This window comes from Diadema antillarum, unplaced genomic scaffold (assembly GCF_040938485.1).
Source record: "Diadema antillarum isolate AM-2024a unplaced genomic scaffold, OU_Dant_1.0 scf00000202, whole genome shotgun sequence".
NCBI lineage: Eukaryota > Metazoa > Echinodermata > Echinoidea > Diadematoida > Diadematidae > Diadema > Diadema antillarum.
This window is the reverse complement of record NW_027271091.1, coordinates 1,160,580-1,304,758: the sequence shown is the minus strand read 5'-3', so window position 1 is coordinate 1,304,758 and position 144,179 is coordinate 1,160,580. Positions and strand designations below refer to the sequence as shown.

The window sequence follows — 144,179 nt, the reverse complement described above, 5'->3', positions numbered from 1 at the left end:
AGCTGAAGGAGAACAGCATTGGCTGATACGTCTCGCACGTGACCTTGATTTCGCGAGTAATGGCGCCTCGTGCGTAACAGGATAGACCCCAAAGACATTTCAGTCTTGCGCGTTGCGAGATTGATGGTGGTTACATCCAGGCATTTTGGCAGTAGAATAAAAAAGACAGGAAAAAAATAACAACAGAAAGGTGGCGCACATTCGATCCATGTTCTGATTACACCTTGTCTTGAATTACACGCATACTGCAAGCTGTGGTGATTAGTTTAAACATGGGTGCTGTGCAAGCACTGTCACATTATACATGTATGTGTTTGTGGAAGTGGGGGAAAAGAAATAAAAATGGCCCATATCTATTCCATTGCTTCTTGCAGTTTTTGGGAAGCTGCAACTTTTGAAGGTGTTCTTTTATCCGACTCACAAAGTTTATTTCGTACTGTCCAATAATGACTTCTAATGTCGCCTCACCTCCTTCGTGTTACAAACCCTTACCACTTTACCGTGATTTAATGGTTGTGTGTGCAAAAGTCTGCGAAGAAGGGGGAAATGAATGTACATGAACTATAAGAATCAGTGGTACGACGGAGAGGGGGAAAAATAGATACAATATGAAAGTTTGAAATTGAATTATGATGTTTGATATTGATTGTATATGTCTTCATCTGTGTGAAACTGTCTTCTTAAAGCAAAAAAAAAAAAAAAAATTAAAGACAGGTAAAGTAACGTTGTCTTCAGTTTTACAAAAATGCTTTGATACTAAAAGTACCGGTACCTTTCGAATTTAAACTTTTGTGTGACTTCAATCACAGTAACCATGTCCCCTTCTGACTCTTACCAGCAGGAAAAGCTGACGACTGCTTCATAAAGCCATCTTGAAAGCTCATAGACCAGAGACATCAAATTCGATAAACCAAAGGAAAGAAACATGGCGAACTTAAAGCAGTTAGAGTACGACGCCAGTGAGGACTACCCGAACTTTGCCGGTCACCACAGCCTTCTGGCCAAGTACTGTACGCAAGACGTGTACAAGAAGCTGCGTGACGTGCAGACATCGTCTGGTTTCACCATCGACAGGGCCATCCAGAACGGCGTGGACAACCCAGGTTAGCCGCCTATAAGCAGCCAGTCCAAGAGCGCTTGATCTTTCTTTGAAGTACCGTAAATAAAAGACTGAATTTTGCTCCGAATTGTAATGCATCCCATGCATATACATGCAAGAACGGGTTAACGTGGGCTCAAAAGTCATGACATGCATATGACCAATAACAATACCTTTCAGTTTAAAGTGACGAAAACTTTGACGAGACTCCACTTCGTGACAAATTTTGAAGTTTCGGATAACATTTTGTGATAGTCCAGTGCGACAAATATTTTAATTGGCGTGTAAAAGAAGATATGCGAGTTCAAAGCTAATACTTATTTTCAGTCCGTCTCTGCTTTCAACAGCATCATTCTACGATCTACCCTCATCTTTGATTTAGTGACGTCAATAAGACACAATACGCGTGACCCAGGAGTTAATCCCTATCAAAAACTCGGGTTTGTTTGTTTTTATTAATCTGCCCAAAAGAGCATTGTTTTGGTCGGTGTAATGAAAGCTTAGCAGAAAATTTGGATTTTTTTTTTGTATTTCTGTTTTTATTGAAAACTGTAACATTTGCCATGAAACAAAGTACATATCATACCTGTAAAAGTATAATGCTCAAATTGTATTGTATTGTCTTGGTTGTGTGTTCATTTATGCTCCATTGAGAAAATTTGGAATTGATGAAGACATTCCTCCTGTTCCCATTTCATTATGATACGATACAAGAGTAAACGATAGCTTGTGAACCCGTGAAATGTTGGATCCGTTTGAGAAGTTTTCATGTAAACACGCTGCAAAAAAAGAAATAGTAATAATAAATAAAATAAAACTTGACGTTTCGCTATGCGGATCTGAAGAGTCGATTTAATCACGAGTATTCCTTTCCTCTACACAGATTTTCACGTCGGAATTCTCGCCGGCGACGAAGAATGCTACACTGTCTTCGCCGACCTCTTCGACAAAGTTATCGACGAATACCACAATGGCTTCAAGACAACAGGTGAGTCCCCCAGTAATTACATGCGGGAAATTAGGTAGACTCAAACTTGTCCCACACATACAGGGCAGCCCATCAAAAGGAAATGGCCAAATTGAAGTCTGAAAATGATGGTTTCGTTTAAGGTTGGATAAGATTTTAAGGTGAGATCGCCCAATTGGAGACAACATAAACGGGTCAGTAAATTGAGAAGCTAACAAAAAATTGTATTGTGATTTTTAGTTTGAAATTTTCCAGTGAATTCGACGGAGTCGTATGATTCTTCCGACCCCCGTTTATGTTTGGCCCCCGATTTGCTGTGTGACCTTGTGTCCTTATAGGGGGAATGCGCAATGGCTTATTGCACATGCGTTTTGCGTTTTCTCCTTTTGCCGCCCAAGGGCCTATTTGGTACATTTGTACCACTGAAATATTTCGGGAAATACATCCCACAGCATCAGAAGTCTCAAATGGATAAGAAAGCAGTCATCAAGATCTAAAGAATATAAATGATACTTCATCGTTTAAAGATACTGTTTACCATTGGTAGCAGTGATTTTAAAAATGTTCGAGATATCACATTTGATGCATATGTGTAGGTCAGTTGTATCACAAAACATCTTACCATGCAAAAATTTTGTATTAAAGCCCAGAATATAATGAGATATCACTTTTTTCTCAATAAACCATAACTGTAGACGGTTTAGTCTAGAAACATTTTTATTACAACTATTGTTCACATTTTGTATATTCAACAATACTTAACATTGATTATACTGGTTCAAATTCTGACATTGGCTGTTACCATCCCTAACTCACATTTTAGAACTATTTTGAAGCACTACAGCTGGGTTTTGTTCATCTACAAATGGTAAATTATGCCTTTAATAGCCTTATACTGTTAAAGTGCAACGAAATGCATTTGGTAAGGAAATGGCTTATCAATTTGATACAATACATAGTGGTCCGCCTGAAGTAACTTCAGTTAGGCCTGTAAAAAAGTTTCAAGTACCAGCAGCAATCTACGAATGCGAATTATTGTACGAGTAGTGTATATAATTTTTTTAACATTCAAATGATCTTTTCAACACAGATAATCACAAGACAGATTTGGACCCATCGAAGATTACGGGCGGACCTCTCGACGATAACTATGTTGTCAGCTCTCGCATCAGGACCGGACGCAACATCAAGGGCTTCGCCCTGTCACCACATATTGCTCGCAGTGAGAGACGACAAGTTGAAAAGCTTGTCTCTGAAGGTAAGCATAACATCCAGGGCATACGTCAAAGATACAACAATAAAATATGAAGATGGATGGATAGATAGGTGAACTGAGAAGGGAGAAGACGGGCAGAAAGAGTTTGAGCACGAAAGAGAGAGAGAGAGAGAGAGAGAGAGGGGGGGGGGGGGCACGAACTTGAAAGCCGGAAAAAGGTAAACCTATATTATGCTTTATGCAAAATTCTTTCATTCATTCATATATTTTAATTTCATTTCCAAACGGGCACTTGCTTCAGCCACAGGCTGTACTTCCACAAGTCCATGCATCTTAAAAACAGTTACATAACATAATAATGAACATACAGGAACATATATATACTGATCATACGAGTTAAAAGAATGAAATATATATTGCAGATGACCATGAAAAATACACTATGTGAATCGATTGTTCTATTTACTGGTACTAAGACTTCTGACTGGAACAATGTTTTGGGTTTCGTGGAATGTTATGTGTGTGCGCGTGTTTTCTTTTTTCTTTTGTTGATTTGTGTTTAGAACTCTGACACACCTCATTAAGGTGACGGATTTGTATTGTCGTTTTTATTTTTGATAAACTTTGCCCCTGTTTTACCTGTTTTCCATAATATTTGAGCAGTCAAGTAATTGTGGGCATAGTGAAATGTCACAACGTCGATTATAGATCCTTGCGATAATTCCCTCGTGTATGTGCCTGGATTCGTAAATGAAGATACATCTGGAGCTGATGCCCGTCTAGTAGAGTTCGATTTGGGGCAGAACCAACTGTTTTCATGTCATTGCCATCATTTTCACATCCCCCTCACAATAACACTAATTTGCAAATGGATGCAAAATAATGAGGAACAGTCTCTCTCATGTTTTTTGTTTTTATTTCGAATTATGTTGATGAAAATTAAAGGAATGTTAGAGTAATGTATAAAACGGTCGTTTTTCAGTAGCCCAATACACGCGCTAATGTCATCAATCTATACTGCCTTTATTTGTGGTTGTGACCGTAAATGATTTTGAATACTTCCTTTATTTTTCGTCATTAACGCAGCGCGATTTTAATTGTCATTCCTTTTTATTGAAATTCATATACGATATATCATCAATACCATCGTCACCACCATGAATATCATCCCGAACTTTATCATCGCAGCTCTGTGCTCACTGTCGGGAGAGTTCGAGGGAAAGTATTACTCCCTACTGTCGATGAGTCCCGAGGACCAGCAACAGCTAATCGATGACCACTTCCTCTTCGAGAAACCCATCTCCCGCCACTTTCTCAGCGGAGGTATGGCAAGGGACTTCCCCGATGGGCGTGGCATTTGGTACGTATTACCCCCGGAGGCGTGAAAATTAATACCGTATGATTCTCTTATTCCTGTCCGTACTTTTTTATGTATTGATGCTGCCTGGCACCAGTTGTGCAGTTTAGAAATCATCAGCTTTGTTCATTTTCGTGCAAAATTTCTCTGTCTTCAAGCTAATGTCCTTTTCATCTAGCCTGAGCAAATGGCTCAAGTGAGCTAACGTTGCATGCGATAGCTAAGTCTGGCGTCAGTCGTTTCTAAACATTGCTTCAGTCCAGTGTCATGTGTCGTGCTTTAGACTTGGCATTATTGCACGTACCGATGTATGTTTCATCCAGATATGGTGGATGGGGGTCGAGAATAGAGTCTCGAAGGTGGAAATGTCATGTCCCGTTAAAGCCAATTATATATACAGTGAGAAACCTTGGTAACAACAGGCGAAACTGTATTGGTGTAGTGGTTTTAGTCATTCTAAGCAATTAATTCACAAAATACGTAACATAATATCTCCACAAGGTAACATAACTTCAGATCGCAGAAACGTGAAGTTACGCTGATATCTTGTGACCATGCAGTTTATGATGGTCAAGAAAAATGATTTATCAAAGTTTTGTCTTCGGCATGCAGTAATAGGAAGATTGTAAGAGGAAGATAACAAATAGAAATGATGACAGTTTCCTACGTTTTTTATTTTTGAAGGTTATAATTTGACGTGATGCACATTTATTTGAAATACTAACAATGCGCCAGGGACAATGCGTCTTGCATTAGAAATATGGACTGGTTCAAATTCATCATGCCCCCCCCCCCCCACCACCATCTTATCCTCATTAGGCACAATACGAACAAGACTTTCTTGGTGTGGATCAACGAGGAGGACCAGACCCGTATCATCTCCATGCAGAAGGGTGGCGACATGAAGGCGGTCTTCGAACGCTTCTGCTCAGGTCTCACACAGGTATACCATCTAATCTATCTACCCACAGCTAGTCTCTTTGGTGTTACTGCCGCTCTATTAGAGGTACCTGCCATTCCAGTTACCCCAACGGTACCAGGTGCCCATTTATATATAAACCTGCCTCAGCGAGGGACATTGTTAGGCAAAACGTACAATATGTCCAGGGGTACCCCAACGGTACCTCTTACCCGTTTATAAACACCTGCGTAACGAGGGACATCGTGGGTGGAACGTGCGTTGTCCATGGATTAAAGCACAGAAAGGGATCCGAACCCATGACTTTTTGCTGAAAATCCATGGTCGTCCTGTCCACTGTACCACAATATCCCCACATTACCCAAGTACCGCATTATGATTGAATTAACAAGAGTATCCAAATATACGAATGATATTAAGTTTGTGTCTGTGTTTCAAAAGAAACATGATTAAAAAGAATAAAAAGACACAACAAACGATAGCACCACGTATAGAGAAAAAGATACCGCTAAGGCTTTTTCTTGCTTTATTTTCAGTGTGGTCAACATTGCAAAATGTGGAAAATCGACACTTTCCTTTCAGTGATAATGTGCTCGTAAAAAGCTTGCACCAATTAAGATTTTACAATACAGTTAAAAAAAAGGTTGAAAGTTTGCCAAACCTCAGTGTAATATAATCTCGGCAGGAAACACAATACTTTCTTGTATATTAATAATTCAACAAACCAGTAAGAGATTTTTTTTCCAATTCTTACAAAGTCGGAAAAAGGAATCATCTCAAAGAGGTTTGACTTATTTGATGAAATGTGAAAAAATAGGGCATTACAACATCGTCAGATTCCGATACATCGTGATGAGTTCCCCGAACGCTCATTTTTTTTTTTTTGACCCATGCGTTGTTGTCCGGTCATTGTGTCAGGTTGAAGATAAGATCAAGGAACAAGGCAAGGAGTTCATGTGGAACGAGCACTTGGGATTCATCCTGACCTGCCCTACCAACCTGGGAACAGGGGTGCGTTGCAGCGTGCACGTGAGGATCCCAAAGCTGTCGAAGGACCCGCGCTGTAAGGCAATCTGCACCGCTCTGCGTCTTCAGATGCGCGGCACAAGTATGTATCGTTGATTATTATGTCGAATAAAATTAAATTCAAACAGTAGAGCTATCTAAGGTAGATGTATCACGTAATAAAAATTGGGAACCAACTTTTATTAGGACCGCTTTGTTTCTGAATATCTCAGCCATTTCAAAACCAAATTTCATCAAATAAACTTGAATCCCCCTTGAAGTTATGAATATGTGTTCTTTCATAATTCATATCATTAGTGGTTTCTAATATCTCACAAAAAAAAAAAATCTGAAGCGCTCTCTCAACCAAAACTATGCCATCCTTTTAACGCAAAATAAGTGCAATTCCACAACACCGGGTTTACGTTGACTTTGATGGACAGAATGAATAGTTGGCACAGAATGCTAGCAGTTTCTCAAAAAAAGAAAATTAAACTAATGATAAGAAAGTCATTGGGTTTTAGAGTTTCCCATGTCTGTCTTTGAAGTGCTTGCTTCCTAAAGGCGCTAAATCCATCATTTTTCAATTGATATAGCGCCTTTTGGAAGCAAGCTCTTCATTTGTGGTTGCAGGCCTCCGCACAGAGTATAGAAGAGGCAATGATGTTATCACCTTATACTATTAATCCACTGTTCTGTATACAACTATATATTTACAAGTCATGATTGTGGTCCTATGCGACTACAGTCTCTTTCTCCTATAAGTCCATGCTGCCTGGTATTTTCGAGACTCGGTAATTTAATGCAACGACAAAGATTATTCATTATTATCAATATCATAATATGTCAAGAAAGGGAATTCACTAAAAATTCAGATAATGTAATTGGGTAACTTTTGCGGTGGCGACGTAATCACCAGCTCTCCAATTTGCACATGATGAATAGAGAGTAAAATAAACTTTAACAATTCAAATGTTTGAATTTTGAATTTACAGTTCTGAATAGTTTCTAAATTTCGAAATGAAAAGATATAATCATGTAGAAGCAGAAATGTATAAAAATATCATAAGAATGAATGATTTATTATGTGAAGTATCATAATAATAATAATATCACTATAATCGTCTGAAGCAGTTGGGTATAAAATCTAGAGGCTTACTAACAATGCAACATAAATACGGTCTGTTCGAGATCGACATTATTTTGTCGCCCTTATCCGAGAAAGCGGGCAATAATAGAAGGTGAGTAATCTACTGTGCAAATTATGTTGTGAGGATCTGGTAAAGTTTCGGCTCTTCTCTCTCTCTCGCCAGGTGGGGAATTCACCGAGGGCGTCGGCGGCGTGTACGACATCTCAAACCTGGATCGTCTCGGGACATCCGAAGTCGAGCAGGTGCAGTGCGTGATCGACGGCGTATCTACCATCATCGAAATGGAGAAGAGGTTGGAGAAGGACGAGGACATTGAGGACCTTATGCCTGGGTAAAACTTCAAATGGAAGTTAACATGCCGAAATTTGTGTTTAATTATTCTACAAGTTTTGTATTTATTATTATTTTTTTCCTTGCTTGTCTGATGAAAAAAAAAACACCTGAAACCCAAAACAGAGAAGAGATAATATTCATAATGATTATTATACAACATTATTGACTCGTCGTACGTAACTTGACTGCTGCATGAGATATCGATGCTACGTCAAAGAGATTGCTGTGACTATATAGATAAGTGACTTTTCAGTAGCTATCTTGAAAGCTCTGATTTTGCGGAACACTAACTTTTTACTCTATTTCGTGATAAAAGATACGTGGCTAAATGAGTTACGATGAGTTGATTAGTATTTTTCTTCAACAGTACAATCATAACAAGGAATTTTTTCGATAACAACATTTTGGAGAAAAACAGGCAAGAAATGCTTTGTGATGGATGGCATGATTAGTCGGTCGTTTTCGTATTTTTGAGCATGGAGTTGGATACTCGTAATACAAATTTATTCTGGAGATAGTGGGATACAGAAAGTGACATGACATTTAACGAAGCATGTAGACTTGCAGACCGAAACATATTTGAGGACCAACCTGATTTCCCTGTCCCGATCTTGGGGAGGGGAATATCAGTAAGACACCATGAATTTTAGGAGAGTGACAGCCCACCCAACGAGACATATCGTCTGCATTATACGATTCCTTGTGTGTGTTCTTTTCTTTTCATAAGAATCAATGTTGCGGTTCTTGCACTCGTAGTCTTGTCAAAGAATATTGTAAAGTGATCGAGGTTGCATTAGGTTGTATGTTTATTTCTTTGTTTTTTATATATAGCTGTATAAAATTTTATTTCATTTATGTTATATTTACACTGATAGCTTAACATACGTTTCACACTTTTAACAACTATTTTTGTTTTATCCCATGGTCTACAGAAACGCTGCCGCAATTCAGGCCGAGCAGCAGAAGGCCGAGCAGGAGACAAAGTCCGCACAAGCCGCCGAGGCATCGGGCGACAAACCCAAACCAGCGGCCGAAGAGGCCAAGCCCAAGGCCAAGAAATCCTCGACGTGTTCATTGCTGTAAACATTAGACCCCCACGAAATTCTGAATCTCACTCAATAATTTGCACCAGATAATTAGGAAAAGAAAAGTGACAAAACGAGGTAAATGTTAATGACGAGGTATTAATTTCATGTGCAGGAAAGTACCTCAAGACCTTGACAAAAGAAAATATTTTCGTTTGCTGACCGTTTTATAAACAAAACGATAATCATATACAAAGTGATAGCATAATGGCCGTACTTGACTCTGTTAACAATATGTAGATTCTGGCATTTGCAGTGAGGTAAATTCACATTGAAATATAGAAATGCATACAAAAGAAATTCGGAAAATTATTTGCTGGTTATTTTTTATTTGCATGTACAATATGGAACAGTCATATTTGTGATGATTAGATATATATTTATGTCGAATATCAATTGATCTGCGATTGTGTACAAACTATTACTGACTTTGATTGACAGCGTGAACGATGCCCAAAATAGATTATGGTTTCTTTACAGGATAAGTAAATTGTTTTCAAGGATTGCCAGATCAGTATGTGTAATGGAGAATGCAAACAACTTTCTCGCGTTATGTTTACTGGAACCTTTTGTTAAATGTGGATTATCTGTCGGTTCACCCTATCCATTGCATTGTATTACATGTAGTCAAAACGACAGTGTATTCTAGATAAAACGCAATGTGATGGTTAAAGCAAACGTATTGTTAGGAAAACACTAAATGTCATCTCTGATTTCAAAGTGTAACAATTAATGTGTTCGTATTACGATAAAAGTGATCGTGTAATGTAATGGTCATACTGTGAATATTCATCCTATAAACGGCTTGGGAGGTTGTCATGATAAGTTGTAATATGACGATGAAACGCTAACAAAACATAAACTGCTTTACTGTGTGTGTGTATATTTCTCTACCTGGGTTCTTGTATTCCTGGAGTAATAAGATTTGGGTATCCGTCCAAACAGGCAAGTGTGTATAGATATATTTTCTTGTAAATACAATATTATGTATGACTAGCATTATCATATAGTTTTGTTTGATCTTCCGTCAGAGCAACATGAGGTTTGCGCGGCATCTGAAAGCAGCTTTGCCTTTCAACTTTAGCATGAGTGAAGAGACTTATGTCTTTTATGACCTTTGCTCCTAATTTTTGACAAGAGGTAAACACTCCTTCAAAACATTTGCCAGCATTATGCATTCTTGTAATTGAAAACAAACAAAAAAAAAAAGGAAGAAGAAAATCATGATTTCATGGCGTGCGATGTCAATCGCGTCTGGTTACTGCAGTATTCAGTTTTCCCGTCGATTCCTAATGAGCTAAGATCGTCTGGAAATTGCAATAATTGTTATATATAGTTTGATGGCACGCCTTCATGACCGACTGTAGGTGCAGCTAAGTTTTTACAAGTACTGATTGATACGCCAGTGACTTACCCTTTGATGATAATGACACAAGGTAAAAAATTGTTTCACCTCCGATTTCATTTTCGTCATATAATTCACCCTTTCCATATTGAATCGCACGTTCACATGTTACTACTCCGTGTTGAATACACCATATTCAAGGGTAGTCAGTGTTCTTTGTTAATGCGACGGCTAGGCATTAATTCATTCAAAGGGTTTCTAAGAGTTTCTAGGGCCTATACATAACATAAAAGAGCATACCTATTACGATGTACGAGGATGATTGTCCCACCGCACTGCGACTGTACTGTAACAATCAGAGCAGCTTTTCAATAAACCTCAACACAGAATGATAGATGTGTTCGTGTTGCGCTTCATGCTTATGTCATTCCACTGATAAATGTAATACCTGAAGCTAATCATAAAAAAAAAGAAAGATAACGATTGGGCAGATATATATAGTTGTATGTATGTACATATATATATACATATATATATATATATATATATATATATATATATATATACGTATATATATATATATATATATGTACATATATGCATATATATATATTTATATATACATATACATATATATGTATATATAAATAATATATGCATATATATGAGGAGCTTGCTTCCAAAGGGCGCTAAATCAATTTTTCAATGGATTTAGCGCCTTTTGGTTGCAAGCTCTTCATAATATACATAATATACATATATATATATATATAGCGTGTCTGTGTATGTATGATACACACACACATAAGAGTAAAAAACAGCAAAAAAAAAAAAGATTGTGAGTTAATACTAGTACTGCGAGATTTTAACACTTGGCTATCTACAATACGTGCGTTATAATGATGAGTACACGAGATCCATCCATAAAATTGTAGCTAGATTGTGCTCCTGCAGAGGGAATGTTTGCTGTTTCAACTACACTCCAGTTCATTGTACTCTTCTACAAAACAAAAGCCGGTTGGCAACACTCTCTTCAAGCATATACACAAGCACATATTATGCATCGGACACATGAATGTATTTGCCCGTCATGGCCGATAGAGACAACAGATCTATACTCGCCCCCATTCTGCATAGCACTGTACCGTATAATTGTGACGGTCGGGACAGAAATGTAGTGACAACTATTCACACCTTGGACCTCCTTTATACTGAAGGCGCAGCGTTCTATAATGAAAGAAGATCAGTATTAAGTACTTTGCCAGGTCATTAAAATGACGAAATGCATGTAAGAGATATTCACTTTTAAAAACCAATAGTATATCCGTTTTTCTTTCATTTCAACACACCCATCATGTCCCATTATGAGTAACTTCATAGGCCTTCACACCAAAGACAATAACACTTTTTAATCCTGAGAGTCAAAGGAATTTTCTGATGATCATGTGGATGAAGTCCTCACTCTCCCTTATATGTGACATGCAAGGGCAAAGTTCAAGGGCCCTCTATTCTCGCTAGTACTTCTGTGGGACAGCCGGACGGCCGAAAAAGAAAAAGAAAATGTTTTGGAAGATCGGCAAATCAAGAAAAGGACCGAAAACAAAATGCAACATAGTACTTTAGAGATACCCTTTCTCTCTTGATATCTAGCTCTTTCAGCATAATGTAATCTCTTGTCAAATGCAAGACAAAATCGACACTACATGAAATGGTTTCCTTTATCAATTCATTTATTTCATATCCATTTCATACCCAGTGCCCAGTAACAGCAAACAATCATAACAAAACTTCAAAAAGTTGATAAGCCAACTGGCAAACACAACCAATGCCTTGGAATTGACTAATCGAACTCAGAATTTCGTACACGAGGTCTTGATCTAGGTTGGCGTTCTACTTTAGATAGCTATACACGTATTGAGATACTAAACGAAGACATCTCCGATACAAGACGAGGAAAAGTTCCCAGGTGTGGGAAATCGTGTTATTGTGGACAGATGATGAGCCTAGACGTGAAATGAAATTTGATTTAGCAGATCGGCGTTACCTGCAAGTTTATCCTTGTTTTCGAAACTCCTTCGAAGCTAAGAGAATGAGTTTAGATATCACATATTGCTATCCATATTAAGATTACAAGTACAATTGTACTATACAGATTCTAAAATGTCAGTAGCAATCACATCTTGCAAATTTTGCTTACAGTGTCAAGCAATTCGAAGTTATTGAACTAATTAGTTGTTATTATATTTTCAATAACTTCAAAGTTATTGAAGCTAGAGTTATTCATATTATGTATTACAAAATATAAGGTGTGTAAATACTCAACAACAGAGCTTGGGCATCCATTGTAACACAAAATTAATGTAAATCTATAAAAACCGGGAAAGTCTATAGGTTGCATCACTCCGAGCACAGAAGAAGAGAATATCATGACATACATTCGAATGTTGCTTTGACAGTAACTGTTATAGAAATATTCACATCACGCATTCTAAAAGAAATAATGTTAGACGAAAACGACTGACTCCACATCTGTAATAAGATATCATAAGCTTCCGATACACAAGTACTGATAGTACCAGGGTGGTGTTAGAAAAGGAGAGACAACTCCTGCTCTCCTTTGAAGTCATGCGCGGCACCGCCGAGAAGTTATGCGCATAACTACATGTGGAAATTGACAAAAGAGAGCATCAATAATCGGGACTAGCGCTCTCACATCTAGAAATACTTGCCCCTACTGCATTTCGCTCTCTCTCTCTTCAATGTGATGGCAACAATGAATTTGTGTACCTTGAATTGGAGCAGCGAATCAAAATGCAGTGTAAAACTGACAATCTTAACAGCAAATAGTTTAAAAGCACGCTGGTGCACGCTTTAGCGAAGTACTTTATTTGAAAGATCAAAATATCCCAGATTAAAGGATAGAAAACTAACATGCGGAAATGTGCTCATTATAGAAAAATGTTAGGTTTTCAAGATGGCCTAATTTTCATTTCATTTCAATGTGCGCATTACGAAGAAACTAGAAATACATGTTTACAATATTGAATTCTTTCCTAAACTACTCTTAATCAATTCGAGTATTTCATTTAAAATTTCACGGGGAAATAAAGCTTGTATAATTCAACGAAAGGTGAAATGCGTTCTTCGTCTCCGAACTTCGCCTTGCAACTAGAGCGGTGCAGAGCATGACTTCAAAGCGTATAGTGGAATGCTCGACATCCCATTGTAACGCTTTGAACAAAAGCATGTGTTTGCATTAATTACGAAGAGTTGTCTCTCCTTTTCTAACACCTCCCTGATAGTACTATTGATATCCTGATAAAAACCAATAGGTAAATGCGTTTAATAAAACATATATACATAATACAATGTAAAAATCTTGAATGTGATCATATATACATGTATACACACATGTTTACGCATCATCAAAACAAAACACGATGAAATAAGCACAGTCAAGCTTGTAGCACAATATTATGTGTGGAATTAATGATAATACGCTCTTGTGATATGAACATTCCTAAGAGCTGAGTCTATACGAATTGACAGTTCCCGTGTTTACACAAGACTAAATGGAACAGCCACGAAGTAAACTCTTTTATTCAATGGTGCTTTCAGAACAACGTTAAATAGACTCAATTTGTCTCACGTAGTCACGAAACTGGTACATCTGTACATGATGGAGAGAAAAATTATCAGAACAAACAACTTTACTCTCCCTTTTCATATCGCATTACATACTCCACATTACACTGTTGTGTGGCGACTGATTTGTTATTTCTATAAACATGATTCAACATACACATACATAATAAGTTTAATAACTGGACAATATACAAGCAATAGCAATGTGTATCCACACACCTTTCCTTGATTCGAGAGAAGAATGTCACATGCAAATCAAGACACACAGTTATCGAAAGTATAATTGATGTTGTCAAACACACACACATATACCCCCCCCCCCCAAAAAAAAAAAAAATTAAAAAATAGATAAATAACCGGTACGTGACTTAAACGCCTTCGAACAGCCTAACTTTCGATAAAATTACATTATAATGTAATAACAAAACTGTACATAACTCCGATCGTAGATTAAGAATACAAAAGTCAATACAGAAATGAATTGAATCAAGTTTCGCACACAAATGAATATGATGATACAATACAATTATAATAGCAAGTTATATAGTGTATCTTGTGATTGAATAACAAGGCAAATAAGATCATCATAATGTAGGATCCTACAACATAAATGGATCAGTGCTCAGCGTGAATTTCAGAATACGAATAAAACATTTCATTCTTTAGTCAGTGATGAGACACCTTGCACCTAGAATGGAATTAACATTCTTTCGAGATTTAAGAAAATACAGAAAGTAAAAGTAGTTGTTTGAAAGCAATAATATCAACTGTGAATACTTCTTGAAATATTTCTAATCACATAATTGTACATTACATCTAAAGTTCATATCAATAAATATCATCGAAGACAGTCACACAAGGCTTACTCGATAAAAGCAAGTGTAAATACACCTCATTAATTCTATATACAAAACAAAACAGTAGGAAGTCCGCGCGCATCAATATCTGTAATAACAAATTTCCTAGAAAATCGATGTATTTCTGCATATTTTATAATAGTGTAGCTTCTGGTAATCACACATAATGATATGCGCTGACAATAGCTTCGATGATATAAGTAACGAAACTGATCATATATGCAACATAGCATTCCAAGAGATTATCGGCAATGTGCTCTTATTGATTAAAAGTCCCTGAAACTAATGCGCTTCTTTCCTTTCTTGAAATAGAATAATACTTTACAACTACTACTTTATATTACAATTATGTCATATGCAGACTGTACACGATCATACCACCTTGAGGAAATAACAAATCTATACAGCGACTCTAAAGCTGCAGGAAAAATGGCAGTATTTGAAGTTGTCGACGTCTGGAATTCAGCTCATGTCACCATGTCCTTAGTTACGAGAAAATTCATTAAATTACGAAAAAAAAAACGACTGGGGTGAAAATCCATGTTGACATCATATTGCCGAAAGGATCTTCGACACAAACACGAAACAATTTTGTGAAAGCCGAGACTAATGAACGCAAACACAAAGGATGAGGATTCCGCAGAAAGAGGGTTGATGATAAACTTGCCTGGACCTCAACCGAAAAATAGTGCAAATAATGAAAGATTGCCGCAGTCTTCGACGTATAATAGCAGATATACCATGATTTCAAATATGTAAAATTCTTTTCAGATCAGATAAAAGGCCCCGAAATAAGTTGTTGACCACAAGGCCATGGGCTGTCTGGTTATGACGTAATCGAGCCTTTGAATCTCTTTTAAAATGCTTTTTGAAACATTTGTCAATTTCATGCATTATGGACAAAGATTCATTACATGACAAGTTCACAATATTTTCAAAAATCAAAATGAAAACAAATTAATTCAGCCCCTCTTTAAAAAAAAATACGAGCTGCAATCGGTGTTTCTAAACACTTATGGATATGAGATTATGTACATAACACCTTTTTTCTTGTTTTGCCAGTGGCATGATTTCATCAACTGAACATTATTCTCTTCTCACTGATGTTTGAATATCTAATGGATTATCTGCTGAGATAAGAAATATAGCACACAATAATATCTTGCACACAGAGAAGTATGAATAATCTTATATCTGTGACATTGAATGTTATGCATTTAGCATTTTCATTTCCTTTCCACGTGTCATAAACACACTACATATAGAACGCATCACAACTGTCCCTTAACACAATTAAGGTATCGAAATGAAGCATACCTAGAAAGATATGAAGACTGTATAAATGCATATCCTACTTCGCGTAAACTTTAGTTAACAAAATTTAATCCAACGATGCACAGCCACATGAGGGCGATATTTGGTAATGAGGAATAAGGAGCCATCGTGGCTCAGTAAGACCACGCACTCTTAATCACGATGTCTCTGGTTCAAGTGCCGTGACTGTACTGCAGTGGTTGTGCCCATAGGCAAGACATTGTTTCCTCATCCCGTGGTTGCATGTAGACATTGATCGCTTCCTAAGGAACTACCAATAACAATTCAATTCAATTCAATTCAATTCAATTCAATTCAGTTCAAAAGACGGAGAGAGAACAGATACACTATGCATTTTATATAGCTATTCACACATACTGATAAACACCGCATTGGTAGACAAAAAAAAAAATACACAAACTTTTATCTTATTGTCATGCAGAATAGCGGCCAAATTTTGGCTATGGAAGTCTGAACGAGGATGGATGAAATAGGCCTACATTAAATTGCCAATAATCTCTGGCGTCAACGAAAATCTTTAATTATAACATTATATTGCAAGATATTATATCAAAGGGGATGGCTAGTAACCGATCAGTGGGAATCAGTGGGAATGCTGAGGGATGATTGTTCCAATCCTTGTGGGATTCATTTAAGAGTACATTATATATCTACTGTTGTGTGAAAATTATTTGCTTCAGAACGGTCTCATTAGTAATGTGCAGATTAATGCCCCGTCACTGACCAGGCACGCTAATCTGGAAACATTAAACTACACATTACTTGAATATGAGACCATTCTGAAGCAAATAATTTTCACACAAGAATATATATATAATGAACTCTTAAATGAATCCCACAAGGATTGGAACAATCATCCTCCAGCATTCCCACTGATTCCCAGTGATCAGTTACTAGCCATCCCCTTTAAAGTGCAATTATAAAGGATATACATCAAGCTGTTTCTATCGTTTACACTGGTACACGAGAAAACAGTGACGAACAGAGAGGAGAGTGAGAAGATAAGAAACTTTCCGACTCGAAAATAAAAACACAACAGAAGAAAAATCGGCCAAATATCACTTGTGGACTCTATTATGAACGAGAAGTTTTCACATCTGTCAATATAAAATGAAGACATTCCGACATTAAGTTAGCATTGCAGGTTGATGTAGGTCACTAGAAATCTACATTAGGTATTCAACTACCTATATTTCAGAATCACACACACAAACACACACACACACACACACACAAATACTGCTGCTTTCTGTTTACATGGAAGTTTTAAGTAGATACACTGTACCACATTATTTCCCTTGACGGTATTTTACCCCTGTTCCGAGAAGGAACACTTGTCCTAACATTTTAGTCGAACAATGTTGAGATATGAACCGTTTTGTGTTTTATGAAGACGCTAATATGAAGTTCTTTGATTAAGCAATGTTATTGTTTAATTTCCCAGTCTTCTGCATGGTTAATTGCCCCTCAGACTGCAAAGTCGACTTCTCTCTAATTTGTGTTAGTCCGATAATTAGCTTCTTGCCATATATCTGGTAGAAAGCGTGAAATAAAGTATGTCAAATTACACAGTATTGAACCACTGAAGACGAATCCTGAGTATACTCGGGCAGGTGTCAATGGGAAATGTGTTTTACAGTAAAATAAAGTCGTTTTCAACGCGTTAAGATTATAAAGAATGTGATCATACCAGAATTAGACAAATTACGAGGAAATTGATTTTCAGGAACTCTGTCAAGTTGTCGCTCTTCTGAACTCTATGACTATACACAATATAAGAGCCATATCTACTCTTTGCTATTGTTAGCTCCAAATCAAGGATAGCAAAGCTGAATGACAGATCACAGAACGATAGTAATGATACCTCACTGCGAAACTGGCCTCCGAAGGTTATGTATAAGAAGCGGCCGTAGACCCTCTTGCTTTTCCTCTTCTCCAGACAACTAGCATGAAACCATCGTCATCACTACTCTGCTCCGTCTTCTGTTGGATTTTGTTCTTGATCTGCTCGAGCTCTTTTTCCAGGGTAACCTTTGACTGCACCAATGCCCTCTAAGAAAGGGAAGTAGCATTGAGAAACAGAAGTAGTCTTTAACCCGCGTAAAGAAATACAATTTAGTTAATATGTGTATGAAGTTTGATAGCTTAAAGATGGAAACCAGCTGTTTTCCACAAAATACAAGAAATTCTAAATTTGTTGTATCGTCTGCATCATACTTAAATCGGGAATAAGGTTCGTCGCAAATGCATACTTTGATACACTCGATGATGTAAATTCACACACACACACACACACACACACACAAAATGGCACGAATCAATTCCTCAGCAGACCTCTTCAAAACCAAGTGGCTTAAACCAAAAACTGTTGTTGGTTATGTGAACCAATGATGGCTCGGCTGAAATTTTCAAGTCAATTGGAACGTGAATGATTTTTGCGCTTACCGAGAGATCTAAAACCGCTATGACGGCACAGCCTTTACGGTTAACCTGCCCACTTTACTTTAATAACTGGTGTTCCACCACCAAAACTCGTTTTAAGTGCACAAATTTTACGATTTACCTCTTCAGCTGTGAGTTGCTGTCTGTTCCTCCTCTTCCGAGTCTTGTAATCGATGTCTTGTAATTTTTCGGCGATCTCCTCTTCCTTTTCATAGAGGTTGTACAAGTTGCCAAGGAGGTATCCTGGATAGGCCTCACGGATGGGTGCTTCTCTCACTTGACTGGGAGCAAATTCCTTTCTCTTTTCAGTGACGTCGTAAGCCACCGGGCCGGCAAAGTTAAACCCAAGAAAGAAAGTCACTTTCTCCTGGCTTGGCTGGATTGGTCGAGGTCGTGATATTCTGATGTAAATGCGCTCGTTCGATGGTGTCCTAAATACTAGTCTCTCAGCGTCTTGGATTGTTCCTTCAAGCCGGATGAGCTTTTCCACAACTTCTTTCCGTGACCAAAATCTGTACCTTTCTTCCTCCAGGGTAGAATTAGTTGCATGGAACATGAATATGTGCACGAATCTGTCAAAACCCTCTCCTTTTGCAAGAAGGAAGTGTGTCAAGGGCCTCCGTTTAACGAGTTGGTGACGTGGGAGGGAACGATCATTACGGTCGTTTCGCTTTGTTGAAGTTTGACCTGTCATTTTGTTCCATTTTTCCCGTAGATTAATGACTGCTTTCTCTGTCGATATCCCTCCATTTCTGCCTTGGGTGGTATGGCCACTATCCTTCGGCCAAGCCAGCAGCAACGCAAAAAGGGCGCCATACAAGCTGCGATCGAAATCATTCAGGTCTGCAATCATCTGTGAGACCGTATCGAAGTCTGTGTGTTTTTTTCCAAGGGACGCCAGGGCAAAGTGAACACACACCAATAGCTTCAGGTCGAAGACATTCTTTGGTCTATTCTGATGTAGTAGTTGCAGAACGGTGGTTAACTGCATCTCATCATCATTCTGAGCAAGTTTGAAAATCGAATTAAATGTGTCTGCTTTCATTGATCTCACTTGTGTTCTGCGCCACTTATTCATAGATTCTTGATCATTCTTCACTGAGATGGGAGGGTCATCATCATTGCTCATACAGAAAAACCATACAAGGTCATCGTAAAGCTGTGGGAACTTATGGTTCTTGACATGCAACTCATTTCCTACATCTTGCTTTGCTACAGACCCATTCTTACTGCATGTCAGTAGATCATTGATGCTTTCAAACGAGATACTGGCCCTCTTTGCGAGCTCCTGCAACTGTTCTCTGCAAGCAATCCATCTGGCATTTAGCATGGGAATCTCTTCATTTGTCAATAGATAGCGTCTGATCACGTCCCTTCCATCTTCTGCACAAAATGATCGATCTCTCTGCTCCAAAATCCGTAGAAAGCGAAATATGACTTGCAGCTCACCAGTGTATCCAGAAAAGATGGAAAAAGTTTCCTCTGTCTTGCTGTACTGCTGACATTTTTGGAAAGCAGCCATTCCTTCCTGAAGGAGGCTTAGAAGTTTATCAGCCTCTTGCTCATTTAGCGGAGTATCAGCGTTTTTGAGGAAGGTAGCCATTTCTTGGCTAATTATTAAACCGAGTGTATGCAAGAAAAACGAGTTGGTTTCTTGAAAGCCTATCGCCGTTTTAGCAAAATATTTTGCTTTGTCAAATTTTTTGTCCGCAAGGTGCAAGCGAGCAAGTTGTTGGGCGATGATTCCACTCTGAAATTTCTCTAATGCTCCTTCCAGCAATCGGAAAGCCTTTGGCTTATCTTCTCCGAGGAGATAGGTGATCAAAGGAGAAAACCGGCTTTGCTCTTTCGAATCAAATTCTGACATCTTGCGACGGACAAGAAGTTCGCGGGTTTTCAGGACCATGTACGTGTTCATGTAGGCCTTCGAATCGAGAATGCCTGACTCGTGAATGAATTCGGAGATAACGTCTCCGATTTTCTCATTTTTGCACTCGACAAGTTGTTTGACAAGTTCTTCAGCAAGGGATGGGCTGACTAGCTTGATCACCTTTGTGAGCCCTTGTTTTGTATGAATTTTCGTACATAAGAGAAGAATCCGCATCGCGTTTGAAAGCAGATTTTCCCATGGAACATGCTTAACTAGACGCCTTGATCCTCGACCTTCCACTGGTGTGTGTGCAATCATAAACTCATCACAGCAAGAGACTGGCATCCCGAAATTTTCCATGAACATACTGATGACTGAAATGTACATGAGCAATTGAGCTTCGGTTCCTGATATGTCTGCCAAGATACTGGACACGATTCTCCTAATGTAATCTGGGTTACATTCTTCCTTCATTACCATAAAACCAATCAACTTCTCTGGTTTTTCACTGTATTTTTCTTCGTATTCGTTGAACGTTTTTTCAAACCATTTGCGCTCTCTGTTTGATAGTTTGTGTTTCAAAACTACTGAGTTTGCACCATTGCAGCTTGCCATTGCCTCTGGATCTGGAGTTCTCTTGCAGTGAAGGATAATGCACGTCAAACTGTCTTCATTTTTGTACACATCTTTGAGTTGTGCAATAAAGTCAATAACATCATTGTCATCCATATCATCGAGGAGAATAAGAACAGGGGGGATGTCCTCGACAGCACTGTAGCCAAAACGACGTACCTCTACAATTTCATTAACTGTTGGTTGTATGGCTCTCCTGACAGTTACACAACGAATTTGACGATGGTAATGCCACATAACTTGTCTTGCCGCGGTACTAGCTCCAGAGCCTGGTTGATGAAAAACAGTAAATGTCACTAACGGACCTGAGGCATTTTTCCTGTTCTCTAGTTTTGTTTCTACTTTACTCTGTAGTAGTTTGCTGGCATCACGTTGAAGAACATGATTGTATCCTCGTTCCCTTCCTTCTGAATCTGTTAGAAAGAAGTTCCACCATGAGACAGCATTGCCATGGAAGAAGTTATGCTCCTCTGATTTAACCAAATCCTGAAATTCAGGACTGTTTTCATCCATTGCAGGGTTCTCACATTCGTTTAGCAGAAGAACTTCGATGTTCTGCCATTTGGAACGCTCTTTGTCTGGGAGGATACATGCCTGCTCCTTGGACTTGGGAAGTAAAGCTGGATCAAGAGCTGTTTTTCCTAAAAGTTTCCTCATGTTGCCATCAATCCGACGCCAATCTGCAACAATGTAGCTACGCTTGTCAAGCTGCTCTCTTGGTAACCACTTCTTGACTTCTTGGGCCCATTGTTCATAGAGTTTAACATCATTTACGAGAAACGTAAATGAACCCTTGCCCTGCATGGACGACTGTAACTTCTTAAAAATGTCGCTCATGATCTGGATGTTCGTGTCAGACAGGAGGAGGAAGATGATCACAGCCCTGTTTCTGGGTATTGCAGATGTTGTGAAGAAGTCCACAGCACGATCTACATCTGCGCTATATTTCTCATTCCATTCAGAAGTCAAGCTTGGGGTTGCGATATCGTCAAGATCTTCTCTTCCGTTAGTAAATATCCAGGCTGGGACATCATTGAATTCGACTTCTTCTAAGGATAATTCCTTCTTAAATGTCGACGGTAAGAGCAACTTTAGCTCTTTCTCCTCCTGAACCATAGCACACAGTCCATGCTTTAGTGACATGGAGTCACAATCAAACACGGCATTCCAATTCACCAACGAGGTGAAACCAAACCTCTCATAAAGTGATTTAAGGTTATGATCGTCAGAGCTAGAGAAATTAGGCTTGTTTACAACAAGGAGAGGGTGAAACGCGATATCAAGAGTTCCTGATTCATCTCCTGTCAGAAGATAGCGAACGCGCTCCTCTTCTGCCGATAGTTCTTCCTTAGATGGTGTGTTTTGTTCGGAAGCAGACGTCTGAGGAGAGCTGACATCAGTTTTTCCATCAAGTCTCGACAGTCCACTTTGGGGCTGGCTCATTTCACCTACTTTGGGCCTCGAAGACGAAGAAGTTGCTTCATGCCGACTGCGATCAAAGTTTACCTCGGCTAAAGCGGCACATTCTTCTCTAGGACTTTTTGGTGTCTTGCTGTCTTCGTCTCCTGACTCGTTTGAAGACGAATCTGACGAAGACACTCCAAGGAACTTTTCCCGAGCGTATTTGATCTTTCGCCAGATTCCTGTCGGCAAGTTGAAGTCTTTCTTGATATGTTTTTCTTTATACTCTGAAAGTAGAGCCCCATCTACTCCCTCTAGCTGAAATCTAGCAGCCACCTCCCCAGGAATGCCTGCCTTATGTACAAGCCAGTCCGCCACGTCGTTTGGTGTCATGGCATGCAAACTGCGACCCTCCTTTTCCTTTATATCTACATAATGGGCAAAACAAACAAACAAACAAACAAACAAAACAATGAAAACATCGAGAATTCCATGTCTGACTTAAATTTGTAAGTCAAATTCTAATTCTCTATACATGGCATGGGTGATATTTTCTTAATCAAAGATGTAATAAACCGTCATCTTGAATCTCCAAAGGTATTACAGTAATAAATAAAGAAATAAACAATGTACAATTGATTATCTGCTGGCTGGTAATGAAGATATGCACGGTTAGGTAGTGAGAGCATGCAGTGTATAATTATTTACTAAACGAGATTAAAGGAATAAACAAAAAATGATTTGGATTCGCCGCTACCAATATTCAAATTCTTACAGCAAATATATGTTCTTCTTTTAGTAGTTGGCATTCTATAGCTTTACAAATGTTTTTGTCAATGCAGAGGCCGCGGTACCGAGGGATCGAGCCCCCCCCCCCCCCCACACACACACACACAAATCCGCGGCGCCTGCAATGTATTCATCAGCAAGTGTAATCGAATATCTTAGTATAAACGGATAAGGGCAATTAATATCTTTCCCTGAACAGGAAGAAAAAAAAAATCTCCCACAGAAAACCTTGCAATGAAAATTATTTGTATCCTCAATGATAAAACAATAAACAAAGAAAAACAAAGCAAACCACTTAGCATTCCCTTTCCCATGACGCTCTACTTTTTGTACATTTACATCATTTCAGAGAATCTGATGTACTGTATGTATCATAATTCCTTTTTTAAAACAATATTAAAGAAATATATAGCGTGAAACCACTTTCGGCCCCCCCCCTCCCATTTTTTTTTTAACCCAAGAAGTGGCACCAGAAAAAAAAAAAATGGTATGTATTAAGGTTTCGCCAATTGCAATTTGTACCAGAGCGATTTCTTTTCCTTTTTTTGTGTGTGTCAGCCGATTAAGCCTTGAAGTGGGAGCGCGAACAAGGTTTTTTCCTTGTTAGCTGCTATATAATCCGGTTGTTAGCTGATGAAACTCGGAAGTTGCACCGGCAATATAAACTGCCCTCCCTCCTTTTTTAAAATCGTGGCGCCGTGATAAGAATTGCTCAGATTCACAATATAAGCAAATGCTTGTTCACACTCGTTTTATCCCTCCCCCCCCCAAAAAAAAAAATAAAAAATAAAAAATGAAGAATTCCATTCAACAGAGCAAATCTGAGATTGAAGGTACATGTATCTTAATTCATTTATGCAGAAGCTCCATCTTACATCTATCACACACACACACACACACACACACACACACATTACGCTGCTTCTCAGAGGTGTAACTGATTCAGTTACAGTTAGACGGGAATTTTTCTTCCTGTTTTAAATGGCTTCAATGCATATGAGAGTAAAATCAAACGCATAATTTCAATCACATCTGGCGTAAACTTGTAATATGATGAGACTTGATAGAAGAGTGAACTAAACCGCAATCAACTGTGCAAATTACTAGTAAATGAGATGATAATATCACATCAGTGTATGTATAGTTATAGTAAACGAGATAATTATATCACATCAGTGTATGCGTAGTTATGTCTCGAAATACCTTGTACAAAAACAAGTTCCAATAAATCAGGATCAAGTTTATAGACATCATTTCAACGATGTTAAACGGCTTAATAGTTGTAATTTGTTTTACGACGTCCACGGAAGACATTTAATTACCTGTTGTCTGTTTGGTGTTAGGTAATGCTGAAGATTCCTGCAGGTGAGTCCCGACTCTCAACTTTACACCAGCGGCTGCCTCGAGTTCAGGTGTAACCAGAAGATCCGTGAGAGCCGTCGAGAGTGTTCCGTCCGAACACGCTCGCGTAAATCTGTCATAATTTGCTCTCGTCTTCGTCAGAACAAAGAAATGAATGGAGCTAAATCTTGTTCTACGCAAGAAAGCCCCTTGCTTCTTGAAAAGAGACAAAAGTTTGTGACACAAGTCCATGTTTTTCTGCCATTGCTGTGGATTGTGGAAGCTAGCGATGATTTCCTGAACATGCCGTGTTATGTCTCTGTCGACGTCATCAGGGCCACTATGCTGGAAGTCAGCACTTACTTGTATATGTGTTTCCCTTTCTGCATAGAGAGGAATTCAAAAAGATATTCACTATAAACTTAGCAAAGAAACATAGGTTTGTGAACTTCTGGTAGATGCAACAATCTTACCATGCAGCTGTCCTACGGAAAACATGGCAAACTTGTGATAAGCTTATTGGAATTGGAATAGGAATTGCGGAAAATTTTGAGCATCATTCTGAATCATAAATTCCCACATGACAATGGTGCTTAAGGTACGCTCTTTCGTGCAGTTAATCGATTCGTGCTGGACAAATTTAATGTCAAATCATTCAATGCACGTACATCATTGCCCTTGTCTTCAGAAACCATAGTTTGAGACAATGTGAATTCGATTGCAATGTGTAATGAGAAATGATAATCCAACTAGTAACAAATAGACTATATGCATCAATGACAAAACAAATAAAGAGATAAACAAATCAACAGTGAGGGCAAACCACTTTACTATAATGACGAAGTCAGTACATATCTCACCATGGTTACTTCCATCCTCCCCCGTGGCTTCTGACCTGCTATATGATTTCGTATCAGAGATGTTGTATACGTCTCCAACCTGAAAGGTTTCAACTTCTTTAACGTGAAAGTGGATCTCTTTTCCATCTCCTTTGATTAATGCACTTATAGCATCTGCTGCAATTGTAGATTGAAAAAATGACATAATTAATGACATCTTACGCTTCTCTTTTTGACAGCGCAATGTGAGATAGAGATGTTGTGAATAAAAGCAGTTCATGTATAAAGAAAAAGGCAACGGATAATATACTATGGAGAGATATATCATCGAATGGAAAAAGCCAGACATGAAAACATTAATTGAGTATAGTATGTGTTGTTGAGTGTTATTTTCTGAAATATGGCCAAGGCATAAACTGTCTTAGAACTGCTGAACGAAACGTACAGCTTTTATTACTTTGATACTTTTGGATATCATATTAGGAATAAAACTATAGAGTTTGATTATGTTCTCTCTAAACTGTTACTATGTTTCAAGGCCATTTGACGATCATTACGTTAACTTTGGGCATAATTGCAAATTATATATTATGCTTAGTGATAAAACAGGAGTATGGTATCAACATGTCATTCAGCAGGTCTCAAAACTGATTGTAAATGGCCTTTGCAAGATGCATCAACGATTTGTTCGGGATTTAAAACTTACTGGTGCTGGGTAAGAATGTTCCCGTCTAATAATATGTCACCCGTTGCTCCCGATATTATTGTCATCCTCATTTTATTATCATAGCGTACGGCATATTTGGTTCCCGAAAGCTCTGGGCTATGAAAGTTCTTTGTATAATCTTTTAAAAATTACTTTTTGTTTACCAATTTCGATTTATCAGTTGAAAAAAAAATTTAAGCTCTCATCCCTCGCATTTTTCCATTGCACATTTTACTAGTTTTGTTGTGGTGTTCCCCCCCCCCCCCCCATGAGAATCGTTATCAAAAATGCAGCTCCACACCACATAATACCCAAGTTGACTTTGATGAATAGAGCAAAATAAAATAGACAAGCTGGTAGAAATTTCATCGAAATAGGCATAGTGTGAGGTAAATTGTGGTTTTGTCTTTACTCTATTGTTGAAATAATCAGATCACAAGACAGAGACGGACAATCATAACATGCATTTGGGATGGAGATGAGATGAATGAAGTTCCCTGGAGATTAAAAGCACAGAATCATTGAAATACCTAACAAAATTTAATCTCCTGTATCCGTTTTCATTTTTCTCCACTTTCAACATTGAATTGCGTCACTTTGAAATAGATTTTTTCCCCCGTTGTAACTTAAACCCCCCCCCCCCAAATAACAACTTTGCCTTCACTAGATTGAAAGCTTGATAGGTATTTACATCGAAGGCCGTTTTGTGACATAGACCAAGATGTTAACCTATTTGGGACCCGCTTGAAGCTTTAGAGAGGATTACATGACAATTCAATGTATCTCAGATGTTTGTAACATGAACAGGATGAGCGATGTCTGAACTATACATAATATGCCAATTATTACTACGTTGCTTGCCCGCACAAAGGCCGCTATCGACAAATTTGGTATATAAATTAACTTGTTATATTGTAGTTTCCGAAAGATTCCCAATGCTAAAAAGACGCAACGCTTTCAAAACAAAGGTAATTTTCTCATGATATGGGGGGGGGGGTGTACCGAACGTGATTCGTGGAACATAGTTGTCCTTAATTGACGAAATCAAATCATAATCGCCTGTATAGTCACGTGACCCTCTCTGAAGCTTGACGCGGTTCCCTAAACAATGTCAGCTCTTATATTTTCCTTAATCATTTACAAGTTACAAGTGGAAGCATATTTCGTTTTTTCTATACCTTTAAAATGCCGATAATGATAGACACTCATAGACACACACACATACACACACACACACACACACACACACACACACACACACACACACACAGCACACACAAAACTGTTCGTGTACTGCTACACCTTGATCCGAAATCCAAGTGTTGTCTGGCAAAATGAACGTCAGTTTTAAAACTGACGTTTTGTTTGCTCATCTTGTGGTAAGTGAGAGTCATCCTTGTAGGGCCTACAGAGAGTGCGGTTCTACATAGAATCGTCGTACAAGGTGTGTTAGTTTTGTGAATAGCTTTCATGTGCATCTACAGACGAATACAAGTCATACAGAGATGTTGATATTCCGTCTATAATGATTGCACGCACTAAAATCTGCCAATCATTTTTACATGTATTTAAGAATCATTTTACAATTGCCGTATTACCCAGCTGTACTTGCGGAGAGTCCAAAGGTGGCCGAGCTGCCTCGTGTTCCTCTTTGGTAGAGTGTGGGTCAAAATGAGTCGTTCCCGAGCCACCCGATGTTTTTCGACGTCGATGCTTGTTTTTTTTACCCATCTTAGGAAAATGACATTAACAAAGTGATGTTATCAATTAAAATGATGTTATCAATTGTTATTCAATTTACTGATCTCACAAAAAAAAAAACCCGGCACTTTCATGTGTGATTATTGTACATGTGTGATTATTGTACTGCGAAGTTACACGCTTATGATGACCGAAAATACACTGTGAAATACTTCTCTGGGGTGGCATATATCGAACACACACTATTAAAATTTCGGTGAAAACAGACATACGAAACTGCTTCACACGAATGATTTCGTGCTTTGGTGAGCATTATCCATTCGTGGATGTTCACAGTGCAGTAATACTGCATGTCGATACCAAGGCAAGACATCTTATGCGCTACGGAAAAACTCGTGGTACAGCTGAAATAAGGTTCGTTAAACCGAAAATGTAAAGACGGTGCGTATATCAACAAATCTTCAGAATTACGAAATTACGATTCTTTTTCTTTCATTTACGGGTTAACGAACCTTTGGAATAACAAACTTTATATCATTTTCGGATTTACGAGCTCTCGGTATAGCGAATTATTACTGAAATGTACATGCTTGTGTGACATAAATATTATCACTTAGAATTTAACACGTCGAACACTTATTGCCCTCTACGTATAATGCTTGCTTGTGTTGGAACAATTCCAATGTCTCAATGATCCATGAATACTTCGGAGCAAGTTCTCTGACAGTGACTTGCAGTTTCTGATTTTAGTAACGACAGTAACTACAGTTACTCACAGTGACTAAGTTTCAGTAACTAAACGTTCTTATGAAAAAGAAGTAGGCCTTTAATATTCTTTGTTATGATCTTTTTTTGTGGAATATTACTATGTGACATGACGACAAACCTCTCTTCCTCAACACCATACTATTATAGAGCTGATCAAAATTTAAAAGAGCAATATGAGCCAAAATAATGTAAGTCATTTTGACCACGCCATCTATTTTGGCATTGATTGCAGGAGATTTCTAGGGGTTCACCTATGAAATGCTGTTTCTTATGATACGAACCTCCCCCCCCCCCTCAAAAAAAAAATAAAAAAATCACAGGTGGACTTTTAATATAGTAATGTGATAACAAGTTAACATAATACATTTGTGTATACATATAAACAAAGAAAGGGAAAACTGACCAGAAACGAATGATGAATAGTGAAAACTTTGAGCAAAAAAAAATGGGTTTCCATCGGGATTCGAACCCGAAACCTCCGGATTGCTAGACCGCTGCTCTACCGACTGAGGTACAGAAAGCCCGAGTTCGGTGTTTGCCCCCATAACCCTTGATTTTCCTTACTCGTGTGGTCAGAAGCTATAGTGTGTGTATGTGTATCCCAAAGTTGATTTACATCCTTTGGGTTTATGTGTGTGCGTGGCACACATACACACACTACAGCTTCTGACCACAGGAGCAAAGAGAATCAAGAGTTATGGGACCAGAACCGATCTAGGGCTTTCTGTAGCTCAGTCGGTAGAGCACCGGTCTAGCAATCCGGAGGTCTCGGGTTCGAATCCCGTTGGAAACCCATTTTCTTTGCTCAAAGTTTCCAATATATATATATATATATATATATATATATATATATATACTCCTAGATGGGTCATTTGGAAGACATTTCCATTTGTTTTATATGCAAATTTTAAAATACATGTTCAATGGCAATTTACGCAATGGAGACACGAAAATTGTCTCCTTAATGACCAGTTGTCTCCCTAAATGAAGACACTTCTCCCCAATATGTCTCCCTATGGTGCCAACTAGGGATATATATATATATATATATCCGTTGGGTATATATCCGTCGGGAATATATGGTTTGTTGAGGGTCGAAAAGTGCTCAATGCTGTAAAGTAGAGCATATTAGGCGTCTATATATATATATATATATATATATATATACATATATATATATATATATATATATATAATAGGCTCTATAATTCGACATATATATATAGGCCTATATATATATACATGTATATATATATATATATATGTATATATATATATATATATATATATATATATATATATATATAATAGGCTCTATAATTCGACATACATATACATATACATGATTCTGGAATTGGGCATTCGTTATTCGGCATTAGAACGATAAATTCAACAGAAGTAAATGCTACCTCTGACAGTTTAGCCCCGACACATATTTTGTCCGAGGTGTGCTGATATACGTATTTTTTCTTTAAATTTACTTCAATAATACAACACAATGTTATGACATGCACATTGTCTACATTATTATGATTTGTGGCATCGCAAAACTTACTGCAGTTACTACTCTGAATGAAATAAATCATTGGGTCGATTGCTGCCAGATTGCTTAAAAACCTTACCTCTCTCTATACCATGGCATAATGGCACGATCGAGAGAACTGCGTCTAAATAGCTCGACCAATCTTTACACTAAACAACAGAAGACTCACATGTAATGACTTTACTTTCAGAATGATCATGATTCATGATTTTTTAATACTCGAACGCAATGATGATTTTATAACATTGGCACAATGACAGGCTCTTAAAGAGAATTGTTACTATTATTATAGGTCCTTATGTCTTGGGAGCGATACGACATTGACATGCAGGGACACTCCCATGGAAGACCAGCTTAGTGTAGCTGAATATGGGCTATCCAGCCATCTTCACAGATGGAAAATGAACAACAACAACTTTAGAATCCACTGTAATCGCTATGACATCCATTACTAGTACTTATTGACAAGATGACACTTTCAACCCGACTTTCACATGACTTTTCAGCACTTTCCAGCACAACTTTCCAGCACAACGCTCAGCAAAGGATGAATAGTACGTTCTTTGTTGTATAGTTCGCCTCATGCGCTGGTGTCAAGAATAAAAAATCAACACTGGTTGAAGACCAGCAATATTTAGCCCCTATCCCCTGTGAAAATGATGCTTAGTGTAACTTTGTAACATTACGTATCTTTATCGTCTTGTGAGCACAGGATACAGAAATTAATACCCTTTATGAAATGTCAAAAGTCGTGCAGATGAAGACAAGCACTTACCTTGGTGTTGAGAGTTCAGTTGCACAGTAGCGAATTCCCAAAACATGGCCGCTCTAAAATGAGAGACTGTCGTTTTCGCTCCAGTGTGAGCACGTAGGCCTGCTCTTATTAAGGGACGAAGTACACAATTATGATGAAACGCCTGCTCGAGTGCTAGTACATGGTGTCTAATGAAATAAATATAGGCCAGTACATACATCACTTTTCTCTTCAGTTATATTTTAAATTGTCCTTGTTGCTATGGTCTTGTTTTGCGGGGTTTTTTTTCTCGGTCATAACTTTCGGAAAATTAGTGTGCATTGTGACTGAGCGGATTCAAAATACTTAGTGCCCCAATACGAGACAAAATTTTCTGGATAGATTAAAATAAAATGGATGTGCGTTATTTTATCCAGTAACTTGAACCCTCACTATGAAGCTCATTCGCCAAGGATCTATTTAAGTTGTTAACCTCGAGCAACGTATGCAGCAGCAAAAAGACAGAAATATAAAATTGGTGTGTCTGAAAAAAGAAAAATGTTGGCGGAAGGGTGTGCACTGTGTAGAAAGCGTGTGGGATTCCTACAAATCCCTTTGCAACTATCACTCCACAATGTGGACTTTAGGGCCTGTCATTTGTTCTCCAAAAGCATGTACCTGCAGTCCTGCACTATTTGTTTTGTGAACTCTGAGTAGTATTCCCATATGGTATGTTGGCGAAAAAAACCCCCACGATATTTCGTGGCCTGCTTGTCACATTCTTTCTGCACATTAATTGTTTATTTGCTTGTGCGTGTGTGTTTGCGTTTGTGTGTGTATGTGTTTGTTTGTGTAGGAGGTGTACATCGTTTTCATTTGACAAAGAAAGCCCAGAAAAATGTATACAGGAGGACCATGTCTATAATCCGTTCGTAAAGATATTGACCTTAAAGGGTGTGTACAGTTCTGGTCGAGGTGAGGATTTAGCTTTTAATGTTTTCTTATTATTGTACCAGAACTCTGCTTAGTGGGCAGTATTTCACTCAATAATATTTTTTTTTTCATTTAAAATCAACAAAACTTTTTTTTTTCAACTCACTTCATTTACACTTCGAATTTATTGTTTGAAAACAGATTGATTTTAGGAAGTCAAGTGAATAGGAAAACAGATGTTATCTGCTTATAACTCCTGTAGGGCCTGAACCTTTGTTACAAGTGCGTGATAAACATGTTGCCCGGGGTGCGTGTTTTTTTAGACGGCACAGATTGGGGAAACTAAAAATCTATCGGGGACCCTATCCCTAAACCTAACCCTAATCCTAATCCTAACCCTAACCATCAAACCCTAACCCTAACCCTAACCCTAACCCTAACCCCAACCCTAACCCTAACCCTAACCCTAACCCTAACCCCAACCCTAACCCTAACCCTAACCCTAACCATAACCAAAAACCCTAACCCAACGTTTTTCCCATAGGTTTAACACGCGCCATGCCCCAATCTGTGCCGTCTTAAAAAAAAAAAACGCGCCCGGGGGTGGGGGAGAGCAGGGGGGTCGGCTGATACACCCACTATGGCTGCGCCCTGTGTCTGCTGCCCTCAACGAACCCGAATCGGTCAATACTCTTTGCATGCATGATGCGCATGCAGCTGCAGGTCATCTCACTCTTTATACGCTTTAATTGAGCACAAGTAATCATGGGGTGGTGGGATGGAAGTAGGTGGCTTGGAAGTAGGTGGGTCTACAATGCCGAAACGGTTGCAAATATTCAGCTGTATTTTGGCCTAGAATGTGTCCATGAAAACGATTGCATCAATGGCATTACAGCAAATTCGCAACAAAGAAATAATATTGCTAAGGGTCAAGGTATAGAACTACGAGAAAACGGTTCAGACGTATCGCGACGTCAAGTTTACGGGGAAACAGTACTCAGCGCATCTTCAGAAGAACAGCATGCCCGGGGTTCCCCGCGAGAAGTACAGCTGGGGAAGCCTACAGCGTCGCTGGAAATTCCAGTGAGCTATCGTGTGCACAACAAGTTCTGGTACTACCTCTTCGCCTTTGGTGCTGCCCTTGGAGATGACATATTCTATTACACCTTCTACCCCTTTTGGTTCTTCAACTTGTCGCCATGGATTATTCGAAGAGTTGCCCTAATGTGGGGGCTGCTAATGTACATCGGGCAGTCAAGCAAAGAGGTAACAACAAAGCATTCCCATGACTGTGTTACAGTGTGTGGTGTGAACGGGGGATGAGTGAGTAGGATCTAATTTACAGCTGTATCTCAACTGGTGTAGCAGAACACTTGTAGGCACCCACTTGTAGATCTATCTATTCATTAGTTAAACAGGTTGTATTGTGCACAAGAATTTCAGTGTAGTTTTATTATTGTATGCCGCTGTGATTGAAACTACATTGTAGCTCAAAGAATGTGAATATCATCCATTGAACATATTATAGAGACCCTAGCTGTGTCGTTTTTTTTACATCACAAAGTCAAAGATCCTGGCATGGGCCATGGCCATGCAGATGCATGTATTCTGCCAAAAGCATAGATTTTGAAAACCTCTGACTGTACTAAAGCTAAAGGGGAGACAAATTGTAATTCTTTATTCAGGAATCAATGCATAAAAATGATCAGTGTCACTTCTCTCAATCAGGAAGTATTAAAAATTGAGACTTTCCACATTTGAAATATTTGAAAGATCTACATGTAGGTATTTGCTAGTGACATCACACATCACATGACAAATGCCAAAGCTGTGCAAGAGTGCTTTACAGCTGTTTCTACAGTACACAATATAACTATAAGGAAGCAGTAGACGGAAAAATCTGTTTCTTCTGTCCAGTACTTTTTAATTGTTATTATTTTTTTTTACCTTTACAGCTCTCCTCCAAATATGATGGGATTCCGTGAAGCCAGACATAATCTCCATGGAACATATCCCCAACAACAAGATATGGACTGATCTTTCAGTCAAAGGAATTACATGTGTAGAAGCTAGTGTTTAGGAATAGCTATTTAGTATGACATGTTTTGATTGGTGTACATGTACAAACTTGTACATGTGAATGTTTTCTTGCATACTTTTTGTTAACTATACACAGCCCTGTCGCTGTACACAAGTGTCATGTGCTTTGCATGGCGTCGGGTTGGGCTAGCTTCTTGTGAGATTCCTGTAAGAAAATGATAGTTTCCACTTCCAGTCTTGGGACATCACCAGGTTACCACAGGAAACACACATGTTATCACTAACTTTCAATGACATCTAGTCATCCACAACTACTGTTAGCAAGAAAGTACTGTGAGTGTGGCATTGATTACAATGTAGCAAATGCATTACCAATATATCACACGTGGCATTATGCACATGATATGTTTCAAGTCCACCCCATGCTCTAATCACAAGTTCCATTTCCAAGTGTCTTCATAGAATGTTGATAGTGGACACGACATAGAATAGATGCACATTGGATGTGGTGATATCATTGTCTGCAGTATGAGCATACAACCCCATAACCCCGGCGCGGGTCGCTGTACACAGTATGTATTGGGGTCGCTGCTGCGGTTAACAACCCCACATCCTCTTTAGTAGAAAATGTATGCCAATTGAAAGGTATAAAATAATGATGTACTGTAATGAACTGCTAAATGGTGTGACATTATTATACATGTACATGTAGAATCTGTATTGAAAAATATGATGCAGAATTGCATTTACATGTAGATGATGAGTATTGAAGATGGAGTGTTGTTTTTTAAACCATTCAGATCATCAAGTGGCCGCGCCCATCTGCCCCTCCCGTTGCACCACTAGAGAGGAGGTATTTTCGGGAGTATGGTATGCCATCCACTCACGCCATGGTAGGAACATTGGTGCCTTTTACGATACTAGTGGTCTCATGGGACAAAGTAGAGGTAAGACCAATACAGTATTTAATATATCCAGGGCTCTGTATTGACTTTTCAAAGTTTGACTTCATTTTTAAGACGTGGAGGTGGGGGGGGGGGGGGGGGGGGGGTAGGAGGATAATTTTTTGCCCTTTAATAGATACGTTTTGTTTTCTCTCATACTGTAATACATGTAGTTTTGTTCTTCATATGAGAATACAGTTATAACAGGAAAAGACAGTTTTAAAAAAATTAAAGTGTCTCAGTGTCTCATATCATTCACCATTCAATGCCTTTCTTGTCTCATTAAAAATCATTTCATATTTGCAGTTGAAAGACTTGTGCTTACTCACTAAATTAGTGTTGTTTTTTTTTTAAACATAGTTTAGATCTGCTGTGCTCAATCCATTCTTTTCTCCATTTTCCAAACACAGTACTCCCCAATTGCTGGCATTCTTCTTGCTTCATCATGGACTCTTTTGGTGTGCTTGAGTCGTCTCTATAAAGGAATGCATTATATATTGGTAAGAGGAAGATAGTGGCATTGCACTACCTACATGTATCAATAAATGCCAAGTGGTATTCACCTATGGCATTCAGTTCTATCATTATATAGTGACTTTATATGACGTTTGCATTTCAAGATTTGATTTTGTTCAATTTCTTTGTTAGTGTACCAGGTAATTCAGTGCTCCCCTTCCCCACAAATCTTTGGTTTGCAGTTGCGGATCCAGAGGGGGGTGGGGGAGCGCACTGGGCACCTGCCCCCTCTTTATCATTTTTTGCTAAAACAAAAGAAATCATGAGAAAAAATGGGGGGGGGCGGCGTGTGCTCCCTTTTAATTTTGTAAAGGCGCCTCCCCTTAACGGAATTCCAGGATCTGCCCCTACATTGTAACCTAGGCAAGTGTGATATTTTTTTTCTTAAATAAAAAGACGAGTTGTTCGATTTTGTTTTGTTTCTTTTTAGATACAAAATACCAGTATTTGTGGAATTGATGCAAATTAGATGTGTAAATTTTTAGATGATGGGTTAAAATTATTTCCTTCAAAATCAGACAAAATTGTTCAAATTTGTAGCATATTTTACATGTTTGTGAATTTCAAATTGCTTTTGTGCTTTGTTTTTTAAGCATTTGAAGTCAATGAGTTTCATGAATCTCATGAAATTGATTGACTTGTAAGACAAACTCTTGCTGATATATGCCTTAATATAGTTATCATAGATCACATTTTAGTTGATTTTGAAATTAGACCATGGTGTGATTCACGATATTATTGTATCTCATGATTACCTTTCAGGACATCATAGTTGGGATCATTCTCACGGCCATCCTCATGTTCATCGTCTTTCAATTTCTGGAGCAGCTGGACACCTTCCTGATAACGCATCCTGTCGCCCCTCTCGTCTCCATAGTGGCAGCCCTTTTCCTGGGCACAATCTATCCAACCCAAGATGGCTGGAGTAGCACACGGGGCGATACCATAGTTATCATGGGGGTAACCACTGGCATCTACTCCAGTATCTGGCTGGCTCACCATTTTGACATGCCTCCTCCTTACACAGAGCTGCCACCTCCTCAGATTCAATGGCCTGGTCTGTATCAGGTGGCTGCCATGATGGTTCGTGAACTCATTGGTGTGACAATGATGGGGTTGGCTCATCTCACATTTAAAACTATCATTTTAGGGCTGCTGTCTATGATCTCTGGACAGAAGATTACAGAGGAGACAAAGAAAAAAGCGTGGGTAGAAATTCCGTACAAGTACATCACATATTTTGCAATTAGTGCTACTGTATTTTTAATTTCCCCATTCATATTTAAATTTGTTGGTTTGTAAAATATTTCTTCATACTGAAAATATATTTTTGGATGGAAATGCTATCGTGAAAGTATTTTAGAAAGGGCATTCTACACTACTATTCATGCTGTTCACATGTGCTTGACCCATTTCTGTTATTTTCATTTATCACATGGATTAAGTTTATTCAGGGTACAGCAAAAACAGGTTTATGGAGAATGTACCTGGAATTGTTTTGTGTTGATTGAAAAGAACAACAAAGTTACACTTATAAAGAAGCATAACATTGGACAACTGTCTCACAGGAAAGCAACAGCTTTTGGAGAACAGAATGAATCATAAGCTCTTGAGTAAATCCTGCGGACATTGTAGATTCAGTGATGTGAGCTCATTAAGGGGTGAGATGCTGCAGAGGTATCTACAATCCTCACCCGTGGATGGCATCAATGGATGGGGTGCAGATACCTGTATGCTGATGGACCAGCCAGATGAAACTTAATAGAGACAGCAGTGTTTTAGTGGAGCAGCTGGTCCTGGGCAATGACCACCAAACAAATACTGTAAAAGTGGATATTTTTGCGCGAGTTATTTTTCATGCTCGGCTGGGTAAGATGGAGTTCGCCTGTTTTTAATTCCGCTGAATGGAACATATGGCATGCAAAAATATTTGTGTGCTTTTATTTTCACGCTAGCTTCTGGTTGCGCGAAATGCGTGAAAATTTCCGCGCCATGAAAATTTCCACTTTTACAGTATATGATTCATGATGAGGAGGAGAAGAAGAAGAGCAGGAATAAATGAATGCTTATTGCATCATGTCATTTGATTGCTACTTATTTCTCCTTGACACTGCTAGTATAAAGAGGCATTTCAGTCATTGAGCAGCTGTATACAATTGAACAAGTAGTGTAGCAGCTGTGCATGAATTCCTATATTTTAATCAAATTCAGATTCCTTTTGTCAAACTTCAGTCTGTTTAGATTGTGGTATTGTTTTGTCGCTACTCTGTCAGTTGAATCATCTGATTAGGCCATAGCCAGTTCTGTGTAGAATCTATAAATTCTCTGCCAGTATGATGATGATTCTGTTTATTTGTACAGATACGTGTTCAAAACAGTGTAGAGCAAAATTTCTGCTTTGTCTATGTTAACATCATTCGAGCTTTGGAGACCTCATAGATTTCATAACTCTCCTTTTGATAAATTTATGTAACTTGATTTGTGTTGATGATGTGTAAATTGTGTTTCCACCTTCAGTTCTCAGCATCTTTTATTTTGTAGATATTGATATGCAGAACCATAGGAAGGCATAAAAACTCATGATCATAACGTATATATATTGCAAATATTGATGTGGTGCTGTTTTGTCAGGGTAGGAATTCCATTATACACAGGGTGATTGGCCTGACAGCTTTTTCTGCTTCCTCGTCCCTTCCATCTATTTTTCTTTTCTTTTAAGGTTCCCAGATGTGAAAATATATTGTGCACAAAGTAGTATTGTACGTTTGATATGTACAGTGTATTTAGTCAAACCCAAGTATATCAGCTGTTCAAACGAATTAGATGTAGTCATGTATTTGTGCAAACTGGTGGCCAATGATGGATTGATGGCAACTCTCATTGCATATAACAAGCAGTTAGATTCTTCAGACTCACAAGTATTCTGAACATTGTCAAAGCACTGATAGTCAAAATGGTCTGTGTAGGTTCTGTTATAGTAAATATAAAAAGCAGAACAAAGCAAAAGTTGATTGACTTCAAAAGGCTCGTATGCATAATGTGAGATTCAGGGATTCAAGCAGAAACAAAACTAACTTGGTGTGAGTGAGTAGGAGAACAAACTGTGAGAAAAATACTTACCAGTGGACAAATGATTTAAGAGACCATGTAATACAGGGCGTTTTACACAAAATTTATCCAAAGTTGCACACACTAAGCAGATGACCACTTGGATAGGGTTGACTGAAGGTACAAGTGTATTTATATTGTTTTCTAGTGTTTAAATACATGACATTGGTATTTCACAGAAAGTATGCATATACTTAGCCCAACCAGATGCCATATCTTGTGTACAGCGACAGAGCTGTTTATGGTTAGCATACTATGTAATGTGATCCCGATTATCAAGTACAATGTATTTTCTGGCTTTATTAGCAGGGTAATATAGTACAAATGAATGTACTGTATGTTTGATATTCATGTGAGATAATGCTGATGTTAATGTGATGGAATAATCCATTTATAATGCCTATGATAACTGCAATTACTGTAATTAGAATTAGAATACACCAAAAATATACCCACATGCATGAGAATGTCCCATGTTTATCTGAATGCGTGATGTGGCATGGAAAGCATGCTAATTACAGGATTATATTTGGTTAGTTTTTATAAAAAATCTTGGTTTTGCAACTTGAACAGGAGGTAAAAAAGAGACCGCGGTTTTCAGCAACAGACTGAAAATTCGTAACAACAAAAAACCAACATCCATAATATCCACTCCTGTAACTCAAATCAGTATATGTGCATCTTTTTCATGATAATGAGCTGTTTATGTCGCCTTCTCGTTTTTCACGTTTGTCTACATTTATTTCTTTTTCAGTGCATAATGTAGTCTACATCTTCAAATGACCATGTTGAAGCTGTCATATTCAAATCATGATGTACATGATGTATGTGTAATTATAGCTAAGCTATAAGTATAGAGATGTACAATTGTACATTTACAATTGTATGTACACCATGGGTGGATGCTATTGAAGTAATGTTATACAGTAGATGCCACTTCACATACATTCTAACATGTCAAATCTTCAATCTGCTGGTACATTATGTAGTGGTAAGCCCATGAAGGCCACCCCCTCCCAAAGAAAAAGAAAAATATGCAAATCTCTTCTTACATGTATTTCTCATCCTTTCTCAAAATTGTTTCGACTGCAGTTGATCAGGGCAGGTATCATTCTGTGTGTTATGGTACAAATTGATTGATGGCTGCATTGCTTTTTGTTTGATCGAAAGTGTAATGGCCACATGAAAGGCGCTTTTTACCTTTTTCATGGTGCTATAAATATCATTTGAGATATCAATTTTTCTTTTCACGTGTAGATCTACATTATATAAAATTATTATATTGATAGGAAGAGACAAAATGATTTACAAATTATTCATTGGTCTCAGTTGCAGAATTTACAAAATTTCCTAATTGCTTTATGTTCAGTACTGATATGTTAAGTGGCAACTCATTTTAGAACATTTAATTTCCTGTTTCTCAAATTGGCAAATCTAATCTATGTCTTCCTGATCTTGTGTATTACCATTAGAGTAGAGGTAGTACCATTCAGAGTTGGTATTTGATCTCTTGGACAAGACAGAAATTTCTGCAGCAATTTATTTCCTCTAAGACTTGATGGGGTACAGGGATCAAATCAGTACAGATAAAAAGCTTGATGTGATGGAAAGAGTAAACCAGTCCTTGACCATAGTATGCATACATCCCTATCTGGCCTTCTGTGGTGTAGACCGGTCCCTATAAGGGAATATTGACTGGCAACAGTGTTGCTGCTGTTTATATTATCTGCATCATTTGACTGTTTGCTCAACAGATACCAGGTACAGGGTACCAAATCTTGAGTTTATCAGTGAAGGAGACAGAACTTTGTTCAGTGGTACGTGTGTATTGTACAACCTATGCATTCTTCAGTATGCTACCGTCCTTCAGGACTGAAACAAATGGGTGCAATTATGAGTTCAGCTACTCGTAGCTGTTTTCTGTATGTTCAAAGTGTGTCGCTAGCTGCATATATTGGTGCATATGGCTCCTGTGATGTGAATGGAATGGAACAGTTGAAAACTTCAAGGAAAGCTGAATGAAATTTATGTGTAGAACATGTTCTGCATCGGTAACAGTATACAATACTGACGTGTGCTTTGATAGTGCAGTTGTGAAAATGTCTATGCATCCTTTTTTTTCCCTCTTTAGTGCATATATTTGAGATGCTCTGCGTTAATGCATATCTTTTGTGGGCATTTAAAGGGGAAGGCTAGTAACTGATCAGTGGGAATCAGTGGAAATGCTGGGAGATGATTGTTCCAATCCTTATGGGATTCATTCAAGAGTTCATTGTATATCTATTGTTGTGTGAAAATGATTTGCTTCAGAATAGTCTCATATTCAAGTAATGTGCAGTTTAATGCTTCCAGGTTAGCGTCCCTGGTCAGTGATGGAGCATTAATCTGCACATTACTTGAATATGAGACCGTTCTGAAGCAAATCATTTTCACACAACAATAAGTATACAATGAACTCTTGAATTAATCCCATAAGGATTGGAACAATCATCTCCCAGCATTTCCACTGATTCCCACTGATCAGTTACTAGCCTTCCCCTTTAAGCATACCTCTTGTGGGCATTCAGTGGTACAACAGCTGAAGACAATGTACAGTAGAATCATATGACCTTAGTGGGTTTTAAAGCCTGTGCTATGTGGTGTGTGCACTCTCTGCTGGCAATATTAGCACTCATCAGTTCAGGGCATTGTATTGCATCTTGCCATATTTGTGAATGAATGAGTCATAAATCTTGGGGGGTGGGGGGGAATAATTCAAATCGGGTCTGTTAGGCCAGGAGCAGGAACGACATACTGAAATTGGAGAAGGTAATGATGTCACGATCTTCCACTGCCGTAATCTATGGATTAATCTTTTCTATAAAAATGTCCTTCCTTTCCATAGGCTCCAACTCTCCCGTTTTCGACGGGAGATCTCCCGCCGAAAACCTATTTTTGCAAAATCTCCCGTTCTCCCGCTGAAGATTTGATTTCTCCCGTCCTGGCTCTGTGTCTCCCGGTTGAAAGGATTTCTTACTTATTGCTATCGTATGTTGAAAAAATAAGCCTTAGATAGCCCCAGAGAACATCTAGAACCCTAGGAACTTCATGCTTTGCACACATCAACTTGGAGTCTCCCGTTTGCTAGGGGTTTCGGGCTGGAGAATCTTCAGATCAGAAGGTGCTTGGGGTTGGAGTCTCTGCCTTTCTGGATCATGAAATCGCAATTAATAAATTATTTTCATCACATGAAATTATTGTAGTCTTGTAATGACCCAGTATTAATGTGTGTTATGGGGAAAGGGTTTATGATACAAAGTTATCAACCAAAAACGTAAAGTATTTTGATATAGTCAACCTTGCTTAAGTCGATCTTGCATTGATAAGTCAAATAATCGCATAAGTCAAAGATCTTTTCAAGTCCTCTTCTCTTTATATTCTATTGATTTTAATCCCTCATAAGTTGAGTTTTCTCTATATCGAAGTTATTTCTTCAGTCCAAATAGATTCGACTTAGGCAGGGTTGACTGTATTTGTGTACAAACCAGTGAGAGAGTAGTTGATGACTTCAGTGCCCCTTTTGATTGGTTTGTGTGGTTGCAACAAAAATGTTTTCGTCTCATCCGAATTTTTATGAAACTTTTACCATTCTTTTTTACTCTATCCAAGTCAACACAAACATGATGCAAAATTGCACTTCAAGCCTTTCAAGATTCATTTCATAAATGTGAAATTGTTACTGTCATCAAGTTTCATAAGTATGCATAAATGTGAACTCATTAATGTCATCAAATGTCATAAGTATGAAATACAATCATAGAGATGCTATTCCCAAACCATTTGAACTTTTAAGGCGTCTTTTCTTTTCTCTTTAGACAATGGTGTCGAGGGTCACAACTGATTTTTTTGATGGTCAATCATGTTGTATTGCGATGTGATCTTCATTTGTCATGTTATATAGAATAAAGTCCAGGAGTATTGCAACCAGTTCCTTTATATTTGTGTTCCTTTGTGTCTCATTAAGTTCTTTAAGTGTAAACAATTGATGTCAGTTCAGCAAAGTGTAATGAAAAGACATTTGTTTTTAATGCTGTGTATATCTCTCATGCCTTTGAACTGTAAGTACAATAAGGCATTGTAGCTGTGAATGGTAAGAACTGCTGTGGCAGGGTTCAGCTGATCCTTCACATACATATAAATCCCAAACTTGTACATGTATGTTATTTTCTCACAAAATAAAAAAAATATATATATATCTCATTAAGAATATTGCCTTAATAGGAATACTTACTAGATAAAAGTCTGTGCATTATATCTGTAAACCTAAAATGCAACATGAAGATGTCAAAGATATGTTAAGTGTCAGCATTCTTTGCCAGTTTTATTAGTCATGTTATGAAGATGTTTGATGTGTCCTTTTAGTATTAGTGATAAATTTAACCCAAATATATGCATTTATGTTGATCAGTCAATGCAGTAATATAGTAGAACACATCAGTGAAGTTCAAGGAAAGTTTGATGATCTATTCAGAAGATACAAATGCATTTTTTTTTTTGTAAAGTTTTGTTACTGCTATCACTGGAAAAGAAGGCTACAACAGTTTGTGATGCCATGACAGAGGAATGATATAAAGAAAGTATGAAGAAAATTCCATTATATATTCTGCTGTGCTCGCATAATGAAAGGGCACTTGTCTTGCCTCCATCAGGGGGAATATTCTTAACCAAATTTTGAAGAATTCTAATCATATTTCCATTAAAGACAGATTGTAGCAGTCTTTTCCCGCAATAGTGGCTCATGGGCTTTAATCAAACTTGTAAAATTCACCACTTTTGAATTAATTCTCCAATTTCCTCAAATTTACCTGATGTGTTGGTTCTACTACAGTATTTTTGCATTCACTGAATCCACATGATAATACAGTGGACTCCCATTATAACGAAGTCCTCGCTAGGGGCCGGCAGTTTTCTTTTGTTATATCGAAATTTCGTTATAACCGAACACATACACAATAAAAATACATAGAGTGGGTAATGTTGCGGCCTGAATTTTGACTTTGTTGTAACCAGAATAACTGGAGTGCAGTGTACCTGTTTTATGTTTGTTGGACAGTCCCTTTGAATGTTCTCTAAGTGCAACTTTCTTGTCAACATTTTTCAATTTAGTAAATTTTATATGCTATTATTGTTATCTGATGGCATTACAGCTCATAACAGGTTTGCTTTATGAGTATGTTTCTATTTCAATAGAATAGAAATTCACAAAGCAAATTATGTTTCTCTTATTACAATAGTATTATGTGTATGTGTGCACTCTTAAGGGCAAAAGCAATTCCATGTTCTTCTTCCCACCCCTGCCTGCTACAAACTTCTCTGATCTGTGCAAAAATCTTTTTTTTTAGAAAAACCCCTTGCACAATCATGAAAATGTGAGATTTTGTTTTGTTTTAGTCATTACTAGATACAAATGAAACTATTAATTTCATGGATAATTTTGTCTCATGTAGGCATTTCAGCATCATATTGACATATATCCCACCCACAATACACAAAATCTATGTCTTTGGTGAGTTTGTAATTTTTTGTTTGTTTGTTTTGGGAGAGTTAATTTCACATCCAAACAAGGTCTTCAAGCAAATGTAAGTGATAAGATGGAGTGAGTCATTTACACACAGAAGCTTTGTAAAACACACACACACACACACACACACCCACACACACACACATACACACACCTTTCTGGTAGACCACATTTATAAGGTGTCTGAAGTGTTTGGCATTCATTGTTACACAAATCGGTTAAAGCTGATGCCCCCAACCAGTTATTAAAGTATTGTTTGTTCATTTTGTATTATCAATTCTTACAGGTGTCTGAAAATATCATGTGCAATTGAGTAAGTGGTAGGACAATGCAATGTGATCTTCTAGTGCGGCACACTACAAATTACTGCAGAGACTCCAACTCTCCCAATTTGAGACCATTTTCTTTCAAAATCTCCTGCTCTCCTGCTCAAGTTTAAATTTCTCTTTCTCTCGATGCGTGTCTCCTGGTCAGATGCATTTTCTCCCGCTTTCACTTACTCAAAATCAGTTTTGTCATATAAATGTATCTTCAAGCGCAAGGCTAAGATAGCACAACAGAACATGTACAAGCCTAGAGCTTCCAGGGCCCACATGAAGCTTGCCATAGATGATGGCACAAAGTATTTGGCTATCCACACAATCAGAGTCTCCAGTTTGCCGAGCGGGTCCAGGCAGGAGAATCTCCCTGACCCATCTAAGAGGTGTTTGGGGTTATAGTCTCTGCAACTATCATACTTTTGCAATGGAGAGTTTGCTTGTAATGATCCTTTTGCTTTCATCTAAAGTTTCCTATCAACAGTCTGCTATTTCTCTCTCGCAATACATTTTTCTTTTTTCTTTTTCACACTAGGTTTCCAAGTGGCCAACCAACCATTCAACAATTTGCCAAAAGCTAAACTTCTCCTCTACATCCCGTCATTCTCATTCTGGTTTTATCTTTCTCTTCCTAAGCATTCTCCATGGCGAAAGATTACCTGCATACAGTACACCTGTGTACTCATCTTATTTCATTTAATATCATTTGTGCACATGATCAATACATTCAAAACAAGCATAGTCAGAAGAATGTAAAGTTGCACATGATAATTCTAATTGGTGAAGAGGAGATTCGAAGATATTTTGTGTAACAAACCTTTTGAAGGCACTCTTCCATAATATCAGAATACTTTCACAGTTCACTTCTTGTTTTCATTTACAACATTGTGTTGCCCTTACATTACATCATGTTATTTAATCTGGCCAGTGGAGTACAATTAAAACCTATCAAAAGCACTGCTTTCTGAGAATTGTGTATCAGCTCAAGCAATGTCCACTGTAGTTGGTAAAACAGATGTAATACAATGTATGTAGTGTATGGCCATTCACAAATAGGTTTTGCCAACTTTTGTGTTGTGCTGATGAACTCGTAAGCATAATGGTTCTCTCGAATACCAGGCCTACAGATCTAAATCTGACAAAGTGTTACTGCCAAGGAGTAGGGTGTTCATCATAGCCAATTAGCCTACATAGCTGTTTTAACTCTGGGGGCCCAGCTAGGTTGGTACTGATGATGACTTTTGATGTGATCTATTCCTGTGCGGTGCTTTTCTAAAACGTATTTTAATGTTTGCAAGACTTCATGAACCATACCCACTGTAGCTACCACATATTATTATCATGAAGCATGGGGGACTGCTCGATCAAGTTAGGGATCAGAAAGTCAAACACAACCTCACACAGACTAAACTCCACATTATTCAAGCAAATCATTATGACCACACATTGAAAATCTGAAAAACCACAGTGTGGGAGGTAGACAACCAGCTGGTAGCTCAGCATGACAATCAGTGACACTATTTCAAATGTTGTCAACAACCGTGTGTAAGCCACCTGCATTATACAATGACTTTATTTCATTGTTTGTTGAAGACAAGGGAGGGGAGACAGCTGTAAAGTGAGTGCAAACAGACTACAGGGTGCACTTGGAGATCAGTATTACATATAAAGACAGACATCACATTAGAAGAGAAACCTCAAAGTGTAGCACCGTAGTTAATTTCATGACTTTGAAATAAATGATACAGCTACACTGTGGATGAGTTCATAACCATTGCAGACCAAAAATGCATTAATTCCTGTTTCCATGTATCTCCAGTCAGCAATCTCCTTTCCAATGTTTTCCTCCTGTGCTCTTGTCATTCCACCACCTGGCCTTTCCACGGGATATCCTGGCGATAACCTTACATGCCTGTGAAAAGACACAGGGTTTGATGCTTCAAGCTTCCTTCAGAAGCTGTCATCTTCTTGGGATGATGATAAGAGGGAGTGGTTCCTGCCACCACCTTGCCACGTGAGTCCAACATCTGCTTCAACTCTTTGGCTCCTCAGAGTCTGCTTGCTTTGTAGCCTTGTTCTTCCATTGCTGGAGGAAGTCTATTCCTAGTTCACTGCCGCTGCTGTTGAAGGGGTTGATTCGTAGCAGCCGAGCAGTACCCAGACCGGCGATTACTACACACAAAACGAAAGAGCAGTTTAAAGAACGTGTCATGAAGGTCCATAACCTTGCACAAAGATGGGAAAGCAGAGTTTATGGTTTGTATGATGAATATCACTTTACAATTTTCTGTCCTCATTAGCTATTCTTAAAAGACAAGGATCATAAGAAACAACACCCTTTGTTGTCATGAAACAAACTTATAAATAAAGAACATATTACACTGTCACCTTTCACAGGGCTGCCAACAATCACCCATCATAATCAGGGAGATGCCAACGAGCAATCAGAGAGATACTTGTATATTAAGCGCATCTTAATGGTTAAAAAATTATCTCAAATCGGGAAGATTTTTGTATTCTTTTGTGCAAACATGCCGAGACATTGAGATTTTCAGGAAGCCTCCTGCAGAATAAGGGAGACTTGGCAGTTCTGCTTTTCATTAAGTGGAAAAGGTAGATCTACCTGCTTCAGTGCTTACAATGGCATAACCTCCATGTAATTACTAATTTTAGGGGTTCTACCAGGGGAAAAAATACATACACCAAACTAAAGGGTCATTTGTACATCATGTGTAGCAAAGTGCCCAATTATTTGGACACAAAATGGTGTAAACAACATGTAAAGACATGGAAAGTGAAAAGTAAAGTGTAGTGAAGGCATTCAATTGAGAGTGAATCCAATAGTATAATAGTACACAGTGCACCAGTATCGCTGCTTTTCTCTTACATGTGGAAAAAATAAATGCTGGCGCTGCACCCCACAGTGTCTTGGCTTGTCTGAGTTTCTGCCGCTGGATTGCTGTATATGCCACATAAATTGCAACTCCGTACATGCTCAGACCTGCGACGTATCTGCACTCTTCACACTCATCAACTCTGAAATTTTTAGATTCCTGCTTCTGCCGCTGCCACCAGGATGAGGCGGTCTTGGCAAGATCCCCTTCATCACTGCTAGTGCTAGATGTCATTCTCTCGACAGACCTGTCACACCTGTGCAAGAGTAACCATCACATGGACATTGAATACCAACTTTAATGGACATGGTGTGGAAATTGACAGTTTAGGAGAGATCATGGTACAGGACATTCACATTCTGAAATCTATAGGGGGCCTACTGTTAAATTTACAGAAGTGTCTTGCCAATTTTGTAAGTTGACGAGAACAGGCCACTGTACAGCACAGACAAACCATATGACATAGTATTAGTACAGACATTCTCATACAAAGTATTCAAACATAGTACCACACATACCCAAGATCAGACACAAAACAACGTTGGTCTTGTGGAGGCAAGTAGTAGTCTATTTGCCATATTATTTCAAAGACACAACAACATTGGAAAATCTGGCACTTATGAGTAACTAAATTTCCAATTCTTGAGAACCACCACACACTAGACATGCAGTGACGACAGATTGAGAGAGACAAATTACTTTTTGTCTTGTTTTGTTTTATTAGGAGGTAAAGTTTAGGAATATCAAACTTTGGGGATAGGCTACATGATGGGGCAAATAGTATTTTGGCATGTTAAATCTAGGAGTATTAGTCAACTAGCAAATCCACAATTCAATAAAATCCCTGTAAAGTGTGTAATAAACCTCTACTATACCGGGTGTCCCCAAAAAAGCGGAACGGTGGATTTTCAGCACCTTGCGTTCTAAAACTAAAAGTTATATATTTTTTGACATCATTAGAAAGAGCATCTTCCGCAGAAGACATTGATACCAAAATTATTAAATTTGGTTCAGTACTTTTTATTCTACGCCAATTTCTGAAAATGCAGTCATTGTCAAATTTCGCCGGATTTTTGCGACTTATGAGATAATAATTTGAGTGCGACGATCCATACGGTGAATATTGTGTAAGCTCGGTGATCCATGTCAACAAAAGATACAGTTTTCACATTGGGCACGGGCCAGGAAAAAGCAGTGTGTGTGTGTGTGCGCTCCCAATATGAAAGCTGTATCTTTCGTTGACATGGATCAACGAGCTTACACAATTCACCGTATGGAACGCGTGTCGCACCCAAATTATTATCTCATTAACTCAGTCGCAAAAAATTGAAAATGACTGCATTTACAGAAATTGGCGTAGAATAAAAAGTACTGAACCAAATTTAATGATTTTGGTATCATGGTCTTTTGCGGAAGATGCTTTTTCTAATGATGTCAAAAAATATATCACTTTTAGAACGCAAGGTACTGAAAATCCACCGTTCCGCTTTTTTTGGGACACCCGGTATAGTTCTACGCTAGCCCCGGAGACCGCGCCGCTATGATGCACTATGACACGCTGCACTGCACGTTGGGGCTGGTCGCACTTAGTTCTATGCATGTGCTTATGTGTCTACTTTAATACACTACCGGACAGCTGTACTAAGGCTATAATAGTACTACTGAAATGTATTGTTGGCCAATATTGGTAATAATTAAATAGACAGAACATCTTCAAGCATTGAATGCTGAGGTGGAGATAGAAGAGGAGACACAGAATAGACTCCAATCGTAAACAGAAGTTTCTATTATGAGTTTTACATTGAGTTGATTGAGTTATTTCTATTTCACAATAGAAATTTACGTAGTGTATATCATGACACGTATCTCAACATGTCGGACTAGACAAATGAAGAGTCCACCCAGGGAGGTGCCACCCATGGTAGGTCTAGACCTTGTTCTTCTAGAACCCTAGACCAGTAGCAGCATGGTTTGCCGCACGGATATTGGTATGCCATGTTCTCCACGTGAAAACCGACAAAAGACAATTTTCCCTTTTAAAAAAAGTGTTCTCTAACCTTTGTTCTAACCTTGCGTTGCTTCAGATTGGATCGCAGTTCAACGTCGCATAGCAGGGACAGCAGCTAAGGCCAAGTAAAAAAAGATAGTAGTTTCTCGTCCGGGTTTTTTGCGCAAGGCGATGAGGGAGGTCCTTACTATTTGCTATCTTACTATTTTTTCAGGGATTGTAAAAATGAAAGTAATATGTGTTTCTCGTCCGGTAATTCTGAGAAAGGTAACGAGAGAGGGTTTTATATTTTCTATATCAAATTTATGAAATGAAATATCACTGGTAGCTGTGTTATGAGAGACCAGGTCCCAAGTGTATGTCTTGCCTGCACTCTGTGCATTTTCAAACAAATAGATTATGTACCATACTTGAAATGAAACTTCATGCATGCAGAAATACATATTGCTTTTTCTTTCCACTACAGATGTCAAGGGAAAATGACCATCTTAATACTGGTATTTAGTGTTGTAATGGCATTTCTGATACCAGTGTACTTGCAATTCTGATGTATTGTGCTATTAAATGAAACAGGTATAAAACATGTCTTTCAACAAAGAATGTACGACTGAAATTTAATTCCATGATATTCAAAACACTGCTTTATTCATCATTGGTGTTTGTGACTCTTTGTGTCCACACAGCTGGTATGTATCTGCATTTCTTCACAGTACAATTGTAGCACATTCAACTGGAAACTAGCTTGTACAATTGCAGATGGATGTCAAAATGATACTGATATGGCATTATAGCATTAAAAATTTAAAGATGTTTCTTCATGTTCTAAAAAGACATTTGATAATCACTCATCATTTGGATGACGAATGATTGTATACCACACTACAGAATGGGTTGATACGACTCACGGTCGTGTCCGTGAATTTACATCGTAAAGAAAAGTATCCCGCAGAAATACGAGACAAACCAGAATCCGTGGAAAAGTTATTTATTTTGTAGATACACCCATTTGATAATTCTACATTTGCTGGAAAAGTGCATTCATCTTCTCTTCAAAATAGAATAATACATCGCCGTCAGATGCAATGTTACAGAGCAGAGTGTACGGGCTCTACACATTCGAATGTGTTCATGCATGCGTGCAGACAGCTGACAGACCAGGGGATGGTACCGGTGACCGACCCTGGACAGCTACAGATCCAGCTAGCTAGACCACTAGCTACAGACACGCACACTTTGCCAATACGGTGCGGCACGGCCATTGCACCGGCACCGTACCTTCCGACACTGCACACACATGCACATAGTCACAATAACATGAACATGTATACAAACTCGATACAATCCTCACAAGCATTTGTACAGTACAATTCATCCGCTTGAAATATAAACGGGGAAAAATACGAACAATGCGCGAAATATGCGTGGAATATTGACAACGATTGATCGCAAAAATGTAGCCGCGCTCGCGTTCACGACGTACCGAGTGCGCTGTACATCACAGCTAGCCCAGGCCGGCCCGCCCGCGCCCATCCAACTACAGTTCGACTGCTTTGTGGGTCATTCCTTCTTGCCGAGCTCGCAGTGTGAAATGCATGCGTTATTACATACGCACTACAGAAGCTACAGCTGTACTACAGCTAAGTAGAGGACGCAAGGCGTAAAATGAGACATCACGATTGGTAGGTGAATTGTCGATTTTTTTTCGGCGGCCGAAAAAATAGTAAATATCAAAAAAGTCGATGCGGCAACTGAAAATCGATGCGGGCGGGGAGCGGACTGGGACGAGAATTATGAATTTCTTGGTATTTTCAGCGCCATTTTGAAAATAGTAAATAGTAAAAAAATCGATGCGGCGGCCAAAATCGATGCGCGCGAGGACGAGAAACTGGTTTCTTTTTTTACTTGGCCTAATTGTACCTGCGACCAGAGACCAGCCCCAACGTGCAGCCGTGCAGCGTTGGGACAGCAGCTAGCCCAGACAGCTGCTAATGTACAGCCGTGCCCCCCCCCCCCCCGCCCCGCATCCCCCCCCCCGTACGCACATGCTCGTGCTCTGTGTAGAATGCTCCCCAGAGCTGCATGCCCCCCCCCCCCCCCCCACACACACACGGAACAGTGATGCCAAGTTCAAGAAAATTTTATGAGTGAGACTTTCATGACTCGGCATCTCGAGCTCGACGAGCGAATGCGCGCGCGAGCGAAGGTGTGGGAGGGGTCCCCCCCCCCCCCGTGGCCTCCCACGCGGTAGGGAGTTGTTTTTTTTTTTTCAATTTTTAGCTTTTAATGGTGCGATCAGGTGCATACGTGACTATTTTCTACTTATTTTGAAAGACAAAAGGAAAATAAACCTTCAATTGCAACTATCACTTCAATCTTCTGAGCTATGCTCATTATTATAGGCCCAAGTTGCAGACTTCGCCCGATGCGTGAGAAAAATGGGTGCCATGCGTGAGATCGTGAGACGGCCCCTAAATGCTTGAGTCTCACGCAGAATGCGTGAGACTTCGTAGCTCTGCACGGAACCATAGTTCTGCCTCCTCCCCCCCCCCCCCCAGCCAGCATGTTGCAGTGGTTGCGCCTCCCCAGACCCTCACCACTATAGAGAATTGTAGAGGAAGTTGCCCGCCATCAGACCGTTTTTATTTATTCATCTTTTTTTTTTTGGGGGGGGGACGTTTGTTTGATATTGTCGTTGACAAACTGCTAATCAGCGACTGATATCCTTGCATCTGATTAGCTAAGAACAAATTTGTCAGAAAAAAATCCATTTCAGAAGAGCTTTTCCCCAGTGGGGAGGAGAAAAATCTCTTTGGAAAAATCCGACCAAAACGCTGTGAACTTAATGCCCCCGGGTTAGCCAGGAATGACGAGCCTCCTATATCCCCCAACAGCAGGAGTTATTTTCCTCAAGAAAGGATCAGTACGGGAGGGAAAGTTAGTCGAAGTGATATCCTGCTGGACTCCTCGAAGTCATAAACGATAGGCAAGCGCCGGAAGCGGGGGGGGAGGGGGGGGGGGGGGGGGACAGAGGGATTCTTGCCCCCACCCCCACCCCACCCCGTTGTAATGTGGGTTGTTTTTGTTTGTTTGTTTGTTTGTTTGTTTGTTTTGGGGGGGAGAGTTTTTACCCCTCCAAAGTGCCCCCTGTAACACACACACACACCCCGTTGTAATGTGGGTTGTTTTTTTGGTTTTTTTTGGGTTTTTTTTTGGGGGGGAGGGGGAGAGTTTTTACCCCTCCAAAGTGCCCCTGTAACACACACACACACACACACACACACACACACACACACACACACACACAAATAAGCAATTATTTAAAGATCAAAATGAACAATAAAGGCACTTTTCTCGTCTAAAATTTGTCAATTTCATAACGGGTTAATAATGCGAAAATTAGAATACACTAACAATATACATTATTATATCTATAGACTAATATTTACTTATGAGTAAATTAAGATGGTAGCCTCGCGTCCTCGAATGTGCCCCCTGAAACATACCTTTACACCTTACATTTTCCCTTTTCTTCTATGCTTTCTGGTAATATAAGAATAATTCTTATTGTTCGAACAATGCGATCATGATTAAGCTTTTAATTATAACATTTCAGACGATTGGCAAAGTGAAAGTGGCTCGCTCGATCTGCCCGTAGTTATAATAAAATGAATAGTTTTCATATAAGGTATTATCATAGTCCTTCGCAGTGATTTTTTTCTTTGTACAATGTATATTGTACATAGATATATATATATATAGCGTATTTTGTACCCTAGAAATTTGATTTAAGATGCTCTATAAACGCGACGTTTATACTCTGTTTTTACAAAAAGGTCTTACCGTGGGAGGGGGCATCCCCATCCCACACCCTCCACCGCTCGGTCGCTTCGCTCCTTTGCCGAGGATCTCACACGGTCATTTTAATGTACCCCCGTCGAGATTTGCTTCCTCCCCCCCCCCCCAAAAAAAAAAGAAAGAAAGAAAAACAAACAAACAAACAAACAAACAAACAAACAAACAAAAAACAAACAAAAACATAAAGAAAATAAAATGTACAGAGAGAAATCAACATGATTATTTTCACTTTTCTGGCACAATGAAAGAGCACTTGACTTGCCTCTTTCAGAAAGAGAGAGAATACTATACCCTTGAATACCTATGTCAGGTACAAGTCGATCGAGGGAATAATATAATTTTCTTTATATTTTCTATATCGTTTTCCATATACGTCACGATCTGATCTGAGGTAGTCTTGTCAACCATTAATGGCAGCTCCAATTAAAAGGGTTGGCTAGTAACTGATCAGTGGGAATCAGTGGGAATGCTGGTGGATGATTGTTCCAATCCTTAATTTTGTGGGATTCATTTAAGAGTACATTATATATCTATTGTTGTGTGAAAATTATTTGCTTCAGATTGGTCTCATATTCAAGTAATGGCAGTTCAATGTTTCCAGGTTAGCATGCCTGTACAGTGACGAGGTGATCGTTAACGGCCCCTTCCTCGCCTTAACCCCTGTCCTCGCTTGGTCGCTGTGCTTCCCTGACCTCGCTTGCATGTTCCCCCAAATATTAGTGAACATATAGGTGGAAGGTGAGAGGTGACAGCTCTCTTCCAGCTCCGTGATATGGCCATGCATTCTGACTCGTGATATTTAACAATTATTGGCCTATTATACAGCACTTTTCTTCTCTGACAATGGTATTACTTTGTTCGGTGTTTCCGCCCCCACCCCCTCGCATTTGTTACATACATTCGCCGCCATCAGAAATCCACCCCGAAAATAGATAAACTTAAAAAGAAATAGAAAAATATTCCCTACAGAATGATAAAAATAACAAAAATTGGATTATAAGAAATAACGAAGATAACATAATGACATTTTGAAATTTCTTATTTTTGCGGAAAACAATTCTAAACCAGTCCTTATATGAATATTCAAATTAGCAAATTGATTGTGTCATATCCTCACAATTTTTCATGTATAATTAATTATGTTATGAATGAAATTCGGGGAAATTGCTATTTTTAGCTAATACAAGCAAAATCATGTTCCCATGCCCAGATAGTATGATCAGAGTTTAATAACTGTTGTTTTGTGTTTTGCGTAATGGTTTTAAAACAATCATGATTATCATAACTATACAGCTGAAATATGAGATTTTTTTTTTCATTTCTGGATCACAGGTGGAGGAGACCGTTGTCAATAAGTAAATCGCTTGACTTGATATGAAATGAATAAGAAATTGTGAGAGCATGACATCGTCAACTTGCTGATTTGAATTCTTAAGGACTGGTCAAGAGACGTTTTCCGAAAAAAAAATGTGAAATTTCAAAATGTGATATCTTTCTTATTTCTGATCCGATTTTTGTCCTTTTTTGTATCGTTCTGTAGGGAATATTTGTCTCTTTCTTTTGAAGTTTATTTATATTTGGGGTAGATTTCCTCTTTAAAATAAACGCACGATGCACGTCATGGTTTACTTCTGAATAAACCAATCAGTGCATATTTACAATGCACGTTATGGACTTAATACAAACAAAGAAGAAAGGTTCATCAATCTTTAACGTCTTTTAATCCTCTGCGTACCACATTGCTTTTCTGTCCACAGGTTTGTGTGTGATATTTGAGCGCATTTGTATTGGCACAGAGGGAGGGTTAATCGGGATGGTTGCTTTAAACAAGACAAAGCTTAATTGTCTCCTCATAATCCCGATAACCCCATAGGTCCGAATGGATTTTCTCGTCTAGACACAGCGGCAGGAGGCCTATATATACTACTGGTATCGATGCTTTTCTTTTATTGTCATCATTTTGAATGCGCGACAAAAGTTATGAAAAAAAAAAGATTTTAACAGTTATCATGGCACGAATACACCAATCCTCGTGACGTGTCACTATGATAGTTTGCCACGTATCCTTGATGGAGGAAGCAACTCGAGTGCTCGGACGTAGAAATCAGTTCTGTTTTCTGTGGTATATTGTAGCCAGCGAGTTGTAGTACGCCACGTATTACTACTCAGTAATATATTTTGTACGTAATAATCTGCCAATATTGCTAGCAAGAGAGGTCGCTCTTTTGTAAACCACCACAGTGCCGTATAATAAAGAGAGTCTGGCCAACTCGGTTTTCGGCACTGAACCTTGACCGCCACGGATTATCATTATACAACCAGAACCATGCACGTGGGATTCTTTTCTTCTACAGAGTGTGTGTGGGTTGTATGTGTGTGGGTTGTATGTGTATGGGTATGTATGGGTGGATTGATAGGTTATATAAAAATGATGAGTTTGTTTATTTTTTTCCAGTTTATGACACATTTTGGGAAATGCTGTATTCTCAAGGGAGTGTCAGAGAATTTATGTAATGAAGCGGATATTGATAAATCTGATCAACTTGATCAAGATTTTTTTTTTCCTTTTAAGAGTTATGCTCAATTTGATATATTTTTGTACATAGCGTGTGCTCTGCAAAAAAGAAAAGAAAGTTATGTTTAAGAAAAGTGATTTGAGCATGCAGCACAATTTCTTGTGTGTGTGTGTGTGTGTGTGTGTGTGTGTGTGTGTGTGTGTGTGTGTCAGATTTGGATTGACTTGATTAGACTATTAATCAAGATAGCTTTTTCTGAGAGTTATGCAGAATTTCATGTCATTTCTGTTATATAAACTATGAAACATGGTATGATTTTGGAAAAAAATATTGCACTGTAAGTTGGAAAAAAATGATTTAGCGGCACAAGAAAGAAAAATACAGCAGCTTTTTTGTTGTTGTTAATATTAATTTCATTGTCAACATGGACCTGATATTGAATGAAACTCAAATAAAGAATATCATAAAACAAACAAACAAAAATGTGTATGACACAGTGTGTGTTTGTGTGTGCTTGTGTGTGTTTGTATGTGTGCTGAAAGATATGATATATAGGGCCCAAAGTCTTGGTGAAGATGAGAATTGGGCTTTTAACTTTTTGTGAGATACAAAGAAACCACTTATGAAATAGTACAGGCCATACCATTCTAAAAGGAATTCAATGTTTATTTGATGAAAAATGGACATCCAAAAGCAAAGTAAAATAAAGCGATCAGAAAAAGGCGGGGCGTACCTTAGGATCACTCTGTTTGGATATCTCAGCCTATTCAAAACCAATTTTCATTAAAAAACGTTGAATTCCTCTTGGAATAATATTACATGTTCTTTCATATTTTATAAAAGGTTTCTCATTATCTCACCAAAAAAATGTTAGAAGCCTTATGATAGGTCTCAACCAAAACTATAAAATCCCTTTTAAAATCATGTAAAATACGGCTTCAGTATGTTTTTTCTATACTTCACCAGAAACCAACATCGTGATATTATAATGCTTACTAAGTATATCTTTGAATCTCTCATGTGGTTTGTTTGTTATTATTTTTCTTACTCGATTTCGAATGTAAGGGTCACGCTATATATCAGTGCAAGAGGAAATGAGACAGAAAATGGAAAAGATGGCTACATGTTTACATAGAGCCACAGATGGGTGGCAAGATTCAAGATATCTCCAACAATGGGAATACTCTGCCACATGAAGGCATATCTAACGGTTATATTGTTGAGAATTCTGTTGCAAAATGAAAAATAATATAATTGTATATCTTTTTGACAAACTGCTAAACAACAATTATGAACAATTGCCCTGAATGACAAAGGCTAATTAATGTGGGGTGGCTCACCTGGGCGCTGGGGATTGTTTTTTCAGGGGGAGGTGGACGCTCCGGTAAGAAGGGCCGGAGGGGAGGGATCTGGTGCCCTTGCATGGTTGGTTGGGTGCTGTTCGTTATTCCGAAGGTTTGCTATTCCGAAGGTTCGCTATTCCGAAGATTCCTTATTGGGCCGAAGGTTCCTTAATCCGAAACACACAAATTTCCTATACCTAGAGGTTCGTTAATCAGAAAATGAAAAAAGGTTCGTTAATCCGAACATTTGTGGCGTTATTCCGAAGGTTCGTTATTCCGGAGATTGGTTAAATCCGAAAATGAAATTCGGAATAACGAACCTTCGGAATAATGAATCTTCGGATAAAAGAGCCTTCGGAATAACGAACCTTCGGAATAACGAGCTGTAACCGGTTGGTTGCCTCAAGGGTCAATGCTCCTCCACCCCCCCCCCCCCCCCCCCCCCACCCCACCGCATCCCCATGAAAGAACTGTCGAAAATCATTTGACATCTTATCTGGCGTGTGTGCGCGTTTTGTAGTTGTTTTGTCTGAAGTGTATGTTTGTGTGTGTGTGTGTGTGTGTGTGTGTAAGTGTGTGTGGTGAGGTGGGGTGAATGGGGTGAAGTGACCCGATATGTGGGCGAGGGCACTACGGTTCTAGTTCCCTCCCCCCTCCTCTTCCGCGGCCACAACCTGAAAGAAGATGTTCAACAAGGAACATTAATTATTCTATTTTTCACCTTGGCACAGCTGTAGTACAATATCGCTGCTTGAGGCTACGTAATAGGCGTAAAGGCTATCTTCACAACTGAATGACACGTGCCTCAAAAATTAAAATAGCACCAACAAACAATAATATATCCGTCTATCCGATCCTAACCGAACCACAGTTAATTAACCGATGCTAGCTAGCTAGTCCCATGTACGTAGATTGTTGTAGATTACTACGCTACGTGTACCGACTGCTGTTACATTCAGTATTCGGTCACCGTGCGAATCGCTTAATCGCCAGGTGATGTAACGTTACTGTCTGTAGATTCATCGGCTGTACGTGCGTCCTGTTTCCATTTTACTTATCAGATAGTTACTTTGATACTTTTCACAATTCTACAGACAAATTAACAGTGGAAAGCCGACGTAGCTACATGTAGCGCCATTTACATCATAGCTGATTGCTTTACTTGCCCTTTTTGACGCTACGCCTACGGCCTACTTCGGTCTCGCGCTCGGGCAGTAGCTGCTCACCGGGCGGGCAGCAGCCGACTGGAGGAACATTGCCGTCCCGCTAGATGCGCATTTTCCACATGCTGCGTTAGACCGACAACACAACGTCCAGTGTGTGACTCGTGTGAGTGTTCAAGTCCACATCGCTTTGCTACCCAGAGGAGAGACATTTCTATACTAGTAATGTTAGTCTTTTGACTTAACAGTACCAATGGAAATCAGCCATCTCTGACAGCGTTAATATAAATTCAACCGTAGAAGAATCAAGTTTGCGCACAGGGGGCCTGGGGGATTGCCGCCCTATTCTCTTCCTCAAGATGAAAGCGCGGTGTGTGAAGCACCTGACTGTTGTGATATTCTGCATCTCACTGAGGGGATGGCAAGGTAAGCACAAAGCTCTACTGTAACCTGTATTTTCTAGATCAAATGCGAGCACGTTTTTGTGAAGTTCAGTCTAGAGTAGATGATCACTTCATCAATACAGTCAGAGAATGGTGATAATTTTGAACATCATATAACCTTAGTTATGGGTAAACTCGGCCTAGCGGGTACAGTCGGCCGCCAGCGCGCACAGTACAATTTTATGTACTGTGCGCGCTGGCGGCCGACTTTACCCGCTAGGCGGAGTTTACCCATAACTACGGTATTTGTTGTTAATTGTGTGAGTTGTGCTTGTGCACTTGTGTGGTGGTTCAGTGTAAGAAATGCTTGGCTTTATTAACAACTGAATTAAATGATGATGTTCACAATGCATGAAAAGCACTCAAGTCAAGCAAATAAAAGTTAAGAGAGAGACCTATATATGAAGAAATATCACTGCACACCGTACCCATAAACCTGCGACTTGAATGATCTGTTCTAACAGTACACTACTAGGGCAGCTCTACACACAATGTGTAGCTCCGATCTTTCTTTTGTAATTGAAAACTGTAAATTGTTGATTTGAATTGAATGTAAGCAGAACATAATTTACTTTAAGAAGCATATTGAAGTCTCTTGCAGCAAGAATCACTCAGTAGATGAAGCCATATATTGGTATGCCACTCCCCAGATAGCAGCTCTGGGCCCAGGTAAACAATACGATTGGCACTGGTATCAACTTAAACCTGTCTGTTGTGGTGGGCAGAAATTTATTGGTTGTAAAGCCTTGCCCAGTTGTTGCATTGCAGATCCAAATTACTTGCGGGAGCAGACTGCCAGCATAGAAACAGTCTATTCAAACACTTCCTTCCATCCTGATGCTTTGTATGAACAACAGAAAAATCAGAGAAGTAGATCACTGTAAATGCAGGGAAAACATTTGTCACCAAAAAAGGAGTTATGAATTAAAGTGTGAAGAGTAAGACAAAGGGGTGGGGCAACTCTGTCTGATGCAGTTGAGCAGCTCTTTTTTTGTTTTGTATACAAAATGTCACTAATTTTGATTTTCTTCAAACATTTAGGCACAAACATAACAGCTGAGGGGGATACCCAGTAATGTATTAATCTCATCGGATTATATACTGTAAGGGCTTGCTTGTATAGACAGGACTGTAGTAGGTTACGATTATTATGCAGTAGTGCTACACTTTGTACGTACGGTACTTTGTTATCACTCTATGCTATCACATGTTTGTATGCTGCCCATGTATGATGGCTGATGTACGGAAGGAAACCACACAGGTGAATACATGTAGGACTGTCTCACGAATGGCTGGGCATAAGCTGTGGTTTTAGAATCGGAGCCCTGAATAAAGGTTGCATTTGTGGGATGTTGCCCATTTATATCCTGTTTGAATTCTAGTTATTTTCTGTGTGGATTCTGAACCCTTTCAATACTAAGAACAGGGCTGGAAAAAAAAAAAAAAACCAGGAGAAAAATGAAAATTTGTTGTGCTCAACACCTAAATCACACAGAGTTGCCAATTTGCTGTGGTGGCCATTGAGTAGTATCCATGGTTTATTTGTTAGTTTGTTTTTCTTCCTACAAATTGTAGGTGACTTTTTGTGTACAATTGCTATTCAAGCATGTCATTTCATTGTCATTGCTTGCAATGAATTGCAGCAGGCGTGACAGCAGGTTCTGATTCCTACATGTATAATCTTTTGGATACAACAACTATAACACAGGATCAGAGGAATGGGGGGGGGGGGGTTGCTGAGTGACCTTAAAACAGACCTTAATAGTGGACATACAAAAAAGTGGAATGTAAACCTATTTTTAATGGAAATGAAGAGAGAGAGAGCACAATGAAGTAGCTCAAGTCCCACTCATGTAGCCCCAAAATTTGAGTTTCAAACTATTCACTGTCAGTGAAACGCTCAGGTGCTTACAGATATAAATGTACTTATTGCGGTGGCTGAATTTTTGCTTTTACCTTTATCAGCAAAATATTGAATCCTTAGTGGTATATTTGACTTCAAGATGGCCTCCCTCTAGCAATATGAATTTCACTGAATATCATTGATGACTTGAATGAATGTTCAGGAATATGGAGAGTGTAGACAGCTAATTAACTGTTGATACAGTTGTATTGGACAATTCCATAGAGAGTTAGTGTGGTGTGTTTTTGTTTAAGCCACTTTAACGCCATGTGGAAACTCAGAATAGCATCTTATAGATACTGAGAGATTGCAGTTGTTGACTGTGATATATTGGTCCATTTCAAACACAGCCAAGTTTAGTATCTGCCAATTACAATCCATTTTACATTTCTGAAACGAGAGTATTGTTGACCATGCTGAATATTTTCTCCTTTACACAGACTCCGCAACATGGGTTCTAGCAGATGAAATTCAGCCTTCAAGCTCCTCGAGTTCAGCCAGCACTGCAAGTGGCAATCAGCAAGGGTCTCAAACAACTGCCCACCATGCTCACGACTCGAGAAAGGACAGTGTGCAATCTGAAACAATGCAGATGACCTCTGTCAGAAGTGATGGTCATCCATCAAGTAATGTTCCCTCCAAAGACAATGATGCATTTGGAAGCAATGCTCAACATGCAGGTCTTTCTGGTGCTGGATTGTCAGACACTGCTAGAGCAGCACAGGAGGTACATGAGCAAGCTGTAGCTGGGCAAAGGCCTCAACAGACAAGTGGGGATAATAATATTGGTCAAAAGTCAACAAGGGCTTCCAGTTCAGTCAATGATGGAGAGCAATCACATTTTAGGACACAAGACTCCTCAAAGCATCTTCACAGGTCAGTGGAGAACCCAAATACTGGATCAGGAGTCACTGGTGCACAAGAGGGTGCAAATCACATACAGCATCAACAGGGGCAACACACGCATGCAAGCGCAGGACAACAACAGCAGCCACCCGTTCAAAAACAGTCGGAACATGCCAGTCAGCGTGCTCAACAACTTGTGCAGTCTCAAGGTGGACAGCATGCCCAATTGTTACAGCAAACGCAAAACCAACAGCAACAACAAAACCAAGCCCCTCAGCAGCATTCACCAAAGCAGGTGCTAACCCCTCCACAACGCGAGCCAGTCGGAGTGCACCCAGTGAGGCAGTCTACCAAGTACCACGCAAGCTCCAGGACTGTAGTGCACCAACCTACACCAGAGGGAGACCAAGGTCCAGAAGTATCCGAGGATGAACCAGTGGAGCAATCCGAAGCCAATCCCCCAGGGTTAACTCGGGAGATGCCACGGACTCAGGAGGATGTGACTGATGATAGTTTTGTTGAGGAGAGCGAAGATGATAGTGATCTAGTACCTGCTGATGATGAATTCATTCAGACCCAAGCAAAAGAAGAAGAGGAGAGGATTCCTGTCACTAAGGGTGACACTGCTACCATTGGGACAGATGACTCTGGCGGAGAGCAGATGCTGTCTGATGATGCGCATCCTCTCTCTAGTCCTCCTCTCGAGGAAGAATCCCAAACAGGTATGGGTAATATTTACACTGGAGGCTGTGTGCATGCTCTGGATCAGTAATAATCGTGATATACTGTATTTATACACATATGTTGTATCAAAAGTGACCAAATAATGCACAGGAGAGCTAAAAGTGCATCTATTAGGCCAAATTCATATTTTTTCAAGCTGATGAAGATTTCTTGCAAAATCTACTTTTTACCTACTTGTGATGTAAGCCATACATACATGTAGCCATCAATTCCACCCCACTATGTTCATTTTCGAAGACTTATGATGTTTACATAGTGTTTCCTCAAGTGAGATTTTTACTTTCTTATGAGAATGTACTTGTGTCTCATTCACTTTGGACTTGATTTTTGGCAATGTGATTGTGTATCTGTACATATTTTCCTCCCATCTAGGTATCACATAGTGATGTGTGTCATTTTCAACAGGATTTATTTTCAGAATTCCATGTGTGCATCACTGACCATACTGCTTTAAAAATTTGAGAGGAGTGAATTGGATATTGGTGAGCTACTGTATTATTACAGACTAAATATAACACAGTGCACCAGTTACTAAACAAAGTCAGAGCTCTGTAAATACTTGAAAATTGACTGGCATTACATGACAAAGCATGTCTTCATCAGTCCAGTTGAATAAAAAGCTTAAAAGGGACTGAAGAGCTCTAAGGTCAGGTTGACTTAAGTACAACTGTACATTTCTTGTTGGTATCAAAGGTGGTGGGGCTGGTGGCAGGGGGTGTTTTTGTTTTATTGTTTTCACTGTTTTGTGTTTGTCACATATGATGGTGATGCATTTATGTTATACTTTTTTTTAAAGTCCGCCAAAGATGTGCATTGTTAAGGATACTGTTCACTTGCATGAATTTGTTGTTGTGTTTTGTGCGGACCAATTTTATTCTTTTGCAGAAACCAGCCCTGCATCATCAAAACCCTTGGACCCAGAAGAGCAGCAAAGATTGGAAAAGAGTGAGTGCCTTGCATAGTCAAATTTAGATTCTGCTGTTACTTCTGCTTGGGTGTTTAGGTAGTTTAAAGTCATTTAGATTTTCTTGTTTGAAACTCCTATAGGACAAACTGACAATTAGACAATAACAGAGCTTTTACCTGCAAATGACTGTGTAGAATCTACTGTGTGTCATCTGCTAGGAAGCTTTAAAAACCATTTTTTTTCCCAAAGTGAATGGTCGAGATACATGTATACATGTAAGAAAGGATTTATGAAAAGAGCATTAAGGAATGTCTGACAGCCTTGTATTTTTCCAGGATAGGATGCGCTTTGATCTAACACAGAGCTGAATGGTCAGAAAAGGTATAGACTCCACCACAAGTTGATATACAATACCTGCACTGAAAGATTTGGGTATTTGAAAGTAGAGCTACGTTTGTAGTGCACATGAGAAGCAACTCTCAAAATTTGCCATGGGTAAATGTACAGTAGACACTCTTGACATGTGTTTATGTTAACAGTCTTTGACAAGAAAAGTCATGGTGTGGTTAACTTACAAGTGTTTGAGACATCCTGATTTGCTATGTCTTTCATGAAGACCTATGAACAAAATATACCTCAATCTCAGCTGTAATCATGAGCTAAATATGAGTAATTTCGTATGTTATGGTACTGAGTGTATGTTATAGATTTAACATGTTTCTTCTGCTCACCATCTTACCTTATCTTCCAGGTGAACAGCTGTATGAAAAAGCCCTGGAACTAATCAATTCTACAGATGATCAATCTGATTTGTAAGTTCATTGACATCACACGTAACCATGTTGTTATTTGCCTAAATTTTTAAACGTAAGCTCCAAGGAAACGATAACTTGCATTGTGATCAGCATTCAAGGTGTTTGACATTTGCCATAACTTGTTTTATAAAGGTCGGTCTTCAGCAGGGAGAAAAAAGTTCTCGTATTGATTTATTAAGTAGGAGAAAGGCATTTTTTTGTCATATTTAGACTGCAAGCATATTGAATGCAGGTGATAAGCCTTTAATAAATGCCATGCTCACCCAGATTTCTCAAGATGAGGTAAATGAGTCTTATTTGGTGCTGTATGCGGTGACATTCTCTTAACCTGTTGAGGACGGACTGATTTTGTTTCCACACGCATTTTCCATAGACACTTGCCCGAATATACTCGGGACTTGTCCTTCTTCTTCGTCTTCTTCTTCTTCTTAGGGTTATGCCCACATCCTTCACACTTGAAGATTATTGTAGTCCTCAATGGGTTAAAAACACTATTCTTTCAGTGTTAATGCTGCTGATGCATTTTAGTTTGCAGCTTCATCCTTGCATTACTGTCAAACCCCGATATTATGAATGAATGCAATAGATACTCTAATTCACTGTCACCAATGATTTTGCAGGGCATACAAGATTCTTGTGAAAGCAGCTTACATGGACCACCCCAAGTCTATGCTGATGGTCGCATTTGACTTCCTGTTTGGTGACAAGCTCCCGCTGAACATCTCTGGGGCCCACGATCTCTTCAGCCGCCTGGCCAATTTGGGAGATCCACGAGGGCAAGCAGTAAGTATGTTCTTGGGGCTGTTTCACTGAGCTCTGAAATCAATCACGAGTTTAATCCAACTGATCTTAGGGACAATTTCAGGATCAGTCAGTCCTCAGAAGGGAGGAACTATTTCACTAAGTCATTTTGGAATAAAACGTCTAATCCACCTTTACCAAGTTCTGGAGTACGTTTTGCATATATATTTATTCTTTCCAACTGGAGATGATATGAATCTTTTCCAACTTTGGGTTCATTGTTTGGCACAATATATATAGTTCATATATTGGTAAAACAGGGCCCTGCACCTCTTGGTACACCTACCCATCCATATTAAAAGTCCGTGCAGCATGCAGGTGACAGCCTGCTTCTCATCAGTGCTATCTCGTCAAGATCATAAATTTGCTCAGGTCCCTGTTGTGAAACAGGTGATAGAAACAGGATGTGTAACGAGTCTCTTCATTTTGTGCGTGATTGATACAGTGCCTGACCAAGAAGCAAAGAACACTGAAATACGGCAAAACAAAACACGACGCAGCAAAGCAAAAGCACAGCGCAGGTCAGAACAGCATAGTTCGACAAAGATCACACTACAATACAGCACAAGATAACAGAACACAGCCAAACAAAGGGAAGAAAATGAGCAATTATGCAGTATAATAGCATGGGTTTTGTTGACATTTGCGTGATGAATGCAGCCTTTCTTTTCTTTTCTTTGTGATGATGGAAATAAATAAACTATTGAAAAAAAAAAAAAATTGATATGATCCGAGATTCTACCTCTTCTCACGTCATACATTGTCACACTACACTTGTAGTGGCAGATTGCATAATTGGCAGGCTACCAATTTGTTATGTGAACTGATTCTTGAAGAAGTATGTACAGTTGAGAGACAAAAAGAGTAAATGTTGCAATTGATGATCGGCTCCCAAAAGCATGTTTATCATGCAAGCCCCATGAGCAGCATACAGTTTGAGCCAATACAGTAGGCCTATGTCAAAAAAAAAACAAAACAAAACAAAACTACTATCAGATTTTTGCATTGATAACACCCAATATGATGAAACCATCTAAATGCTTCTTCAAGGTCTTAAAATGTAACATTTTAGCTCTATTTTGCAGAAAACCCCATTCAGTTTGGTCAAGCAGTCACAGAGAAATGTGGATTGTTGCAAAGCATGTAATGAGTCTGATTCTTCCAAGTTTAGCACTTGGATGCTCTTGAAACTGCATATTAATGTGTAAACACAATAGACAGAACTTGGAGGGAAGTGATTCCTGATATGCCCTACAAAAATCTTCATTTCTCTTTGACCACTGAAGCAAATTGAATGGGGTTTTTCTGCAAGACGTGGGCAATGAGTTACAGTTTCATACCCTGAAATTGTGTTTGGATTGATACACTATTTTTAAAGTTATTGTTGCGGAGGGTACCATTGTAATTTTTTTGGGGGACATACGGTACAGAAGGTTTAAGAGTGTATCAAGTGCATTCGAGGTTCCCTTAAGCATTTATGCCTGTAACTAGTTCAGGAAGGTAATGAAGGGGATGGGAGAGATGCTGGATGCCTTGTCATTGCCATAAATCAAGATGAATCATGTGTGTGTGTGTGTGTGTGTGTGTGTGTGTGTTTGTGGGAAAGCAAATTATCCATTACGATGTAGATTTACATTCTTCGGAGATGAGAGATGATTTTATGCACTCTTTAAAAATGTATCTTGTGTTTTACCATTAGTCATAAAAGTGTATTAGCAGAAATTTTTGATTCATCGCTGCCACCTAAGGTTAGGTTGGTACAATAAATGTTTGTGCCTCTTTTAGAAACAAAGATGGGTTGTGAGTTACTGCTACAATTTATAGATCTGTATGCTTACGGTGCATGTAGTGATAAAAAGAAAAAGCTTAGAAATGTTGATTTTCCATTTTATTATCTGTTTAGGTGAGCTATAAAATAGCATCATGGCATCTTATTGTATCCCATATGCCACATAATCCTTTCTTTATGACAGGAAATATTGAGATTGAATGTGTGCTATTTATGTTTATGTGTGTCCTATTAGCTTGAACAGTTACTGGTGATACTTTTTAAGAGTGCGATTATCCATAATTTGATGATTCATGTTTGATCTTATATAGCAATTTTTATTGCCAGTATTATAAATAAAATGTCATCTGCTGTACTGATACTGGAAGTTCTTCTCCAGTTGGAGGTTCATTTTAAATACAACTGTAACCCTTTAGATTGTCATTAGCATAAAGAGAGTCCTTGTAAACTGACATCAATATTTGTTACGTAAAATGATTTGTGTGAAACATTTGCATTCTTGTCCATTAACTTGTTCTTTTAAGTGAGGTCTTTAAGGTGAGGTAGTTTTCCCCACAGACCAGACCAACTTGTCATCTAGGGATGCCTTCTATAATTGGTGTTCAACTTTGCATCAAATTAAATAATGTGGAATGTAGATTTTTGCTTCAACCGGTATTTCTGGTGAGATTTGCTTGATCCTATTTTTGCTGTGAGAGAAATATCCTCTATACATGGCCACCTAAGAGAATTTCGTGGATGATTATTGTTACAGTATATCAATTTTAGACATATATTGTAAAGTGATGAAGCATTTATGTGCATGGGGTTTGTGATAAGATTCCATTGTAAAGGTATATGTGCATTTGTCAGTTTCTTTCTATCCTGTCATAAACTTCTGTTATTTTAATTAAGAATGCCGGTTTTCAGGCAAAAGCCTATATTCAGGCCCTGGTAATATCAGTGTTCAGACCCTTTTTTTTTTTTGTACAAAGTAGCTTTTCATAAATGTATTTTCAGGCCCTCTCATTCAATCAGTTTGATATCCCTGTTCAATTATCACACCCTCTCTCTCTCTCTCTCTATCTGTTTTACAATGCATTGTAGGGTCTAGGGTTCATCCATGCAACAGGGATAGGTACCAACTCCAGCCAGTCCAGAGCTTTGGTCTACTACACCTTCTCAGCTCTTGGTGGGGATTCCTTCGGCCAGATGATGATGGTGAGTGGGCTGCGTCACGTTTTGCAGCAAGATAGAGATGACAATATTATTTAGAAAAGAAATCGGTTTGTGCGTGGGTTTCATTCAATACTGTTAAGGCAAATACTATTTTCCCCTTGCAATGGGGCAGGGGAGGGTAAAAGTTTCAATGGTTGTAATTTGTAGGTATTCATCATGAAATTTAGAGAGCTACGAAGCCTGTTTACCTTTCTATATGTGTACATATAGTTTTGTGACATACATATCTAGTTATGGTAGATCATCAAATATTTAATCTATATGAATTTCCCGTAATCAGTTGATATTACTTTTTCGCATGGATATATTGATTTTGTATTTTTCTTTTGATTCTAGAATGAAACATAAGAACATTGTCAAAGTATCATTCCGTTTTTATAGAGGCCTTTGGCATGGCTTATATGTCTAAAACTTTGAAAATTTGGAAACTTTTTTTGAAGTTTCATCAAGTATGAGCTTGCTTATTTTTTAGGATGTTAGATTTAAAGTGTTGCAGTTTGTGCTGCATTATGGCAGTCAGAGTTCTTTGATGAGAAACAATATAAGAATTACAAAGAGGATAATAATTTGTCGCTTTTGTATCAACAGGGTTATAGATTCTGGTCTGGAGTTGGAGTTGCACAGAACTGTGAAACAGCCCTGACTTATTACAAGAGAGTGGCAAGTAAAGGTAAGTATGTTTTTATGGCAAAGTGATCGACTGATTATTTCTACTACACGAGTGAATGATGAATAACATGTCATTTTGCTTCTAATATTTTATTTATCTTTATTTTACTGTGTGTGTATTCTTTACTCCATACTCTCATTCTGACTCAGTGACAATTATCTTGTCAGCAGCACCATGATAATTGCACAACTTTTGAACCAGCCTCTTCTGTTTCATCTTCTTCTTTAGCTGGTGCTGCTACTGATAATAAGCATTGCTATCATTTTGAACATTAACTTCGTCATCATTGTCGTAAAGGTGAAAGCACTCGTATTATTTTCTTATTTTTGTTTTTGTTGCTCTGAATGTATGCGAGTGTATATAACAGGCTATTAGTATGTAAATTTGTGAGAAATGATTGTTATTGGAACTTGTGCTGCTAGACATAAGTCTGGCAATATCAAGACACTCCTTATGGCCTATACCACCAACAGCCCACACTCCAGCAAAGAATGCTCTTGAACAGTTTAGGAGCAGTCTCCTTTAAAACATCATAGTATTTTTTTAAACGCACCTTGAAAAAAAAAACAATTATAGAATGTCATTGAACACTGGAAGCAAATTGTAGTTACTTGCCATAAGGCGAATGTATCCAGTATCAAATATCATGATCTTAGAAATTTCTCAGTTTATATGAGATGATGGGGATTAGTGATAAAGATTGAGTGTCCAAAAAAAAAAAGGTCTGAAGATAACTATAAAAAGCACTTCCTGGTTATTCTCCACAGTGGCTGCTAATGTTTCCACAGCTGGTGGCTCAATCACCATGCGTGTGCGCCTCTTTGATGAGAACGAAGATCCTGACGCAGACGCAGGAATGCTCGACGACGATCTCATCCAGTACTACCAGTTCCTGGCCGACAAGGGGGATGTCAATGCTCAGGTTATTCTCTTTTTGCTTATGCTGTCGAAGGGAACATTATCTCACTCAGATCTTTAATGGAACTATTTGTCTCATTCAATTGCGGTTTTAACTGAAATGATCACGGTGTAAAGATGTCTGAGAACTCAAGTTATGTGATTTACAAGATCCAGTCAGCATGGCATTGCATATCATCTGATCCATCACCACTTTATACTTGAAATAAGAGTTTGAAATAATACTTTAAGTGCAGTCAGGGGAACAACTTGGCTTAATACCAAAGTAGCAGAATGAATGGCTTTTGTTGAGCATGTTGTTTAATAGTCCAACTTTAGTATGATATCAAATAACAACAAATTTGTCTTCTGTTTCAGAATGCAAAAAAAAAAAGACCAAAGGAATCAGTAGACAAAAGTACATTAAGTAGATTTATATTAGGTAGTTATTTTCAGTACATCAAAATAGGCGTGTCTTCATCAGCCTGAAGTTTCAAAATAGCGGGCTATCTTGCGGTTACCAAACTAGTCCGATGTCAAAATAGCGCGCTATCTGTGTAGTGAAGACGCGAATAGCGCGCTATTTGATCGGGAAAATTTCCCCCAAAATCTTGGTCTAGTTCGTCAACTAGAGTGCTAATTCGTGAAATAGCGCGCCATTTTGGGTGCGTCTCCATCAGTCCGAAATTTTCTCGATCCCTCACCGCTTCTGCATGGTTAACCAGCTGGCAATGTAAAGCGCATGTACAAGCTAGTGATTGTGTATAGTACATTGCACGCACGGTGTATTCAAGGATCACATGTGTGTACTATAGGCCTACTGTTGTTGTCATCTTTAAAACCAGGGAGGTGATTTCTCTCACCTCCCTATGAAAACTCGGTGCCGTGCATGCTAGCTGATTTTTTTTTTTTTTTGGTAAACTTCTTCTTCTTCTCACTCTACCTAATAGCTGAAGATTCTTGCAGAATGTGTGCATTTTGGATTTGTTTAAACATTGCAATTCGTTTATTTCATATAAGATGCCTCACTGGACCGAAGAAAGAGTAGCGTTATTAATATCCCTTTGGAGAGAATTTGCTGTACTGCTCACCTCCCTGGTTGTAGTATCGTACATACGGTGATATAGGAGATTTTGAGCGGGGAAATCCACTTTCGAACCACGAGCCAGGCAGGGTAATATTGCAAAGTGCGCATGCGTCAATTTTCGGACTAACCCGAAGCTGGCTGTTCGAGCTGATGAAGATGCACATTCGCTGTATCGGGCTATTTTCTAAGACCGCAAAATGTCCCGCTAGTTTGAACTTCGGGCTGATGAAGACACGCCTTATGAGAATGAAGCTTTGTGGTGTTATTTCCATTTATATCATCTCGTCAAAGAATGCCAAGGATAGACAAGACTTCATACAACATTTCTCATGCCTTGCTACTGAGGCTCTTAACGTAAGCTGCAACCTTTGTCTATATATCAGCTCAGTCACGTGAGCTGAAGGCTAAACTAAGCTATTGAGATAGTTCATTGTGTGACATCTGTTCTGCTTTGTGGATAAACTTTTTACATTTTCAGCTTCTTCATGATCTTAATTTGTTAAAATGGGCACAATGCCCCCCCCCCCCCCACGTGGGTCCCAAAGCCCCCAAATTAAGGAATCTCTAAAAATCTTCTGTAAAACTAGAATTGATAGAGCTGAGTTTAGTGCTATGAGTAAGTCCATTGGTGACTGTGCATCAGATATGTTCTTGGCTGCTCAAGAGATGCCCCCCCCCCCTTGGGCACTGTGGGGGTGGGGGCAACATTATTGCCAATTCTCACATTTAAAATCTCATTTTCTTTGTAAAATGTTTGGTCGTTCAAATTCATGGTTAAATTTTCTACAAACCTAACAGGTATTACCACCAGTTTGATAGAATATACAAATGAACACAATGCCCCTCCACAAGTTTTATAATGTGTAATTTTTTCTGCAAGAATGTGTGGAAGGTGAACTAGTGATACAGGTAAGGGTTAGACCCACTGCACTAGGTCCTTTGTTTGTTGTAGTGTGAATATTGTCCTTCTCTGATTTCCTACAGGTTGGATTAGGACAGCTGAATTACCAAGGTGGGCGTGGAGTCCTCCAGAATCATAGGGTGAGTGCATCTCCAAAAGTTACACCTTCTTTGGGATTGGGGATGTCTAGTACTTCAACCAATATCCTCCCCTGGATCCAAAACATCTGTCAGTACTAAGTACCCATGTAGCATTGATATGCAGATCTCATTACACATGTAGTGTACACCTATATGTACTACAGGGCAAAACTTATGTTGCTTTGGTAAAAAGAGAGGAAAGAAAAGATATATAAATATGAGGTATACATAAATTCTAGAGTCATGAAAAAATAGTGGTTTTCCACTGTAGATTCAATGGCGAGAAAGGGCTATGCACTTTTATGAGCATAAGTTCCTCTATTACAACATTAATGATTATCTGTAGCCTTTGCAGGGTGTAGACTGCAATTTTCTATTTAGTTTCTTTATACCCTTTTGTGTGTGATGCTATGATATGAATATATATCAAGCTGTATTGTACAGATTAAAACTGCAACAAACTGTTCACTGTAAAAAACCTAAACAGAGAGTGCACAAAATAATTTCATGTAGTATTCCACTCTCTTAACTGTCAGTGTTTCCTTGTTTTCTCCCTCAAAACTCGCAGAGAGCATTCGAGTACTTCACCCAAGCTGCTGAGACGGGGGATGCAACTGCACAGGCCTACTTGGGAAAGGTAATTGACCGAGCTCAAGATCTATCGTTTGCTTTAGCCATGGCGTGTGGTAATCCAAGCATATAGTGTTTCATGATAATCATGATGAAAAGCATTCTGCACGCAAATCATGTTAAAAGTTGGCTACTTTGATTACTGTACCTTCTCCCCTCACATCTACTTCTTGTTTGACAAGAGTTTTCAGAAAAAGAACACAAAATATATGGCATATAGCTAGTACTATTCATTCTTTTCCCCTGGAAATATTGATAATTGTGTAGATCTCCATCAAATCTTCTTCATCAATTTCAATCAATATTACATGTGTATGTATACTGTATATGTACCAAAGGTATGTGTATATTATGTGAAAATGTATGAAAGCATCCAAATTCCAACTATGTAACAATGATGAATGAAAACCTAGGATCTTTCTTGCTCAGATACGCTACTGTATGTTAGTGTTATGTTATCATTATTCTATCTTGATTTCATTCATCAAAGATGTATTCTGAAGGAGGCCCTCTGGTGAAGCAGGACAATGATACAGCCATGAAGTACTTCAAGAAGGCCGCTGACCAGAACAACCCCATTGGGCAGAATGGTCTTGGTCTCCTCTATCTGCATGGCCAGGGAGTGGACAGGGTAAGTTAAGGTGGTACCTGTAAAGGAATATAGAAAAAAAAAAAACCCACAGGAACACAAAACTCTGGTGAATTCAAAAAGCATCAAGGCTTTACCTGGATATGCGAAGTACGACAAAAAGATGACAGTCAGTGTGTATTTATGTAGCCAGTCTTGACCATAAAGTAATGAATAACTGACTGACTGACTGAATGAATGAATGAATGAATGTATGAATGAATGAATGCAATGAATGGATGAATTGATATATAATATATATGCGCTCTTTTGAATTGTTTTCCCCTTTTCAAACAGATTTTCTACTTTTTTAACTTGATAACAGCTTCAAAGTCATTCCCCCCCCCTTCTGTTGAGATTATCAGAGAGGCTCTCACTGCGACAGCTGAACTCCCATCTTTTACTGCTTCTGTGCCAATATTCCAGAAAGGATATATAACTTGTAGCGGTCAACATCTCTGTAATATCTTTCCCTCTCCTCCTCTAGCAAGTTTTAGTGTCTGTAATGAGATTATACAAGGGAGATATTGTGATTCACAGTCTTTCAGTTTTTTTACACATCCAATGCACCATACTATTCAGTGTTAATGAAAATGTTAAATAAGATGTGCTGCAGTGTGAATACATCACTTGTGTAACCCTGGATTACTCCTTTGGTTCCCCCTGCCCCCTCTCGCATGCCAACCCTCACCCAGGATTACACCCGAGCTTTCCAGTACTTCCAACAGGCAGCAGACCAAGGCTATGTGGATGGTCAGCTGCACCTGGGCACCATGTACTACAGTGAGTACGGGTACTATTTAAGAATGAGGTGCTCCCCCACAGCCTCTCTTGTCCACTTTCTTATTGCATTATTCGTGATTGACTCATGTAGGCTGTAAGATGTTTGTTGACAAACAGCATTTGCCATCTCAGTTGATGAGGATGTTACTATAAAAATTGTATTTTGTAACTTGGGGGGGGGGGGGGAGCTTTCTGATATCAAACGATGAAAGCATAACCTAAACTTCATAAAATTCATATTTTTTGAATGGATTGTCTGATTTTGCTCAACTTCACAGATATATACTGCTAAAATTTCTGCATTTGATGCACTTTTAGGGTACCCTGGGATACCAAATAGAAATCTGCCATTTTGTTTAATTTTTTTTTTTTTTGACACTGTACCATGAAGTACCCCCCCCCCCAAAAAAAAAAAAAGATTAGGAAAAGCAATTTTTTGCTGCTCTGTACAAGAAGATTATGTAGCACCAATGGACAAAATATATATATATGCTATTTTGGGGCATATGGGGAATTCCATAATTTGTTAACATTTTTTATGATAATTTGGTAATTAGGGAGAAATTTATAAAAAAGACAAAAACAAACATTTTAATGAAACAACTGATCCCATAGTTGATAAATGAAAACTTGTAGCTTATCTAAACTTTACTGTATAACCAAAGGATATTATTTCCTTTGTTGTATATGATAAATATTGCATCATAGATTTTTTGTATATTAACAATTGCCCTTAGTGCATTAAAATGCGCTAAGGGGAATTATATAACAAATCCATGTGCCAAAATAAAGGGTGCATTAGGAGAACTCTCCCATAGTGCAATATTCTCTGCTGCACTCTACATTTCATTTCGCGCAGTTTCAAGAGTGTAGGGGTACAGGAAAACTCGTAAACAAGCATTGAAAACGCTAAGGGGAATCGAAAATTTTGCCCAAAGGACGGATTCCCCTTAGGATACCTGGTTTTCACATGGAAATTCCCCCTATGCCCCAAATTATATATATATATATATATATATATATATATATGTGTGTGTATATTAATTCCTTTTAAGATATGGATCTTGGTTCTCCCGATGTAAATTTGATATTAGATTTTGAAAAAGATCGGAAATTACCTACAACTTCTTGCACAGAATGAATAAGCAGGCCAAACTTTTTTCCCATTAGTTCCTCTAAAATTATAAAGAGAGCGTTATTATCATTATTGTAATTACATTAGATATGTCATAACAGTGCTTAACTGTCATTGGGATCATTATCACCAGTTGCTAAAATTTGGCCACCACAACAGCAGTGTGTAACTGTACATCCTACAAACATAAGATGGCGCTACATAATGCCCCATCCTGGGGTATGACGCTAGTCCAGGTCACAGTGTGCTGCATCATTTACTGAATCCATGTTTGTATTTGGGGTGAATTCCCCTTCAAAGCCATATTGCCTACTTTCACACCTTTCGTAACCTGTCTCTCATTTTTCTCATCCTCCACCACAACTCCTTCCCCCTCCCCTTTTCTTTCTCTCTCTCTCTCTTTTCTCTCACTGTATTTTCAAACAGGTGGCCTCGGAGTGAAGCGGGATTACAAGATGGCTGTGAAGTATTTTAACCTGGCCTCCCAGTCGGGTCACATCCTTGGGATCTACAACCTGGCACAGATGCATGCCACGGGGACGGGGGTCATGAGGTCGTGTCACACAGCTGTGGAGGTCAGTCGCATGAGGTCACATGTGCAAGTGGCATGATTATTTCCTTCCACTGTCACAAAGTGGTACTGAAAACACGTTTGGAAGTGGCACTACCTTTATCTAGGGGAGACATTCCATTGAAGTGCAAATGCCTCTCTTCTCAGACATGCAGTTCTAGTTTCCTCAGTCTGCCGGTTGGGAGGAAAATAGCAATGTATATTGAGAATGATTTTGATAGGAAGTTGTGTGACCACAAAGTAAGAACATCCTTGCGAAATGTTTGGTCTCCGTAGTGACAAAAGAGTTATTTTCATCTGAACATTCGTCAAGAGCAAAACGTGCACTCAGTGGGTAATCTTTTTTAGATGTTTATTGTAATGCCTTATTCTGTAGACAGGAATTCTGAATACTTATATGTACGAAGCACTTCTTTTCATTGATGGATATTTTAGAATGTCTAGTTGAGTGGAACTGTGAAATTGCTTGTCTCATGAATTTCATTAAGTGCGATTAAACAAGGAACATTAGGGAACGAGACATTCTGCCATCTGTTTCTGAGATTCTCAGTAATAATGGGCTTGTTACCTTTTCTGGATAAGTCATCATGTTCATGTTCAGTGTGATATATGAATAGTGCGCATTTATGAATGTATTGGGTTGATGTGGTACAAGTGGGAGGGTATTCACATTGGTGTGAATTGTAGAAGGGCACTTCATACTGAGTGTGTCTTCCATCAGTGTGAATACCCTATACTGCATATCTTGCATTCATACAATGTATGTGAGGAACTAATTACTCTTTTTCATGTGTTGCAAGAAGACAGTCTTCTAGACAAATATTTTTTCTTGCCTTGAAATGCATTTGACATCAGTAGACATGTTCATTTGGGCTTTACAACTCCATATTTGGTATCCACATCATGGACTGTACTGATGGAGCTCAAAATGGTGTGTGTTTTAAGAGCCCTTTGCAGACTAACGACACCACATGTCCCACTTAAAGGGACTGTACAGTACTGGTTGAGGTGAGAATTCAGCTCATAATGTTTTGCAAGATATTTAGAAACCACTCTATGAAATGTTAAAGAGCATACAATTCTAAGGGGAATCACAAGTTTATTTGATGAAAATGGGTCTTGAAATGACTGAGATATCTAAAAACAAGGAAAAACAAAGAGATCCTAATAAAAGTCGTGGCCTGTTAATTCTATTCGGATCAATTTTTTTGATATCTCATCTACTTCAAGGCCAATTTTCATTAAATAATCGTTGAATCCTTCTTGAAATTACATGCTCTTTCATATTCCAGAAGAAGTTTCTCATCATCTCACCAAAAAGTGTTATAAACCCGAATCCTCACCTCAACCAGTACTGTACAGTCCCTTTAAAGTGTGTGCATTGCAGCTGGCTTCACATCAGAAAACTCACCACGCCCCTGTGATGTGTATGTGCACAATGTGATGCTGTTCAGTGGAGCATGCAGGCAACAAACTCGTGCCTGTTTGCTGCCTGACCATCGCACAGAGTGCATGTTGCACAACTGACTGTGCACGGACCCATGACCTGAATGTGAGTTCACCAGTCAGTAGTGGTCATGTTCTGACATGGGTGTTATTATATTATATCATCCATCCAAAACTGTAGCTGTACAAGAATGTAGCTGAGAGAGGGGAGTGGAGCAGTCTCCTGGAGTCCGCCAGGAAGGCCTACGTGGAGAGGAAGATCCCATCAGCACTCATGCTGTACTCCTTCGCCGCCGAGCTGGGCTACGAGGTCGCCCAGAGCAACGTGGCATTCCTCCTTGACAAAGGTAAGATGAAGCGCCCCCTGTCTTCTCTAGCAAGAGAGTGCAATAGATCTTCTGTATACTGTTCATGCTTATGAAACGGAAAGTAGTGGTAAGATTGTCGTGGATAGTGAGAGTGACTGCCCATTTCCTACTTTGGCAAGACCATTAACATTTACATGATATAGTGAACATATCCATCTCAATGCATTGCCAGTAGCAAAAAGAGTAAGGGAAAATGCAGTAACAGATCTGAGTATGAGATTGTGTTTGTTCTGTGGATGTTGTTTTGTATGTGTGTGTGTGTGTGTGTGTGTGTGTGTGTGTGTATGTGTGAGTGTGTGTGTGTTTTAGAACAGTGTGTGTGTGTGCTTTAGAACAATGTTAAAAAAAGTATGCGTGTGACAAGTGTTGACAGGGATGAGTACACTGTTTTAGGTAGGTAGAGTGAGGGGTGGGGGACTGGTGGTTAGGGTGGATTTAGGGATATGGGTTATTATTTTGATGTAATGATAAAAAAAAGAGATTTCGTTTGATTAATGCAAGAAGGTTTTATAAGATTTTAGTTTACTGAGGCTCTCATGCCATGCTATTCTTTCATTTGTCTATTTTGTATCATTAAGCAGGCTTGCATGTCATGCTGTTGTTGTTGTTTTTTTCATTTGTATATCTTGTACGATGAAGCAGAAGTTGTTTTTTATTTTCAGTTTGATTGCGTTGATTTAGTTGAATGTTTGTATTTGTTTCATTGCGAAAACTATGGTGACATCAAACGGAATTCCAATAAAAAAAAATCATAAAAAAAGTAAGATTTGCAGTCAAGCTTAGTTTCAGCCAGCAAGAAATGCAGGCGTTCAGTATACAAATTTTCCTGTTTCCTGGTGAATAAGCAGCTGAGTCGTGAAGATCAGTAGCTCTAGTCTGTTTGTGAGCCCTGTAGATTTATACGCAAATTCAGTGTGTAGTGATACTATGGTACACTAGTAGCATGTATGCTGGTGATGTAGCTCAGAAAGTAATGTTTCTGCCGTACTATCAAAAATTCTGGGTCTTATGTTTCACTGAATCTGGGCAAGTTAGTATGGTGTGTTATCATACACCCCCCCCCCCCCCCCCAGCTCAGAATGCAAAACACAGAAAATGCCTCCCCCCATGTTTTTGAGAGTCACATTCCTGGTTCCACTTCACTTTTCGTGAAGAACATGGTGAACACTTGGTGAAATTTTATTATTGAAAGAGAGTTACATTTGATACAACTGTCCCATGAGTCTGGCAAGTCACTGTGAGAAGTAATGATGACACTGCTTTATTCCTCCCCCCTCCCTTTCCCTGCATGATTTGCAAGTGATGTTTACAATTTTCACAAGCAAAGAGTAAAAACTCTGAGGAGAATGTTTCTCTATCCAGCAAGTACTGTATATTCCATACATTTTGATGGCTTTTTATCTTGTGAACTTCACGAGTCAGGTGCTATTTACAAATTTAACAGCACACATCACTATTAGATTACTGTAAAAGTGGAAATTTTCGCGGAGTTCAAATTTTCGCGCATTTCGCGCAACCAGAAACTAGCGCGAAAATAAAAGCACGCGAATATTTTTGCTTGCCATATGTGCCTGTGCGTGATGTCTTGATTCTGTGGAATTAAAAACACGCGAAACTCTTCCGACCCGGCCAAGCGCGAAAAATTAGTCACGCGAAAATATCCACTTTTACAGTATCTCTGATCCCACCATGAATGTGATGCGCACACATACATGTTCTAGTATACATTACACAGTACATGAACAAATTGTGTGATGATAGAGTTCATATGTACCTAAATCTCAGGGTGCCTACTGTGTGAATGGATGTGTACACTTCTCCGTGAAAATGAGTGAATGATACCGATTTCGCTGTCCGTTGCTGTATTCCACGATTGCACGTTTCAACTACTAGTGAAAACGTCAGGAAGTCCCAATTTGCAGAAAATTAGACTTGATGAATATCAAATGATGTGTGTGCTTCAGAGGAGCTGTCTAAGTTGACAATTTCACTCAGACCTTAAATTAATGGCACCCAGTAGTTTGTGAAAAGCAAGGCCAGTTCAATCACCCATGCATCTTTGCTTACTGGATGGAAGGATGGTGTAACAAGACAGAAAGTGCCCAAACTGTGACTCTTCTTGTCAAGTTCTTTACACTGCACAGAGTTGTAGCTATTTCCCTGTGTGATAACCTCTCTTCTTGGTTACCTTGCATCTCCAGTTAATTTCATTATCAAACATTATGAGACTGACTAAATGACTGGGTTTTGAGATATTAGTCAATGATGTAATGCTGTTTGTCTTTCGACCTTGATAAGTATAGAGAAAAGTGTTTGTGTTACACGTAAGTCCAATTACAGTACTAATGATTCTGTTTTTAAGTTGCGGGTCTTTTGGAGACATAAAATGATTTTTAAAAATGGAATGTGTTGGGGTAGTGAATGCATTAAAATAAAATTGATAGTGATAGCAAAGGGATCATCAACAAAATTCATAGAGTATTCATTATACTGCTTCATTTTGAATCTTTCTCTGGGCTTGTCTGTTTGTGTTTTAAATGATTTTTGTGAATGGCATTGATATAGGTGTATAGGTCATTGTGAGCATCTATTGATTACCTTTTGACATCAGATTTTCAGAAAATATTTGTATAAGCAATGAAAAAGCATTATTGTATTTTTTTTATGGTTAGATATTTCAACACAAATTAATCTCTGTAGTTGTTTGCTGTTAGGCAACAATCTGGCTTAGAGTGTACATTCATCATTCAGTGCTTGTGGCGTCGGAGAAATGAAATTCCAGAATTTATAATGGCAAGTGTGCATATGCAAACCCGTTGCAGGGATTAGACCAGAATTGGCATACTTTCACTCCCAGCAAACTGGAAACTTTAGATAATGATTACTCACTGCACACATGTGCATCTAAGTCTTTGAGCACTGGTGTGGCAGAAAATATTGCTCAACATTGAATGCATTGATATTCTATCCGTGTCTCAAAGTGTCATATCATTTGACACTCACACACACACACACACACACACACACACACACACACACAGTCAAATGACTGTCCGTAATGATGAGAGTATAAATGATACTTAAACTGAAAGCCTTAAATGAAGCATAGTAACAGAGTTGTTTCCTATGCTCTTTAGAATCATGACTTCAATATTGCAATCAAGTACTGTACAATGTAGAGAGACAAAGAGAGCTAGCATAATGGGGCACAGATATGTGATGAGCAATGTCATAGACAGCACTTGAACTGCTTCTTTTATGTTGCAGTGAAAGAACTCTCCTTAGCATTCAAGGGAGCATGTTAGCATAAAAGCAAGTTAGATTATGCAAGTGGGTGATATCTAGATTTGCAACAGTTTTGTTTCAATATTTTTAAGATTTGGGGTCATTTGAGCCATCTCTTACTGCAAATTGGTCTGTTGTGATGTGGCAAAGAAGTGAAACTTTGTGTCATTTTTAAATGACTCAATTGATAGGTTTAATGATGGAAAAAGAATCCATAACACTTTTACCATCGTGGCATGTATTCATATATAACCCTCAGAAGAGAACACGGTGCCATGTCGACTTCCTTTGCTGTAGATCCTTGGAGCCTTCCGTGCTGCATTTTCAATGAGATTAGGAGAGTTTACTGGGTGACTGTTGAAATGATGAAGGTTGCAATATTTACCAGGCACATCATTCATAGTGAGAGTTGGCATCTGTTGGGGGTTTCTTCTACTCTTGTGTGCATCCAACATTCCAGCTGTTTTCAAGCAGAACTAGACAAATACCTCCTTAATCATAGATTAGAAAGGCCTGTAAATATTCTTTTCGTCTACTAGCGAAGAAGAGAAATGATGAAGTTTTTATGCATCTTTTATCTCTGTGTAAACAGACAAATGCCAGTGTAGTATTTCTGCCAGCATCCATGCGCTATAATGCAATTGTTGATTTACAACTCGACTGTATACCTGTATCAACAGCCAAGGAAGAGTATATTCTGTGCCTTTGGGAGGTCTTGCATACGGGCGTACACTTCAAAAGAATGATGTGTCCGCCGGCATTCCAGTTTGTTTAGATTGGGCTGCTGATGATTTTCATAGCATGTTTCAACTTTGCAGACGTCCGGCGGGCAAAACAGCTCTGATTTATCTTTCCCCCCATAAACGCCACCGTCTTAGTGACAGGTCATGATAGGCAGGCAGACGTTTTATGAGCATTCTCTCAAGAGGCCTGTGTGTATCCATCTTAATGTACAGGTGCCATGTGTTTCTCCCCATTAAGCTAGAGAAGGGCAAAAGACAAGAACAAGAGAATGAAACAAAAACAAATAGAGCCAAAACAACCAAGCATGGCCTAAAAAATGAGAGAAAATGAAAAATTGTAGGAAAGTAAATACCTTGATGATAACGCTATCATGAACTCTTATAAATTCCCCTGTAAAATTCCTCCGGAGAAATTTGTGGTGTGATGTTGGCAGCAATGACAGCTGCAGTAGTGGTGGGTGGAATGAAAAAAAGGATAAAAACTTCTTGACATGAGCAAGGTGGAAGCCAAGTGATATACTTTATGTAGGATGATCTACTATTGCAGTGGTACATTTTTTTTTGCAAAGGATTTAAGACGATCTTAAGTTAAGATTAACTTGTAATTATGGTGTGCTGTTGGTTTCCCTGCTCTGTTTTATTTCGTGTTTTTAGATTTCACTTCAAATTGTTATCAAAATTTACAGGACTAATTTCTTTATCACTTGTTTTATTTGCATACGTATGGCTGGATGAAAAAGTTTGAAATTGTTTTCATTTTTATTTGGAAATTGAAATGTCATTGAAAACACACACACAGGATACCGTCATTTCATGTCATGTTGATCTTATTAAACTTGAAGATCAGCTTAAAAGTTCATGTGTCCCTTTAGTAACCATGAAAATTGGATTCCTTTCATTAGTTGGTATATTGTAGAGGAAGGTAATTCTCAGAATAATAAAACTGGAAACTTTATGATAGAGGGAAAAACAATTCTGGATTTCCAGTAAATTTATTCAGACCCTGAAAAATTCAAACCATTATTCTCAGTACAAAAAAGGGGCATACTCTCCACTGACATGAGGTTTGGTTTTCATTGCTGTTTGAAAAACTCTGAGGTGTATTACCTTAAGATTTCATGCATGATATTGGGAGATATTCTGTAATCTTGCAAAATTTTGTGATGTTTGCCAAAGGAACATATGATATGTGACACACCCCCTGTTTGTACCTTTTTCCCTTCTGTAGGTGAGGCCAACATGTTTGGCTTGAATGAGACATACCAGAGGGCCCTCCTCCAGTGGCAGAGAGCAGCCGCACAAGGTGAGAGTTCAAGTCAGGAGATGCTGTAAAAGAAGAAATTTTCGCATGCATGAAATTTTTGTAAATTTCATGAAGAGCCGTGATTCGCGAAAGTAAAATTCACATGAAAGTTTTGGGTCTGCATAATGCACTGAGTGCCAGTAGCAATTAGCGAAAGTTTATGCCACAAAAAATGCCATCGCTCAATTCGCAAAAGTTTCATACCGGGAATGTTTCTGGTCTTACAATAGATCAACTGTCTGATGGTACAAATGCATATTACATTCCCCCCCCCCCCCTTCATTAAAATGTCTTTTACTGCCAGTATTCCGTAGAGATGACCTTTGCCCCAGTGGCAATGTGGAAATTTAGTGTAGTTGGGGTAGTCGTTAGCAGTAAGAGGGCAAAGAATCAGGAAGAGCCCTGAATTTGTTTTGGCATCTTTAAGCGCCTCAACCTCCACTTTTGGAGTGTCACAGTGATGACACTTTCATCTTGAATAAAGTTTGAATTCCACCTTGAAATCGACAACCTTTCTACACATCATGTACAATGTAGCTGATGTAAAAACTTGAGGTTGAATGCCCCCTCATCAAGGATGTGAAGTGATGAGGGTGCAATATATGAAGTCTTTGGCCTATCTTTATGCACACATTCATGCTGACAGGTATGTACTGACATGTCATTCATGTTAATGTCTTTGTCATTCCTGGAGCTGCTGCCATACAGCCTCTTTGTATCCCACTTTTGTTGAATGATTTATAGATGACATTACTAACGTTATGTTTGATAGACTTTGTGCCCAGGCAAAATTTCCTTTTCGGTGCAATTAGATTTGTGAAGATAAATGCATGCCTTTTTGCAGGTTAATGTCACTTCTTCATTTGAGGAGACCTCTCGTTTAATTGCTCGGTAATTAATGAAAGATGGAATTCACAAATTGCTAAGCTACTGGGATATTCAAGACATTGTTGATGATGACTGGTATAAGTAAGAAATAGCTTGTCATTGTCTAACTCCCATCACTATAATGTATCCTTCAAAACACATGGCAGCACATGTCTGTCCAAGTAGGAAGAAGTTGGGATGCACAATTAGGAACATCAAAATAATGTTTCTAGTGGTCCCAGTATTCATAGCAACATGATTATGCATTTTTGTTTGGATATCCAGTAGAGAGGCTTGGAGATCAGGTAAATGGAAGAAATTTGGAAATAAGTGCCAGTGGTTGGATATTAAAGTTGTCCTTCAAATGTCTGAACACTACTCCCCACCCCGCCCCACTATCTAGTTCATTTTAAAACATAGTGTGCCTACCTTGATATTATTTATATCTGTTCCATCCACACAAGTGATGTACCTCTAGGAGTGCCGAAACTTTTTCATCATCAAAGTTAGATGCTGAAGTTTGCATATTTGTGTCTTGATAGCCTGTAGCCTGTTGAGAAACAAGAATATAGATCTGTGTATTTCATTTTGTTGTGGATTTGAGTGAACAAAAGTTTAACCAAACATTTTGTTTTGGTTAGTACCTTGAAGTGCAGACCATGTCCATTTGTTCATCAATGATTTCACTGCCAATGATGGATGCTGCAGTAAAGTTTGATGACAAATCTGAAATTGTACGAAAGATTGAATAAACATGACACTGAATTTCCTGTGACCATTCACAAGTAAATCTGTGTGTGATTCTATACAAGGATCTGCTTGTTTATGGTCATTTTCTGTGCTGCGCTTTTACCCAGGTTACACACATGCCAGGGTAAAACTAGGGGACTACCACTACTATGGCTTTGGCACTGAAGTGGACTATGAGACCGCCGCCCTGCACTACAGGCTAGCATTTGAGCAGCAGCACAATGCCCAGGCCATGTTCAACTTGGGCTATATGCATGAGAGAGGTCTTGGACTAAAAAGGGTAAGAAAAAAATCTGCATGCATTTCTCCCAGATGATTATGCTTAACCCTCTACAGACATTAAATTGCCAAAGATATTGAGGTTACAACTAGAACGTTTTAACTCATATTTCCCTCAGCCCCCCCCCCCCCCCTCCCCGAACAGGACTGTAATGTCATGTGATTGGATAAGAAGTTAAAATCATGTAAGCATGTGTGGTTTGTGTGTTTATTACCTCCAACAAGGAAGGAGGTTATGTTTTCATCGGTGTTTGCTTGTTTGTTTGTGTGTGTGTTTGTCTGTGTGCAAAGTAACTAAAAAAGTTGTTGATGGACTTGTATGAAACTTGCAGGAAAATTTGATAATGACACAAGGAACAGATGATTGAAATTTGGTAGTGATTCAGGAATTTATATGGATTTTTGAATGATTTTTAATCTTTTTGTAGATATGGTCAATGAACTTGGGAGTTCAAGCTGCACGTAGGTCAAGAGGAACAGTTGCAGACTTTCAGTGAAAACTGTCTTTTTCTAAAACTTAAACATATGTGGTGGCTAAATGCCCAAGTGGAAACTCTTATTCGTATGAATTTGTACGTTAGAAGTGAAATGGGAAATATTCCCTGTCTGCTATTAAAGATATGTGACATACAGAGCCATTTCATTGTGCTAAAAGCCAAAGTCATTGGCATGCTTGATTCATCTCAGTGGAGTAGGAGGGGAAAGATTAACTCAAATCATTTGTACTCTTTTGATGTAGCTGACCTTTGGATTTTTTTTTTCCAGAAGAGAGGATGCTTTCATGCTCAGTAATATGCCCTTTTGTGAAATGAAACTAAATTTATTTCGGACTGAAACTTGTGATTGGGCAGTGAGATTCATATATTTGTTATTTATTTTTCTAATTTTTTTAATGATCACTATAGTGCTATGACCCTTGGTTTTTTTAGTGTTTGTCATGTAATCCATTTCAGGTTGTGGTTGTTTTCTGTACATGTGTGTGTGTGTGCCTGTGTATGTTTGTGTGTACATGTATGCCTCCATGTTGTTCGTATATGTACTGCAGTGTACTCAAGCAGTGTGTGTTTTAATGTTATTTTAGATTAGATTTTGCTACTGTTGTTTCTTCGGCAATGTGATTATATTTTTAGCCAGTATGAGGTATAGATTAAAACTGAAATGCCATTATGTGGAGATGCCTAAAAATACCTCATGGCAAACGTCACTAGCTTTTAAGGCAATAAATACATGGCTAAATAAGGCAGAATTACTGGAGGTTAAAGAGTGTACATAATATCCCGACTTGTGTGTTGTCTTTATCGTTTGTAGTTTGTTATTGAAGACCAGCAGCACTTCCCCTTACTTACAGTACCTTTAATTGAACAGGATATTGCATATCTTATATGGCTATTTTTCGCTTTTGATACTACTGTTACAAGTACATATATATCTCTTACATGTGTAGGTCGTTTTTCACATGTTTTATAACTAGCATGTGGACTGCCATAGCATTCTTTACAGTTTGATCAGTCTAACGAAAGCTTTTTGGTCAGTTTCCCATGATTTTCAACCTCTTCCAAAACAGTATATTAGTTGTGGATTCTGTCCCTAGGTATTCCTTAAATTAGCATCCAAATTTTTAGGGTCTTCAAATCATAGTTTTTGTGTCAAACAGCTTTACTTCTCTTTCAAAATAACAGTTGAAAATCCATTCCTGTCACTTTCATGGTTTTTGTTTTTTTTTTTGTTTTTTTTACTCCACTTCGTCTGTGGTGCTCTTTTATATGGAAGATTTTTTTTTTTTTTAAGATTTAAATCCCCACTGTCCACGTTCCCACATTGTTCTCTTTGATGAGTTGCCATTGATGTTATGAAATATTTACTGTTTATGTTAAAAACGATAGAAATAACTGTTTGATGCCTGATTGACTGACTTGATCAATAACAGTTAAAAAAACAAACAAAAAAGAATGACTGAGAGAGTAGAGATGGCATGCACAGAAAATTGAATAAAATGACAGGTTTTTTTTTTGATAAACTTTCAATGATTTTGTATTTGTTAATATTATTAACTTAATTAACAAGGAGTATCTTTGTTCTGTTGTCTATTTTTATTATTTGATTGTTGTCATTTTGGGGGGCTTGCTATGTATGATATAATGAATGAAGCTTTCCTATGTGACTGGAAAGATGCAGTGTCAGAGGATCCTTTCAAAATGTTGAAAAAGTGACATAAGTGGTGTGCTGCCCTCTGTAGATCAAAATTCCTTGTAGATTCACTACCTCATATATATTCTCGGTAGAGTGTCTTAATAGTACGACAACTTTGTGGCATACATATTTTGAATAGGTCAGGACCATCGTCTTCTGATACGTCACTCACTCTTGATGTTTACTGTGATGTGGAGAGAAAACACACACACTCAGAATAGTGTGGAAATATCTGTGATAGGATAAGACACAATGTACAAGAGTAAACATGGCAGAGTGCGAGTTACGCAGAGTGGTTACGCGATAGTCGCTTCGTGACCATGAAATGCGTTGAAGGGCGTATCCTCTACTTATCATTTTACATCACATATCGACTGTGTAATTGCATTCCACATTCCACTTGTTGGAGAAATGTCATGGCATGATCCCGATAATCCATGCATTAAGGGCAGTGAGATACGATGTGTGTTTTATTCAGTGAGAATATTGGATTGCAGTTCTTATGTAGATGTTGCACAGTAATTCTTGTAAAGGTTTACTCTCTGAAGATTTTTAGCAGCTACATGAATTTTCGGTTGTGCTTTATGTAGATGTTCAAAGGAAATGGAAACAAGGTAGTTTTCATACGTGGTAGACTTAGTATTAGGTGTCAATATCATTTTGCCAATTTGAATAAGAAATGACGATGTTTTCTTTGTTTTGTGACTGCTGTAGTGTGAAAAAACAACTCGGGAGAAGTGTGTCTTGTGTTTGAGCACACTCTCATACATTTCCGTTTGTCCTAGTGATTCGGAAATCACGTAATCTGAGGCTCTACTCTGCAGTCAAACCATGTTTATTCATATGGCTTGCATTTCTTGGCCAGCGTGTCTTTCTGAATCTGTGTTCCCCGTTAGGGTAATTGGATGGGTGTGGGAGGTTTGTATTGGAATGGTTTGTGGCCTGACCACTCAATCCTCAGCAAAGCACATTCCAGTCAAGCAGATACCTCCTGTGCCCTCCGTGACACACCTGCTTTTCTTCTTTTTTCTCTTTTTTTTCTCCTTTCCAGTCAGCTTGTTTTTTTCTTTTTTCTGCCATCTTCTTTTTCATCATCTTCCTCCTCTCCTCCTCCTCTTCCTCCCCCTCCCCATCCTTCTTTCTCCCCCTCCTCCTCCTCCTCTTTCTTCATTATCTTCTTCTTCCACTTCTCCTTTTCCATCTTCCCCTCCTCCTTCTACTTCTACTTCTACTTTATCTTCATCTCCTTGTTTTTCTTTTTCTTCTACTCCTTCTGCTCCATCTTTTTTTTTTCTTTTCCTTTTTCTTCTTCTTCTACGTCATCCATTGCTGTGTCTTCTTCTCGAGATGGCCTCCTAAAAAGTACCACATTCACATCCAACAGCTGCCATGCACAACCACACAGATATGCCGGCACCTGCTGTGAAATGGAGCCCATTTGCTCCAAGGTAGTGATGATTTCCCAAAGAGTTGTTATGTACATGAAGGAACGTCTGGACCCTGTCAGCAATGGATCCTTACCTTCATCTCCAACCACAGTGCTTCTGTTAGGGGGCGAGATTTTCAACATTCTCAACATCATTGGTTTTTGTGTGTGTATGTGTGTGTGTGTGAGGCCAAAAGTCTCTGGGCATTGATGTAAACCTTTTTTTTTTGATCCACTATTCTTGATCATTAATTTCAGTTCATGGGGGGGGGGGGGATATTGAAGAGGAATAGTTCAGTGCTTGTCAAAGTGAAGGATGATTGATTTTTTTGGTGCTGTTCCAATTTAAAAATGTTCAGCTGTGAGGAATAATGGAAAACAAACCAACTGGTTTCAGAGGACTTCCGCCTTTAACAAGTAGCCAGTCTGAGAATGTGAATAAGGGTGTAAATCACTGCAGACCTAGGGCTCACCAACTCATCTCACACCCACTGGACCTGGCGTCAGCTGATTTATAGGCCACGGAAACGCAAACACCAACTGGTGCGGTATCTTGCGAAATACATGCCAGTCACATGTTAATGTATTCTGTGTGTTCTAAACGAGTCCTTTTGAATTCAGAATTTTGTGCAATTGCCGGCTTGAAGCGGCATCTCCCAAGAATGCAAAAATGTCATATTAAAGGGATGGAATAGTTTTGGTTGAAGTGGGGCTTCAGGTTTCCAACTTTTTTTTTTTGTGAGATAACGAGAAACCTCTTATGAAATATGACAGTTTGTTTGACAGAAATTGGTTTGAAATTACTAAGATATTGAAAAACAAAAGAGGTTCTAATAGAGTCCTCCACCTTTAATTAGGACCACTTTGTTTTTACTAGTTTCTGGATACCTCCAGCCTTTTCAAAACTGATTTCCATCAAATAAACTTTGGAATTCCTCTTACAATTGTATGCTCTGTAATAATTCATTTGAGTGGTTTGTAATCATCTCCCACATAGTTAAAATCTGTATCTCCCATCTCCACCAAAACTATACTATCCCTTTAAATCTCCCCTGTATTATCTTTATCTGAAATGAAGTACGTATTGTTCCATGGTAGTCTTTCCTCTGTGTCTTGCACTTGAATTGAGTGGAGTGGATGTGAATTCATCAGTGCACTTTATTTTCAATGCTCTAGGGGCAGTTTGGGGATAACAAACTAATGGAATTTTTCTTGGGAAATTTCAGGTGCTCTATTCTACCTGTTGTATTCTATCAAACGGACCTATTGAGTACGAAAAAAAAAATCTTTCCATTGTATTGTTTAGAGTAGGAGAAATCATGCAGCTGAGGTCATATTTTCCCTTTTATATGAAATTTCTTCTATTACCATATGCGACAAAAAGCAGGTATGATCACATGATATAAAAAACAGAAATGAAGCATCTTTTCTGATGATATGTGTATTTGATTATTTTTATATGGATATATAGGACTAAATATATACTGTACTCCAGGGTTGTTGTCATGTTAAACCAGACTCTAAGAGCCCAGCTGTTTGCGCCCTTAAATTCTATCACTGTGTTTATGTATATTTCTCCTTCTTTAAGGATAGCTGGGACGAGGAAACAGCTGGTATTTCACATTCTCACTGCACTGCAACTGGTTGTTCGATGTCTTTTTTTAATGGATTTGCAGGTGCATGTGTTCCCTTCTTAATACACGCAATGTACACATTTCTAATACTGTCTGAACGGTATCATTGTTATTGTCCCCGCCGAACGAGTTCGAGCAGGGGACTATGAAACGGGCTCCGTACGTGTGTGTGTCTGTGCGTCCGTGTGTCCGTCCGTCCGTCCGTCCGTGCGTCGGTCCGTGTGTGCGTCCGTGTGTGATCAAAATGTTCAATTTGCTACTTCTCTGTCATTTATGAGCCAATTTTGATTCTCTTTGCTTTATATGGTAGCACTACATGGGAGCTTTAAAACTTCTACACAGAATTTCAGTTGTGACCTTTGACCTTGACCTTTGACCTATATTGTACATTTTGCTACAAAATGCTACTCCTTCGCCATTTCTAACCCGATTTCGATTCCGTTTGCTTTATATGATGGCACTAGTTGAGGGCTTCAAAACTTCTACACAGAATTGTGACCTTTGACTTCTTTGACCTTTGACCTTGATTTTTGACCTATATTGTGCATTTTGCTACAAAATGCTACTCCTTCGCCATTTCTAACCCGATTTCGATTCCGTTTGCTTTATGTGATAACACTAGGTGAGGGCTTCAAAACTTGTACACAGAATTTTGACCTTTGTCTTCTTTGACCTTTGACCTTGATTTTTTACCTATATTGTACATTGGCTACAAAATGCTACTCCTTCGCCATTTCTAACCCAATTTCGATTCCATTTGCTTTATGTGATGGCACTAGGTGAGGGCTTCAAAACTTCTACACAGAATTTTGACCTTTGACTTCTTTGACCTTTGACCTTGATTTTTTACCTATATTGCACATTTTGTTACAAAATGCTACTTCCGGCGGGGACATATATTACGCACCGCGTAATTTCTACTTTTCCTTGTTATAACTATATTAAGTCATATTGTATTGCCAGAACGACAATGGTTCATCCGCCTATATACAGCATGTGGCTTTTCCGATCCCTAACCTGCACTAGAGAAGAATTTGCTATATAACAGTATATTTGTACTTTTTTATTTTGTTTTTCTCTTATGTTCCGGTCATTGTTGTACCCGTGCTCCCCTTCTCAATCTTAAACTCGTTTTTAACCGGGACCTACGCTCAACAAGCTCGCTTTTAAGTAGGTTCCTTCATATTTCTTTAGCATTCATTCACAGATTCCAAACTGAACAGATCGACCACTATTATGTTTTACATATTTGCAATATTCTATGTATGTCATGTATTTCATTTAATTTTGTTATATTTGATGTAATTTTTCATCGAGAAATATGAAAATAAATTGAAATTGAAATTGAAATTGAAATATTGTAGAAAAGGTTGCTTGACATATGAAACAATTAGCTTTTTATTATTTTTTTTTTTCAAATTAACTTTTCAAAATATAAGTGCATCCATGTCAACATCAAAATGAAGAGATAATAGTGAACATCAGGCTTTCCCATTCAGGAGTTCTAATTTTAACCCTTGTAGCCTGTTCAATATTCTCTTCAAGAAGCCTCCCTCACTCTGTGTCCTTCAACATTGCCAGGTATCAAAATACCCCTCCTTACCAAAGCCATATCGGCGCTGGGGCGACAAGACCTCGTATCTGCAAAATGTTAAATGTTCAGGAGAGCCAAAAAACAAGGCGGCCAAAGCATTATAGCGAATGGGAAAGCCTTTCCTTTGACAAGCTGTGGTGGCTTCATTTTTTAAGTAAGGCACTTTGGATTTGGACAGGACATCACTTATCCCATTATTTGACCATTAATTAAAAAAAGTCATTTTCACCAAAATTGCAGATACAAGGTCTTGTCACCCCAGCGACGATATGCTTTCCACTCTAGTTGTCCAATCAATGTTACTCTCTGTGACTTTGGGCCCACACCTGTTTGGTCATATCTTGAAACTCCACTCCATGGCCCGAATTCACGAAGGTGGTGCAGTCATTTCATCGACAAAAATCACCATTTTGTCTATGAAATGTCAACATATCTTAATGAAATGAAAATTTCATGAATGAAATGTTCATTTTGTAACAAAATAGGCCTTGCAACACGTGGCACCTCATTCAAAACTACGGTCTTTGTCCGTGGTTTCCATGGTTTTAACCATGGACAGAGATTGTACCACTTTTGTGAATTCGGGCCCATGTTTAAAGTAGACTTCAATTTTGATAATAGTCATAAAATCACAGAAACAGAACAATGAAAGTTTCATCACAATCACGGAAACTCCAACCACACGCATCTCTTAAACAGGAGGTTCTCCTGTCTGGAACCTCCAGCAAATTGGAGACTCTGATCACATACACAATATCATATGCATATGCAGTAGCACACATCAAGGGCATCAAGGGCACAAAGCGTAGTGCCCCTTGTTTCCGCAGTCCAGGGCCCTTACGCAGGCCCTAAAATCTCTAGGGTTATAAATGCTCTCTCGTGCAATCTTAGCCTTATTTTGAAAACATATATGACAAGATTAAAATGCAGTGGGAGAAAGCTAAATTCTAGGCGTGAAAAAATACATCTCAAGCGGAAGACACATAGCTAGAGTGGGGGAAATTCAAACTCAGTGGGAGGGCAGGAGATTTTATGAAAAAATGGCCTTCAAAGCAAGAAATCTCCTGCTGAAAGCGATAGAGTTGGAGTTATCTGCTATCAAAATGTGAAAAGTAAGTAAGTGTATAGAGAGTGAAATTTACATTATCGTCATGGAACAGTGATGTTTCTCTCAGTCACTAAAATGCAACAAAGCTAACCTTATTCTGTCATATCGCATCAAACTTCTTCCCACTGATATCAATACAAATGTTCAAGGACTGTTTGACTCTGATTTAAAGCGGATGAATTGTTCTTTGTATCAAATCATTTAGGTCTCTACCCCCACAGGGTGCCAGAGGCATTATGTCTCCGTGGATTGTCTGTCAGTCCCAACCAGATCTTATTATCGGATTGATTTCACAAAATCTGTCCTGTGGGTTTTTTTATTGCTTTTTCTAGGTTTGTTACACAAGGTGTAGACACACTGATGGGTGCTGGGCAAAATCTCTCAAAATCAAAGGTCAAAGGTCACCAAATTAGGTGATGATTATTTTGATTGACAGCTTTAACATCTCTAATAGGAAAGTCCAGTAATGCATGATATGGGGTAGGAAGGATAGAATTAAATAGAGTAAATTCCATAAGATGATATCCATGAAAGGTCAGAGGCCATTCTACTTTAACATTTGCTAGAAATGTTTTGTGGTATAGTTACTTTGGTGTAGAGTGTAGAAGTGAATATATCATTGACTCCTTGAGGTGATTTAAATTTGATTTTCTAACCACACCTTCTATTTTTGTCCAATGGTATCATCATCTCAAAAGGAACACAGAAATTGACAAAAAGTAGTTCCCTGAAATAACAGTGGTGAAAATCAAAGGTCAAAGGTCAAAGGTCCCTAAAATACTGCTAACTGTGTAATTTTCTGCTCATAACTTGCACTAGGTCAGTCAAATGATGATGTTACATGTTATCAGAGCCGAGAAGCAGACGGGAAGCCATTTCCTTTGTTTTAAGAAAGTTAAGGATCACTCAGGGGACAGTATTCAAGGTCAATGAACTTCATCAGTTAGAAGTATATCGAAGAGTCATGTACTTATATGGGAGATACAGTGATTGCCTGATAGACAAGAGACATCCAAGTCATCTACACACAGTTGTTGGATTGCCCTCTAGTTTTACAGCTTTTATTCTTTATTTAGCTGTGGCAACTTTTAGAGTAGAGTGGGTTAAAGTTTTCGTGCTGTCAACAAAAAGTAAGTACTATTTTGTCTTAGTATTCAAATATTGGTTGAGGTAGTAATTTATGAAGACTGTGAACGATTTACAACTAATCTTGAAGTGATGAATGGAGTGTCGAGACGTTATGGGATTTTTTTTTCTGTGTGAATGTGGTACAAAAGGATGCTGGTCATCAGGTAAAGGTCACTAGAGCTTTTCTGAAATATGCTATTTGTGCTGCTGACAACTCAAACCTAGTTTGTACTCTGCAAGAGCTGGACAGGGCCATTATCGAACATTTCACCCATCTGATCAGGTGAAATATTGTGCCGAGTGACAATCAAGCAGTATAGATACATTCATGAACTTTTTGCCAGCGATAGAGAAAGCTCGGCAGGTGATCCCCAGAATCCCATCTTTCTGCGCATGGTGATAGAATCACAAGAGGACGTTAAGCAGACGACATTCATTTTCATGGTTTATTTCAGAGTGCCTATTGTCATTTATCCTGTCTCGATTTATGAATTATTCATAATGAGCCTGGCTGCTCTGAGCCTGTGGTTGTATTGAATTATTGTGTGTTCGAATTGTCCCCCATTTCTTGTTAGGTTTAGCGAGACATTTTGTTGTCTGGAGCCATACATGGCACCGTTAAAAATTGATATCAATGCCACGTGTTTGGAGTCATGTACAGCTGTAAATGACTGTGGACAATTAATCACTGGATGAGAGACAGTTAAAAGAATTGATAAAAATAATAAGATAAAAGGTCGCCATATGCCTTGGAAACCGAATATAAGTGTATTACTAAGGATACTGAACTAATTTGAGATTTAGCGAGAGTGTGATGTACATGAAATCTTGAAATTGAAAGTGATAAGGGATCTTCATGGTTGTAAGTAGATTCAGCCTTCAAAACTTAAAGTCCTTCTACGTGTATGCTCTGGAAAGCAGGCATTAGGACCATTCTCATTGTGATTGAAAAATTTGTGATATTGGAAGTATCACAAAGTTGCCATGAAGTTGGCAATCAACTGTACCAAATTCCACTTGAATTTTTGCTAGGAGCAATCACATGTCGGAGCGCAGTTTTTCTAACTTTGTGCTCACTTCCTAATGTGTTTGATATGTCATGAGAACAACAAACATGGCAGAAATATACTGAGGTGACTTTGCTTTTCCTGCTAGTGCATGACAACCAAACATATGAGCAGCTTATAGTACAGCTGTACATTAATGGATAAAACACCATCCAAGTAGCATGTTGGGAATGGATGAATGACTGAACGGGGTATATATGCAGTACTTCCAGGAACTTCATGATCTTTCTGTGAGGGTGCTGTGGCATAGTGGATACGACTCCGGACTCCCAAACAGAGGACCCGAGTTTGATTGCCACGCAGTGCTCACGTCCTTGGACAAGTTGTTTTTCCCCACAATGTCCCTCTCAACCCAGGTGTATAAATGGGTACCTGGCAACGCTAGGGTAATAATAATGGCAGGACCCTGTGGTAGAACAGTGGCAACACTGAAGAGGCTACCCTGAATAAAGAAGACCATATCCTTTTTCCCTTGAGATCACACCAAGTTTTTGGAAGAGTAAGAACATGCAGTGTGAAACATTACAAGTTTTTAAGTCACACCTTTTATTTTTGTCAAGTGAGAATGATCCTAGTGAAACATATTGTCTCTTGACTTGTTGAATGACTTTGGAGGGTTTGTAAATGTCATATTATCAAATATTCAAGTCGAAATGACAATTGCTCAGAATTAAAGATGCACCCTCTCAAGAAAAACCAACCCAAACAAACAAACAAACAAGACAAAAACCAAAATCTACATGCTCTTTAATGCTCTGGGAAGAAGATGTACATTTTGTATGATCATTGCATCTCTGTGCCTATTGCAAGAAGTTCTAGAATCAAGATAAGTGACACGTATTTGAAGTCTCAAAATCCATATTAATAAATGATGGCTGCTCTGGTTTGAGTGGCATCCTTGGAAATGGAAGCCCTTTTGTTCCCTGGAAAATCAGACGTGTACTAGCATTTTGTTTCCAAGGCCTTTTGAATGAATCTAAAGAATTGATATTGGTGCTGTGCGTGTGTGAAGTCTCGTATTGTCTAGAATGGCTAATTGATCAACTAACGCTGATTGATTGCGGTGTTGATCTCAATCTTCCAAGAGTAGAGGCCCCCTGAGTGTTCTGTTAAATAGGCAGCCGGTCAGTCTCTACAGGCTTGAAGATGGGTATAAAAGAAGACCTTCTTTAATGAAATATTAAATGTAATTCAACACCGTCTTCAAATGTGACTCTAGAGAATTGGTGTGAAATCAGATGACGAGAATGGTTGAAAATTCAAGGAACTGAGGCTTGGAATATGGAAATTGCGAGACGTATGAATGTATTAGAATTGTTTTCACTGTGTAGCGATATGGATGGCTACCCTCCGCACACAAATTACCTGAAGTGATGATATCTTGAGCTCTAGCTCTGCTGTTGGTGTGAACGTGAATATCATAAAAATCTTGTTGTTTGGTGATGATTTGGTAACTAGTCCTTCTTGTATCCTCTACAGACTCATCATTGCTGTTCTATTGCAATGTAATAAAAGTTTAGTGTAACAGATGGATGAATTATTTTTCTTCCATATATAAAAGGAAAAGATTTGTGTGTGTAAAGTAAAGTCAGTGGTAGACTTGTGAGACTGAGACATCATCACCTCATATTTTTCACAGGTTTTTTTTTTTTCTCCTGATGTTAAAGGGATAGTATAGTTTTGGTTGAGATGGGGGATTCAGATTTTGATGTTTTGCAAGATAAGTAGAAACCACTTATGAAAATATTAATGAGCATTCAATTCTAAGAGGAATCCGAAATATTGGATGAAAATTGGTTTTGAAATGTGTGAGATATCCAAAAACAAGGAAAAACAAAGTGGTCTTCATAAAAGGTGGTTCTCACCTTTTATTAGGACCTCTGTGTTTTTGGATATCTCAGCCATTTCAAAACCAATTTTTCATCAAATTTCTATGCCCTTTCATATTTCATCAGAGGTTCATCACATCTCGCAAAAAGTTGGAAACCTGAAGCCCGACCAAAACTATACCGTCCCTCTAACTGTTTCATAAAAAAAATAAATAATGTAGGTTTACACATTTTTTCTCACCTTGGCTCCAATTTTGATGAAAGCCTGGCCATTCTGCTTGATCAGTTTACAAAAGCCACCTTGACTGCCGGTATGGAACCACACCTTTAACCCATTGAGGACGGGCTGATTTTGCTACAACACACATTTCCCAAAGACACTGGCCCGAGTATACTCGGGACTCGTCCTCAATGGGTTAATTGATCTGCACCTTACAACAGGGCATCATGATATAGACACAAGATGTCTTGTGAAGGTTGGGGTTCATGAATAATGATAAATGATAATAATTGTGATTTCTGCTCACACAATTACAAACTAATTCTGTATGCGCTTTACAAACAATCATGTCGTGAGATTCAGGTACATAACATCAAAATAATTACTGTTCGGAAAAAAAAAGTCTTAACACTGATGGAGAGGAAAAACATGTATCAAACCTCCTGCTGCTTGAGGTAGAGTTTATTACTGTTATATCAAAAATAATTTTACATGATTGTTCTGGTTTCTCTCATTTTTAAAGAAGAATAAATCCTAGCAATAAAGTAGATTCCTGTGAGTGTACTGACACGTACTGTCAGTGCTTCTACCTGGTTTGATGTCAGTAAAATTTGGGTAACAAAGCACCATATGGGCACCTCTACATGTACAGGGCCTAATTTATCAAGTTAGCAGGGCATTCATGGCATTGTACTCCATATTTCTGACCAGCCATGGGCATGACATGGTCTTTCCATTTCTGATTGTTTCATATCAACCAAAGATATAAAAGTCTCACAGAGTAAGTCATGATTGTGACTTTATTGTAGATTCAGGAAAGATGATATTGTAGCCTTTTCTTTCATCAGTCAATTTACAAATTACTCTATGAGAGACTTATGGCTTTCATTTACAACCAAGATGATCGAGAGACCCTGTTTCAGCTGATGTGGATGCAAATTGATATGCAGTACTTTTTTTTTTTTTTGGTAGTGCATTGACTTTGCTTAAATCCGTTTTGTTGTTCTTGTTTACAGTTTGGCTAATTCCCAAATGTTGATTGAAAAGAAAAAAGTTGACAACAATGACTGTGGGTACAGGGAATAATTTTCCTGGTATCACAAAAAAATTTGCAATAGATTTTGGATGTGACTGCTGTAGAGAATGCCATTATGTTCAAAACGCATGTCCATCAACTGAAATAGCTATTTACTTTCTAGAACGGAAATTATTCTCTGGGGTATGATCTCTGCTTCAAGGCTGGTGTCTATTAAAGAGTCGAAACAATTTTTCATGGAAAATTTCCAGAAAACTGTTCAGCCGTTTCAAAAAGCTTTCTAAAGGGGTAGTATGAGCATCACTTGAATCTAGATTGACTATCAGCACCTAGAGTCTGAAAACTGTGATGATCAGTGTACTGTGATGATCAGTGTACTGTGGGTGCATGAAGTGTTAGATGGATGTTGATGACAAATTCAAAAGGAAGGGGAGAGAATTATAGCGATCTCCCATCCATTCTTTATCCTCCCATCATCCATCATGCCAGATATTTGTGTTGAGAAAACAATGTCTCGCAGTGTTTTTCGCTCTCTTTTCATATGAAAGTAGACCATTATATGAAGAAACAAGATTACAGTAGGATTTTAACTTTGATTTTTTTTTTTCGGAAATATTGAAATCCTTGTCTTGTGAGCTGTGATGTATTGCCATTACTGCTACAAGGTGCACAAATGCCTTTGTGACCAAATAGCAATTATTCCCTCCGATACCCCTTGCCATCTCAAATTGATGATGAGGATGTCAGTATCTTAAGGCAAATGGAGGACGGTTAAATCCCCTCCTTCTCCGCCTTCCAGAATCAGTCTTGTTATAGCCACTCCCATCTCCGCAAAAACACATACATCATTTGCCACGTTCAGGCAAATCCATACATGTACCTCCGGGCACAAACCAAATTGATGCACCGGATCACCCACTTATGTCCATGTACTTTATCGCTCACAGGGGATTAGTAGGAAGGGTTCTATCTAGATCGTTTTTGTCACAGGCATCTGTGACACAGTGAGGAACAGTCTGTCTGTCTGTCTGTCTGTGTCTTAAGGAATGTACTCTCATAAAGTTTGCACACTCTATTCTTTTTTTAAGGAACGTATTCGCACCCTATCACAACATTTTTGAAGGGCATTTCATACAGTACTTGGACATTCAAAAGAAGAGCCGTAATAATTTATTATATTCCCACAACTGAATTTCTCTTTTATGTATTATTTAGCCCACCATATTCTCTCTTTTGTTATGTTAAATCATTTTTCATTGTCTGTATGTCTTACATGATACATTTATATATTTTGTATTACTTATAATGTTTGATGTACATATGTATCACTCATAGGCCTTTTTAGGCCGGCCGTCCGTGTGACGGGTGTGATTTTTGATAAAGAATAAACTAAACTAAACTAAACTTCAAAAGAAGAGAGCTTTGATGCTTATCTGAATAATGATAACATCAGCAGTAAATATGTCCCTTTTAATGGATGGGTGAGATTACATGCTGTACAAGTCCCTAAAGCCACTATTTATCGTTTGCAGATGGAAAAAAAAAATCTTTAGTGCTTCAAAATAGTTATAGAATGTGAGTTAGGGATAGAAACAGCCAATGTAAAAGCATTAATCAGTATAATCAATGTTACAAGTATTATTAAATATGCAAAATGTGAACAATGGCTTAATTAAAGTCATTTCTAGAATAAACCATGTGCAGTTGTGGTTTAATTATGAAATTAGTGATATCTGTTATATTTGCGGCTTTACTGCCAAATCTCAATATGATAGGATGTTTTGTGATACAACTGAACTACAAGTAAGCATCAAATGCGATAATTCAAACATTTTTTTTTTTAATCACTGCTCTCAGTGGTAAACAGTGGCTATAACTAACAGTCAATTCCATATTAAAGCTTTCAGTGTTTGCAGCAGCAAGATTATCAAGATGATTGTTAATGTCACTGGTAGTTTACAGAGTTATCGACCTGAAAATTCAGTCATCAAGCATTAACAAGAACTTATCATGGACTTAAGGGAATATCTATCGAGAGAAAGGTGGTTTGTATTACACAAATGATGCACATTTGTTTGAGCATTGATAGTAAGATTTAACCACACAAGGTACCTTTGGAACAGTCTAATGGGCACGATGCGTTAGCCGAGGGCATTTGGACCGCTTTGAAGGTACCGAGTGTGAGTGATTAATACTCGTGCCCAAACAAACTGATGTGAAATATTATTTCCATGAAATAATGAAGCAAATCCTTGTTGTGGGAAAGATTTAAAGACAGACCTTTTAAATTTGAGGCAGCCATTCTCACAAGTGAATAAAACAATGAAATCTCCCCTGGTGACCATCACAGCGCGAAAGTGCTAATGACCAGTCACAAGCAAAATTATGTGGCAGGCAAAATAAATGCCTGGTCACGTGTATATATATGCTCTCATCCAAACAGTTGATTAGGATTTGCTTTAAACATCATATTATAAATAGCAGTAATATCAATGCTACTATCTTTAATTGTCAAGATGCCCAGTATTGATCTAAACCTGTCATATGCAACAATAACTTGACCACCATGATATCTCCCTTTTGAAAAAGAAAAGAAAAGAAGATGACCTTGTCCTTGAAAGAGAAAAGCGGTGGTCCGAGATCGCAATTACTGTATCACCTCAAGTCAGCCTTGTCTTGCAATATCAAAGTGTATTCATCAATATGAAGTTGTTATTTCTTTTTTACATAATTGATATCAAAGTACATAGTATGTACTTTATTGTACCCTTGTATATTATTGTTCTTCAATACTGTACAAGCTGTTATTTTCACGAATCACAGTTGGATCGCAAATTTAACAGCATGCGGAAATGTTGCCAAACGCTTGGATAACGATGCATTTATGATAGCGTCGTAACAAGAAAGCAACATCTTGCGAAAATGTCTGAGACCTCCTAATTCGCGAAAATACTGTAAAATGCAGTAGTTAATTGTACCCTGGCCCTCTTGACCATTCTGTGTAAGGACTTTATCCTGATGGATACTCTTTCAGAATTAAATTTCTCATCGTGGCGGAGTGAAGTGAGACTAGCACTACAAAATCATGTGACCAGAACTGTCTCCTAGGCACACATTACATCAATCCCTCTGGGTATCGTAATGTATTTTTTGGCACATCATATCACAGGCAGTAGGTGGCAATAGTCAGACATCATTTACACTTCCTTGACTCTGGATAACTTGTTTAGTGCCAAAACAATCTATGAAACTGTGTGGCTATCGTGAAAAGCTCATTAAAAACATTTTATTGGATATGACTGAAGGTCGATCAGCCAGAACTTGAATGCCCTTTCTCTGTGACAGATCCTTAGATAGGAGCCACACCATTATTAGCTCAAATGTCACTTTGTCGGGTTTATATTCAGATGTTTTTTCGATTCTTTTTTCGTGGGTGTGTGGTGGTAAGAGTAAGAATGCATTATCTGAGGAGGATGACACCAATATGCTGTCTCTGTTGCCCGTGATCCCAGAGGCTACAAAAATCGCCTAATGCCACCTATGCACCTGTTCAAGTCATATACCCTGTTTATACTCTTGGCCAAAATTTGGAGCTTCCTCACACTGTTTATACTGTGGCCAAAGTTTGGAGCCTCCTCAAACCGTTTATACTGTGGCCAAAATTCGTAGCTTCCTCAAAGCATTGCAAAACCCTTTCCAAAAAATCTTTGCTTGTCTGTTTGTAGTGCTCAAGTCATGTTCTCACACTTTTCCTAAGCTTACCCTGACTGGCTCCGTTCTCATGGTAACCAAGTTCCCCTTCCAATGAACGGCATGCTCTTTCGAATACCACATTCATGCCGAAAAGTAACCTTTGTTTGCTGGAGCTCCATGATTCACTTGAGGTCAATCACATGTTTACTTAGTGGGCAATGACCTGCAGGGATTACCTTCCGGGTCAGCAAGAAGCTGAGCCTCTCATGACCCCAGAGAGTTCATACGGCAGCTGAACCTCTCAAAGGCTGCTGTAGGAGGCTCTGAAACCACCCCCTGTAGGTAGTTTCAGAATACTGATTTGATCAGACCCCGTTTGGCAGTATTCTGTCTGTACTGAGCTAAAAGGCTGATGGAGGCTCAACTTAAAGAGGCTTCTGAAAACAACCTTTGCTTTAAAATAGGGAATTGCATTCCAAACTCTGTTGAACAATAATGTCCATACCAAAATATGCACCTCTTCCTGAGAAGCAGATGCCTTAACCCTGTCAGGAATACACCAGCAAACTAACACCATTGGAAAGTGTACTATCACAAAGGAGCTTGTTTATTTGATTGAATAAATCTCAGGCTTTGTGAAAGCTTTCAAGATTTCATGACATTTTGTTTCATGCCTAATTTTTTATGAACCCTTTACATTTACTTGTTTGATTTCACCCCATTTATATCGATTTGAACACGGAGTGCCATTTTGCTTTCAGTTGGCCTGAACGTTCAGAAGATGTTTCTGACCCCATGAATGTACTCGTGTCATGGCCTGTGGTTTTCATGAAAGGTTGAAATTTTGGATGTGAACAGAAATTCATATTTTTGCAGTATTTCATGGCAGAGATTCTTTTATTTCTTTATTGATGATGTCAGAAATGTGCATGGCTTCAAGCTTTCAAAAGAAGTGTCCTCTTGATGTTGAGAGTTGGTCTGTCTCTCTTTACACCAGTGACGTTTGCTCGAGGAATTTTACGTAGATTCCATCATGGGCAACATAATCTCACAAGCGGTTGTCAAAGTCAATCATAATTGCTGCTAAGTGACATGATTTCAGGGTTTTTTTTCTTCTCCACTCTTTCTATCCCGTGTACTCGGAGACATGTTTCTCTTCAGAGCATGTTGAGATCATGGCAGTATTTTTGGTCATTTCGTTCTGCAAATTACTTTCGAATGGAGGCGGCTGTTGTGCTTGAAGAACTGTCACATATGTAACCTGATGTGCTGCAAAAGTGGGAGTTACACATCGAAGGCAGAACGAATCATGTTTTTTTTCCCCTTTATTTTTTTCCTGTCAGCAAAGATTAAAGCCTCTCTGAGCAGAATTTATCTTGAGTGTATTTGAGAAATTGCCACCATGGTCAAAGAAAGTCATAACAGAGGAAGACACATGGTCTGATGATTGTATGCTGTGCCTTTGACATGAAGATCAGAAGCCAAGTCACTTTATCATGCACACCTAAGGCTCCTCTCTTACCCAGGTGTACATGTATAACTGGTGTGCCTGATTGGAAGTTGAGCGTTTAATGTGGTTTAAATTAATGTGATTTAGCATTTCTGTGCTGTGTAGTGGAATTCCGGCTGAAATCACTTCCAAAGGGAGAGAATTTAATGCGCTGTGGTTGCAGGTTTGATTCCAGTGACTCTGCTATTATGGTTACAAATTGTATAGCGTATGTTGTCACGCTTTTGAGCAACAAGACGTGATGGATGGGAGGTACGTAAGAGTGTTAGACATATAAAAAATCACCCCGTTAAGCATGCACGACCAGGTGTGTTACATCTTACATACATGTGTGCAATGGTGTAAACACTCTGTGTGCCATATTATTCTTAGGCCTCAACACCTGAACGCTTTGAGAAAGCAGTCTGTCATTCAAAGCCATGTAACTCTTTTTTTTTTTAAGCTTTTATGCTAGCCATGCAGTGAGAAAAGTTATGGAGAAAATCGCACACTTTGCAGTGATGTAAATTTTATGACAAAGTTATGAGAATGTTTCTTGTAAATGGCCAGCAGCTATGCTATTGTCCAGGTCTGGGAGGCTTGACTTTGGAAGACACAATCGCAACAGATAATTTGAATTTGATTATTTAGAAAAGAAAAAAAAAACTATAATTAAACAGCACTATTCGATCACCACGCAATGCAACCTTTCTGTGTGAGGAATTGAATCGCGAGTTAAACTTTCATTATACTGTGGCCTTTTCCTCCCCTGGCAACCAGCAGCATGCACCTGGAATCACCACAATTTTTATATCATGTAATACAATTTTCTGTTTGTATTTTATGTCAGTTTGTATTGTATATTGAATTGCCGAATAAATAATGATAATAATAATAATAATTTGGCGGTTTATCGATCGGTTTTGGTGAGGTTGTGCGTTTGAGCAAAATATGCGAACTTGGCAAGCCATCGACTGAGTCAGGCATGCGAACATTGCACATACAGAGTTAAGTCTGCAAGGAATTACCATTAATCTCAGAATCAGTGGGTCAATCCTTTCTGTGCTGGGTACCTTGAACAGTGTGTACAATGCCGTGGGGTTTTCTGTGCCAGTCTGCACTCAAAGTGCTCAAAGGGTTAAGGCATGATGACCTCCTTGAAGTCTTAAGAGTTTTCAAATTGTTCTTTTGATACAGTTTGAAAGGTGAAATTGAAAGTCACATTTTAGTGGACACCATCTTCATGTTTAAAGGCATAATTTACCATTTGCAGATGAAACAAAACCCCAGCATTAGTGCTTTAAAATAGTTCTAAAATGTGAGTAAGGGATAGAAACAACCACTGTGAAAATTTGAATCAGTAAAATTGATGTTAAGTATTGTTAATCATACAAAATGTGAACAATAGGTATATGAAAATGTTTCCAGACTAAACCGTATACCGCTACGGTTTATTGAGAAAAATAATGGCATCTCCTTTTGGGCTTTATTGCAAAACTTTTACACTGTATATAGGAGGGTGTTTTGTGGTACGGTACAACAGACCTACATATATGCATGAAAAGCGATGCTTCCAAAATTTTTAAAATGACTGCTCCCAAAGGTAAACTGGACCTTTAACGAACGGTGCTTTATCTATCTACAATGGTACGATGCCGTCTCTCTGTTAATCAGTTCCACAAAACATTGCTTACATATATATGCATGGTTTGCGTAATCAAATGTTGCAAATGTCTCAAGAGCTTTGGTTTTCGTAGTGCGTCAGGGAGAATACATACCAGCAACAAGGTTTTGGTTATTGACATGTTTTGTTGCAGACAGATTATAATACAATCTTGTCTCATGATATCCCCCTCCCCAATAAATGAAAGATGATAGGAGATAGAACAGCTGCTGCTTCTTCTGTGTACATTGTACAGTTTACTCTATTATAAGTAATGTAGAATTCATGCATTCAGTCAAAATTTCTTGTATTATTGATCACACAGCGCCAAGTGGGAAAAGAGAATAAACCTCAGACTCACCTAAAAGTGATTTCCTCTTGTCCTAAGTATCGCTGTATAGGGTTTATCGTGTATTTTGTGAAATACAGACTGGACAACATCATTGAGACACTTCACCCCCCATGAATAGAGTAAACTAACCAACTTTACTGAGGATTACTGTCATTCTACCAGGGAATGGAAACCCATCATGATCACTTCATTCAATCCTTTGGTGTGTTTGAATTGTTTTACATTTACAATGTACTGTTGGTATTGTTTTGCCGTAATCACATCCGAATGCAATCCCTAAATCCCATATGTATTCACTGCTCCCATCACAGGACATTCACCTCGCAAAGCGTTTCTACGACATGGCAGCGGATGCCAGCCCTGATGCATACGTGCCGGTGATGCTGGCGCTCGGCAAGCTGGGGGTGATCTACGCCTGGGAGTACATGCAAGAAGTAAGTCTCCTTCCTTACCAGTCGCCCATCTGAACCAATGAGAGGCACGACAACATGCGCCACCTTTATTTGTATGATGTGTGCTGGACCTCCACGTAAACATGTCTTGTGCGACTGACTCTAGGTGGCAACAGAATTGATGGGGCTTAGGGCCCTTTCTCCGTTAATTACAACCCTGCAAAACGAAGTGTTAGGAGGGTTTGCAATTTCAGAATCACTGTGTGGTCAATCAGGCAGTAGGTTAGTTGGGCATTCTGTTAACTTTGCCGATTGTCTGGCGGTCCATTGTAACAGTTGGTGAAACAAACTACTTCCCAAAGTTTTGGGGTGATCTTAATGAAATACAATACAATTATTCATTAATGCGCCCATTCCATGAGGCTCAGAGTGCTTACAAAATTGCAGAAATGGAAACGCAATTAGGAGTAAAGAATAAAAATATTCTTGGGAAGGTTTTTATCTATCATGTGGACATCACACAGTGTTTTTTTTTTTTTTTCTACCTGCGTTGAAAAAAAGAAGAAGTGATATTTGGTGCATATGTTGGTCTTGATATGGTCAGTTGATGTCAAGACAACCTTGAATGAAAGTGGCAAAATATGTGTCACCATTCTGATGGTATATTAGATCCAGAACATTAGTGAAGAAACATTTATAGAGCAAACGAGGTTGCCAGTTTCATTTGATTCAATCGAAATTTTGCACACATGCATATTGGTTTTGAGTCATTGATGATCAAATAATTTCTATCAAATTTATTAATGATGGAAGAAAGTGCATTGCCTTTTCCAAGTAAAGAAAGAGGTCACTCACTCCATTATTATTATTGCTCTCATGAGGCAGGACTGCTAGGTTGGGGGTATTTAAAATGTCCCATATTTGACATTCATATATATACATATATAAGAAGAAGAAGGAGTCTGGAGTACACCATTTGTAGATCCAAAAAAAAGGTTTTTATTCACAAAGATTTTTGCCTCGCGCCTTCGTCAAATGGCGTACTGGAGACTCCTTCTTCTTCCTGTAATAACATTCGAAGTCCAACACATGGAAAATTCCAAAATATATATATATTTCTGTGTTTGTAGGGCATATTATTATCTAATGGTATGTGTGAATAACAGTTGAGAAGTTTTTCATGGGCCACGACAGTGTGCTTCTAATCTTATTTGACACTTCATGCCACATTGGATATGCTGTCCAGTTATCAATAATGAACCGGAGAAGTCATGCCATTGACTACTCTAAAAGTCTGATAATGCCACAAAATTTATAGCACTGATTCTTCTTTGTGCATTTTTTTTTTAAAAGAAAAAGTGTTTACACCAGGAAAGAGGAAAGAAAAAAGGAGAAAACATACTGACATTTAACTGTGGGGAAAAAAAGAATCAGGGCACTTTATCCTGTCATTAGCCATGTCCCATATATCATGTGTACAGTCAAGACAATAATATTTTGCAGTGTATCCATATCTAGAGAAGATCACTGGCTTCCACTGAGCCAGTGGAGTGCCTACAGTTAGCTCTACGTTCGCCCATCTCGCAATGCAATATTTACCTTTTTGCAGTGGTGTGTGGCAAGAGCTGCTATCCCCTTTCGCTTGTTTACTTTTATTTCTCCACGAACCGAAGAGCGTGGAAAGACCCAGTCATGGTGTATCCCTCCGCAAGGGCCGGAATCTTGCTTTCGCCAAAGCTTAGAGGAATCAAAAATACATTGTAGTCGTCAGTTTCAAAGCCGTCCAGATTGGGTTTAGAGTAAACCAAAGTGCGTGCATGGAACAAATCATCTGTGGAATTCAATACGCAGCTCGACTATCTGGCTATCCACTTACTAGCATGGGTTACAACAAATATGATTGACAGCTAGTCCATGCAAACCTTTTTGATCTTCACCCCGTGCATGGATGTTCATTGTTATCTTGTGGATGTGTGCTGTGTGGGTGTGGGTGTGGGTATGTGGCAAGTAAGACTGAATGTAAAGTTAAGTTGTCATGGGAACCCTTAGAATGTGGCGTAGACCATTTCTTAATGATTTATATTGTAGGACTGTACAAATGTATGTATAGCATATTGACACTATGGAATTTTCTGGGGAGTAATGAATCAAAATGATAAAGGTTTGCTTCTAAAAATCGAAAGTAAATGAGAAAATTAACCACAAAAACATCAGAGCCTTATACTGCAAGATCACATTTACTTCTATTCTGCTTAGATATCACTCAAATTCAAGTACCAGTAGAAGATAATTTAGCCGCATTCACACATACAAAATAGTGGGATGACGTTCACGCTCCTAATCTCAAGATTTTTATGTTGGCAAGCGTTCACATGCTCAGAAATAGCGGGATAGTGATCACGCTCCTATCTTGAGATTTTTTTGCAAGTGTTCACTCGAACAGAAATAGCCCACTAATTGCTGATCGATAAATCGATAACTCTATCGATCTTGCACACCACAGTGGTGTGGTGCATATGCTGTTGTGATGTGTGCTTTGAATGATGGGATATAGAATCTTGAGAGCAATTGGTCTAGCATTCACACGGTCACCGTGGGGCAAAATTAGCACTTTAATTCAGAAATAAGCACAAGATTTCCAGGGATTAGCATCATGATGCTGATCACGCCAATTTATGGTTTTATTGTGCCCACACATAATATAAGAATCTTAATTGAGTTCGCAATCGCAATGCAAATCTTGAGATTTGTATCCTGCTAATTTGTGTTTGTGAATCCCGTTATTGAGTATTGGTCAAGGAAGGAAACTTCACAAGATGTTTTGCATCCCGTGTTGCAATTTCTTTGCTGTCATTCCACCTGTAGCCACATTGTCTGTAAAAACTGGTATTATAAAATATCACACTGAAGTTGTGGCGCTTATCATTGCAGTGCTGATTTCAAGTTGATGACGATAATAACAGCTCAAGCAGCTTCCTTTTAGTTTTTCATAACATTCCCCTGAAATAGTTAAATGTTGCCAGTAGATGAAATGCTTGACCGCAACAGCAAAATTCCAGAACTCTTGAAGCTACTCAGGCATATGTTGATGGTTAATGGGTTTTGCACACAACTGTGGTTTTCTCCTCTGCTTCTGTCTGTCTGGCAACCTTTACATGTTTTTCTGTCTAAGTCCCCATCTATGTCACTATCTAAATTTCTTTCTCCTTTTTTTTTTGATTTATTTTCATTCCCCCTTTTATTTTTTCAACTTTTTACTTTTGAGTTCTTGTGTAGTTTTTTTTTCATTTCAAAGACCTGACTGTGTGGTGGTACCATGCAGTGGGAAGTCTGGCCCAACTCGGATTACATTTTGTTTATTAGAGAATCCCCGCAATGAATTGTACACAGCTTTATTGCTGATCCCTATGTAAGTACATTGTACATTATACACATCCGAAGAATCATGTCTGGCGTCCAATGTTACCAGTGAGCGTAGGCTTCGATGAACAGATTCGCCAACGGGCAATTTTATTCTAGCAGGCCTACGCTAGTCGTGGTTTTCGAAAAGTTCATGGAAAGTACGCGTTCCCTTGACTTGTAACTGACATACAAATGTATCATATGTTAAGGATGATATTATTCCCTCTTCTCTCTGAGGTACAATGTAAGTCAAGCACTCTTTCAATTTGCCAGAAAAGTGAAAATATGTTCAATTTTCCTCTTATTATTGTCCATGTGTGATGTCACAAAATGTTGTGTTCTTCTCATCCAGCGATGGCGCCACTGAAATTTAAAATCAATAACTTTTCAACAGATTGTCCAATTTTCCTGAAACTTCAATGATGTGTTCTAGATACTAATACTGCTGCCTTGCCTAAATCCACTTTATATATTGGGTTCCATTCTCCTAAAAGAGATAGTGTCACCTTCTGCTGTGTTGCAACTTTTGCAACCTTATGTCAAAAGTCAAAGCTAACTGCACCGTAGTTAATGTGTATGACATATTTCAAGAAGACAAAACCAAAGAAATTTACTATATGCTATTGACTGTCAAAATTATGAATGCTTTTTGCTGTCAAATTTTTTGGACTTAAAGGAGATGCAGACAGTGTGCTAGTTGTATCTCCTGGTACTTGCTCTGGAGTTTACTGTGGATTCGGCTGTTTTGTCGCCGCAACGTCACATTTATGTGCTCAATACTGGCCACATTTTTTTGGGACAGATTTCATTCAAATGTGGTATGAAGGTGTCTATTTCAAACATCTACCAGCCTGTAACTTTTAGTTGCAGTGCCCTCACTAGTCTCACTCCTTATTACACAACATGGTTGAGTTTTTCGTGTCTCTTTGTCTGCACTCTACAAGCCTCATTTCCTGATGGATTTTGTTGAAGTTTTGTACAGCAGATGTATTGTATCATTATCAAATCTTGACATATTAGTTGTAGTTATGATACCCCAATGTTCTGGCTTTTATTGTTTAATCATTTTGGTCAAATCTATGCTTCTATTGTTTGGGTGATGATGCCCTCAGTCTTTCATATTTTATAATGCCAAAGGTCATAATATTTAGGTCACTGACGGGTATACACTCTACTACAAGCACTGTTATTCTTTTTTCCTCCTTTAGTATGCAGGTCCATCATGGAATACCCTTAACCTCTATAGTTTAACTACCCAGTGGATACACTTCCTTAGCACGGCGACGGATATTTTTTGTTCACATCAGCTTCATCATACAGTTTTTAGAGCTGGTCATTAACTGCATCATTTTCTTCTTCTTTTTTTTTTCAATATTATATCTCTCTGATGGAGTCCTACTGTATGCAGGGCAAAATTCCCCTGGAGTACATCCCTACAGCTATAGTGAGGTACATTACCCACTCCCCAAAATCTGCAGTTTGAAACAGTATGCAAAGAGTTTTGCAACAATGATAGATGAGCATTCAATGCTATGTGGGTATGATAAGTTTTCTGTCGCCGGCTTTAGGGTACGTGTATGATGTGTATGATATGTGTATTCATTGCGGCGAAGACGTTGTGTTTTGATGTTTGCTATGTGGGAATTTAGCTCATATCAATTGTTCATGGACACATTGGCACGCTGTCTCCATCTTGTATCAGCATCGATGTCTTGACTTTATACAATGTAAATGCTCCATGGAATGTTCTTTCTGTTTGGAACGAGCGCTCTCAATTTCTGATTGAATGTGTATGCCGTAAATAGACCCGAGTTGTTGACTTGATTCGGTTGAAATGGAGGGATTGTAGAACCGGTTTCTTGCATTTGCATGAAACCGTGCGATAATCCCTCGGGTTCTATGAACCTTCCAGCCGTTATTTTCTGCTGTATAGAAAGCCCAAAATACGGAGCACTGGCCAGCAACTCCTCAAAGTTTGTTGCACTGCAGTTATGCCACGGATTCCAGCAGAGTTTTTTTTTCACCATCCCATGGGAGGACCTGATATGCCTGAATTTGCTCCTGAATGTCACATTATGGCAGTGAAACGTGGGTGCATTGTGATTAGCTGTGCTGCTCTGCCAATGCAAGGTGCAGTTGACCTCTTAATGTTTGGGGCGACTGAAGGTGGCTTGTCGTCCTTCATTGCAAACTGGTATTCAACATCTCAACTATGTCAAACTGTTGCCATGCGGGTTTCACACAAGATTCTGTGCCATATTTCACCATGTGGCAAAATATGAAAACCAATCCAACCTCTGTTATCTGGCCATAATTTTTCCACATCTCTCTACTATCCGAATATGACCTGGCACATAATTATCTTTAAGTTTTCATGCATTTTTACAATGTATGTTCAAGTTAATCAATCAAGTTTCTTTATTTCACCAAAGCAAAGAAGATATTAAAAAACATTAGAAAACAATTACAAACATATCAGTTAAACAGTGTAAAAAGAATTGCTATGGTAGGCAGCAGCCAGAAAGGAAATGACCCTTATTTTCGGCTGACCTAAAAACATTTGCTCCAATTAGTTCCAATTAGTCACTGTGCTGCAGCTAGAAGGACAAGTGCGTCGCTGATCATGGAGATAGGAGAGAAAAGGAGAGATCTTGCAGGTTTGATCATCTGTGCTTTTCAGCAAATTCCAAGAAAACAAAGTCACACAGGAAGGGTTATATATACTCATATTTTATCTGTACATCATGTGAATTGAGAATCATGCTGATATTGTGTAAATCAAGAAATAGAAAAGATTATTGTTTTATTTTGTACCCCACCAGAACCTTCTAGAAAGTGCTGTGTGTGTGTGTGAGCAGATTTCCGGAATCATTGATATATTGTGTAAATCAAGGAAAAGAAAAGATTATTGTTTTATTTTATACCCCAGCAGTGCCTGCTAGAAAGTGGTGTGTGTGTGTGTGTGTGAATGCAGATCTCATGAAGCATGCAAATATTGTGTAAATTAAGAAAAAGAAAAGATTATTGTTTTATTTTATACCCCAGCAGAGCTTGCTAGAAAGTGTTGTGTGTGTGAGCAGATCTCCCTTTTCTGGCCATATCACTGATCTGGATCCAACATGACTGGATAACTGAAGTTGGGTCGCACATTTGAATGCACTTTGATGTAATGCACACAGACATTACGGTACAGAGCTAAGTTCAAAAGTTGTTAACATCAGATATCATTTTTCACATGTGAATAATCATTAGAATCAGTGGGTACTGTGCATCCTTCATTGTTATTTCTGTAAATGCTCAGATTGTATTTTGAAGTTTAGAAAAAAGAAAAGAACAGAAAGTTAATGTCAATTTGAACAAAATGCTTCGAAAGATTTTATGACTTTGCACTTGGTTGAAATATAATCACAAACATGATAGACATTTGCAGCTATTTGTATTGTGAGAACATACAAGAAACTACACGTATGTTGGGTACATTTCTTCCAATAATCCCACAACCAGATGCAGCAAAGCATGCCTCTCATCATCCCAGTAGCTCACCGAAGAAATCAAGTGCGGCATTAATTTCTAATGACAGTTTTGCGTTCCAAGGCTGTGGCGTCATCATGCCCCCGGGAAAAGACGTCACTAATCAGTGGTTGCATGACGAATCTTGAGGTGAGAACTCCTCGTAGTTTCGACTCGTCCGTCTTCTTGTTTTTCGGCGCGGGGGTGTCGGCCATGTTGTTGACCGTTGCAGTGGCTATTTACCACTGACAAAGCACCGAGGATGGTTCTCTGCCACCCATCAGAAGGACAGGAAGTCCTGTGATGTATTGCTGCTTGCTTGTTCATAATATTTGATTGATCACCTCACCGCTATCCGGAAATTACTCAAGAAATCAATGGAAAACAATGTCTTCAATTTGCGGCATCTTTCAAGCAGAGGACAAAACTGCTGCCCCAAGGGACCGAGTTGTGCTGTTCAAGTTAATGTATGCATATTATGTTCAACAACAACAACAACAAAGAAAAAATAAGAAAGAACATTTAACAACAAAGTACTTGGCACTTAGTCTATAATGAGTACTGTCTTATCATGGGGTGATTGACACAATCAAAGGTGTGCCTGCATCACCGCTACCAAACTTCCTTGTCAGGCTAGTAGGATGTTAAAGCACTTGCCCTGTTTATGTTTTTGGGTTGCCGTTGTCTGATGTGGCAAGTAGGGAAACTGTTACTGTCAGCCTTGAATTACAAAAGTTATACTGAAGGAATAAGAGTCGTGAAAACAAATTGAAGATATGAGTTTGTTCTGGCAGTTGTTCTCAGTGAGATGGGCTGGCGTCCATGTTGTCTTCATGGATATTTTTCCCCTCGGGACCTTATAACAAATTTTTACAGTTTACGTGATCATAAACTTTAGAATCCGGACTCGACTCGTCTGCGAGTCGTTGCAGATTTGCACGAGCCTCGGGGAGGCTTTCTGGCTGTCAAGCACGATCTGTCTGACGAAGAAATGTCTAAAATTCAAATTTGATAGAACTACTGGTCCACATGCAGTGGTTACTCCCCACCCCCAAATCCTGATTTCATTAACTGACATGAGAGATGTGCCTGTTGAAGAGTCTGCTTCGTCCACATGTTCCTGCCATACGTGCATTTCCACTTCTTTGAAAGTAGATCAAGCATTTCTAAATGTCGGGTGTAATCTAGGCATGGCTTCATACCAAAGCGTTCATGATTTGAGGCCTGTTGAACTAACACATAACCTTGGGCACCAGACATTTCGTTTTTCATGCAGATGCTAGATTTTTTTTTTTTGGGGGGGGGGGGGGAAGGGTAGGATGGGAAGAGCATTTTCTCAACTTTGTCAGTGAACTGTGAAAAAATGCGCATGACACCCATTCATGATGCAAAGTCTCTTCCATGGTGAGTCCAGTCGAGTTACCAGTAATGGGATAGGATGATTCTCCGTCAAGGATATCGAATGATAGATTGGGCTTCCTTTTGATGAATTAGGCAGAAATGAAACTCGAAGTGCATCATCTGGATAGAGCCCTTGAGCAGGTTCCATCCTTTTTCTCTTCTTTTTTTTTCTCCTTTTTCATTCCCCCCCCCCCCCCCCCCCCACTTCCCTCCAGCTCTTGTTTTTTGATATCCTGATCAAGTGCTCCGGATGTCAACAAATCGTGTGCGTGCTTTCAACATTGTGACTGTCGGGACTTTTCTTTTCTAGTATTTCAGTGATGGAGTTGCTCTGCTTTGAATCAGTGGTCATATATTGTATTGATGATGACATCTGAGGCTACTGCCCTCCAAGTTCATAAATGACAGAAGACAGATGCTCTGCTTACTCATTTCAACACTGTATTGAAAATTGATATTTTCACGTACCAATATTTTTGTGAATGGCAGTTTGTTGGACATTGATGCAAGTTGTTAATTTTTGCACTTTTGTGGTCTTCTTATCATTATGATGATTGCAACAAAAAGACTCAACAACAAACATTCTAAAAGAAAGTGTGACTTTCCAAGCAAACTGCTTTGTTGAAACATTGCTTGAAATAAGATCAAATCTCAGGAAAAGGAGTACTAGTATTCCCAGGATTATAGAAGAGGTTACAATAACAACTAGTCGTCATTGGCAGAGCAAAATATTTTGGATTCTTAGTTTTAAAAATTTTTACTGGAATGGCATTGTACATTGGAAATTATGTTTTGATTTTGATGGATATGAAATTACGTCGAAATCAAAATGATAGCTGAGCCTCTTTTTTATAGAATTGTATCATCATTGCAAATATTTATGTTCATCACAACTGTGTTATTTTGAGCACACTTATTTATCGTCTTTGAATGCTATCAAGAAATACTGCAGTTTTTCCGTGAAAGTGAAATGATTTGACGAGGACATTGCCTTTCTTCCTGTGTAGGTAGAGAGAGAAAGAGGAGGTAGAATTAAATGGAATTTACTCTGATAACTTAGCGTGGGAAAAAGGAGAAGTTTTATGGCAATTGGAAGAGTAGAAAAAGCAGGGTCGCTTATACCGTTTAGAATGGTGCTGTCGATGGCAAATCAGTCGTGTTAAGATTTGCACACATCGGGAGATTGCCATTTCAACAGAATTTTTTTTTTTTTTTTTTTTTAAGCTAGTGTGTGGTATTGTGCGAGGTTTGAAAAGCTGGGATTCCATTTCACCCCAAACCACTTCACGGCTGCTGATCAGATTGCAGTTGTCAAGAACTAGGGGTAGTTTGGCCGACACGACGGGAGTCCGTGTCGTCATGTGATCAGCCCATTGCAATAGCAAAACGTTATCCATCAGCGCAGCCCTCCAAGAATTTTTCGGCAGCCGCGGCTCGTAACTCTACGCCTCAGGTAAATTATCGTGAGCAGGATGCGAGTCTTTCTCCTCCCTGGCTGCGTGATGCGCGGATGGCTGGGTGTAATGATTTGAGGCCTTGTGTTGAGCATGTGCGACTTCAGCTGCCGAACATATTTTCAGCTGGACGTTTTTTAACAGATTTTGTTCCATTGTATTCTCTTCCTTTGGAAAAAGGCATCACAGTTGTAAAGAATTAGACCACAGTTGTCATCTAGCGTCTTACATGAGGAACAACATTTTCTTTCCCCGTTTATGCATGAAGTGGAATTGTCCCTGACCTGACCAAAGGGTCCCCAAAAGCACTCCTGGTTCTTGGCCTAGTGATTGGGTTGCGCTTGGCATTCCCACTACAATTATTTCAATTCTTCATGTGCAGGTGAAATTGCACCACCAATTAATGCCATGGTTGATGCTCAATTTATGAAGGCTCACCTTCACCAGCTTGTCATGGCAAGGTAGCCAAACAGTATGTGAGATATATGTATTACACATGTATATAGAGAAACAATAGCAACAGTGAACAGTGATTGCAGCATTTCTTCATAATTTTCGTGTTTGGAGATCTACTTGCAGATTGGAAATGTACTGAACATTGTAGATATTCCAATTGTTATATGCAGAAGCAGAGTCTCAGCCAGAATCATCATGTAGTGAAGATACAAACCTTTCATCAGTCAGATTAATGATTCTTGCATTCAGTTGTTTTTATTGCAACTGATTGACAAATTGCAATTTCACTGGTTTAAGACCGATCAGTCAGTGTTTGAATAATAGCCATTGCAAAAATATTTTTTAAAATAGTCATACACATGACGCCCGCATGGCAATCAGGAGGTCATTGGTTTGTATTCCACTAGAGTATGTTTTCATGTAGGTCTGTGGTTTTTTCTTTTATCATGGCTATTGCTGAACTTGGTGTTTATTTATGTCACTGTAAGGCAATTCTTCAATCAGTTGAAACCTCTGATCGCTTTCTCCCAAAGTAGAAAGCGCTTATTTCACTTTCACTGACATGCTGTATCTCTGTTGTCAGCCCCCAAATATCATTTGATGTGATATGATTCCGTGGATGTCATAAAGCAACCTGCTGTAAATGTACACTTGACAAGCCTAGAATAGGCAGAAGCCTTTGGAATTCCCGCATATGATTTTCAACCACATACTACTTTATTCAAAAAAAGGTATTCTCTGCTGACAGACCAAATCCCCAAATGGATAAGTCATACATGTACAGGGTTCTCGCCAGGAATTTCTTCACGCTTGTCGGCAGTTATAAGCGTTGTTCTGGGGGTGGGTACGGGAGGGGGGTTCCCCCTGCCGCGCGAAGCGCGGAAGCCTTCGCTAATGCTCAATACAACACATACAAATCGCCGCTAAAATGCCACTAAATGCGACATTTTCACGGAGATGTAATGAACGTTGTTAGGGGCATATTCTCACAGAAACAATGCAGAAACTCCATACCTTTTGTTGGCGACAGTTCCTAAATAATAAATGAAAGAGAAGTAGGCGCCGATGGTGAAGGTTCCGATTTCTTTTAGGCCTTTCCTGTTTCACTGTTGCAATGATTAGCCGTCTCTGCATCGCAACAACACGCGCCGTGTACTAACTATACCCGTAGTGTTTTTGCTTTCTCGCCGTCTGCTCGACCACGTGGTAGGCCTACTGCACGCAGATGCGCGAGAAGCGATCGAGAACTTTCGGGACATCGTTGCACTTTCCTTTCTGGGTATACTGCGGTAGTTTGGCCGTGACATCAAAGAGACATCATACAAATCTTACAAGTAATGATGGTCATTATTCCGAAGGTTCGTTTAATCATAAAATGAAACGATTCATTACTGAGTACTTTGAAGGTTTGTAATCGGAAACAACAACGTCACCAAAGGTCGGTACTATAGATGAATGTTCAAAATAAACAAAACTGATTTCGTTCGAAGATGAACAAACATTTTTTTTTCTTTATTATTTTTCGATCAACGAACCTTCAGAAAGGAATCTATCATCTATCATCGTTATTGTTTCGGAATAACAAACCTTCAGAGTAAGAAAACACCGTTTGGGGGCCGTTGTTGTATTCCGAAATTATACTGGCAGAACGTTCAAAATAACAAAACTGATTTCGTTTGGATATAAACGAATATTTCTCCTTTATCATTTTTCGATTAACGATCATTCAGAATTAAGAATGTGGAGTGTTATTTTACCATTATTCTTTCGGAGTAACGATCCCTCAGAGTACGAAAACTGTAACCGTTTTGGGGCCGTCGTTTTATTCCGAAATTAGACTGGCAGAACGTTCGAAATAACATAACTGATTTCGTTTGGAAATAAACGAACATTTCTTCTTTATCGTTTTCCGATTAACGATCGTTCAGAACTAAGAATCTAAAGCATTTTATCATCATTATTCTTTGGAGTAGCGAACCTTGAGAGTAAAAGAAAACTGTAACCGTTTTTGGGCCGTCGTTTTATTCCGAAATTTCACAGGCAGAAACGTTCGAAATAACAAAACTGATTTCGTTGTGAAATGAACGGACATTATTTCTTAATCATTTTTGGATTAACGAATCTTCAGAATAAAGAATCAAGCATTATTTTATCATTAATCTGTCGGAGTAACGAACCCCCAGAGTAAGAAAACTGCAACTGTTTTTGGGCAGTCGTTTTATTCCGAAATTTCAAGGCAACGTTCGAAATGACACACTGATTTCGTTTTGAAATTTACGGACATTTTTCTTTCTTTAATTTTCGGTTAACAAACCTTCAGAATAAAGAATCTACAATTTATTATTTTATCATCACTATTTCTGTCGGAGTAAAATAAACAGACCCTTAGAGTACGAAAACATGCTGTTTTGTGCCGTCGTTTTATTCCGAAATTTCACCGGCAGAACGTTCGAAATAACAAAACTGATTTCGTTGTGAAATGAACGGACATTTTTTCTCAATCATATTTGGATTAACGAACCTTCAGAATAAAGAATCTAGCATTATTTTATCATTAATCTGTCGGAGTAACGAACCCCCCAGAGTAAGAAAACTGCAACTGTTTTTGGGCAGTCGTTTTATTCCGAAATTTCACTGGCAAAACGTTCGAAATGACGCACTGATTTCGTTTTGAAATCTACGGACATTTTTCTTTATTTAATTTTCGGTTAAAAAAACCTTCAGAAGAAAGTATCTACAATTTATTATTTTATCATTACTATTTCTGTCGGAGTAACAGACCCTTAGAGTACGAAAACACGCTGTTTTGTGCCGTCGTTTTATTCCGAAATTTCACTGGCAGAACGTTCGAAATAACAAAACTGATTTCGTTGTGAAATGAACAGACATTTTTTCTTAATCATTTTTGGATTTACGAACCTTCAGAATAAAGAATCTAGCATTATTTTATTGTTAATCTGTCGGAGTAACGAAAAAAAAATGAACCTTGGTGGTGATATTAACTGATGCTGGTGTAGAGAAAAACAAAGACAGCTTGCTCAAAAGATGCTTCCTTCTTTCAGTTTATTTTCTCCCCAGTCATTCCTATCGTTCTCCTCCCACGAACCCCTGCCATGCACGGACGATGAACAAAACAAAATGTTACCGACGCTGCAATGAAAAAAAAAAGAAAGAAACACGTGCTCGTAGCAAATTATCTACACTTTTCAAGTTAAACAAATTGATGTTCGTAATGAAGAATTAAAAAAAAAAACACGACCACAAGCAGTGGGGAAACTTGTATCATGGCTTGTGGAAATTTCCACGAAATTTCCACGAAAGCCAGGTGTCAGATAAAGGAATGCCGCGTGTACTGCCACCTTGCTTCAGTGGTCGTAAACAGCGTGTACATAGCATGTAAACCAACTGGGAACTTGATGAATGATTATCCATTTATTTTCTGCCCATGAAGGCCCCGTAACCCACCAAGCCAGAAGCACGTGGAGCATTACGTACGTTGAACTTGAAAGACCATCATGACAGAATTACCATAAATTTCGGCCCGGAGAAGGAAAATGGAATATTCACGAATGACGTTTACAAATCCATGGAAAGTGAAAAGGCTCAAATGGAACGCATGGCTTTTTGAATTAAAAATAAATAAAAATAACCCGCGGAAGCTACCAAAACCAAAATAACAATTTGCATTTGCTTACTCCATCGCACGTTCTTTTTTCTTTTTTAAACGAAAGATGGAGTTCATTTTCTCTCTGCGGCAATGCTTTGAACGCATCTAATTTTGCGTCATTGCCGATGGCCAGCTTCCTAAAGACTTGATACGAATCCTTTCAAATAGTATACGAAACAAAGTCTAAAAATTCTGGATCCTGGCGGTGAATTCCGGTGGTATTATAAATCCTGCTCACTATCAAAATTTAATCATCTGTTCCTTGCGCCATTTTACCAACCAACTGTTCCTGAAATTTTCATCCTAATCTGTTCCCAAATTGTGACTTATCTTCCGAATAGAGAGACAGACAGGCAGACAAACGAACAAACAAACTAAAGCAGCAAAAAAAAAAAAAAATATATACAACCTTTGGCGGAGGGGGGCATGCATTTCACATCGTTTGTTTTTGCGTAACCCGACAACAAGCGTGACAACAAGCGAGCACGTGTCAGCCTTCCTCAGCCTCCCTCGGCCTCCGACCCTCTCTTTCCGTCCTCTCTCTCCCTCTCACAATACCGTCGTACACACATAGCAGGCCGCTGTGTGGCCGGCTGGGTGGTGAATGACTACCGGTATTGTGTGTGTGGATCCCGAATCAGAGCGCATTGTGAGTGAGCAAGTGTGTGACGTGGTGTGTACGTGTATGTGCAGCTGTACGTCGCTATGTTGAGCCAGGGAGGTGAGACTCACCTCCTCGCTGGTTGAGCCGAGTTGTTGTGATCGGTGCGTGATAACTTTTAGCGCTTGTAAACTGCAGTTCCCTCCAACATCTAGTTTCTTTTCTAGCCTGATAATAAAAACTGAAAAGGCGAGAAATTGGTCCGAACTTAGCTCGTCAAGCAAGCAGTTCACGCGTGGTGTTACCCTTGTCGGCAAGTTCACGCGTGGTGTTACCCTTGTCGGCAAGTTTTACCCTTGTCGGCAATTGTTTCTTCAAACCGCACGCTTGTCGGCACCGACAAGGGTGATATACGCTGGCGAGATCCCTGATGTAGCTCATTTCCTGAAGAGAAATGAATAAAACATGACAGCTGCCATCAGACTTGACAAATAGGCAAAGAATATAAAGCCACAAGTGGATACAACAAATGCTAGCTGTATAGTAAATAAAACTTATCTGTGAAAGCTTTTGTCAAAGTGGTTTAAAGCGCAGGATGTTTTGATGTATTAATGATGTTAAGTGGTATCTTGGGTTGCGGAGGTATTCGTAAACATCGATTTAAGATCTTCACAACACGATGCGAGTTGCGTTCATACACCCAACAAAAGAAATTTGCGATCAAGCCAAATTGGCAACTCAGACCAGGATGCGAGACAGTGCCAGGGAGAATCATCTGTAGAGATGTATGAAAATGATATTAATTTGAGCTAATGTCTGTGACGCCATCAGCAATGTCATGTAATTTGTTTGCACGCATTATGGCAACCCATTTCTTTTTGTTTCTTTATCTGCTACTGTGAGTATTATGTATGTAACAGAAACTGGAACACATTTGGTCGAAAGAGAGTCATACCTTCTTTTTTTTTCTTGTTTTTCTTTGAAATGTGAAATGAAAGAGCAACACAGGAATGTCTCATAAAATGTACAATAGTTGGCAAATCAGTGGATATTGCTGTCTCATTATGGAGAGATTTTTGAAATCAATCAGTCATTGTTTCTCCCATCAGTTTGTGTCCGGTCTTGATGGTCAACCTTTGTTCCAATACAGGTGAAAGCTTCTACGAATTGAGAGAGGGAGAGAGAGAGAAGAGGATGCATCCATCAGATATTGTATGCTAATGCTTTGACTACTGTAAAAGTGGATATTTTTGCGCGACTAATTTTTCGCGCTCAGCTGGGTAGGAAGAGTTTCGTGTGTTTTTAATTCCGCGGAATCACGACATCACGCACAGGAACATATGGCAAACAAACATATTTGTGTGCTTTTATTTTCGCGCTAGTTTCTGGTTGCGCGAAATGCGCGAAAATTTCAGCACCGCGAAAATTTCCACTTTTACATTACTTTGAATTTTATCTTGTAACTGTGCAATATATAAAAGTGCTATGTGAGCATGAGAAATTGATATTCAGAAGCGTTAAAATGGCTCCTGACCTGAAAGAAAGTTTGTCTCCACTCACCCCTCCCCCTGCCACCATATCAAAGAAGAAGCAAGTTTCTTGGTTTTTTCCGTTCTGCTTTCTGAAAGTGCGATGGGAGTTGAGATGATTGCTGAGTGTTCATAGTGCAATGTGCATGTCACATACCTTACTTCCTGAGGGGGCACTAAGGTTAGCTCCAGCAAGAGGTTTTCGTGTTACAGTCGCGATCGACAACCCGACGAAAACGCCTGTACAACCGCATCTGCCATGAGTGGGGAGTTGGTTACATTGGAATTGCAAACTGAATCAGTTGCCTGCACGGAAGAAGCCATGCATGTGACCGTTTTCACATGGGTCGAGAATTAGAATGCCGAGTTACAATTACGATTACAATTGCAATTAGAATTATTGTCCATACACACAGTCAAGGAATGCTCCGCGGATTCTGCGGTTTTGAATATCAGAGCAAGGAGAGGAGGTGTGGCTTCTTTCTGAGTTCCCATCAATCACTCTTCAGAGCAGTAAGGAGTGCAGTTTTTCTGAGGGAGTGGTTGAAAGGTCACCGTAAGCCCCACCCCCCCCCCTAAAACATGATTTGGAGGTCAGTCCGTACTCACAACAGTTTTGGTCTGTAATCTTAGAGATCATTATTATTACTGGAAAACATCTCCGGACCATCATTTGAATTTTATGATTTGAATTACAATTCAATAAACCTGCTGCAATTCCAGTTTGCATATTACACACGACAAAAATGTGTTATTTGAATATGATTCTAGTGATTCATCACTAAAATCATGATTCAAATTACACACTCTTGGTTCGTGTAAGAACAACCTATGATGTCTCATCACTGTTTGTGCACAGAGCGCACATCTGATGACAGTGAAAGGGGGCCAGTGATATGTGGGTAAAGGGGGCAAACAAACTCGTTCCCGTCCCCATCCGGGAATGTCTGACACTTCTATGCCCCCCACCCCGAGTCCCATGGCAAAAAGTCGAGGTGGATTTGTGGTTTTTCAGAGACCAGATGGCTCCCAAAGTGCTCTGAATTCCTTCAGAGACAGGTATTTGTTGAAGTCTCTGTTGTTTCAGCTCTTAGCTATGATGGATTGCCCTTTGTAAAAGTCTGATATGACTGACGTGGGGGGGGGGGGGGAGGAACAACTGGATTGCAGAAGTAACCATTTCCAAGACAACACCACCAGGCACATTTTTTTCTTCTTTTTCTTGCTCAATGCTTGTGGCTATCTTCATTCTTGTCATCTCTATCTTGTATTCATTTTGTTTTTGTCTTCTTCTCAAGAGCCTCTTTGTTAGGAGATCTGTGTACTGCCGATGCATGCCCAAACCCATCCAAAGGCTGTGCAATTTCCTCTCGCCGCAACTCATCAAATCGTAAAATGTTTTAGCTTGTGGCCATTGGAAGCCATTTCTTACAATGGGCATTCACGTCGCTGTCCCCCCACCTTGGATTGACTGGCTGGGGGGCAACGGAGGGGGGTTTGGAGAGGGATTCGAATGAGTGGGCATTATTTTGATTCAAGGAATGATTTTCGTGCTGATAGAGATTTGCTCCTCCCCCCTCCCCCTTTTACGTCTATTCACAATTATGTCCCCGAGTGCCGCAGACTGATGTTCAAAATGAATGCACAAGTCTGTGCTTTTGTGTTCAGGTAACTGTACTTTTCCCCTGCCTTTTGTAGTTCAGCGACTGGAAACATGTACCGGTACAGAATACTTTCATTGTAAAACCACACTATCTGTTCTATTTCTTCTTTTTTTTTTTTACATGTGCTTCTTAGTGGTAGTTTGGTATTTCTGTGTTTTAGGCTTTGATGTTCTTTGCATAGTTTGCGGATACTGATAATGGTTTTAATGATGCAAACTGGAGTTTTCTTTCTTTTTTTTTTTTGCTTTGTCTTTCATAGATGGATATTGATGCAGCTCAAACTACATATAAGTGCAGTTTGTGCTCACAGATGCTCTTTTAACAAGAATTCCAGTGGCTCAGTTTCAGATATTGTTGAATCTCGCTGACAGAGCTGTGTGATGCAGTTCCAGTGCATTGAAAAGATACAATTTTGACTATGATGCTGTTACTGTCAATAGAGCTGTGAAGAAATATCACTATGGTGAAACACAGTTTACTGATAAACCATTTACTGCCTGTGGTAAATATCAAGGACAGTAAATTCTGTTGCGTACATATTTTTACTTCTTTGGGGGGGGGGGGAGCATTAAGCAATGTATTTCCCTCTGGAATTTTTTCATAGCTTCATATTTTTGTAACATGTCGCACCAAGTGGGTCTTTTGAAGTCGATTTTGCCATATTGTTCCTTCAAGAGTGATATTATCTTGCTGCCCATTGATCCCGAGAAAAAAGAAGGTATCTGGCATGGTTTTGACATAAACCTCTGATTATTTTTATACCAAAATATTCCAAACTATGCTTTGCAGCAGCATGTATGTTAAATGTATGTTAATATTCGGAAGGGACTGTAGATTAGTCTTAACTGACCGACCCATCTTTCAAGTAACAGCAGAGCCTATGAGTAGTGTAAAGAGTGTGATTTGCTACCCTTCACATTTTCTTTTGTTTTTTAATTAAAGCAGCGTCATCATATGGTCATTATCAAGATTAAGGTGGTCATGAGACTGGAGCAATCATCCCAAAACACTTCAGTTTGCTCTTAACACCTCCTTTTATATCCCTGATTGATAGAGGACAGCCCATCAACTCGCCATTCCAAGTTTCTCTGTTGATTCTTTAGCCATTTATGAGCCCATAGTTCCCATATCCACATTCCCTTGCTCTTTTGAAATCGCCCTCACTAAAGAAAAAATAATAACCTCTGACATTTATATATTCTTTTGTTTGTTTCAATCATTTGTAGTGTCTATAAAGGTCATTTGGTTTCCACTTGGTTAGGAGAGAAGCATGCTCTATTTGCGTAGATGTAAACTGACCACTGCCATATCCGCTGCGCGGCCGACTCTTGCACATCCCATGGGCGATGCTGTGGTCTTTAAAGCTAGAATTAGATGTGGACTGACTCGAGACAAATATCACAAGTTTGTGAATATCTCTCTCTTTGTTGTTGTTTGCTGAATTTATTTTCCTTCTACTAGTCTCTGTCATCTAGGAGGAAACCCCCCCCCCCAAAAAAAAAATAGTGTGATGTTGATCTGCTTTGCCATTCATACCTCCATTGCCCACATACTCTGTTGCTATGCAAACCAAATTTCCGTGTAAATAGATTATTAGCACTGTGGTTTGTTGTTGTTGTTTGAAGCCCATGTGGTTTCTTGTTGTCATTTGATGCGCACTGTGGTTTATTGCTGTTGTTGTTGTTGTTGTTTTTCCTTGCAATGAACCAGAGGGGAAGGGGATTGGGTAGGTTGGTGGCAATGATCTAGTTTAGGTGCATACACCCATCTTGTGATATGGCAGAAGTTGTGAAAATCTGACAGAGACCCTCCGGAGCGGCTCACCGCAAGAAGAGTTGCCCCGTCGCTCTGCCCGGGCAAAGGCCTCTTTTAATGGTCACTCAGTTGGGGCAGACATACTCTCTCCCATTTGTAATGACCATGCTGCATGGGCCCAAGTCCCATAAAGACTTGCAATCAGGATTATGCCGACTGTTAGAATCCAAGACTTCCTACATGTTGCAGATGCTTTTACAATGAATTTGGAGGGAGTTGCAGGAGCTAATGTTACAAGAGCAGCCTAATGATCCTCACATTAGCTGCAATGGTGCAGGCTGGGTTAGTTTATTTGCCAAACATACATTTCTTACCATTAACATTTGGCTCTACCCCTTTCAAAGTGGAGATCTCAATGACCGTAATATACGAACGGAAGCATGCAAGAATGTGATTCTGAAGACAAACATTGTTTATGTGCACGAACTTCTTGTCGAGATGGTAATCACAGTCGATAACACCATCTCTTGCCACTGCTCATGTTTAGGGTTGTCGGTAGTAATGCTGACGACCTCAAATGGCCAATTAAGATGCTTTATTTATGAGTTCCATTATCTATTTTTTTTCTTTTTTGAGGGGGAGGGTATACCGTTAATGAAACTCACCAACTGTTGATTTTTTTTTTCTTTATAACTGCATCATACCCTTTCTTTCATGCCGCAGTTAAACATTTTATCACAGGTGATTTCTTGACATTTGAAAGGTCCCGGTGTTCTTGAGCTGCATACAGCTGATATCTTCCTAGTTGTGAAGGAAGCAATTGGAAACATGAGTTTGCTGTTCAGGAAAGTTGATGCTTAACCCTTTAGCCACTGAAGATTCTTTACATTATGGCCTGTTGTTCACAGGAAGGTACAGCAATATTGTTCTCATTTCGACAACTTTCTAAATGATATGAAATAGCTCTCTGCGTGCTTATCTTGTCTGTTATGTTTATTAGAAAGCCCAAGACTTTATCAAGAGAGTGGTGTCTCAGACGTAATTCTGACATACATTTGTTGACCTTTTTCAAATTACATAACTATATATTCTATATGAAAAAAAAAATGGTAAAGCATAAAACTAAAAAAAAACAAAAACAAAAAAAAAAACAAACCAGACAGGCGGTTCTCGGGTGTTCCAGTGACTAATAGGTTAACCCGTTCCTTCCGCAATTCTCTGAGTGTCTTTAATGCCCCCAAACGAGATTCTTTTTGCCCGTCGACAAAAACGGACGGGTTGGTAATCCACCTGTGCGAGAGCAGTCAAGCGGTGCATGTATCCCCTCTCCATGGTCAACTACATGTACCTTTGAACAATAAAAATATCGATCGGGTGCGATACATATGAATAGAGTGTGCGCTGATGGGCTCACAGACTCTTTTGTTCTACACAAAACCAGGCACCTGAATGGGATGACTGGGGTCCGCCAACTTAGAAATCTACTGGGCTCAGCTGTGATTGCTAATGTACATGTTCATACGAGTTTTATAGCAGAGCAAGCGCAAACTAAATCAGAAAAAATGTAAATAATACTATGATATATATGCATTTTTTTCAACAGAAAGACAGCAAATGATGATGGAATAAACTCTAATCTTTTTATCAAACCAACTTTTTTTTTTTGGGGGGGGGGGGGGCATTATAACACAAAGAAACATGAATTTAGGCCACGAAAGCAGGCACTCTTGTCTTCATTTTGGGAACATGGTATACCAGGTTCCTGTAAGGAACAGGTTAACTCATGGAAATCATGAAAGATGCTCAACAACAACAATAACACAAAGTGATTTTGGTGGTTGATTCTTTTTTTTTAAAGCACAGATTGTATTTATTTTATTTTAGAATCTGTCATTTCTGGTCATCAAGAGGGACAGAAAAAAGGCATGTATTTCTTGTATTTCTGGTCTTTTCTCTTTTAAAGATGTGTAGACCCGGTTCAGCGGAAATTGGTCTAAGCGTAAGCATTAAAGAGGAGTCCTTTCGTAGTTGTGTGTAGGGAACTTGCGCCGTCCTTCCGTGTACTCATTCGACTAAACTACCGGGTCTATGTACCTTTAAAGGGAGATGGTGTAGGACATGAGAATTTAAAGTCAGCAGAGAGGACCACACATTTGGATCTACATGCCAAGACTGTAATACACCTCAGATGTGTATGTCAATGGATGGATGGATCAATTGGGGAAGGGGGGGGGGGGGGAGGGGAGGGGAAGGGGGAGGGGGGAAGGGGGAGGGGGCAGGGAGAGGAAAGGGATCGGAGGGGATGGGAAAGAGTGGCTGTAGAAATGGGTAATCATGGCTGGAAACAGAACATGTGGCGGACGGGTCTTCCACAGTTTTCCACAGTGCATCAGCGAGTGGTTCCTCCCCAGGATGCAGCGGAGAGGAATGGCTCTTGAGCATCGTTCAGACGTTCTCCGGAGCTGTTTGCATCGTCCTTCCAGAGCCTCTCTGGTTGGATACCCAAGCTGCCGACTTGAGATTGCTCTACACGATTTAGAGTTAACGGTTAGAGAGATTGAGTGAGAGGGAAACAGACAGAGAGCAGAGGGGGTGGGGCAAGGAAAGAGAAAGAGGAGGGAGGGAGAAAAAAAAAAAGAGAGAGAGCTCATTCTGCACAATATACGATGGCTGGAGGGAGGGATAGAAATGAAGTAGAATAGAAAGTGCATTCATTGGACTTAAAGCTCTCTATTCCCCTGCTATTGGAGGTGCCTTGGAATAGGATGATGCTGATGAGTGGTCTACAGATCAGCTAGTTAATGGGAGGGAGGTCAATTTTATTGATTATCAAACATTTCTGACTCCCTAAATAATTTAGCAACAGTGTTGCTAACTTCTATTTTGATCTTGTAAGCACTTAACTCTGCAGGACATGGGGTGGGAGGGGTAGGGGAGACAATAGGCCATTTTATAAGAGGAAGTATAAATTTGTTCTATATATTGCATACAAAGAAGAATCATGTTAACCGATTCTTCAATTAAATCGAACTTCATTGTTGCCCATTGTGGTAAACTTGGAAACCAGGACCAGTGCAGGTCTGCCAAATAGAATTGCTTGTCAGCTAATATGTGTGCTGAATGGAATATGCTATGAATCCTACCCATAGACTAGGAGGTTGCTGATAGAAATCTAAAGCTGCTCAGTATTCTTCTCCAATTTGAGCTGCTTACAGGAGCCTGTTGTGTGAGTGTTTTCTAAAGCAGTAAAGAGATTCCCAATATTCTGCTACTGGCCAACCTACACATTACATAGTCTCCCTATGATACAGTTCCTTTAACCAAGAACAAACGCTGTGTTGTGAAGATTTGATCTAATTGCAAGCAGACCATGTAGCATATGTATCTCATCATCCCTCGGCTCCCTCAACCCAGTGGTACAGACATACTTCTTGTATCTCTTTTTTTTTTGGGGGGGGGGGGGGGCATTTAGGGATGATAGCACTGATAGAATGCCGAAGACTGGATGAAGAAGTCTCGTAGCATCCTCTGACAAACTACATGTTCGAAGGAAAGTGATAGATAGATAGATATGATAATAATAATAATAATAATAATGATAATAATAATAATAATAATAATGATAATAATGATAATAATAATAATAATAATAATAATAATAATAATAATAATAATAATAATACCAATATTAATGATCATAATAATAATAATAATAATGATAATAATAATAATGATAATAAGGTCTTATTTACCCAGGGTAGCCTCTTCAGTGTTGTCACTGCTCTACCAGAGGGCCCTGCTATTATTATTACCCTAGCATTGCCAGGTACCCATTTATACACCTGGGTCGAGAGGGACAAAGTGGGTAAAAACATCTTGTCCAAGGACGTAAGCACTGGGCGGTATTCGAACTTGGGTCCTCCGATCGGAAGTAGGGAGTCGTTTCCCCTATGCCACTGCGCCACAGATAGATAGATAGAATGAATGATAGATTGATAGATAGATCAGCAGACGATAGAACAGAGACTCCAACTCTCCCGTTTTCAACGGGAGATCTCCCGCCGAAAGCCCATTTTTGCACAATCTCCCATTCTCCCGTTAGAAATTTGATTTCTCCCGCTCTGGCTCTGTGTCTCCCGGTGGAAAGGATTTCTTACTTATTTCTATCGTATGTTGAAAAAATAAGCCTTAGATAGCACCAGAGAACATCTAGAATCCTAGGAACTTTGCGCTTCGCACACATCAACTTGGAGTCTCCCGTTTGCTAGGGGTTTCGGGCGGGAGAATCTCCAGATCAGAAGGTGCTTGGGGTTGGAATCTCTGATAGAATGAGAGAGAAAGAAAAAAATTGATGCAAAGCAAGATAGAGAGGTAATTATGATGATAATGATAATAATATTAATCATAATAATAACAATAATGATAATAGTAATAACAACAATGATAGTGATAATGATAATAAAAGACATTCATATTGCGTGGCTATGATGAAAATGTGCTCTACTGCACTTTACAAAATAACAGTCATGACAGGTTCATAATGCAAATTATGTAGTGCATTATCAAAAGAACATGAGTTTTCAACCTGGTCTCACAATCATGACTCTGTTTGCCTTGACAACAGGGAGAGATTATTCCACAATCTGGGAGCAGCATTAAAGATGAAGATCCTGTCACCAAGGGCAGACATGATTTCCCTGAGGGATATTTCATCAGTCTAATCATAACATTGTTATGATTACCCTTTTTTACAAACCATGACAAAGTGTGCATTTTTTGGTCATAATATCATTCGTGCACATGCTTTATATTGTGTTCGATGAACTGTCCGTATCAGATGAATGAAAGTCAAATTGACAACTTGTACCGCTTTGAATCATGTTTTCTTTTCTCTTTGATGGAAATAAATGAACTATTGAATTGAATTGAATTGAATTGAATTGAATTGAAACATTGTAGAAAGTTATAAGTAAAGATCGAAATGTAAAGACAGATTGATAGACAGATGTAAAGATAGATGGATAGACAAATGTAACGATAGATGGATAGGCAGATGTCAAGATAGATGGATAGATTGATAAATGTGGAGAGGGGGAGGGAAGAGATGAGAAAATAGTACAGAGGTTAATAGCCACTTGAAGGCTGGTTTTTAGAGTATCACGATAATTTACTCTGCATCTCTACTCTCCAGACTTATAATCAGGTAACCAATTACGTACTTCACGTTCACCCTCTCAACATCAGAAGACTGATGTATACAAGTAGCCACCAGTTGTGAAGGCGGTGGTTTCCACGAACTTTTAGCGGAAAGCTGATGACTTGACCCAAGACATACAAGTGTCATGTTACATTTGCTTCATCTGTGTAAGAACATGCCTTCAACTATTCTGTTTTTTCCTCTAACCCCCCCCTTTCTTTCTTCTTCTTTTTTTTTTTAAGTGCCCCCAATTTTCTGCCTCCCACTCTTGAGAAGCCATGTTGGATTTCTTGACGTCGTAATCGTAGATCATAAGTGTTTATTTGATATGTGCATTAGAGAAGTTGACATCGCGAGCATTGTGTATCCCGATCACTTGTCTGATTAAGAGTGTGGCCTTGCTCTTCAAAACATGGCATTTAATCTTAGATGCTTTAAAGGAAATAAGAATCCAGCCGGATAATTTGTTGCTTTGTATGAAAACCATTAAATTAGACAAGTAAATTAGTGCAAATGTGGTGGAAAAAAATCAGACACATATAAAAAGTTATGAATTGAAAAAGTTCAGAGAGTAGGGCAAATTGGCAAGTCTGTGTGATCTAGGTGTTAAGCAGCTCTCTATTTGTTTTGTTCACAAAATGTCACTAATTTTCATTTTTCTCAAATATTTGGGCACAGACAGAACTTATATCCACTGGGGGTGACGTGCCAAAACATATCACCCTAAATATATACCAAGAACAGGTCCAAAGAAAATTTTTGTTGTGAGAAAAATCACAATCGGGTGAATTGTTTGTGTGCAAACTGAATAGAGAGCTGCTATGTCGTATTTGTATTTTCATCCGAGGAGAAAATCCTGACTGCTAGGTATCAAGGATCTTATTTGGCATTCATGGGACCACATCCATATAGCTTGGCTACCCTCTGGATTATTGCTCATTTATAATGCAGTCTTATATTAGAGTAATCACTATCATGTGACACTTACCAAAGCAGCAGGTCAGGAATGTCGAATCAGGCTCAGCAGAACCCAAGATCGACACAGTGTGTATTCCTTTCGTCTGTAACCTCTTTGGCTGAACTTTTGTTTCTTTTTGTTGTCTTTTTATTTTCTTCGGTTATTGCCTTTTTAGGCTTTTAGTTGTTTTTGACTTGCTTTAGACTCGTTTTTATCATCAAGTCAGGCCATTAATTCCTTTCATTTTGCAGATTTGTACTGTGCACTGATGAGGCAGTATAGTGACTTACTGTAGTCATTACAGCCGTGCCAATATTTGAAAATTTTGAAGTAATAGTGTTATACAAAATAGTTGCAAGGCTTTATGCAAATAAGTCTTGGATATCAATGTAGACACGTCGTTTGAAATGCTCTTTCTTTTGTTTTGTTTTGTTTTGTTTTGGGGGGTATTGTACATACATGTATTCTAAGCAAATAATCAAGATTGTTAAGTGAAAGAAGAATATGTCATTTAAAATGTAATATTGGATAATTTTTATTTTAATCTCTGCCTGCATACAATGACTTAATATCTTCATTAGATATTCTATCATATGAAATGTTTCAAATTTCTTTTCAACTAGTAACATGTTGATAGAAATGACAAGATATAAATCAATATTCACATTGCCATCAACTCCTACCTCTACCCCACCCCCTTCAGTTCCCCATTTAACACCTGATAACTGCAGCGCACGAGTTTGCGACCGGTCTCAAATTTAGTGAAGTGAGTCAGGTTGTTTACTCAAGAAAGAATAATGAAGAAGCCCTCTTTTATGGAAAACACTCAGCCTGTCAGCAGACCATTACCAGCGAGCAGCGCACATGGGCCTCCCCGGGCACCCCCCAGTCCTACCTACATACAGAGTTGTACTAGTACTCATAGGTTCCAGCTATGATACCTGCATTAATGCACATGTGGTGAGAGATGTAGTAGCCAGGTGGAAATGATCTCCTGAGCAAGAGTGACTCAATTTGATTATAGAATTCTGCAGTAAAGACAGAAAATGTGCATATTTGTACCTGTATATCCTAATTTATATATATATCTATATATGTATATATATATATATATATGTATATGTATATGTATATATACATAGAAGTATTGGAACAAGTTCACTCGGTTGACAGCAGGTTCATCCGTATTTATTGCTACTCGGAGTTTCATGTCACCTCCATGAGGCGCAATCATCAGGCAATGATTAAATACATCCCAGAAATGCATTTGGATTGAGTTAACGCATTTTTAGCGCGTGATACCAAAACAAAAACAAAACAAAACAAACTATACGCGCTTGGACCATAGTGACCAGTGCGCACTTAATCATGTGCATTATTACGTATATCAGCCAATTATAAACTCCTATGATTAAACCGTTGGACAATGCATCGACACCATAAGTTTACGCGCTATGATCATAGTGACCAGCGCGTACTGAATCACATTCATTATTACGTATATCAGGCAATAATAATAATTACAATTGATCAATGCATCCGATTGACTTGACGCGCTTTATAGCGCGTGAGTGACACTATAACAAATTAACAAATTATCAAATTTGAGGATATCGAGCACTCTTCATAGAAGGATAGAATCACCAAGTGTATATATATACATATATATATATGTATATGTATATATATATATATATGTATATAATATCTATTTCTCTCTCGTTTTTTTTTCTTGATGGGGGGGGGGCTGTCTGACAGAGGGAAGTAAATGCTCATTATGACATCAGTTTCATCTGAAATTGCACATTGGGTAGCGCTCGAGACTTGCTGTTAAAACTTTTTTTCATGTTGTCTGAAATGCTTATACGATTTTGAATTTAACGCTGTTCCTTCAAATCACATTATTGTGACAGGCACAGCGATTTCTCTCCTTCCTTTATCTATGTCCTTTGTTGGTGCTGGAATGGTCACCAAATTGTGAAAAATGTAGGGTGAATGTAGATAGATGTGCAGTGGTTGGCCACTGTGTTATGCATGAGAAAGTTTTTCTTGAGGCGATTTTGTTGGTGCTGTTGTTCTGTAAGGCATTGGATCTTTAAGCCCCAGGGACAAGTAAGAGATTTTGCCTGCTGCGATAATGTTTCTGATGTGCGTTGGCGGTTCGCTTTGGAAATGATGACATTATCATCGTATACTTTTCCCTGGCAAAATCTCCGACGAATATGGTTGATAAATTGCACCGGCTAATGGTCTTTGCTTCTTCCGTTTGTGATTATGATCGAGGACTCATAAAAATACCACTTGAACAGTGGAATGGACAGAACTACCAGGTAAAGACAAGTACAATAATGGGTAGAGATTACTGAGACAAATATGCAGCATAAGTAATGCCCCTTTTAAGACAGGCACATGTTAGTACAGGAGTATATTTGATGGCAAGAGCAATTTTTTTAAAGATTATATTCTGCTAATTATGTGATATCTTTTAATCTCCTTTTTCATCCAATATCTTACAATTTGCATAATTGCTTGTTTTCTCAATATTTCTCATTCATTCTTTTTTCCTGCGTAAACTGACCATCGTTTTCTAAATCTCTCACCAATGTATTTACTTGGCAGTGCATTTCACCCAAAATGACTAGCAGGGATTATTAGATTCATGAATTTCATCAGATATGATATCAATAGACATAGTTTAGGCGAAGTTAAAGTGTGTTTCATTATAGAAATCTTCAAAACACACAAGCATGTGAAGGTAGCATGCTTTGTGCTCTCAAATTGTAATCCTGAGGAAATTTTGTCTGTGGAATGAAGAATACTGTAATACTAATATTGTACACAGTTTTCACCGTCTTGTTATGATGAGAATGGTGGCTTCTTGTATAGCACATAGGTCTGCCTTTTGATGCTCATTGCACTTTAATACTAATACATACATGACATGAAAAACAGGAACAGAAGGGCTATTGAAAAACAAATTGAAATACAAGTAAGGCATGACTAATTAAAGGTTGAATAAAGAACATTTCAAGTTTGGTTTGAATTTTCATGTTGCAGACATTTGACAAAGGGTCTTTTGGAGATCATTCCAGTCATTTGTCATTTGTAAATGACAAATTGGGGGCGCTGTGGCATAGTGGATGCGAATCCCGACTTCCATTCAGAGTATCCAAGTTCGATTCCCGACCAAGTGCTCACATCCTTGGACAAGATGTTTTTACCTACGTACCATGTCCCTCTCGTCCCAGGTGCATAAATGGGTACCTGGTGACACTGGGGTAATAATAATGGCAGGGCCCTCTGGTAGAGCAGTGGCAACACTGAAGAGGCTACCCTGGATGAATAAGACATTATTATTATTTTTTTTATTTGTTTAAGATAGCATTTGTTTTGGCCCATGTAGCAAAAACTCAGATTTTTTTTCCATTCAATTTAGTACCTTTTGATGTCAACCACAGTTTGAATTTGTCTAAACATAACTGGAGTCCATCTGACCGTTTGACATCAACCCCAGTCTGAGATTGTCCAAACATAACTGAAGTTTAATTCTTGCTTCCAAGAGTGATGGGAATGAAAGTTTGGTAGAAGCAAAAAATCGGATGTCATCTGTATAACAGTAGCAGTTGATGCAGTGCTTTAGGGAGGTATTTCCAGTTGGTGTTATGTACAATGGAAAAACAATAGAAGTGGGCCACCAGCCGAACCCTGGGGTACACCAAGCTTAACTTTAGTTTGCTCCGAGCGGAAATCACTAACCTTCGCATTAGCACACTAAGTTCAGTCTGTCAGATATGATATCAAACCAGTTTAGGGCAGTTCCAACCACGCCCATGGCTTTCAGACGCTGTATTATGATCTTTTGATCAAGAATATGAAAGGCTGATGACATTTATCGTAGCATAACAGGAGCAGTGATATTTCTTGGATCCATTTCTCTCAATATTTAATCAGTTAGGTTTGTAAGCAGCAGTTCAATATTGTGCCCAGACCTGTTTTCGAACAGACGGGAGTCAAAGGATGTTTGTTTTGAGATAATGTATCCAGTAGTCAACTGATTAAAAACAGCTCGGTCTACTGATTTGCTGAGAATCTGAAGGGATTCTGGATCTAAATTTACCTCTCTGGGGTTGGGCGAATAATGGCTGTCTTCAAATTCTGTTGAACAGTGCCTACACTAAGATTTGCATTGATCATGCTCGTTACAGTAGGTGCTGTTGCCAAACTACATTTCTTCGCTAAATCAGTTGGAGGGGGAGCATATTCACATGATTTGCTCAGTATCCCTTTGATATTAAAGCTTTTGCACGAAAGGCATGTGCCGAGATATTAAAAGAACTGAATGAGTCAAGACAATAAACATAGACATAAGACAGCAATACTGTGCAATTCAAACTACCAAGAGTTCCAAAAGCTTTGTCAGGAAAAAAAAAAAATGAATTTTTTACCCAGCTCCTGTCAGTCTTATATCAGGCAGAATTGATGGTGTTCTTTTTGGAATATTATTTACAATGATTTCCCAGTGTCTTTTCCACATTCTTCAATTTGTTCTGAGTTTTGGAGTGTCTGTGCCACCTTAATTAAGGTATTGAAACCAAAATGTAGTTCTTGGAAGGGCTAAAAATTCATCTTCCATCATTTTAATTTGCTTCTATTACATTCAAAGGGACTGCCAAGAAACTTACTTGACTGACGCAATTTGCCATAATGATGGAGTGTTTTGATGTCACAAGTGTAGAATACTTTCGATTGTACCACATGACATTTATTCCAGAAGGCTCTCCCTGTTAACCTCGCGTTCAGCATTGTGGGACAAAAGAATGTAATGTGATGATCGAATGTGCCCGTGCAGTGATTATTTCGAACAAGCTGCATGCTGGCATGGAAGATTGATAGATATTGTTGTGGTCCAATTTGTCGATTACCGATAATCCATTGTGAAAATTTATGTAGCAACCATGATGGGGTAAGCTCCCAGATTGTGGACTTACTGTGAACCTTTTTGGCTAATGTTACGCATTTTTGTCATTACCCGACTAAAATATTATTACAGCGCTATTTCAGACATTTCTTATGCATATGTTTACATTTCAGAGCAGTAATGGAAAGTTCTGGTGGCATACAAGAACTATGTTTTGGCTTTGATAATCCTGAATGTATTTTTTGTTACGAAAGACTTGTCTGTAAATCTCTTGCTTTGTCATGTGCCCTCTGTTTTGTTTAATACAACCTATTTTTTTTTCCCACATAGTCTCGTGGGGTAAGCGATATGGAAAGTATTTGATTAAAGGGTGTTCATCTGTATTGTCTTCTGTACTTTCAAAGCACAGGAAGTGCAAACTTACATTCTCTGTCCTGTCTCTGGTAGGCAGGGACTGCAGTTGTGAGTTAAAATCAGCTACATTTTGGGATAATTTGCCCATTTCATGCTACTTCTTTCAGCACATGTGCTGTTGGCCAGGAGAATGCACATTCTCAGTGTCAGTCAGTGCCAGGTGCATTGAGAGTGTGCGGTCTGCAACTTCCTGATTCTTTTCCTCATATCAGTATTTTCCAGTCTTGTATTGGTATCTTATTAACTTTAGAATGTATCAATATTTGAGATAAAGAGAATGTTGTCAATGTTCCACATCATATGAGGACTGCAGCAGCATATATTTCATTTTTTTTAAACCCATTTTCAAGTCTTTGGGCATATTTCTTGGAACTGTTCCCCTTATGATGGGATATCGCATTGAATGCTGTTGTAATTGAATTTATCCAACTCGAAAAGATATCTGTGTGACTTATTTTAGTATGAATGAATTACTCCTGTCTGGGGGCAACACACTCTCCACAAAATATTACTTGTAGAAGAGCCCCAATGTCAGCGAAGCTGGTGGATATTTCACAATGCAAATTGAAGCGATGCGCCCGCAAGTAGATCAATAGAAGATCAATAGTGGGGGACTTGGTGAAGGGACTTTTGGAAGATTTTAATCTCGCATGTTTGACCAGATATGACTTATATTATCGGCAAATGGACAGTGGTCTTTGGCCATGGATTGTAATGAGGTGCAGATAGCAATATCGCCGACTAGGAGCCGCTGCAGGCAGTTTTAGTAATGAATCTAATTTGTCGGCAGATGCCTTTCATTCAGTGTCATTGAATTACAGAGAGACTTATTGCACAGCACTTCATGAATTTCAAAGTGTATAGCAAACAAGTGAGATCATAGATGTCGAACCTACTGTGTGCCCACGCACCTAGATTTAACTTGCTTTATCTTTGTGTTTGCATGTGGTTTACAAACAAAGCAGAACAAGACAAATGAAACTTTTTTTTTCCTGATTTGAAATTTGGCAAACCACTGCGGTGTAACAGGTGCAGAATTGCCACACATACAGCAGTCATTGCTCTATACAGGAGGATTCTAGGAGCTTAAAGGGATGGTTTACTTTTGGTTGAGACTGGGATTCAGGTTTTAACTTTTTGTGAGGTAATTAGAAACCACTTATATGAAATATTAAAAAGCATACAATGCTAAGAGGAATTTAAAGTTTATTTGATGTAAATCAGTTTTGAAATGACTGAATAATCCGAAAACATAGAGGTCCTCATAAAATGTGGGACCTACCTTTTATTGGGACCACTTTGTTTTACTTTGTTTTTTGACATCTCAACCATTTCAAAACTGATTTAAATGAACTTTGAAGTTCTCTTAGAATTGTATGCTCTTAAATATTTCATACAAGTGGTTTCTAATTATCCTGTAAAAAGTTTAAATCTAAATCGCCATTTCAACCAAAACCATACCATCCCTTTAATGTCATTCTTTTCAGAGACAATCAGTTACAGAATTACCTTGGCAACTGGTAGAGAAACCTGTTCCTTATGGGAACCTGGTATGCCAGGTTCTCAAATGTAGCCAAGCATGTCTGCATTCATGGCCTAAATTCATGTTTATTTGTGTTATGCTGGCCAGAAAAATGACTTTGATCAAAAGGTTAGAGTTTCTTCTGTAAATATATGTTCTTTTTCTGTATCCAAACTGTGTGTAATTTTGTCTACCCGCAATTTACCTTCTTCAAATGTTGTAGTGCATTTGTTTTGCTATAAAACTTGCATGAAAGCGTGCATAGCCATCAAGGCTGAGCTCACTAGATTTTGACTTTCACTGACCCCACTTAGGTGCCCTTCTTACAGTGTATAACAAAAGAGTTTGCGAGTCCATCAGCACAGGCTCTATTCATATCACACATCTGATTAACATTTTACATTGTTCGATGGCACATGCAGTTGACCGTGGAAAGGGGATACATGTATCAGGTACTGTTTGACTGCTTTTGCACAGGCGGATTACTAAACTTGTCTGTTGTTTGACGATAGGCAAAAAAGAATCTTGTTTGGAGGCATTGAAGGCTCTCAGAGAATTGTGGGAAGAACAGGTTAAACTCATGGATATGCTGATGTGCATACAATGTGTAAGTACTAGTACCTGAAAGATAATATAGAATGTGAACCAAACATGATCTCACCAGAACTGAGTGAATATTACCAAACTATGGATATCATTATTTCATGTTCAGAGCATTCGCATGACATCATTACCGTATTTTGTACTTACGCTCATGACAGAAATCATACGTCTGTCGTTCATCATTTGCAGATGCATGCTGTGACTCTCAAATGACATTACTGACAATTTCTCTTGATTTCAATCACAATTTGATAATGCCAGCATTCCTTTTTTCTTCTCCTCCTCCTCCTCCCTCTCCTTCAGAATTCCGACATTCTAAAGAGAGTAGATCTGGATGCGCTCTTTGGCCAGTACTGGGATGTCTACATCATCAGTTTACTCCTCGGTCTCAACATCATGCTGGGCGTTCTGGTCCTGGCTAGGAGGAACTACATCTGAGACTCTCAGAGTACATCCCTGACACCACCTCCAAGCCCCTTTATGGGTTGGGTTTTGTTTTGTTTTTTTCACCTTTTATTGTCTTCAATAGCTTCTCATCACATGTTCTGTCTCCTAGATCTTTGATTTGTCATGTGACCTCTTTAACGCCCACATCTGTGGATGATCCGTCGTGACTTTGATTCAGTGAGTTTGGTTGTTTGTTTGTTTGTGTTGTGCACATTCAATACTCAATACTCTGAAGTACTCCATTGCTGGTTCTCTGCATCTTTTTTTTTTTTTGTTTTTTTGGTCATTGTTTAAGTTGAGAGTATGCAGAAAGTAAGCTAATGTAGTGAGGGATATTTTCCTGGTGCTTTTGGCCCCCCTTTTTGGAAGTGAAAGATAGACAAATTCCATACCTCTATGTGGTTTAATTTTTACTGACAAATGCTTGATATGTTGTGCATTATTCACACACCCCCCCCCCCCCCCTCTTTTGTGATTTGTTCCAGTGTAAAAGTGAACAAGATGTATTTCTTGACATATAGTCAGTCTTTGATTTGAAGGTTTGCGTGAACTACAATTCAAAATGATCTTGTCACTTTAGCAAGCATTCAGTGAGACACCAACCCATGTAAAAAGTCAATACTGGCGAATCCCAATATAATGAAGTCTTTGGGACTGACAGTTCAATATATTGTTGTAGCCAGATGGTTAAGTATATGGAGATATTTAGATAATATTTTTGGGACCTGAATTTTTCTTTGTTGTAATGAGGAATTTGTCATGACCGTGTTTGTGATAATGGGAGTGCACTATAGAAATGTATTTAAACTGCAATATCCGATTACAGCTGTAATTTCATTGTGTCACCATTCATTACTGTGATAATTTCAGTGAATTTAGAATTTGATGGAAAAGCTCTAACTTCAATATTCCATCACAGTGTTATGTTGAAATAAAATGTCAAATTGCAGGCATTGTGTGTAACTGGATATATGTATCATTGCACGTGATTCATTATGATAATTTGCAGAATCAGGAAACAAATTGTATGTTGCAATCAGATTTTCGAAGAAGGGTAAAGTTTATAGAGTTTATGTTATACTTTATTCAGTGTGAGTTGATTTTTTATTCTATACTTTTCAGTTAATCATTATTGATTGAATTGAGAAAACGAAAATAAGGTGGCATTTTGTAGATAGCCACTCTTCTGTCAGTGTGAATTGTTTTCATTGGAATGTTGATGGATATTTTTGCAGCTTTATTTGTTGTAGAAATACAAAATACAGAAATAGAAGTGAAACAATGATTCCTGAGTTTTAGTTATGCATTTGCTAATTTCTTTTAGTTAGCAAGCAAAAGATAATTAAAAAAAATATAGAGTACAATGTATAAGTCAATGCATTTTAAGTATAATATTGTAGGGTGTTTGTTGTTAGCAAGAATTTTTGAAAGACAGTCATAATTTTGTAATATTCATGTATCAGCTGCTTTATTGTCAACAGAATGCATGAAAGTTGCATATTTGGCATTTTAGCAGGGAGATTGTTTCAAATTGTGTTGTTTCTATTTTGAACGGTGTCTACAGTGTAACTATGTATACATGCCACATTCACTTCATTTTACCCTACATTGAAGCCCCGGGGTTTTTTTTTCCTCTCTCTCTCTCTCTTTCAACATAAAAAATTACTGTTGTCTTCACTTACACATGTCTTTTTGTCTTCATTCCATGCTATGTACTATACATATATATGTATAGGAAGAGGTCTTCAGTTTGTTGGAACGAGACATATAAGTCCCTCCAAAAATGTTGTGAAAAAACCAACATTTAACTTGACTCCCTCATATTTTTGTGTGCATTTGCAAAAATATTTGGCCTTCAAACTTAGTCACTTGCATTTATTTTTTTGTTATCTAAGCAAGTGTTTTTATGCACATCTACAAAGTGTTTAGAGTATACCTAATTATCTTTCTGGTAGCTAAAGTCCAGTCCTGAAGACTTAATCTGCAGCTACTTAAAGAAGTTCGTGAATTATTTGTCATTAAAATTCCATTATTTTGCTTGAGTTCATGAAATGTTCATGTTTGTATTTGTTTAAGTTTTAGGGGAAAAATATTGCATTATTGGCAGTAATTACTAAAGTGCTTAATCTGTTTCCTTTCATGTAGAGGGGGTGTTTGATGTAATTTTTTTGTGAACATACATGATCTTTATTCCGTGCATAATGAGGTGCCTTATGCAAAAACAATGTGTAAAGCTTTGTGTTGTGACTCTTTGTTGTTGTTTTTGGAAGATGTATCTTAAAAATGTGTTAAAATTGTTACGCCTGTCACCTAAAAAAAAAAAAGTGTATTCTATTTTGAGTTGAACTCAGCAGTACAGTATTTTGTTAAATGTACCAAAAATACACTTTTCTTTCTTTCTTTCTCTTTTGGTTTGATTTTACTAGATTTTGGTTCATATCTTTGATGTCTTTTTGTTCTTTCCATTATTCATAAGAGGGTTTAGGATGTGTATTGGGGGTCATAGTCGGGTTAGGTTGTTATCTGTATGGTGAAGGGTGAGAAAACTATAAGTGTAGGTAGGTGGGGCGAACAAGATTGGGAGGCTGTTACTGGCTTAACACTGTGTAGTCTTTGGTGTTCCAAAGCTGCTTTTATGCAAACCTTAACGTGCCGTGAAATGTGTAGTTGGGCGCCTACCCTCAACGAAGATAATGAGTATGGCATCGGTGAAGTTTGTGAAGTGATTAAAAGTCAAATTTGCTTTCTTTGACAAGGATATGCAGCAGGAGGAATGATAAATGAAATTAGTCGCTGTTTGAAGAAAAATGTTTGATTGCTTTTCAGCTGAACTTTCAGAGTAATGTGTTTATAGTTTATGTATTGTAGACCCAGCCCCCAACTGAGAAAAGTTACAAATGATTATATGAAGATCAATGATATTGATAATTCAAAGACTTGCCATGTAGCAAAATTGACAAACATGTAATTATCAATTTTGGTGTTAGTGTTCATAATTTCCTATTTATTGATTCTAACAGATTGTAAGTGGGATATTGTCTTGGTGTAGGTTGCAGTAATGCTTCGTCTTCAATTTATTAGACGGTAACATTGATGCAGTCTTTCCTCAAATGTCACCCACTTTGCAGCTTTGTGTTCATTTAAAACAACACATAGAAAATTACATTAATTAATTCAAACTGTCATCAATACTAAAAACTTTTGTTGTCACTTTTTTGTGTGATGAAAATTGTTGTGCACTACCTAGTTTACCTAGCAAACCTAAGGGACTCACAATGATTATGCTCATGAGAAACATGTCTAATGGGGGTTTTGAAAGCAAGCATTTCTAGTCATTTTCTCAGCTCTCTTATGATTTGAAACACCATCCATTGTACACTGGTGCTGAACTTGCATTTCTAGATTTGATTAAAAGTATACCATTAGGGAAACAAGAAGAAAAACCCTTCAACTAGGTCACATCAAGTTCAAAATGTGTTTTAGCTCTTTTAATCTTTCCTGTCCTTTGACCATGAGTCATTGAATAGCAAAATACAATCAATCTTTTCAGCATACGCTACATATTTTTTTTAGTCAGATTGTTTTTGCTGTACCCATAAACCCACCAGAATCATTTATGTTGTAAATCATATTGGGGGACGGACGTGAGAACAATTTTGTGAAGGGTTTCAGCCAAAAAAAGAAAAGAAAAAGGAATAGAAGGAAATCTACTCAGATAGCATGAATTATTTCAAGCGTGCAGAAATATCTTTAGAGAGTGCAAAAATCATAATGGCAGGTGCACGGCAGCCAAAGATAAATTAATTAACTACATTAGTATACACGTGTACTGTGCGGAGTGTGGCGTGCCTTCCAAAATCACATCCAATTACAGGAAACTGTTTATAATTTTTTAGTACTGTCAGGGTACATTTTGCCAAAGGCATTGATTTCTTGCCTGCATGTTGTATAAGAATCTCTGGTACAGCGAATTATCGGAGTGAAGAATTCACACATCAGAATCGTTGCTTGTGCAAAGATAGTGGTGTTGAATTCATTTAGCAGTGAGTTGAAGGGTGACTTATTCATTAGCTGTAATGCACCTTTCCATCTGAAGGCAAAACGGATTAAGTACCATTTGTTAACATTTTAACACAAGTTCATCATGATAGGCTAAAATAAAAACCTTCCTAGTGATACCTCACCAGTTACACAATAAGGAATATTCTTGAAGTTTTGATTGAAAATATCCCACATTTTTTGATTATTTTCTTTGGTTTTTTTAGCACCTTTAATGACAAATATGTCAAATCAGCAAGAATGGTGTTAATTCGTTTTGTGACTAAACTCTTTATTTGACCAACAAGTCTCAAGCCCAGGTTCCGCATATCTTTAGTAGATATGAAGATTGTGTGACTGAGTAAAATTCATATAGTTTGAAATACCTCGTGTGTCAGAAGATGACTAACACACGTACACATGATACGTACAACACACACACACACACACACACACACACACACACACACACACACACACACGATAACAACAGCAAGAAAACAACAATGAAAGTCGAATCACCAGTCTGTAGCGTATTTGCAGATTCTTTAAATTATGGATCCGAGTCCCGTTAATAATTTGGAGTGGCTGACTTTCAAGACGCATTTTCAAATCACCTCAGAGAAATTTGTTATCAGCGCACCCATAATCTTGAATTTACGGGGTCATTTCAGATTGCACAAAGCTTTTGTGTGGGGGCAGGTTGATGTTGAGGGGTATAGGCTCGCAGGCGATAGGATTATGAATGCTGTTGTAACTGTATGATAATATGTAATATTGAACTTACGCCTGATTCGGCGGCTCTGTGCATATACCCCATTACCCAGATTCAGACTTTTAATCCATTTGGAAAAAAAAATGCAGCATAAAATAGAGCTAGATATCTTTAATGATCCACCTGTGTCTTCTGGATGGGTATTATCCACATTTCTGCAGTCCATGTGTGATTACAGTGATATCTGTGACTTTCGTGTTAAACCCGCAGCTTGGCTGTTAGATAGCAAGGGGTACTGACTTTATAGACTCCCCCCCCCCCCCCCCCCCGTACCAGACGGCCTCAAACAAGTGTCATGAGTGTAATCGTAGAAGCCGTTTTCTTTGTTGCGTTCTTGTAACCCCAATACCTTGTGTCGGGAATAAGATATCTGTGTAAAGAATCTTTGCGACATTTTTTTCTTTTGTTGTTTGAATGAAAGGTGTAAATCATACAGAGTCTATACTTGGTATGTACAGATTGCAATATACCATGAATGTATTGTACTTTTGATGGATTTGATGAATAAACTGTGTATCCATCAAAAAAAAAAAAAAAAAAAGTGGTCCAGGTTCGTTGATGGGCATAATTGCTTTTAGTGAAACGTGGGATGCATGATTTTTTTTTAAACCCGTGTGTGTGTGTGTTTGTTTTCCTGACATGTGCATGAAGCACAATGTTTTCTGGTAGTTGGTTTCTCTGTCCGTCTGTCCTTTCATGCGTCTGCCAGTCCATGCCCGTCTCTGTATTTAAAAAAAAAAGAGAAAAAGATAAACACCTGAGATAGTTTTGTGTGTGTGTTTTAATTCCGCCTGTTTGAACCATCACATGCACTTACTAAA

The 144,179-nt window shown here is 38.7% G+C and overlaps 4 protein-coding genes across 4 annotated transcripts in view; 3 read left to right on the top strand and 1 right to left on the bottom strand.

Moving 5' to 3' along the window:
- LOC139723916 (arginine kinase-like) overlaps positions 1 to 10,854 on the top strand; it is a 17,966-nt gene extending 7,112 nt beyond the window's left edge. The window contains exons 2-9 of the mRNA XM_071635121.1: positions 839 to 1,103; positions 1,983 to 2,087; positions 3,157 to 3,324; positions 4,471 to 4,642; positions 5,459 to 5,582; positions 6,477 to 6,666; positions 7,877 to 8,045; positions 8,980 to 10,854. Coding sequence (XP_071491222.1) covers positions 926 to 1,103; positions 1,983 to 2,087; positions 3,157 to 3,324; positions 4,471 to 4,642; positions 5,459 to 5,582; positions 6,477 to 6,666; positions 7,877 to 8,045; positions 8,980 to 9,130 — 1,257 coding nt within the window. The 5' untranslated portion in view covers positions 839 to 925 and the 3' untranslated portion in view covers positions 9,131 to 10,854. The remainder of the gene's footprint in view (positions 1 to 838; positions 1,104 to 1,982; positions 2,088 to 3,156; positions 3,325 to 4,470; positions 4,643 to 5,458; positions 5,583 to 6,476; positions 6,667 to 7,876; positions 8,046 to 8,979) is intronic.
- A 7,350-nt stretch (positions 10,855 to 18,204) lies between these two features.
- LOC139723909 (sterile alpha motif domain-containing protein 9-like) lies at positions 18,205 to 31,168 on the bottom strand. Its single transcript, XM_071635113.1, has 5 exons — positions 31,123 to 31,168; positions 25,651 to 25,806; positions 24,772 to 25,173; positions 18,878 to 23,088; positions 18,205 to 18,366 (listed from the first exon to the last, which is right to left on the bottom strand). Exons 1-5 carry the CDS (start codon positions 31,166 to 31,168, stop codon positions 18,205 to 18,207), a joined length of 4,977 nt encoding a protein of 1,658 aa, XP_071491214.1.
- Positions 31,169 to 32,778: 1,610 nt separating this feature from the next.
- LOC139723908 (sphingosine-1-phosphate phosphatase 2-like) lies at positions 32,779 to 36,815 on the top strand. The gene is made up of 4 exons (XM_071635112.1): positions 32,779 to 33,279; positions 34,854 to 35,000; positions 35,408 to 35,497; positions 36,276 to 36,815. Exons 1-4 carry the CDS (start codon positions 32,779 to 32,781, stop codon positions 36,813 to 36,815), a joined length of 1,278 nt encoding a protein of 425 aa, XP_071491213.1.
- Positions 36,816 to 58,579: 21,764 nt separating this feature from the next.
- On the top strand, positions 58,580 to 138,536 carry LOC139723915 (protein sel-1 homolog 1-like). Its single transcript, XM_071635120.1, has 18 exons — positions 58,580 to 58,703; positions 61,064 to 62,191; positions 63,099 to 63,158; positions 63,872 to 63,932; positions 64,556 to 64,718; positions 67,612 to 67,725; positions 68,332 to 68,413; positions 69,181 to 69,335; positions 71,382 to 71,438; positions 72,007 to 72,075; positions 72,559 to 72,699; positions 73,392 to 73,479; positions 75,041 to 75,189; positions 76,813 to 76,978; positions 82,256 to 82,330; positions 84,055 to 84,227; positions 104,967 to 105,089; positions 138,402 to 138,536. Exons 1-18 carry the CDS (start codon positions 58,637 to 58,639, stop codon positions 138,534 to 138,536), a joined length of 3,006 nt encoding a protein of 1,001 aa, XP_071491221.1. The 5' UTR covers positions 58,580 to 58,636.
- The last annotated feature ends 5,643 nt before the right edge of the window (positions 138,537 to 144,179 follow it).

Coding starts and splice junctions, on each gene's coding strand:
- LOC139723909 (XM_071635113.1), bottom strand. CDS start 31,168: ATGTTTTGGGAATTCGCTACTGTGCAACTGAACTCTCAACACCAAG. Junction 25,807..31,122: donor ACTGAACTCTCAACACCAAG/GTAAGTGCTTGT, acceptor CTACAATTGCAG/CAGATGCTATAAGTGCATTA. Junction 18,367..18,877: donor AGCAACTCACAGCTGAAGAG/GTAAATCGTAAA, acceptor TCCCTTTCTTAG/AGGGCATTGGTGCAGTCAAA.
- LOC139723908 (XM_071635112.1), top strand. CDS start 32,779: ATGGGGTGGTGGGATGGAAGTAGGTGGCTTGGAAGTAGGTGGGTCTAC. Junction 33,280..34,853: donor TCGGGCAGTCAAGCAAAGAG/GTAACAACAAAG, acceptor TAAACCATTCAG/ATCATCAAGTGGCCGCGCCC. Junction 35,498..36,275: donor AAGGAATGCATTATATATTG/GTAAGAGGAAGA, acceptor ATTACCTTTCAG/GACATCATAGTTGGGATCAT.
- LOC139723915 (XM_071635120.1), top strand. CDS start 58,637: ATGAAAGCGCGGTGTGTGAAGCACCTGACTGTTGTGATATTCTGCATC. Junction 64,719..67,611: donor GAGATCCACGAGGGCAAGCA/GTAAGTATGTTC, acceptor AATGCATTGTAG/GGTCTAGGGTTCATCCATGC. Junction 84,228..104,966: donor GAGGTCTTGGACTAAAAAGG/GTAAGAAAAAAA, acceptor CTCCCATCACAG/GACATTCACCTCGCAAAGCG.